The sequence below is a fragment of the Aquila chrysaetos genome, chromosome 20 (genome assembly GCF_900496995.4).
Source record: "Aquila chrysaetos chrysaetos chromosome 20, bAquChr1.4, whole genome shotgun sequence".
NCBI classification, from domain to species: Eukaryota; Metazoa; Chordata; class Aves; order Accipitriformes; family Accipitridae; genus Aquila; species Aquila chrysaetos.
This window is the reverse complement of record NC_044023.1, coordinates 24,191,883-24,298,953: the sequence shown is the minus strand read 5'-3', so window position 1 is coordinate 24,298,953 and position 107,071 is coordinate 24,191,883. Positions and strand designations below refer to the sequence as shown.

The 107,071-nt window shown below is 51.3% G+C and overlaps 3 protein-coding genes, 3 long non-coding RNA genes and 1 other non-coding gene across 7 annotated transcripts; 6 read left to right on the top strand and 1 right to left on the bottom strand.

Moving 5' to 3' along the window:
* Positions 1–430: 430 nt before the first annotated feature.
* LOC121232481 lies at positions 431–5,024 on the top strand. Its single transcript, XR_005930986.1, has 3 exons — positions 431–1,613; positions 1,704–1,866; positions 2,285–5,024. It is a non-coding gene; the product is annotated as an uncharacterized LOC121232481 (long non-coding RNA).
* A 24,987-nt stretch (positions 5,025–30,011) lies between these two features.
* On the top strand, positions 30,012–37,775 carry OXTR (oxytocin receptor). Its single transcript, XM_029996348.1, has 2 exons — positions 30,012–31,029; positions 35,903–37,775. Exons 1-2 carry the CDS (start codon positions 30,099–30,101, stop codon positions 36,148–36,150), a joined length of 1,179 nt encoding a protein of 392 aa, XP_029852208.1. The 5' UTR covers positions 30,012–30,098; the 3' UTR covers positions 36,151–37,775.
* A 574-nt stretch (positions 37,776–38,349) lies between these two features.
* CAV3 (caveolin 3) lies at positions 38,350–43,644 on the bottom strand. The gene is made up of 2 exons (XM_029996390.2): positions 43,441–43,644; positions 38,350–40,421 (listed from the first exon to the last, which is right to left on the bottom strand). The coding sequence occupies exons 1-2, from the start codon at positions 43,552–43,554 to the stop codon at positions 40,080–40,082; spliced, it is 456 nt and encodes a 151-aa protein (XP_029852250.1). The 5' UTR covers positions 43,555–43,644; the 3' UTR covers positions 38,350–40,079.
* Positions 43,645–50,968: 7,324 nt separating this feature from the next.
* LOC115333396 lies at positions 50,969–59,948 on the top strand. Its single transcript, XR_003920778.1, has 3 exons — positions 50,969–51,218; positions 54,388–54,486; positions 59,532–59,948. It is a non-coding gene; the product is annotated as an uncharacterized LOC115333396 (long non-coding RNA).
* On the top strand, positions 56,400–56,473 carry TRNAI-AAU. Its single transcript has one exon. It is a non-coding gene; the product is annotated as a tRNA-Ile (tRNA).
* Positions 59,949–62,724: 2,776 nt separating the features above from the next.
* On the top strand, positions 62,725–68,140 carry LOC115333397. Its single transcript, XR_003920779.2, has 3 exons — positions 62,725–63,052; positions 66,968–67,443; positions 67,930–68,140. It is a non-coding gene; the product is annotated as an uncharacterized LOC115333397 (long non-coding RNA).
* Positions 68,141–77,483: 9,343 nt separating this feature from the next.
* On the top strand, positions 77,484–95,902 carry SSUH2 (ssu-2 homolog). The gene is made up of 12 exons (XM_029996304.1): positions 77,484–77,582; positions 81,727–81,828; positions 82,448–82,529; positions 84,823–84,952; positions 85,970–86,030; positions 86,692–86,816; positions 87,458–87,520; positions 88,433–88,518; positions 89,965–90,057; positions 91,164–91,269; positions 93,218–93,325; positions 95,387–95,902. Exons 1-12 carry the CDS (start codon positions 77,558–77,560, stop codon positions 95,531–95,533), a joined length of 1,128 nt encoding a protein of 375 aa, XP_029852164.1. The 5' UTR covers positions 77,484–77,557; the 3' UTR covers positions 95,534–95,902.
* The last annotated feature ends 11,169 nt before the right edge of the window (positions 95,903–107,071 follow it).

The following is a 107,071-nucleotide window of genomic DNA, read 5'->3' as shown; positions in this document are numbered from 1 at the left end:
AGGCACTCCCGGGAACTTCCGCGCCTGTTGATGGCGAAGGCCTCGGACTCACGCTCTGTGGTCTCTGGCCGCAGCTCTGTAACTTGTCCAGCTGGGATAACTTGATTGCTTGTCTGTAAATACTTTGAATGAGTTTGAAATCTCTCTTTTTAGAGTATCTCTTCATATAAGATACAGATTTGACTCTTCCTGGAAAAATCTCTGCATCCTTCGTTGTGCTACGGTTTTATCGCTGGTAATTTTAAAAGTTAAAATTTCCAGCAAATAATAGTCTGTCAGCGGTAACGCTGCTAACAAGAAAAATTCTTTGCGCAAAATTGTATGAAGGCAGATACATGAGGAAAGCTAAACTGCAAAACAAAAAAAACATCAGGAAGGTTTTAAGTGAAATTGAATTTTCAGACCGTAGGAGGAAAGGGATAGCCAAGATTAGCATTGGATAACTGCAAAGGTTTCCAGCTGTAGCACAGTCTGCTTGCTTTACTATAAAAATAAATAAATAAATAAAGCTACCATTTCTATGTGAGTAACGCTATTTATAGGCACATATGAACACGCACACCCAGAAAGGCCCCAAGGAATCTTCTCTTTCAGGTTAGAGTGTGAGATTAAATGAGTTCCTAATTGACAATTGGTTTCTTAATTTTACCTTATGATTTCTTCTTGCTGCCAGCTGGGTTTGCATGTGTGCTGGCTTCAGATGAACACCTGTGTAACGCTCTCGATTACTCCATAATTATAAATCACTTGTACAGTTCTGCACCAAGCCAGCGGCAGAATTTCAGGATTCAGCCTGGGTTATGGGATTGAAATGGAGTTTTGCATTCACAAACGTGGAAGGCGGTTGTGGCAAGCGGAGTTCAGGATGGCATCTGCTGCCTCAATTCCTGCCAAGCGCGTGCATAGCTGTTCCTTCGTACGGGTGAATGCTGGCTACCCTTCAGTGGGCTTCTGAAGGAAAATCTCTGTCAGTAAATGAGCCCTTTGTAAATGTGTTTTAAGTCATTATCTTGATATTCTGTGCAGCCAGTTGGAGGCCACTTCTAAAATGCAAACAGGCAGGCTGTGCATCTAAAACCAACCCGTTGCCATTTTCACCAAATCTTGAATACTGCTCCCCTCCAGCATCCGCTCTGCCTCATCATTTGTTTAAAGGATGAGGTTTAATAGCTGTCGGAAGATGGGTAAACGCAAGGCAAGTTTATTTGATGCAAAGGTGCACTTTATGCCACTGCTTTCTGCAGCTGAAGTGCTCCAGAAGCAGGGCATCGCAAAGCCTTCGGGAGCTTCTCCTCCCCGGGTAATCCCTCGTACGCTTGCAAGCACAGACGGGTACCCGGGGCCGTTCTCTTGCAGGTAGTTGCATTGTTGGCAACGTTTCTAACTGCCGTCTGCCTTGGCACCGCTGAGGAAGTGTGGGAACAAGAAACCCTGGGACGATTTGGCAGGTTGCAGCCCCGGGGCTCAGGGTGCCCGGTGTCTCCCTGGCTGCAGGGGGGCTGTGGACGGCGGTGCCGGCCGCGCCGGCTTCGTCCCGTGCGAAGGACCCCGGGACCACCCAGCCGCCCCGTCGCGGTGCGAGAGGGGCTTCCCCTCCGCTGCCGCCCAGCGAGGTAACCCGCAGCATCTCCGCCGCGGTCACAGGCATTTGGGAAGTCATTGCACGTTATTTAGAACTAAAATAAAATATTTCACTTTCCTAGGGGGTTTGATAGCCGGCATGGGCTGCGTGGGAAGCCCTTCTTTGTACAGTAATGGAGAGTGCTGCAGTCGTAAAGCAACTTCGTTAAAAATAATGTTTCCCCCAGTCGGCACAGAACTGCCTGGCCACCATCCCATCTGACCGCTGAAATCCCTGCTTACGTGGTAAATCTTCACAAAAGCCTTTTAAAATCTTTTTCAAATAATAGTGGTATTAAATACTTAATGCACCTCCCGATTACAGCTGAGCAAATAATTCACAAAGATTATTTAGGGAGGTTTAACCATGTTTTTTCTCACAGAACTTCAGTGTGTACCCCATAAGTAATTAACAGTTATTTATGGTTCATGTTGGTTCACTGGGTTTTTAAATGTTGTATTAGCTTTTGCTGTGATGATCAGTCCTTAGACAGGTCCTTGAAACCAATTCACTGTGACATTGAAATCTGAGCTCTGCTTTTGCGTTCTGAGAAGCACTTCTGCCTGTAAATACTATCAACAGCAAATTTACAATTTATCCACTGGAAATACTTGTTTGCTCTCTGTGACTGGTATCTGCTGTTCTCCTCCTTGTGCTCTCCAGAAATAAGAGTGAAAGACCCTGATTGCAGCTGAAGGGAATTCAGTGGAGCCTGAAATGTGGCAGGGATGCTGAAGAAAACAACCCGCAGGATTTTCTGTCTCCTCTCTGCTATGGGTAAGCATCGCCGATGGAGCAGCGGGTACGGTTAGTGAGGCTTCCCCTGCCCTTGTGCAACAGCATCTGCTCAGCAAGAGGGAGAAAACACAAGAAAAAACTCATCCTGATGCTTCTAAGGATCCGTATTTTAGAGGGCAGGCAGGGCCCCCGTGAGAAGCGGTGATAATTACTGCTTTTACATGTCGGACGTGCCTCCCAGCATCATGATTTTGCTGTGGCAGACAGCATGATTTATAACACAAATTACTGAAAATTACAGAAAAAAGGCCAATTTACAGTAGCTGAGAATGGATCAGAGTTGTATCTACAGCAGATTGTTTCTACCATGAATAATTTAAATGCTTCAAAGCTGCCACGGCCTTGGGTGTCATTCCTGTGGGCGCTGCAGTCGGGCACCCGAGTGTTGCAAGACCAAACGGAGCAGGAGTGGCTCCTTCCAGCCTTCCACGTTCTGCGTTCACCTAACGGGTATTCGGAGTGCGCCGTCTCCTCACGGAGGTTGTTGTCCATTTTCTCAGGTCCGCACCCACACTGCTGGCTCCTGCCAAAATCCGGTACTTGTGAGGAAGCCGAAGGGAAGCTGTTGTGCCGAGGTAGTAACGGGTAATGCTGAGTTGAGGCAAAGCCCCTGGTTGATTCTCGGGTGCTCTCTGGCCCCCTGGGTGGCATCACACGAATCGCTTCTCTGACCCATAGAAACGTGATGCAGATTGTGATCTGAGCAGTGGGTATGTCATTGCCTCTGGGGGCAGAGTCATGAATGCGTATGGGTTTATTTTCTCGTTGATATGGCAAACATTGGTGCTATAAAGTTGCATAGATTTAATTTTTCCCCTAGCCAGCTGGGTATGATCTGTTTTTTAAGCGCAGTCTGGTCCCTGCAAGCGAGCGACTGCACCGAGAAGGCCCATCTGGTGTGTGATGGGAAACGGCTCTCGGGAGAGGGGCAGGAGCTGCCGGGGCTCTGTGCCCTGGGCTGCGCTGGCCCCGGGGCTTTGCTTGTCCAGGTGGGACTGGGAAAGGTGAGCCCAGCCCTGGCCCTGGCAGCTAGCGGGACCCATGCATGGCATGAAGAGAGGACTGAAAAAACGGGGGTTCCTCTCCACCTTCTTTTGGAAGCTCCTTTGAACTGTCTGGAAGTTGGTCCAAGAAGTCTGTTTTCTCTTGGACCACATTAAGCAAACGTTCTAGCCAATCCCTTTTTCACCAGCCTTAGCAGAAGTAACCCATCCATGCTCAGGTATCCAGCATGCTGCTGAGAAAATGACTTCATGGGGTTATTGCTTGAAAAATCCCTTCTGCACTTCCCTCCCCTGCCCCCTCCCCTCCCTCACTGCGCTTGTCCCCTCCAGCAAATACCTGCTGTGATATATGTTGTCACCTATGCAGTCCTCTGTGGCTTGTCTTCTGGCCGCCATCCATGAATGGATAACGGAACGGCTATTCGAAATACAAGCAGGAGAGTCAGCAGTATGGTGAACACGAGAACACTACCATTAGGTTATGGTTCAAAGTAACGGAGTTGGCTGTCTTGCTTTCCCCAGGTGAAGTGAACTTCCATGGAGGGAGCAGCAACCCGCTCAAGCCCCTAATTTTGAGAGCAGAGCTGGGACAACTGTCCCAACAGATAAACTGGTACTGAGCATCTCTGTGGGGAGACCTCTGTCTCCACGAGGAGAGCGGGAACTTCAGCAGAAGAGGGGCTGGCAGCGGGAGGGATAGACCAGAAACCGGGTGCGAAACCAAGCCACACTCCATAAACACCCGAGGCCACAATGAAGGGCTTAAATAAAATCAGCAAGATGTGAAACCTGAGTATGCCAGCAGAAATGTCACCGGGGTGTTGTGCTGGTGAACCGATGAGCTGTTAGTGGAGAGCTGCGTTTCCCACACCTGCTTCTTACAAAACTGTTAATTATCACCAGTATTTCGGCAATAGCATCCCCATATCCAGCGCAGATTTGGGATTTTTTTCTGGTGACTTTTATTTTCTTAGTGCTGCTGGAAAAAATGCTTGACTGGTTTATTTGGTGCCATTCATAACAGCAGCTGAACGAAGGGTATTTATTTCAGTGAAGCTCTTAATGACTGGAAAGGAAATGACTCGCAAGTAATTATAAATAGCTGTAAAGCTGAAGACGTTTCACGGATTCATTCACTGCGGAGACATGATAGTTTTTCTCGTGAAAATGTCATCTTGTTCCTCAGAAAGATTCCTTAAAATACCTCATCAGTCAGAAGACCTGCGCGGTGCCCAGGTACCGCCTCAGCTCTCCTTGTGAGGGACCCCGGTGAGGCAGACGGCGTTACAGAGGTTCACGGGGACCTGAGGGCATCACCACTGCTCCGTCTTCACGGCGGTTTGCTGCAGCCTCGGTCCCGTTTTGACTTTGGTGGGAACCCAAAGCGGGAGGAGGAGCCGGGTCCCGGGTGTCTGTGGGGGACGTCCACCACAAAGGAAATAATTTATTAGCAAATATGCTCGTAAAGAGGCCACGCTGACAAACCAGGCAAGTCTTATTTTCAGCTGAGGAGCAGCCGCGTGGCAGTGACTCACTAGGGCTTGGTGGTAGAGACGAGCCACCGAGAGCTCGTAAAATCATCACCCAGGGGTTTAACGGCACCACGGTGCTGCCCGCGGCTTCTCCGCCTGCCGAGGGTGCTGGGGCGGCCGTCCCCACGCCGTGGCTGCCCGGAGCTGCCGACAGAGCCAGGGCGCGGGCAGCAGCTTCCCCAGGTCCTACGCGTCGGGGAGACGCTCCTGAAACGAGGAGCCTTTTTTCTTTCCTTTCTTGCAGTGCCCGCGGTTGCTTTTCTGTAGGGAACTGGAGCTTTCAAGGCACGACTCTGGCCTCGCAGCCTGAATGAAATCGAGATGTTTTCGTTTTGTGCAGCACGTTGTCGTGTTCCCAGCGGAGACCCTCGGCGGCCGAGCGCGGACGTGCCCGAGGCTGCGCCGAGCCGGTCCCACCCTCGCCGGTTTGGTGCTGATGGGTCATAAAACGCCGGCACAGCGGTCCGGCCCATCCCGCCCGAGCGACCTCGCCAGCATCGCTGCTCCCGGGGGGGAGAACAGGAAACTTGTTTCTGAGTGAGAGGCGAGGGGAGCGGCGAGGAATTCACATTCTTTCTCAGCAGCGGTGGTTTCTGCGACCAGATCCCAGCCCTCGGTGGGCTGGCACAACCCGAGGGCTCCGTGTGGGCAGTCCTTCCCCGGCACTCTGATCCCTCTCCTCCAGAGCCTCCAGTTTGGTTTTTGTGATCAGAAGCAGAGGATCTGCCTGAAAAAAGGGTTTTTAGAAATATTTTTTACAAAATCTGATTTATAGAAACTTAAACAAGGCTGTTCTGAATGGCTTTCGCAGGCTTAAATGAAGTTTTAGCATATGAATGAAATTAGAAAAATACGTCTGAACATATTTATAGATCCAGTATATTTTTGGGTGGTCTTTGGGTCTATGAAATAATAATTGATAGTGAGAAATAGTATCTTATTCAAAAGGGAGACTGCCACATTATGTTGAGCTTAAGATTGAAGTTAACTAAAATTCTTAAGCATGAAGATGCCTTGCTTTTAATCCATATGCTTGCAAATTAAATACTTGAGCAACAGGATTTCTGGTTGAAAAGCTTTGAATGTGGGAATTGTCTTTTCCCCAACCATGTGCACAATCTGAGCACTCAGTGTGTGAAGGTAGAAAGCAAGTTCGATTATTAAAACTATTTGGCATCCAATGACCTGTCTTACCTACGATAAAGTCCCTTTGGTGGCTGTCTGTTTGGCAGGGAGCTGTTTTTTCAGTGCTGCTGTTTCTCTGTCATTGCTAGATATGTGTGGTGTTGTGGAATGTTCTTTTGTTTCAGAAGTTACTAAACCCCATTTTATTGAACCAAGAATGTGATTTGATGACTGGGAAAACACACCCACAAACCTGATTTCCAAAAGAGGGAGACCAACATTATTCTGAAGACTAGACCTCGCTAAGTGATCCGAATGCCCCAAATCCCATCATCTTCAAAATTTGGATAATCTTTTTTACATAGGCGTCTCACATTTGATTTAGTGTTTTCCCTTTCACTACGCAACTTCTTCCCCTTAGTATTGCCGAAACAGCTTGCTAGTTGGTTTCTAAGGGTGACGTTGATATCATACTTTTAAGATAAGGCCCCTGAGAGGGACAGAGACGCCGAGCAGCCACCCGCTGCGGTCGGGTGAGGAGAAGGACGGCGCCTGGCTCCTCCTGAGAACTCTGGAGCGTCTTCCCATGCGTTCCCGGGCTGGAAACGGCGATGGTGGCTGGAAACGTTGTGATGAGCAGGGCAAGCGTGGCTGTCGGCAACAACCCTTATCGTCGTCATCGTGAGATGGTCTGAATCACCCCGCGGCTGCGCTCCGGCTGGGTCCCGTCCCCGCCGGAGCGCTGGGGGTGCGGGCACGGCTGGCGTGCGTGGGGCAGCGGGGGAACGCGGCGGGCACTCCTGCTGCCTTTCTTCAGCCCCGTCCCAAGCAGAGCCGGGCGGCGCTGGCAGCGGCCGGTGGTGCGCTGTGCCGGTTCGACGGTGGGGAAAGCGGGACGCAGCACGGTGGATGCGGCGGATGAGGTCCAGTCTGGCAGAAGGCGGCTGCCCAGGCTGGAATTTGGCAAGGACAGACGGGGTCACATCTGCGAGCAGGGCCGTGGGAACCGCAGAGATAGCCGCAGCAGGTCAGGACCTCGTCTTTGTGTCCTCTCCGAAAGTACAGCGAGCGGAGAAAATTAAAGGCAGCAGCAGGGTGTGCGATGTGTACAACTGCCTGCTGTCAAGAACAAGAGCAAGTGTCTTATGAGACAGAAGAGATGAGAGCAAATGTAGAAGTGAAACGAATGCAAAATGAAATGGATGAAAACCCAAGTAAACGGGTTTAAAAAAAAAATTACAAAAAATGAAAATAGGGGTGAGATGGCTGGAAGGGGCACAACGTGAGGACCAGGAGCAGTGGAGACCTGGCCGGGAGGTGTGAGCCGGCCGTGGGACGGGGCTGCGGCTGCCTGCAGAGGCAGGTAGGGCTGCAACGGTTTCCAGGGGCTGACCACCTAAATCCTTAAAACGGTTTCAGCCATTTTTGCGTGTGTCCGTCTGACGTGGTGCCAGGGCAGTGCTGAAGGTGTGGGTTAGGCAGCACTTGGACTATTGTGCTGTGAGGGTGCATTTCTGTACAGATGCATTGCCCATGGGTCACATCCCGAATATGGGGACACTTACTTGTTCTGTGGAAGCATTTAGGAGAATGGCTCCTAATCAGCTACAGTTAATCATGCAAATCCAGCATGGAAATAAATGTCCAGAGAACGTATCTGATGGCAGTTACAAGGCAAGGATGGAGGTGGTTTCCCTGTGCATGGCAGGACATTTCCTTTTTCCTTCTCTTGTCTGCTGGAGGAGGGGGAAGTGCCCAGACCCACCATTCCTTCTCGATGCCCTCTGCTACGACTGCACCTAACGGAAGCTGCAGAAAATTTGGTTTTCAGCCATGCTCCTCATCCTGCGTTAGGTCTCAGTTAGAATAACAAACAGCATTTAATTTGAGCACACAGAGCAAAGGCTCGCTAGGCCTGTGGTTTGCTATTCTAGGCAGGGCTTGGTATTTTGGCTCCAAAGAGACAAAAGGGAGGATTACCGTGGGAAGCGGCTCATAAAGTTGATGAAGCGTTTTCCGTCTCGGGCCATAACGTTGCACCTTGAGGACCTGCCGTTGCCGGGCTGCCGGGCTCTTAGGGAGCACGCCGCATGGCTGTGGCTCTCCGGAGGTTCTGCAGGAGCGAGCCTGAAGCTGATGCTTTTTCTCCTGCTCCGTGCCCTCCCGCAGCGACCGGGATGCTGTCGGGGCATCTGGGGACGCTGCTCCCACCGCGCTCCCCGGGATGTCGCTGCCCCATGCAGCAGGCACAGGAGGGGGGCAGGCACCACCGTACCCCTTCCCCAAGGTGACCATGTCTTCAGAATGAAACACGAAGGCATGTTTTTAGGCATTTTGCAATAAGCTGAGGACTAGTGGGAGGGCAGACCTGCTGGCAGGGGAGAGGCCGAGATGTGGTCCTTCCCGGGTGTCTCCCGCCCCTTCTTGTTTTTCTGGAGTCGCAGTGCTCGTCTCTCCTGGGAGCGGAGCGGGCTGAGCCCCGGCACAGACCCGGGGAGGGCGGTGGGAGCCAGCGCGGGGACCCTGGCCAGGCTGACAGCGTCTCGGGATGCCCCGGCTCAGGAGATGCCCCAGCAGGAGGGGATGCTGCGGGACGTGGCTGTGAAGTGCTGGGGGGGTTCCTGAGGGGCAGAGGATGAAACGGGGTGGGGGTCTGTGGGTTGGAAAGGTTATGGTGGTTCTGAATTGCAAAGGACTGATACTATTTAATTTCTTCTCTTCTGCTAAGGCCCCTCAGCTGGTACCAATTTTCAGCATGCTGTTGGTTTCCAGTAAGGAGATCATCCCTGCCTCTCTGGGTACAATCAAAATCAACTGAGTACCACTTTGTATTCTCTGGAAAAAGCCTTTCTTTTTAAATCCCTTGCTGGAGTAGCCCTGCAGACAACAGTTTATTTGCAATTCACATTGGATCTTGACTCACAAATGCAGATGATTTAGCTAAAGCACAGCTTCTGGATCGTGCTAGTCTAAATAAACGCAGAAGTCTCACCCCAGTGTGTTTGATCTGAGCACATAGCTTTACCAAAAGTAAACCCATCTGCATCCTAGGAATGTCCCCCAGAAGAGCAAATTATTTCTCTGTGGTATAGGTGTGTTGCATAGGTGACTCATAGATATTGGCTCTGCTTTGAACAAAATTTTGGGTTTCTCTCCTAACTTACAAACTCCACAATCTCTAGTCTGGCAGCTGCTGCACCAAAGTACCTGTGTGCCAGAACTGCTATGTTCCCATCGGGTCAGGTTTTGCAGACTGGGGCAAGAGCTGTTTAAAATTTTTCTCTGCAGGTACTGCTGCTTCTCTTCAGGGTTTGCTCCGTGCTCTCGAGGGTTCAGACCACGCGTGTGCCGGCCCAGCCGCTCTGCTTGCACATGAGAGCTCTTGTCGCTCTGGCCGGGGTGTCTGCGGCTTCAGGCTCCGCGGTTCCAGCCCACATCACCAGGCTTTGCTGTCAGGGAAGGTGGGGTGGGTGTCCCGGGAGAAGGTGCACCCTCCATGGGGGGGAAGCTCCCACCCGGCTTCATCTGCTGTAGCTCGGCTTCTGGTCGCTGGCCGATGGCAGCCTGGGGAGGTGGGAAACGCCGGTTCTGCCTGCCCCGTCCCCGCAGCCGGCGCCCGTCAGCCCTGCAGGGCCCGTCCAAGAGGCTGATTCCTCGCCTCTCCTCTTTTTTCCTTAGGCAGGGAACACAGCGTGGCAGTTCCCCCCTTCTGCAAGCTGAAGAAGGTGGTGGCATGATTGAAGCGGCCAGGGCTGTCTCTGGAGCCCCAAAACCGCTGCCCGGGCAGGACGTGCATGGTGTAGGCACTTGGCAGGACCGGGAGGCTCGAGAGGGGAGCTGGATTCCGTACGAGTAATTAGCCGCCTGCAGCCTCCACTCACGTTCAGTGCAAATGCCAATAGAAACCTCGGCAGGCCAGGTCCGGTCCCTCAGACTTCTGCAGATGTTGTGTGTCCTGTGCAGGGGCTGGGGCAGAGGTTTGGGTGAGTCCTCCCATTGCCGCCTCCCCATCCCACCTCCCGGCAGAGGGGCCGGAGGACCACGGCCGGCGGGCTGCTGCCGCTGCTGGTGCAGTTCCCGCAGGCAGGACTCAGCCTTGATGAGGTTTTGGAGCTGCAGGAAGGCACGGAAGGGAACAAGGTTTTGCTGCTGTTGGGAAATTACTGTTCCCACCATGCCATTAAAGCATGTACACGTGTTAAAACTGCAGCCTTGATCAAAATATTTAATTTTCCATAAAAATGTTACGTGGCATGTTTAACAGGCTGCAGAGACCCCCCTGAAAGCCTGTTTGGTTCTGGCAACTTGGCTCCCCAGAAGCGTCTTGCCTGAGTTTTAACCAAGTTTCCCATACAACTTGGGAAAGGATTTCATAAAGGGCGAATTTCAGTTTTGCTGCTGCAAGTCAGAGTCAGGAGCACAAGGAGGAATTTTTCAACCCCGTGAGTCAGATGCCCCCTCAAATGTCTGCTCCACCAGAGAGCTCGGTGATGAACGACACAAACACGCTGTGGAAACGGCAGCTTTTATGGCACCATGAGCCATTCAGCAAGAGAAGTGATCTCCCTTGCCGCCTCAAACTGCGTTGCTGTCGGTTTATAGCCTTTCTGCAGCGGCAAGTTTAGGCTGGGACTCCCATTTTCAAATGTTCATTTTGCTTTTTGATATTGGGGTCACCTCGGGTCTGGACACTGAACAGGTTACATTTTTCTAAAGGCTTTTTCAGGGTTTTGCAGATGGGTGGCAGCGAGCAGTTTCCCTGGTCCCTGCGGGCGTTAAGGGGATTTTGTGCCCTTTTTCCTCCCACGCCTGGTTCTCCCCTCGCCCCGGCTGTCGGGGCCGGTGCCCGGCGGTGCTCGTCGGGCAGAGAGCGGGTGGACACACAGGACTTCCATTGTCTGCGGGGCAGGGAAGGGGAGGTGCGCGGTGCAGGGACCTGCCAGCCGTGGGGGGCTATCGGGGGGGACCTGCAGCCCCCACCACCCCTGGGTGCCCAGCGCGGGGTCTGGCTCGAGGTCACTCCCCGCTGCTGGCAGAACCGGCTGCGTTAAGGGCCGGTGCAACTGAACCCAGCTCCGTCCCAACAGTTCACTTGCATTGTTTTGGAACGCCCTGGGATCCCTTGGGCTGGAGACGGACCCGTTCCTGCCAAGGGACACCCGCACCGCCAGACTTAGGGCTGCAGTATTTGCAGACCATGCAAACGGGAGGTGAAGTGCGGAGCTCCAGCAGAAGGTTTGGAAAGATTTGTAGCACATGGGGATTTAATCGGTATTCTCAGGGTTAAACGTACACTTAGTGACATGCTTTCAAGTTTTTTACTTGTTCCAATTATTTTCCATCTAAAAAGACTTGCTCTCATTATTTTCCTGCCGACACTGGACACGGTGGGGCCCCTGCAGAGCCCCCTCTGCTCTGGTCGACCCTCGCCCAACTGGGGCTGGCCAGTGGAAACGCAGCGGGTTGTGAGGGAGGGAGAAAGATCGTGATTTCAAATAAATGCAGGTAACATTTTTTTCTAGATATGGAAGATGATAGCAAAGGAACAGTGAAGGACAGCTGATGGGAACTCAGAAAGTAAGGAGCCATTTTTAATTCTGCAAAACCTTCAAATGCAAAGCAAGAGAGAAGCACTGTGCTGGTAGCAGGGCTGCCCAAGGCACAGCCCCTGGCATCCATCGGCTCTGCAGGCTGAGCCCAATCCTGGGGGGGGGGCAGAACGGTAAATCAGTCCCCAGAGATGGTACAGGTGAGTGCATGGGGGCATCAGAGAGCAGGAGGTGGTGTATAAAAATGTGTATGAGAATAAGACTAAAGCATTGTGAAGTAAAGGTGTTTGTTTGTTTTTTTTTCAAGTGGAGCAAACTCAATTTAATTCCATCAAGGGCAAACTGAGTTACTCTGACTTTTACTAACCAGGGATCTGGCTTGTTGTGTTCAGTGGTGAAATGAGGGAAAATGAAAGTAATCTGACCATTAGGAGTAATTACTCAAAAAGAAAAATGAATTGGGTTGTAATTGCTGCAAAACTGATGGGGGTTTGTGCACATATGTCCTGTACCTGCTGAGCTTCCAAGGCACTGTGCTCCTGACCCAGCAAAACTGGAGAGTATTTTCAAACGCTGGAATAACATCAGCCTTTTTCCCTTTTCTCTTCTAAAAGCCTGATGATGCGGGCTGGTGAAGCAACCCAGCACCCCGTGTGCCTGACAAGCAGCATCCCAGAGCAGCCAGCAGCACTGCTCCGCGCCGGGGGGCTGTGCCTCCCACCGGCCCGCTCCAACGCAGCCCTCCGACGTCGGCACGGCCGGCGGCTCTGAAATGGGGCTCGGCACGGTTTCGTCCATCCTGTAGCAGCAGCAGGTGCTTATTAGAATTTTTGTCCTATTATGCCTAGGCAGGTGTTATATCTAAGTTTAAACTTGCCCTGTTGTGTTAGAGAGTGTCTGTGCCCCATCTTTAATTTTTATCCCAACACCCACAGCCTTCTCTGAGGAGGACTTTGCACAGAAGAGCTGGTCAGCCAGCCTTCTGCAGAAGCAGAAATCCCCACCTCTGAGGCGTCAGCTCTGATATCCAGCTGCCTGAGTACCATGGGGTTAAGAAGCGAGTTAGAAATCAGCTCTAACGTGAGCTGTCATTCCTGCCTTGCAGCCAACCGACCCTGAACTGCTTTGGGCTTTAAAATAATTCAGTAGAGATTAACATAAATAAATCTTTGTGCTTCCTGTTGTAGTTTTAACTCAAAGCAGAGATCTCAGCGAACATGAATACATCTCATTAGTGCCAGCGTCAGGCAATTAAACAAGCCTGCGAAGGAAGATGCAAATCAGATGATGCATTTGTTTCAGGGTGAGACCGTGGGCCTGGGTAGTTGCTGCAGCTCATTTGAAGTTGGATGGTGTGTCAGTGAGCCTGAGCGTTAAGACGACATCCCGCCGGCTGGGAGATCCCGGGGAGAGGCACTCACCCGCTGCGAACCACCGGCGCTACCGGGTAATGGGGGTCCCAGCACACAAAGCTCTGAGCAAGCCCCACGGGGAGCAAGCGTCTCTGCCTTGCTCTGCCGGTAACTGCTGTCCTGGAAAGACAAGTTTCCTCCTCGGGAGTTCTTCCACACCGCAGGAGCACCTAGCAAAACCTGGACCTGCAGGCTTCAGATGCTGGCATGATGTTAGTGATCCTTTCATGCAAATTCAGTGTTACTGACTCCTTGCCACGTGTCATTGGGTAAACTGTTAAACCTTTTGTGTTAGAGGAGCAATAATATTGCAAAGAGCTTTCTCTGTGCAGTGGCAAACAAGCCAGGTTGCTGCTGGGTGGTGACTTGGAAAGATATTTGTATGCAGGGATGAAGCAGGTCAACATTCTGTAACATCTTTAATCAGTGAACTGGTGTGGCTGCAGATAATTACATTGCCATTGAAAATAAGCTAAAAAGCCACACTACCACAATAATTGGAGCGTTAAGATAATGAAGCAATTACTTGGTGTAATCGAAGAAAGACAGAACAGCTGTGACACGTTAAATACAGACATAAATCAAACTGGTTTGCTAACAACCTGTTGAGGTTCATTTTTTTATATCGCGTATCGTTGAAGTCACCATTTAAAGTCTCAAATGGTTATTTTTGCTGAAGATAGAGATTTTGTATTCACTTAATGTGCCCGTTGTAAGCGTCTTCACTGACGTCCTTACAGACCTCCGAGTTCCTTGAACTGTTTTGGGATCTTCGGCAGGCAATCGGTGCATGACCTCCTCCCGCGGCGTTGCGGGGGGTGAGAAGCTTTGTGAGTCCCCGCGGGGTCGGTCCGGCTGGGGCTGTGCGGCTCGTGGGGCAGGGACAGCCACGCTGCAGAGCCCTGGTCCCCTGCTCTGTGCGACGATGAGCAGGGCGAGCGGAGGGAAGTGGAACGTTGTCGTGGGGCCTGGGGCAGGGCGGGTTTTGTCCCTTCGGTAAGGAGTTGCCAGTCGGTGCCAAAGGCGGGCGATTTTGCCTGTCCGTGTGACGAACCCGAGCGGGGTGTTTGGACGTGTGAAGCGGCTGCGGAGGCGCGGGTGGAGGCTGCGCGGAGCAGACATCCCTGACAATGCGGAGGCTTAGGAAAAACGTGGATTTGATGGCCCGGTGCCTCTCGTTCCCGTTCCAGTGGAGCGGGGTGCCCGGGCAGGACCCGCGGGCACCGGCGGGGTCTGTGGCAGCCCTGCCTGCACGCTGCCGGACGCGGCGCCGGGGCCAGCTCCGGCCAGGGGCGAGCGCTGCCGGGTACGGCCTTTGCCGCGGGTGTCTGCCGGTCCCCTGGGTGCCATAAACGACTCCTCCGGGGCTGTTTGCTGCACATCTCTCACCAGCCCTAAATTCACATAAATTGGATAACGTAAGGGAAAAAACAACAACGGCGAAGGAAACGCAGTGTCCTCACCGCGCTGTCCTGTCCCCTCGCTCCCTTGGGCAGCTCCGCTCCTCCGTCACCGAGTCAAGGGGCAATTGGGGAGCAGTCAGGGACTTGTGAACAACCGGGCTGGGGACAAAAGTCACAGCAAAGAGGAGCAAAGGCAGTCCTTAAAAGCAGTGATGCACAGCAAGACGTTGATACGCTTCCTCCTGCCTGAGCAGTGCTTGCTGAGCATCACCTTCGCTTCAGCAGAGCCGAGCTGTGTCCCAGCCCTCAGCCTGAATGAGGGTGGTAAAGGTGGAAAAAACCACGGTTGCGTTTTTGAGGCGAGTAATCATGAAGTGGGTTACTGCATTCTCTTTTCACTTTTTCATTGGGTTGATTTTGAACGGTGTCAGTCATGCTTTGTAATCACCCGCAGCTAATGCCTTGTGCTGGGCTTGTTAGCCCAGGGGGGTGCAGGGTCCTGGGGACCCTCACCACACCCCGCTGCAGATCCAGACCCTCTTCAGACATCTCCAGCTCAGCGGATCCCGAGCCAGAGCCCTGGCTGCTGCGGCTCGCTGGGGTGACGGGGGAATCTCAAGCTGGGTAGACGCTCCCGGGGAGCCTATATTGCTGCTGGCAGCTGGGGCCGGGGGCGGTGCTGGGCTATGCGCGGGGGAGTCCCAAGCAGAAAGCATTGGGGAAGGCTGCTTTAGGCAGAAAACCCATTTAGGAGGAAATTAATCTAGTCACGGAGCAGTCCCTCAGGCCAGGGCAGGAGGGCAAAACTTGAAACAAAATAGTCACAGACACAGTAAAAATGTACCCCCTCCAGACCGTCACCGGGAGCCATGTGAAAAGGCAGCAATCTCTGGGAATGGGGGAGCAGCAATAACGGAGGTCGCCTCTGACGGGGCACGGGCTCCCCGCTTGATCCTGCTGCACGTCCCTCTCTGAAAGGCAACAGCCGGGGGGTTTAAGCAGGGTTTTGGAAGGCGGGGGTTATCTGGTTTGGCTTGGCTTTGCAGATGACGGGGAGTTTCTATCAATCAGATTGTTTTTGTCAGGCAGGAACGTCTTTGGAAACAAAAGGAATTGCCACAGACTGTGACACCCATAGCTGTTACCTAAAGCCTTTTCCATGCCCCTGTGAGCGACCAGGGGCCAGACATCCTGGGAAAGCGAAATGCTCCAGCACCAGCTGACTTAGGGAAAATGCAAATGTTGCATTTGCATCTGCTTTACATGCTGAAAAGAGCAATGGGCTTATTCTAATATTGCTCTTGGCCCCCAGGAACGCTAGAGTTTTGGAGGAAATAATAAGAAGGAATTTGCTTCTCTTTCACCACGTCTCGCTCTTTTCTAGAGCAGACCATATGCCTGCAGTTGGGTGGATGTGCTGCAGTTCCCACCGTTTTCCTAAAAGGTCTAATTTTGAAAGAGAACTGCACTGATGGTCAAATTCCTCCTGTCTTTGTTTTGATGTTCTGTGTCAGAAACAGTAGAATAGCACCTGTGTTTTGTAGGTACTTTAGAGTCTGAACAAGATGAAAAATGGTTTAATTTTCTGAAAATTGGTATAGGATCAGGTGATTTGAAAATTTTCCATCTCAACTTTTACCACAGGGCAAAATTTGTTTTCCCAGTTACTGAAAGCTTTTACAGAAAGTATTTGCTTTCTTTAACTAATGTTAACTTTTTTTTTTTTTTTCCACTGACTTTCCAGCTCTAATGTCTGGTTGAATTTTTTACATTTTGGACGGTTGGACTCGATGATCTTAAAGGTCTTTTCTAACCTAAACAATTCTATGATTCACATTTTTTAACACAAAAGGGCAATATTTTCTGTGGCGAAAGCATATTTATTCACCAGTATTATATTATAGTGGGCCTTTCAACGAAGGTCTGAAATGCTTTAGTTAAGTGTTAAACCAGTGAATATTTGTCCTGTTCCTTATGATTGGCTCTTGGCAAAAGCCTGGGTTAAATGCAGGTTCCTCTTTAACGGAATCATCAGACAGAAGGCTAAAAATCCAAAACATTCATTTGTTTCCTGGGAAAAACCAAAATGATTTGCAAATGAAGCAGAAACAGTTTACCTGCAGGGAAGGGGATCTAGCAGCATGTACCAAAGAGAAGAGGAACTGCAAAGAGGCAAATGTATGTCTGTTTGTGGGTATGGCTCCTTTCTCCCTTCTTACTCAGCTGAAATAGCTGAAAGCAATAGGATTACATTAAAATGCTAATGAAGAAACCAGTTGGATAAATTGTAACATTAAATACAACATAGCTTGCATTAAATCAAAATTCAGCAAACAAAACAAACTCTTATAAAGAAAAGTATTTTGAATCAATGTGTGCCATTCTGCATTGGTCAAAACTGCAGGAAAGCTGGTGTGGGAGCGGTGGGAACGCAGGGGATGGCACAGAGCAAAGGCTGCAAAGAAACGCCCAGTACGATCCCCAGAGCAGCAAGCGTGGGGTATGGGCACCATTAACGCTGCTCCGGGGGAAGGTGAGGGGATGGCAGATGCAATGGGAAAAGCACCGGTTTGGGTAGGGGAGACCAGATCCGACCGCGGGGCTCAATTGCATGGCTGTGTCCGTTTGCCAGGCAGGCAGCACGTCAGTCCCGGGGAAGAGGCTTTACGCTTAAAGCCGTATCTTGCATAGGAGGCAAATTAAGCCCAAAGGGAAGTTTTTGATGCTGGCAGCAGAAGGGGACATTCCCGCAGAGCACTTTACAATTCAGCATGTCTCTGAGGGATGAAGCTCATCCTCACCTGCTCACGGCGGGGCGAAGCTGCCCGCAGCCTGTCCCCCCTCCCCAGCAGAGCGGGGCTGGATGTGGAGCTGCCCCAGCGCTGCACCTGCGGTTAGTTCATGTTTGAGATGTAACATTAACGCTAATTACGCACTCTGCCCTGAAATTCAAAACATTTCTAATCACGTTTAGTCTAACCTTTTAAAACTGGCATCTAGTTTCTCGCTTTGCCCTCGCTTGCTTTGGAATATTTGATTCGCAGTTAGAAGATGAAGCAATGCCGTGGGTTAAGCTGTGCACGTAGGAAGACTTTTGGGCAGAACCTTTGGTTCCCCCAGCACTGTAACGGGAAAAAAGCAGTAGCTGGGCAGTGTTGAGGATCTGCACTTGGGATTTAAACACACATGGTGGTTTTGTTCCTGGTTCACCTTGTTATTCTGGCTGACTCCCCTTTGGCTGTACATGTCAGGCAGTTACTTTCACGCATATGAAGTGGCTTGATGAAATTTCAGTGAAGCGTCTTTGTTAGTCAGCAATTTTCCCTTAAAAACGATAGCAACAAAAATCTTTTTTGATTCTTCATCGGCTGTGGGGCAGACGGGTCACAGGTACACCTTTCCTGGGCAGCAGAGGCAGAGGCGCTTCGAGGCGATCGGTGGCAATAAGTACACTGGACCTGGCCTCCCTAAACCAGACTGTGATCCCAGTCGATCCACCCAGGCACGGGCAGACGCGGGCACGCCAGAATCTCCAGGTGTGGAACGCGACTGCCCCGGGCCAGAGGCTGCTGGTGTCCCCAGGGAGCACAGAGCCAGGCTGGGTTTTGGCTGCTTACGGGGCAGGATCTGTCATCCGGCACGCCAGGCTGGCACGCCAGCCCCATCTCATCTCATCACCGGGGGGGTCTGGAAATACTCTGGTAACGTTGTGAGCTCAGTGAGCGAGTTGTGTCTGACTGTGGTACAGAAAGAACCTTTTTTTTTAGGTTGACATCTGAATCATGTCTCTTTTTATAGCCAGGCGGTTGGGTTGCTGTGGTTGCAGCTCCCAGCCCAAGCCCAGCGCCTGCTTGGGTTAACGACCATCGTCACGCGGGGCACAAGAGAACATATTTTGCTCGTTTCCCAGAAAAGCGAGCCTCTCTCTGGGGATGCTCTCTGTGCGCTGGCTCTGCTCTCCCAACGGGATCCTGTGAGCGGCCCTTGCCGCCAGCCGGAGACGGGCTCCTACTCGCCGGGCTGCACCAGCCAGGGCGCGTGCTGGGCTCGAGCCCGTGCCGGTGCTGTGCCGCAGCCGCGCCGCGCTGCGCCTGCGCCGGTGGCTGCAGCTGCACCTGCAGACGCCTGAGAAAAGGCGGCGAGGACGACGTGTTGCACAGTTGTGTGTTCGAGGATGCTACGTCCCCACCGCTTGCAACAGCTTTTACAGTTCAGGAGAATCAGACCGGGGCTTCGACTGGGTCTTGAAGGCCCTGCCGCCCCCGTGAGCTGGGGTTTCTGTGGCTTGGGTCTGCGCGGCAAATCCGCGCATGGCTCTCCCCCAGGGTCTGCCACTGCCGGCCAAGCTCCCGGTTTCCGTGTTTCGCGGTGGATCGGCCATTCCTCATTCCCTGTGCTCTGGAAAGCCTTTGGCAGGGGACCGCAACATGCTGGGCTCCTGTTCGCACTTAGTGACAATTAACGAGCTGGCTGATTTCCCTTTACCTTGATAATGGACGACAAATCACAGCTTGGTTTGCTCGTTAATTGCTAAGTTTGTTTGTTTGGTTTTCATTCGTGCCTATTAAGACATCTTTGGCTGCTCTCTCCTTTTACCAGTGATGGGCTGGATTCACCTGAGGACAACCCCATCGCTGACCCTGATGGAAAGGGTGTGATTTAAAAGCCAGCCGAATATGTCTAGATGCATAAGGAATAATCAGTATAAAAGAAAATTTACTTCATTTGGACTTGGTTTGCATAAGCGAAAATTGCTGTACATGTAACATTAAGGCGTTTTAGAAAAATTACTGCTATCTTGTACTTCATTGTGTTGACTTCTAAAGCAATGGTCATACATGAGAAAATTTAATTTGAGGTTTTAAAAAAAACCCAACACATAAAACAGAGTGAAAAAATTATGATTACATAGCTTGACCTGTTGGAAGGACCATTATGACTGGACCCCTTTGTTCATACAAGCCGTCATGGCTCTGTGGGAATCCATATGAGGAGAGTCCCACCTGACACAGGTTTGGGGCACTGTGCTCCAGCGTGTAACTCTTGCCCAGTGTCAACACACATTTTAAATTGAAATGTTTAATCAGCAGAAGTATTAATTTTGATATTAGGGAATTTTCCGGTCGATGCCTTTCTTTTTATAAAGCAGCTATTTAACTTCTGACGTTACGAAGATGCCTGGGTGAAAGTAGTCCATGATGGTAGGCATTTCAGTGTGATGTTTCCATATTGCCATATTCAGTGCAATTGTTTGAATGCAAAAGTGCATGCAGGTACTGATATTTTAATAGGAACAGCACTGTGCATACAGCCTTGTGAAGCAGGGATCAACCCTGCTGATGAGGGCAGAGACCGAGAACTAGCAAGGTAACCAATGTGTGAGATGAGAAAATGGAGTGTAAAACTGCACGAACACACAGAGCGTGAAGCGTGCAATGACTGGGGGGGGGAAATGCATGTCTTCTTGAAAATTCAATGCAATAATACTGAAAAATGCCTTTAAATCTGTCTGTTCAGTGCATGCTGTGGTTTTTGGGTGGGTTTTTTGGTGTTTTTGCATAAGTGGTTTAGACATTTCTTCATGCAAGGTTTCAGCTGAGAAGAAGTTTCATAATAAATTATTCTGTCCTGATTAGTTTAGGCATAGCAGAAGCATTGAATAGTACCTGCCTGGAGTAATAAAGACCGAGTAGAGGTAGCCCACAGTTCTGTGATGGTTCCCAGGAGGTCTGAGCTGTATCTTGCTGTGTCTTGCAGGTACTGACCCCGGCTTTGCAAGGTTTCCCCGGAGCTGCCGAACCCCGTCTGGTGCTGGGCGCAGGCGTGTGAAGCAGCTGCAGAGCCGCTTCCACTGGCCGGCCAAAAAGTGTCCTGCGTCCAGCATCCCGTGTCCTCCATCCTGCGTCCTGCGTCCTGCGTCCTGCATCCAGCGGCCGTATTCGGGACGCCTGGAGCACCTGCGCCGAGCGGGGCCGTGCGTGGGTGCGCGCACGTGTTGGCGCGTAAGCGGCAGGCTTCCCAGCTCCGCCTGGGCGGCGGTGGCCAGGAGCACGCACAGCCGCTGCGTGCTCTTCTTGAAGGTGGTTTCGTAACACTGTCGTAAAACGGACAGCCGAGAACAAGCAGTCAGGGAGCTTTTCTGCTTATATAAAACAGGTGTTACTTTATTCCTTAAAAGCCGTCTGCAATAACGGAGCGTACCTGAGCCTTGTGGGACGCTGACCTTCATGCCGATGGGCAGGGCAGTCTGGGCTGGATGCTGGCTGCATTCCGGCCAGGTTCTGCTCTGAATTTGTGAAGTCTCCATCGCTGAGGACGCGGCTGGTGGGCTGCGTGCCCCTGCCATGGACCCGCAGAGGCTGGAGGTGGGCAAGGGACGGGCAGGGTCTGTGGTGCCTCTAGGCCACTTCTCCAAGGGCGGTGTGTTTTCTGGCAGGAGTCAGTAGTGATCCTTTTGTTTAAGGAGAGTCCGTTTTGATAGAACAGATATTTTGGAATTTGAATGCCTTACCCAGGTGAAGGAATTTAAGCTAAATCCTCACCATTGCCTATTGGGTAAGCCTAACACCAGTCATTTTCTGTTCAGAAGAAAGTAAATAATTGGGGGTTTTTCACACCCTGGCAGTGGAGGAGTTGCTGCGAGTGCTCTGAAGGAGAAGACCTGAATTCAAAATGATCCTAACAAATTGGTCAGTTGGCTCAAAATCAACAACCTGAAACTAAATAAAGGACAAATTACTAACTTTGGGAAGGAGAAGGTAAACACATTACTGCAAATGGGGAATAATTAGAGAGGCAGAAAAGTTTGTATAAATGTAGCTGGTCTTCATTTTTGGAGCAAAAGCTCACTGCCCTGGTTAATCATTTGGCCCCAGAGATGCATTCCTGGAGCCTGGGCTGGTGGTTGCATGGCAGGTATTCGGGGGGGGAGATAAATGGCATATGAGTCGGGGGGGGGGTATATAAACACACACTCACACGCACACCTGTATGGACATTTCTAGACACATGCCTACTTACATACTCGCACACGTATATACTTAATTATTCTTAGAGGGACTGCAGTCCCTTTTGTATCACTCAGCATAGATTTTGTTGAAGTAGTGATGAGCAGTAAAGCTGATTCACTTTCCTTTACTTATATAAGTATATTAATTGTATAATTTACATATGAATAGGTATTAATATAGGCAGACATATATATTTTGGGTTTGTTCTGGCTCCTCTATCTTTACCATAACAAGGTGAGATGTTATGCTCAATAGAAATGCACCTCATTTTAATGGACAAAAGCATTCTTCTGTACCTCTTTGTGTGCACGAATTGAAGCCTGCAGAACGGAGCCAGTGCTTGCGCATCAGGTACTTGGCATTAAATGAATGATTTGTACCTATGTGTATGGAAATAATTAGTTAATATCTGAGGTGCCAGGAGGTGATGCTCAATAACTTGGTACCTTGGGTTTGCAGGTGCCGTAAACCTCGTTATTGCTGCACATGCATTTTTCCGATTGCTGTTCATCAGCGCCTTGGCTGGGTCAGAGACCACCATAGCTGTGGGCAGCAGCCCTGTGCCCGCAGGTACGACTGTGCCCTCCGGAGCTGGAGCAGCCTCGGGGGGATGGAGGCAGGGTACCGGATCTCACTATTTCTTTTGCTTTTTATTTCTCCTTGTTGACGAGTGAGCATTCAGGGCAACTGAAATAAATAGCATGAAGTTACGCAGAAGTACTGTAAAACAAACAAACAAACAAAATGTTGTAAATTTATTATATAATCTCCCAACAGCTTGAAACTGAAGTCTTTGTTAAAAAACACGTGTATCTATTTCCACCACCCTGTATTAGGCCAGCTTGTTATTCCCAGGGTCTGTGCAGGCTCCATTGATCTTTATGGGCTTTGAGGCCATAATGGGATGAAGCGAGAAACATTTTAGCATGAACAATGTCATTATGGAGCCATGTACAAAACCCGCAGCCAGGCAGGTGCAGTTCCTGCAAGGAGGTGCACGGAGAGAGTGTTTACTACCCTTTGCAGAGGTTATATACGATGGGCATAACCCGTGTAACCCCCTGCCACCCTTCCTCGCTCCCCAGGTGAAACGCCCTGTGGTCCCTCCACCCTGTGGCTGGGGAGGGACCCCCGGGCCGTTTTGACGGGGGCTGTGGTGCCCGGCGCTGTCGGTGCCCTGCCTGTACCGAGCTCCTCGGGGCTCCGGAGCACAGCAGCGCCTGACCGAGCCGGTGCAGCCCTTGCTCCTCGGTGCCCGTGGCTCCTGTCCCCCGAGCTGTACTGCGACCGGTCCCCCCGAGCCGGTGTGCGACGGGCAGAAGACGAGAGCGTGTGGGTTTCCCTATAGAAACCATGGGCGTCTACCTTGTGAAGGTCTGCCACAGCCTGAATAGGACTTTCTGGATTATAGGATCAGCCTGGATTATAGGATCAGCGTGATCCATAGCCTGCGCTAGTTTAAATAGGTTTAAACTCATTGATCTGAATGGAGCATTGCTGCTGGATCCCGGGGGCACTTGGGTCCTGGAGCAGGAGGTGGCATCATCCTGCATTTCTTGGCACCCAGCAAAAAACTAGTGCGTCTTCAGAGGCTTTGGTGGGGGTTTTTACTTGCAGTGCTGCAGTATAATGGTGATGATTATGGAAATGGGTACCGGTTTAATGCCAAGGAAGTCAGGCTCTTTTTCAAGACTTTATCTCCAAAAGTTGAATGAGCATGACTTGGACTTCTGCACTGGTATATGCAGAAGGCCATGGGAGCAGAGCCTGGCAGTTTTCAATGAGTAGAGGGTTTCTGTGAAGGAAATTATTTGAATCCCATGAACCTTAGAGAGACATGATGTAAAAGGATCTTAACACTGAGTTCTTTAAGTCCAGTGTTCCTAGATAAACAAAAAGAAGGGAAAAGAAGAAACGGTCTTGATAACGTGGCATGAACTCATGCAAGTTCTCTTTTTCTACTGTGAATACTTTCTAAAGCTTGAGACTGCAGCATCCGAGTTGTTCCTCCTTTCTTTGTCTGTCTGTGTGCAAGTCAGCTTTTCTGGCTCTTTTTTTCCCTCCCAGTAATGCTTTGATGATACAGGTTCCAAACCAAAACAACAGCTATCAGAACAGCTCTGTGCAGAGCCCTGACAACAAGCACCCGGGTTGTGTGCTAGAGCGGGGATGCTTGAAATGACAATGGGTTTCAGCTGTATTTTTTCACGAGTTTATTTACTACAATCAATCTGAGGACTAGTTTTTGGGTTTGGTTTTTTTTTTTTTTTTTTTTTTTTAACTAACGAAAAGAAAGAGCAGGGCCAAGAGCATGGTTTAGGCAGTCAGGTGATGTAAGTGGTGGTATGACATTACCTAAGAGTGTAACAGTATTTTACCTGCACCTTAAAACGATGTGTAGCACTGTGTTATGTTACCCTTAATCAGTGAACTCATTAACACAATGAATTTTGAATAAGTGTTCAGGACCAAATAATTTTGTGCATTGCTTGTATTTCCATGTTTTGTCTCCAAAGACTTGTTGACTTAAGTATGGTATGTTTTACAATATTTACTCTCAGTGTGTATTCTTCTGAAAATCAGTATACCAGATCATAGCTACGTGGGAATCATACTTGGAGATTTACTCATGTGCATATTTAAGAAACACGGGGAAACATTCATAATTTTCTCTGCTCTTAGTATATTCCCAAGCCTTCTCTAAAGCCCACGACATTCAGCAGCTTTTTATTGAAGCACTAACATGCTTTTTCCAGGGAGGTGTGCGCATGGCACCGCACATCTCTGTATTTCCAGTGAATTTACCAAAGTTGGCCCTCTTGCAGACTGAGTGCAGGGGGTGAGGACTAGGAAAAAAATTCTAGGATAAAGAGAATTTCCCATGCAAAAGCAGCCAGATAAAACGCCCTGGCTTTCTAGCTTGCAATGCCTGCTATGGGCCACATCCATACACGAGAGTTCATGAGCGGCTGCAACTCCATCTGTAAAACAGTGGCCTGGACTTGAAGTTTTGCCAGACCTCTTGTATCATGGGGACCGTAAAGTTGGGTTTCAAGATAGCTCTTGGAAAAACAGCTATTTCAGATGCAGCAGTCAACTGAAATGCAATTAATTTTAGCTTTATGTAGCATTTGCGCTTTTGATTATTCCAAAGCATGTATTTTTAAAATAAAAAATGTTTCCAACTCTATGGCATCATTGAATTTTTAAAGCTGGAAGGAGCTGGGGGTGACTCAGAAAACCCTTTCATTCTCACAAGATCCTTTGCTTTAAAATCACGTGTGTTTGTTTTTTAATTGTAGGGCAGCCGCAGCTTTGCCTGAATAAGGACCGAGGGGCTGCAAGGGGCTGCGAGCATCTCCCGCTGCTGCGGGGCCAGCGCCCGGGGAACGGCCCTGGGAGCTGGATCTTGTCCCGAGCCCCCAGCGTCCCGTTCAGCGTAGGTGGGATATTTTGCTACGGCAGTTCCTTCGCTCTCTTCCCACTACAGGCAAAGGGAATGGCAATGAAAACCTTATGGCTGGATCCTTCAATGTGACCGTGACTAGACCCCAGCCGTGACCATTCAAAGCCCACGGAGAAGGTCCGTGGCGCTCAGCTCCAGCGGTGGGGCGCGGGGCTGCTCCCCCTTGCCGCTGTGCCCGGGGCTGTGCCCGCGCAGCAGTGACCTTGTTTTCAGCAAGTGCCTCTTTACTGAGCCCCTCATGGGACTTTGTACTTGGTAATTGGTGTGAGAAAACTGACGTCTGGATAGAATGATGAAATCTTGTATTTGACTCTCACGCCTCTACGAAGGGAAACCCCCACCACTGGTGTCTGCCAGTAATACAGTTCCCAGTTGCAGAACCCAAACCGTTCCTCTGCTGCACAGATACACAGCAGGCAACAGCCCCACGCAATTGACAGGAAAGCATTTTAATTTCACACAGGGACAGCGTTATTGTCTTCCCGGCGGGCCTGATCCAAGCACCCGCTGCAAGAGGGCCCTTCTTCTGCACAGGCTGTGCCCGCAGGTACCGGCTGCGCGGTACGGAGCCGCTGTTCGGTGCCCTCGTTATTTGCTCAAATTAACGTTTATAGGTGCAGTGAAGTGAACTCTTACAGCAGCTAGCAGTTGTGGGGTGAGTTTATTTTGCCTGAACTTAGTGGTTTTGAGAACCAGCTGGAAATTTTCCTTTATCAGAGACTGAGAAAAAGGAAATAAGCAAGCGAAGGTTGAAAAGAAAAAAAAAAGGCTGAGTTTTCTGCTTATGGCATCTTTTGCTCCCTGTGCCCCAAGCACGACTTGAAGCAGCTGTGCTCATCGCCCGTGCAGCACGCAGGGCTGGGTGCTGCGTGGGGCCAGCGGCACTGGGGAGCTCCGGGAAGGTCAGGAAGGGGGAAGGTTTCCTGGGCAGCTCCTGGAGACACCCCGAGGGAGCCTGGACAAGCTCCCGTGCATCCTGTGCAGGCTTGGGCTCCAGGGAAGGGCTCAAAATCCGGCAGTTTCCGTGCAGGGTGTGACCGTGAGCGCAGCAGCAGCCCTGGAGAGCTCTGCTGCAGGCTGGAGCACTGCCTGTGGGCAGCGACAGCAGGGCTGCTCTGGGAGCTTGAACCTGTGCTCCTGGAGCTGCCGGAACGCTTGTTTGTTGGTCTAGTAAAAGAGTAATTTCCTCTAAGAGCCTTGCCCTCGCCCTGGCACTCGTCAGTTAGCATTGGGAAGCTGTCAAAGGCTAATGGCCAAAACCAGAGCCACGCAGTGGTGAATGGGAGGGTGTCTGCGCAGGCAGCCTGTGGTGGGGGAGCAGGCACCCGCCTGGGGGTTGGTTTGGGTTTTTGTACTTTTTATCAAAGTGTTAGTGCTGTGTCAGCCACGCTGTTTCCTGCGAGCCCAGGTGACAGGCATGCACATGTCCCAGAGCTGGTTCAAGCCATTTAGCAGTTTTGGGATCTGGGATGAAATAAGCTGGGACGAGCCCGCTGGGAATGCTGCGGGAGGGGGATTTCTAGAACCACTCGATCCTTGCAGCCTGCCTGGCCATGCTGCTGATCCCTGGGGAAGAGGCACTGCAGTGAAGCACAGCCCTGTGCCCGGAGCCCATCCGTCAGGTACGGACCTGACCGAAGCCAGTGGGGACCGTGCTGACTTTCATCCCTGCAGGGTCCCTCTGCAACTGCCCGGCAGCAGCTTCGCTGCTGGTCCAGCGCTGTGTTGGGAGCAGTCTTGTGGTGGCACGCGGGCAAGAAGCAGCCCGCAGCAGGGCAGGAACCTGCTACTGAATTTGTTTTCAGCCAAAGAGGTTTCTTTTTATTTCTCCCCTTTGGTGAATCTGAATTTGTTTTCAGCCAAAGAGGTTTCTTTTTATTTCTCCCCTTTGGTGAATCTTTTGGGCTTACTAAAACAAACATGTTAGCTGCCAAAGCGCGACAGCCAAAAAACAGGGTCATAGGTGAGAAAAATACATGGAAGAGTCGGATGTTGCATAACTGGTGAGGTCAATCCCAAACCCCAGTGAACAATTTCTGTCTCCAAGCTTCCCAGGAGGGAAGCAAAACTTTGTGGATGGAGATGCTGTCATTCCTGGTTTCCCTGGGCATGTCTTCATGGCCGAGCAGCGGGAGCACTTTGGCTGTCTTGGCAAGTGGCAAACCAGCTGAAGCTGCACACAAAACTCTGACTGAAGCTTGTCCAGCCACAAATCTGAGGGAGATGGCTGCTCGGGAGGTCACAGGCTGGGTAGGAGACAGGAGAGGAAAGCGATGGGGAGCTGCCTGTACGCTGAGAGTGGTGTGGGGCCAGGGGCCGCCCCGCCACGGCCAGTGGGTGCACGTGCACCAAGGCATGCAGCAGCATCTGCACCCCTTGAAATTCGGTCCCCTCTTTGGATGGGGAGAGGTAACACTGCAGCCCACTTTCATGAGAAAGCAGAGATGCTCCCTCAGTGCTCTCGACGTGGGGCTTGGCCGTGCCTCGTGTAAGCAGCCCCTGGCTCCCCGCTGCGGCTGCAGTGCTCCCTGCCAGCAAGGCAGGGGAGGACCCTGCCTCTGCAAGTGCGACGTGAGCAAAGAGCCTTGACGGTAGCCAAGACACTTAAAGTAAAACTAATGAAAACCTTCCATGACTTTGGATTTAAAAGTTTGGTCTTCAAGGCGTATGATCCTTCACCTCGGCAGCGAGTGGCTCACTAAGCTGCGCCTGCACTTCTGAATCAGAGCAGGCAGAGCGTTAGAAAACGCAGCCCTGGGAACAGTTTGGCATTGGCAAGAGGACAAACAGGATGAATCCTAGGAGAGCTCTTTCACAGCTTGGCATTTATGATTCACTGTTGAAATAAAACGTATTCTGCAATTACACACCGTTCTTTGAGGCATTCAGCTACCGCAAGTCTAAGCAACACAATTGGCATCAGGCTCTTTTCTGCTTTAGAAGCGGTTCAGTTCTAGTCTGTGAAGAAATTAGTGTCTGCGTCATTATGAACGACGCCTCATCTGAGGGCAAAGAGGAACAGTGGCCGCTCTGCCTCACCTGAGGCGAGTGTCTCACCAGTGCTGCCCTCCCAGCTGGGTCCCGACGCAGATTTACTATCTCTCAGGGCCCTGCAAGATGCTAAAGGAGCCACGCAGAAGCCAAAGGCAAACCTCTCCTTGACTCCACTGGAGCCAGGATTTCACCCCCAGCCACCTCCTCCTACAGAAAGAACTCTCCCGAAAAAGGCAGAACAATGAAAAAAAATCATTGCGCATGGTGAGTTGTTATCCTCAGCGATTCCCACAGCCGTTTTATTGCCTGAAGGAGGAAGAACGTGAACCCTGGAGGGAAGAACTTGCCAAAGTATTTAACATTTCTACATCTTGCATGGAGCTAAAGGTTCCCAAAAAATCTTTAAAAATAACTGCAGAGATGTTTATTCAAGGCCCAAAGCTAGGCTAAGTAGAGTTTGAGATGTGGCTTTCAGGGGAAGGCAGCACAGGGGAATGAGCTGCGGACTCTGGCCTGGGGTTAGGGGGCCGCGGTGGCCAGGCCAGGCGCGTTCTGGCTGAAGCCACCTTTGTGGTTAGCAGGCCTGGGAGTGACTCGGTGCCTGCTGCTGCTGGGCCCAGGGAGGGGGAGCCGGGGGGGTTAGATGCTCTTCTGAGCACTCCCACCTGCGCTCTCAGGTCCCTGCTTCCCTTGTGGGGGGCCTGTGCCCCGGGAAAAACAGGGCAACGTCCTGCTGAGCTAGCGGCACTGGTGGCAGACGATGTCAGACATAGCTACCTTTTCTTCTTTATAGAAATGGTGTAATAATACTCCAAAATAATCCTCCAGAAAGAAAAAACACCTTCTTGGTGGTTGTTCTAACTGCCGGGCAACACAAGTGCGAGCCTCCTGGCCGAAGGCGGCCGTGCGGGCAGACACGGCGGGAGCTTGGCTGAGGGTGCCGGTGTCTGGCAGCCAAAATCCAGCTCCCCCGAGGCACGGGCACCCCCCGGGGCTAAGCGGGCACCCACCGCCCCACCAGTGGAGCCCTTAGCTCAGCAAGGCGTTTCTCTCCATCCTCTGACGCTCTCCTCCAGCCTCCGTCAGACCAAGCGAGCCTTCGGCCCGCCGTGCCGAGCGGCGGGGGCTGCTTCCCGGGATCCCGCTGCCCTACCACGCTCCCGGCACACCGGGAAAACCGCACCGGCTCCCGTCACGCCGCACCCGCCCGCGTGTTTTCGGCTCTTCCCAACCCGCGGAGCCCCGGCCGGGGGGGGGGCTGCGGGCACCGAAGGGTCAGGGCCGGGCTGAGAAGAGGTGAGCCCGGCCGGGGGGGTCGGGGGGCGGTGGAGGTCTCCCACCCCTCTCCGCCTCTCGCCCGCCCACGCAGGGGTCTGCCCGGTGCGGGGCGGGGGGCTTTGGGCTAAGGGGAACGCAGCCCCCGGCTCGCACCGGCGCCGCCCGCCCATCACCGTGGGACCCGGCCGCAGCCTCCGGTCTGCCGCTCCCTCTCGCGGCGGCCGCTCCGAGCGCAGCCGGCCGCCGGCGGGCAGGATCCGACCCCCCGGGCCCCCTCCCCGCCCGGGCGGGCAGGATCCGGGACCCCGGTGGGCTGCCAGCCGGGGCTGCTGCCGGCGGCGGGGCGGGGGGAGAACGGGGTCTGGCCCGGGAGGGGCGGAGGTAGGAGCGGGACCCCGTCGCGGGTGGGAGCGGGGCGGCAGGGATGCCGGCGCGGGGGGGGGGGGTGGGGGGTGTGTGTGTGTGAGCTGGCCGCTCTCCCCAGCTGGGAAGGGCACGGGGAGAAGATGCCGGAGCGGGGTCCGGGTCGGGGGGGTAGAGCGGCTCTGGGAGGGCTGGGCCGGGGCCCCCCGCGGCTCCCGGCCGGCCCTTTCCCCCGACCCCCCTCCCGCGCCCTGGTTTTGTCCGGGGGCAGGAGCCTGCGGCCACGTCGGGTGCCCGGGGAGGGGCCGGGGTGGAGCCGGCGGAGAGCCCCTCCAGCCCCGGGGAGGGGGACGGGGACGGCCGGGCTCCTCCTCGGAGGAAGGCAGAGAGGGAGCAGCACAGCCCGGGGAGGCGAGCGCCGGGAGAGGACAGCCGTGGCGGGGCGGGACACACACACACGGCTGCCTCAAACGGGGACGCGTTGGCAGAGGACCTGGCACCCACCCTCTGTGCCGGCAGGCTTTATGCGGGACGGAGCCGGCCATGGAGAAGTTGTACTTTGCGGGGAGCGGCGCATGGACGCTCAACGGCTCGCTGGGGAACGGCAGCCTCCGCCTGGAGAACCAGACCTCCGGGAGGAACAGCACCACGGACCCCCTGAAGAGGAACGAGGAGATGGCCAAGGTGGAGGTGACGGTCCTCTGCCTCATCCTCTTCCTCGCCCTGACCGGCAACCTGTGCGTGCTGCTTTCCATCCACACCACCCGGCAGAAGCACTCCCGCATGTATTTCTTCATGAAGCACTTGAGCATCGCTGACCTGGTCGTGGCCATCTTCCAGGTGCTGCCCCAGCTCATCTGGGATATCACCTTCAGGTTTTACGGGCCGGATTTCCTCTGCCGGCTAATCAAGTACTTGCAGGTGGTGGGGATGTTTGCTTCCACCTACATGCTCTTGCTGATGTCCCTGGACCGGTGCTTGGCCATCTGTCAGCCGCTGAGGTCTCTGCACAGGAGAGCGGACCGGGTCTCTGTCCTCCTCACCTGGCTGCTGTGCCTGCTGGTCAGCATCCCTCAGATCCACATATTTTCTCTGAGGGATGTAGGGAATGGGGTTTACGACTGTTGGGCAGATTTCATCCAGCCCTGGGGACCTAAAGCCTATGTCACCTGGATAACCCTCATGGTCTACATCATCCCCGTGTTGATGCTGAGCATTTGCTATGGCTTAATCAGCTTCAAAATCTGGCAGAACGTGAAGCTTAAGACGGCTCACGGGCCCAACGTGGGTCTGAGCTCCAGCTCCCGCAGCGGGACGGCCTTTGCCAGGGTCAGCAGCACCAGGCTCATCTCCAAAGCCAAGATCCGGACAGTCAAAATGACCTTCATCATAGTGTTAGCTTTCATAGTGTGCTGGACTCCCTTTTTCTTTGTGCAGATGTGGTCTGTGTGGGACACCAATGCTCCGCAGGAAGGTATGTCCTCTCCCCTCGCATAGCCCCACGTTTGCATGGACTGCTTAGCTCAGCGGCCACAGGGACACCAACAGCAGACTCGGGGGCTGCGAGCGACAGCCAGAAACTCTGCTCCGAGCTGGGTCTCAGGGGGCTGGGAGGGAGACAGGAAAAATCCCAAACATGTCAAAAACCACCTGACAGGCAGCAGTGGCTGTGCCCGAGCTTTCCTGGTGCAGGCAAGAACTAGCTTAGCCCCCAGCAAATCCAGGGCTGCTGCAACTCAGGGGTCGGGCTGTGCGGATGGTGGCTCAGGAGGCTTTCACTGTCCCCGGGTGTGCGAGCTCAGCCCTCCCAGGGCTGTTCGGGGGTCCCCGGTGGTTCGATTGCCCACCCTGGGTGCTGGGGCATGCCAGGGGCTGCGTGGCAGTTCAGCCCCGCACTGGTTGCAGAGAACTGCGCAGCGTTAGCGCCCGACTTCTTCTTTTTTGCTGTATTGTTTTGTCCTCACTGACTTCTTTGCTTTCTACTCTTTTGCCCTCTTTGCCTTCTCCTCTTCTCCCGTCTCCATCCACCCTGGGACTGTGCTGCTGTTATTTCGTCTCTGGAGCACGGTTCCTGCAGAAAGCCACTGATTTATGAGCAAAGGCTTTTCCTAAAGGATGTGGTGTCACTGATTTGCCATTTTTTATACTTGGCGCTGGCTGCTCCTGTCATCACTACGGTTGCAGACAGAGTAAAATGTATTACCCTCCTTGGTCTCACACACTTGTAGCTGTGCAAGTCTGTGCTGTCCCTGGGCGGAGGTGGCCGATGGTCCCTCTGCACTGGCAGGGAGAACCGGCTGGGAAAGCTTAAAAGACAAACTCTGCACAAGTTTGTGAGGCGGGAGAAAGGGCAAAAAGGTGCTTCCAGGGACAACTCTTCCTTGGATAGCCTGACCCAACTCAACAGAAATGCTGAGTCTGATGTCAAAGACTGATGAGGAGCTGTGACCCCCTCCCGGCTCCCCCAGCAGCCCTGCCGTGGCAAGAGCTTCACAGCGGAAGGCATGGCTCGCTTACACCATGCACTCTTCTTTAACCCTATTCCAGCTATACATTGCTCTGTGGAAAACCTGATGTCTCCTGCAGCCTGTGCACATCTGTTGTCCCGTAGACCGAAGCTAATGGCCTGGCTCCAGCTCTCCTAACTTGCCTTTATTGCTTCTCTGTGCTCCTTTTATTTCAGGTGAAGAAGTGAAACACAGCTTTTTAAACCTCCCTAGGTGCTCCAGGCAGCCATCTCTTGGTTTTCCACCTGATTTAGACTGGTTGAAACTTCTGGGTTTTAGATATGCCCTGGGATGAAGCAGCGTCTCTCCCTTTTGCTGTATTTCAGACCTGCAATCTCGAGGGCTTCCACCTGACTCATCGACAAACAAACCTCTGCCGCTCTGCTGATTCCTGCGGCGAGGAGCAGGGGGACGGCCAGGGTGTTCACAGATCGCACCCTGCCTGCTGCTCTGGGAAAGTTTCCCTTGCTCACCCTGTGCAATTGGCCTTGCGATGCTTTCTGCTTTGCTTTTAGGTAGGGTGGGAAGCTCCAGCCACACTGAGTTCTAGCAAACTTCCTTTTCCTTTACATTTCTGTTGCTCAGGGGCCCGTGTCTGCAGTAAAGGGTGGGAGTTTTGCCAGAGCACTTGCTGGAGACTTTCATGGCGCAGGGAGGAAAAGCCTCAGGTGGGTTATTGTGGACCCCAGCCCTTCCTCCCAAGCCCACCCTCCTCCTCGCTGGCTGCCCACAGGCACGAGAGGGACGGCAGGGTCAGACCTCTCTGCAGAAGAAACGGACTTTGCCTGCTGCGTTCCTGATGGTGTTGCCTTGTGTCCCGGATCTCTTTTCCGTTGCACCGAGGCTTGGGCTGCCGTGGCCGGGCAGCATCGCAGGGTGCCTGGCAGAGGTGTACCCTGCAGCAGAAAGGGAATTTGACTGTTTCTCATCTTGCAGGCTTTGCAGTCTGCATGGGCATAACATCAGAGAAGGAGGCGGGCCCCGTCACGGCTACAACACGGATGGGCTGACGAGCAGATCACAAAGGCTGTGTGAGGGAGGGTTGCCTACGTAGAAAAGGTTTAGTTTTCTCCACATAGGATATCATAAAGAGTGTCCCTGGCAAGGGAAAGTCTGTTCACACCTTATTGAATCCTAATTAATGCTGAGCAGGCACCCTGCAGTTTTCTGCCTGTGCATTGCATCCCGCAGCGTGGTGAGGTGCAGATCTCGGGCGTTAGCAGAGGGATGCACAGCGCTTGGTCTGCCGCCGGTAAAACTCTGTACTGTTCCCATCCGGCGCCTGGCCCGGCGTGCCACAGTTGTGCTTTCACCTTCACAGGGTGCAAAGTCTGCTGCAGTTTGACATGTGTCAGGGGTGAAAGATAAGGCTGTAAAGACAACAAGCTGAAGAAGCCCTCCTTTCCTAGTTAGCAAAGTGATAATCAGAGAGGTCTCACCCTGCTGTTACTGATCCACTTCAGTAGCTTTCTACACGGGTCTTCCTCGCTTCATAAAAACAACTTCAATAAAGCCAGGCAAGTGAAGTGCAGAAGCTGCACCCCTGCCCTGAGCAGTGCCGGCTGGGGCGGGGGTCCCAGGCTGCTGCCCGCCCGCCTGGCCCCACTCCCCCTCTCCCCCAGCCCTGCTATCGCCCTGCCCCGTGCCCCGGCTCCGCAGAACTTCAGGGCCAGGCAGCCCCTTTGGCGTCCCTTCCCCGCGGCTGCCGTGGGGCAGGTGGAAGTGCCTAAACGTGAGTGCTGAACGCTTCGCAGCCCGTCCGACTGCTGCGTGCCTGGGGAGGGGCTGGGGGTATCAGCCTGCTATCGCATACCTGGGAGAGGCAGCAGTGATCCCCACCCTTGCTGGCCGTGCAAACCTACAGCCTCTGTAAGTGCAGGTTGGAGCTACAGGTTACGGTTCAGGTATTGGCTTAAGCACTGGGCATCCTTCGCAGACCATTGGTTAGAATGAGGTTTCTGCTGCGCACACCTTATAGATAATATGTTACAAGTGGCATTGTGAGCTTTGAGTAGAAGTTGGCTTAAAGCACCTGTGAAGATAATAGTGAGGCTGTGAAGCAGCGTAACTCTGTTACATTGGTCCCTTAATCTCTGGAGCTGGTGCCCTGAAACGTGGGCTGTGAGCGATAGCATCTATCTGTACGTGGGAATTAGTGAACGGTCCTCGGTTCATTTCACTTCTGCAGCAGCATTTGCAGCAGAGGTCCCGCAGCCCTTCCCCGGGCACAGCCTCCTGCCTCTGCCGATCCCTCCTGGCAGCGCAACACCCCCAGCCCCGCTGCTGGGGGATGTTCGGAGCCTGGGGAGAGGGAACGTCCCTGAGGGGCAGAGCTCGCTCTTTGCAGCCCCCCTTGGGGATCTCCTGCAGTCGTGCCGGGGAGGGGAGAGATCCACACTTAAGACCTGCCCTGCAGTAAGCTCCATGAAATTCAATTTGTCTTCCGCAGAGAGGCAAGAGCTGAGTCAGCCATGGCTGGATTTTTTTTTAAGTGGATAGAAACGCTATGATGTATTTCAGGTCTTGCGCCTAGGATTTGTAAGCCATTCCCCATGGATTTCTTTTAGCGTATGGTTGAAATTAAAAGCTGTTGGACCAGACATCACTAGAGTAGGAATTATGCATGAGTTGGCTAAAGGTGAATTTGGAAACTAGTATTCATTATTCACACTTCTTTTCTAGTTTAAAAAACTGCGAGTGGATTTTTGCAGAGGCAGAAAGGGACCAGGAACAGCCAAACCCACTTATGCATCCTTAGTGCTAGTGCGTCCCCTGAGAGCATGAGGAGATGAGAAGATGGGCTCAAAGCACGGGGAGCAGAATAAAAACTCTGTCCCCTGCCTGCAGCCGCTTCATGGGGGTGCTGCTCCACGGGGGGCCGGGGCTGCCCCTCCTTGTCCCGGCTGCCGTGGTGGGTGCGAGTCCCACCGTACCCTTCTCACCAGAAGGCACCGGTCTGACCTCTCAGGTGGGATGGTCTGGTCCTTTGTGCTCTGGGGAAGGAGAGCAGCACCCAGAGACCTGACGTCCTGGCACCATGCTGCCGGCATCGCCTCCCGTCCCCAACGTCACGCTTGCGGCCAGCAGCCATTGCCAGGCTCCCAGGCTCCATTACTGAAATGGGAATGGCTGTCGGTTCCCCTGGCAGAGCGTCGTATGTGAAAAATTAATTCAGGGGGAAAGAAAAATGCCACCACCCCCCAGGGCTGGGAGAGCGCCGGGCAAAGAGGCTTGGATGGGGCTGGGCTGGCGAGCACTGTCCTGTTGGCTGGGTTTTGGTGGTTGGGACAGCCCAGGAGCAGGGGATGCTTCCCACAGCCCGAGTGGATGAAAGCCGGTAGTCTGCCCCAAATTGGCCGCTGGTGGGGAAAAATGAGCCACCCAGATCTTTTTGTTCCCAGTCCTGCTTTTTGCCATGGCAACTCCAGGAGGCCACGCTCCCTCCTCCCCGCTTTGGGCACGATAAAGGCAAATTGTGCAGAGGATGCTGGGGGCAGCTCTGCCTCTTGGCGAGGCATTTCTAGGGTAACGCCGAGCAGGCAGCAGCGCAGGAGCTGGATGGGGGAAATGCAGCTCTTCTGGGGGAAAAAAAACCCTAAACCCAAGTTGCTTAAACCCAGACTCACTTCCCCCCTTTTTCTTTGCCAGCTCTTCTTTACTGATATACTGACCGTGGTGTTCCTGCAGGCAGGGCAGCCCACCCCTGGCGTGGGAGGAGGTGTTGCGGTGCCGGCAGAGCTCGGGGCTCTCGGCAGAGCCCACCATGGCGTGTGCCCGGTGCCCACCTCCCCAGGGCGGTGGTTCTCGTGCCCTGACGCTGCCGTGCTTTCTGCCTTGCAGCCTCCCCCTTCATCATCGCCATGCTCCTGGCCAGCCTCAACAGCTGCTGCAACCCCTGGATCTACATGCTGTACACGGGGCACCTCTTCCACGACCTGGTGCGGCGCTTCCTCTGCTGCTCCACGCGCTACCTGAAGTCACGGCCGGCGTGCGACCTGAGCGTCAGCAAGAAGAGCAACTCCTCCTCCCACGTCCTCAGCTGCAAGAACACGAGCCAGAGGAGCTTCACGCAGCCGTCCATGATTTGAGGCATCGCTGGCCAGGACATTGCGCCGCTGCTGTGCTGCCTCCAGCGCTTCCCTGTGAAAAGCTGGGATTTGGACAAGCAAGGGCGTTTCTATATAAATAGGTGTATATAAGTCTGTGCGCGTGTAAGCATGTACAGCGGTTGTTATTTAACTGAGGCAGGAGTTGGGGGAGGACTTCTGTGTTCCAAGTTTCAGTGCTGCCTGGGACTGGGCACCAGGGACCTGCTTCTGAGCCCCCAAACCACTGACATCGGTGGCTTTTAGACACCACCGGGAGGGACAGGTTTTGCCCCGAACGATCCCGCGCTGCTGGGGCAGGTGTGCTACGTCCCCGTCGGATGCAAGGGGCTGCAGCGCGGGGTGATAAGTGCCACCCCGGGCACCCGGGCGTCGGGCACCCGGCCCCACCGCCGGAATCCCATGGGATGCCAGCGCCTGGCTGGGGCAGAGCCGCGGGCACTGCGTTCTCAACACGGGCGCGATTGCTTTGCTTGAAGCGCTGTGGGGCAGAGGCAGCCCCATCTCTGCATCCCTGCATCCCTGCATCCCTGCTCGGTGCCAGTCCTGCTTCCCCCAGCCCGGGCCTGCCGGCGGCACCGCCGGCACAGAGCAGGGCAGTCCTGCCGCCACGGGCTGGGGGGGGGACAGCGGGGACAGGTCTGGGGACAGGCGTCCTGGGGGGCAACACTAATGGCCGGGTGTCCCTACCCCCCCAAGCTGTGCTCCGTGTGCTGTGTGAGGCTGGGCACACGGGTCAGCAGGAGCCAGGGGAGCGGACACGGCGGCAGGGCCAGGGGATCTGTGCAATAACACGTTTGCCGAATGTGCTCAAAAGCTTCTCTGAAGGCAGGTGTGTGGGATTACAGCTGGACTCCGTGGGGTTTAACAGAGAAACTCCTGTTGAGTCCCCTGAGGCCAAGCTTTTGCTTTGGGTTTACCGCAGATCGCATTTAGTCTTTTACACCAATGCAATTTTCTTGCTCTGTAACGCACAAGTTCATGCTTATGGCATGGATTTTTAATTGTTAAGAAATATCTGTAAATAAAGTTTTCTCACTGTGTTGTGATGGAAAGTGGGAGGGGAAGTGCAGAAGGAACACTAGACTAAGAAAAGGAAGGAAACCGATGGGAAACAACGCTTTGAACACAAGACCCAAGTGCGCTCAGCGTAACGATGCTTTTGTCTATCGAGTACTGCACCAAGCACTTCAGATCTGCACACCACTTTATTGCATAGCATGAAGCTATGCTCCTGCCTTTGCTCACACTGCCTCCCAGATCTGCAGCTGGGGGGGATGTGCAGAAGCAAGGCCTGCATGCAAAGGGTAATACAATTTGGCCTTACATTTTGGGAATGAATATGAAAAATGCATTTAAAGGTGTACTTTATTTTGTCACTGTCATCAACAGGTACATTTTCACCTTTCATATCCTGGCATTCCTTTGACATTTTTGTAGTAACTTCAAGTGAGCTCTCAGCACATTTGCTGAATACGACCCAGCACATTCAGTCTCAGCATATTTTACCAGGCTGGTTTATATTCTTAGGAAAGCATATAGCATTTTCCTCCCATGTTCACCTTCTTTCTCCTTGACAGTATTTAATTCCTGCACAAAACAAGGAGGGGGGGGGGCGTCCCATTTTATCGTGAACCCAGGGGCCTGGAGCATTCTCTGTCTGCCGGGAAGGAAAGGCAATGTGGCGATAGATGTTACCAGGAGTGATGCACAGAGCAAGGAGGAAGCTTTGGGAGAGGCCGGGCATTGCCTTGCGAGCCCTGGTTGCAATTACTGGCTGTGGTTTCAGGGTCAGGCAGGCGGGGCCGTGCCCCCACTCGTGGGATACTGCGTTCTCCAGCCGAGTGATGCTGCAGCCCGTGGCTGAGCTCCCGTGCTGTCCCCGGGCTGCGGCGAAATGGGGATGGGGAGAGAAGCTCCAGGTTTGTCGCAGTGGAAGGATATTGAACGTGCTGCTGAAAACCTTTTCATAAGGGTCAAAAGAAAAATAGAGGTGCTGACACGTGAGCGGTGTGTGTTCCACGTGCGGGGAGCCCATAGAACACTGCGTTGGGGAGATTAGAATTTTGGAGGTTTTTTGGGTTCAGGCTGTGAACTACTAGAACAAAAAAGATTAAAGAGAGTATAATCCCAGTATTGTTTTTAATTATTTTTATTCCCACAAAAAGCTTTAAAAAATGCTCATGATAAAGTGTTTTTGGAGACTTTTTTCCCCTACAAATACCTAAATATCTTTTTTTTTTTTTGTATCGCTTCATCCATCTCGAGGCTGGGAGTTGCTAGAGCATGGGTGCTGTATTGCTATGGAATAATGGGAGTCCACAATCCCAAGCCATTGGAAGAACACCAATAGAAAATCTGGCTCTTTCTTGTCCTTGGCATGGCACTAGAAGAGATTTCGGCTCCAAGTCTTTGTTGGAAGCCGAGGGAAAAAAGCACATGAATACAATTGAGAATAACCTCTGAACAACGAGACCTCCTGGGCCCTGATTCAGCAAAGCACTTAAGGCCAGAGCCAAAAAAGCATTTAAGTGCCTCAAAGTTAAAGTACGGCTTCATGGAAGATGGACTAAACAAATCAATTGACAACACAGGGGAGGAAATAGCTCCGAATTGGACTTTTTTTCCCCCGGTCCCTGTGTTTTCACTGGAGCCGGAGCGGCTGGGAGCGGGCAGTGTCCTGAGGACGCTCCCTCCTCCGCTCCCCCCCGCACATCTGGGCGAGCCCCGCGGGATGCTTTGGGAGGGGACCGGCTGGAGGGAAGGGTGCAAGGCAGCACGTCGGATGCGGGTCTCCTCCCGAGGGGTCGGCGTGGTCCTGCCCCCCCGCAGCCTCGGTCGCTCCGTCCCAGCGCCAGGACAGCAGCTAAAGCAGGGCAGGGCACGGAGCAGAGGGACAGCCCTCGCCGTGTAAGATAAATGCATTGCTGTAGGCTAGAGCTTACTCAGCATCAAAGAAGCAAGCACGTAGTAAATATTCTCCCTGAGAAACAAGCCAAAGCTTGACTGAGAGCCAAGCTTATCATTTCTCAAGTGACGTTACCAAAAGCCGTTTGTTCTCGTTGCTCCCCATGGTGCTGCCCGGCTGCCCTCTCTGCAGCCCCAGCGCGCTCGCGGGCGATGCGCAGGACAGCCGCCCGCCTATGCCGTACTGCCTGTTGAATCCTGACCACAAAGCATAACGATGCCCCATAATTGAGTAGTGAGTGTCAAACTGCCACAAATGGGTTTGCAGCTGCCTGTGGCCCAGGCTCAGCACATACTCCCAGAAGGCAGGCACAACGTTTCATGCACTAATTGATCTGGATTTCAAAGCTTTGCTGAAATGCAAACGGATATGAAAAAAAAGTTTGTTTTCACTATTCTATCCATAAAACTTTTGTGCAGCGTGATTTAATACAGAAGCTTCCACAACAACAATTATTTGCAGCAAATAATAATTCATATGCGAGTATTTCTCTCAGTGTCATGCTAGACCGAAGGGATGGAGAAGCAGGCAGGGTTTGGTCTGTTGTCCAGCAGCATCTCTGCGCCCTCGCTTCTCACTCTGCAGCTGCAGGTCGTGGCCCAGGGCTGTGGTTCAGGAGATGCTGCAGTCCCTCCCGCAGGAGCAGGGCATGATGCTGGGGGTCCTTGGAGGGCAGAGGGCTCTGCCTGGGCTGCTCGCTGAGCCTCGATGGGCTTCTCTTCTCCTAAAGCTGCTGGCTTTGGGATGGAGGAAGGGGCAGCCCGGCGTGCCTCCATCTGCAGGGAGCATCCCCGGCAGCCAGCACTGCTGCAGAGCCCTGCCGCACCGCGCAGGTCTCTGGGGCGGGTGTCCGTGTGCCCGAGGGCAGGGCACGCTGCAGGAGCCAGGGAAACCTGCGCAGAGGGGTGGTTGTGCGAGGGCTGGTTGGGGTGGCCGTAGGGACCTAGATCTCCTTGCGGAGAGCGACTCTGATGTTGCTGCAGATCTTGGAGAGTGCCTCGAAGAGCGGGTCGCAGAAGGTGTGGATGCAGAGGGAGTAGATTCGGCTGACGCACTGGATCTCTATCAGGTAGCTCTTGATGCAGGGCACCACTGCCCAGATGTGGCAGAAGGAGATGAGGGCAAAGAGGAAGCCCCAGATGACTGCCAGCGGGATGCCCAGGATGGCAGAGAGCAGCCGGTAGCACCAGTACTTGCTGACGGTGAAGGTGGTGTAGCTGGTTTTCCAGACACCGTCAAAGCTGTATGTTCCCACAGGCTCAGCTATCACATCCTCAAAGTCCACCTGGGAGGAGAGAAGACAGAGGTAAGGGGGGCTTGGCGGGGATTAACATGGGCTCCAGGGCAAGGATGAGGATCTGCTGCAACCTGAGAGGAGAGCCCGAATGGAGGGGTCTGGGGAGAGCAAGGGCCGTGCTGGGGAGGACGGCTCCCCTGCACCCCCCCCGAGCAAGGACAAGCCCCCATGCAGCAGGAGAGCCCCTGCCCTGGCAGAGGTCGGAGCGGGAGATGGCGCGGGGCTCCCGGCACAGCCTGGCCTCAGCCCATGGGCAGCGCGGTGCGCAGGCTTAACCCACGGCACGAGACCCCAGGCTTGGCTGCTCCAGGACACGTCCCCTGGTCCCAAACCCCGAGCTGTGGATGCTTCCAGGTGCTGGGGCCAGGCACGAGCCCTCGGAGCAGGAGCTGTGCATGGGAGTGTTTACTCCAGAGTTCGCCAGAGCCCATTCCTACACTTTTTTAGCATTCAGGGACACGGGCTGCCTGCTTGGCAAGAAGGTGGTTTGTGCTAATAAAAATCCAACCGCCCTCTCGATTTATGATTTATTTATTTATATATGCAGAGGCGAGGTGCTCAATTCTGGCTGTCTGCGTTCTGTCTGAAGAGGGAGAGAGATCGGCTCAGCCATGCCCTTACAGGGATAGTGCTGTTATGTGCAGGCATTGTGAGTGTCTCTGAATGACAAATACGCTTAAAAGCCTCTGAACTACGCATACAGATCTCATTGAGGTGTAACTCATTTCTAGGGGATACGTGAGCCAAGCTACTTGTCTTGAAAAATAGCATGGCCTTTTCTTGGGAAGCTAATGTGTCTGTTTGTACATTTATGTTAAATTGCAATATCCATTCTGGTTTTGGAAGCACTTTGATCATAAAATCATTCTGCATCATCTTTAATTTCCTGGAGCGGATAGGAGGTACTGGGAGAAATATTGCCGTGGATTAGGAATCAGCAGCCAGGTTAGCTGGTCCCGGAGCGCCTGTCAGCAGCTCCTGGGAAAGCCCTGCTGCCCAGGTGGGCTGGGGATGGAGCAGCAGGTCACTGCACAGCTGCCTGACTGCCTGACGAGCTCATCAGGGGATCAATTAATGAAGGGAGTGGCAGGCTATAAGAGAAGAGTCTCTGCCTTGCTGCTTCTTTTGCTAACAGTGCACCAGGAGTGGGTCTGGAGGAGTGCTGGAGGCAGAGGCTGAATCCTGAGCTGAGCCTGGGCACTGCCCCAAAGTGTTCAGGGACCAGCAAATGCAGGTACCGCTCTGTTGCTCTATTGCTTTGCCGGGGAGGAGGCTTTTAAAGCTCTGCAGAGCTTCTGTGGCCAGTGCCACCGCTGTAACTGTAATATGGTCTCAAATTCTGGCTGTTGCACCACAATTCTCGGGATGGGTTTATCTATGGCCACGGAAACCCTTCAACCTGCAAAGCACTCTGTTTCCCTGCTTCCCTCTGGTGGATGCCTCTCTCCCTGCTGTGCTTTTAAGAGCATTATGTGCTTTAATGCCCAGGGTGGTTTTGAGTGTGCTGCTGCCCACCGGAGAGTGGGGAGGCTTTGGCTTTCTGTTTGGGACACTGTCAAGCGGCAACGGGGTGAGTTGTGCTCCCTGTCCTGGGGCTGGCTCTGCCCTCCCTCCCCAGCCTTATCGGCTGTGCTATTTTTAAGGTGGGAGGAATGCTAGGTAGCTAGAGCAAACGCTTTGAGAACTTCCAAAGCTGATGAAGCAGCAGTGTGGCCATCTCAGTGGGTGAGCTTGAAAATCCTCTTATAGGCTTTTAGGGATCTCCCAGTGGGAAAAGGAGGGAATGGGGCTGGCATGAGGGGTTAGGGATGGCCTGGAAGGTGCTGGCATTACCCTCCAGTAGTGGCTGGTGACATCTCCAAGCTGGGGAGCACGCAGGCGTGCCCCAGAGTGCTGCCTGGCTCTGCGGGTGAGCGGGCTGACGGCTGCCCCGGTCCTCGCCGCGCTGGCAGCAGGATGGTGCTGCCGCAGCCCTGCGCCTTTCGGAGCCCCGGGCCAAGGCTGTTGAGATGCACTGGCACGGTGCGGCATGGATGTGGGACGTGCTGTTGGAATGCGCTGGAGATACCGAGGTGCCTGGCAGCTGTCACAGGCACGTCTCGCTGTGCCGGAGGGGTGCCCGTCTACAGCTGTCGCTGTCACAGCTCATCTGGGGGGGCTTAATTTGACCGTGCCACGATTTTAGCTGTAGTAGTGTTTTAATGCACAAATGCAGGCTTGCATTTCACCAGTGTGATCGAGGTCACGGCCTGTTACAAAGCCTTTGAGAGCAGGCTCAGTGCGTGCTGCCCCTTCTGGCATGTCATCTGCTTTGATCTCCCAAATACAGTTTTAACAAAACCCTTCTATCTCCTCCTGTTCTCCTTTGGGCCAAAATTATCTTTGGTATAATGCTAACAAAGCTTGGAGCAACCACGCTTCAGTGGTCAGCATTGGGGAAAATGTTTCCCTGCTCAGCCAGGCTGAGCACTCCTCTTGATCAAAAATAGACAGAGGCGGCTTGCTGCACCTTCCTGCTGCCATGTGGGAGAAACAATCTTCTTCCAAACAGGACAACACATATCTAAATGCTCTGGTGCTCTGATTGTCAGGTCTTGAAGACTAGCAGTCTTCTTTCAAGGTTCCTTTCAAATCAGTGGTAAGGGCTGACCCTGTTTTATTTTTGGCTCCCCCACTTACTGGTACAAAGGAGGGCAGCTCCATAAATTTTCAAGGTACAGCCATGAAGTTGGAGAGTGCGTTCCAGGAATGGGAAGTATTGCATGAATTGGAGCCATGCACACCACGCAGCCCCCCAGCCAGCTCCTGGGTGCTCCTGGCAGCAGGGTTGTGGCTTGTAGCGGGTTACGTCCCTGCAGCCCCAGGTAATGCCACCTCTGGAGGCACGTATCCCAGGGACTTACAGCCCTGGCGGAGGTCAAGCCAAATACAGAATGACAATACCAATATAGTGATTGCATTAAGGAGGCAGCGATGCTTCCAAAACACAGTGCTGAGCAAGTCCTACCTTTACAACGTCCTCGTTTATTCGCTTTGGGTCTCTGTTCACCAGGTCAATCTCCTTGGTGAGCTGGTCCTTGATGATGATCCTCTCCTCCAGCTCGGTCTGTTCCTCTGCCATGGCTGCTCTGCCGCCGGCTTGGCTCCGGACGGTCACAGGGCAGGGAATTGGGGCTCTGCTGGAGGAGGACCTGGGGGAGGGCAGGGTGTGGAGGCACTGGCCCCCCCCGCTGCCCACTGCAGCTGCCCTGCAGCCCTGCGCCCCTGGCAGTGCTCCAGGCTAAAATTAATGTCGTGCTTCCTGCAGCCGCTCTAAAGTGTCCCTTAAAGGGGCTTTGCTGGGGACAGCCCCCTGCGCTGTCACCTCGGGGGGGGGCACACACACATCTGTGGGTGGCTGGTAGCCCTCGAGCTGGGGCAAGGGTGGCACAGGGGGGTGGGTGTGCAGCCCCCCAGCCCAGCTGTGAGGGTGGGAGTTTCCTCTCACATGGAGAGGCAGCGTGGGAGAAACGATGCCAAAACTGGGGCAAAAGTCCTCAAAAGCCTGAGAGAAATAGTTGTTGATGAGGCAGACTGCTGTTTGCAAATCTGTAAATGAAGTGGCTCAGGGGAGACAGGAATTGTGTCTATAAATGTCACCCAGAGAAGCCTCATTGTCCTGCGACAGCCAGCGAGCCTTGGGATCCCTCCGGGAGCCTAGAAGGCGGCTCACAGTATCAGCTTGGATTCCTTCAATTCCAGCTTTTTCATACGGAGAAGCTTGAGGAAATCAACAGACCAACCCACAGATCTCTAATGGTCCTGCTATCTCCTCCGTGAACACTGGGCACAGTGACATTTAGCGTATTAACGAAGGTTTATTTAACTTGTGCTGTATTTTGATAATCCTCATCAATGTCTCCAGTGCTCTCTTGGTTTTTGCAAACTGAAGATTTGTTTAAATCAAGTCTGGTGGTGCTGTGGGTGCGTGCTTTTCCTTTCCTTCACGCAGGCAGTGCAGGCAGCCTGTCTGCACACCTTTTGTGCTGATAGAACACAGCAAGAGTGAGAAGGGGTAGAGAGGGAAGGATGTATGGCTGTTAAGGAGGAGGGATCAGTGCCCCGGAGGTGTCTGCACAACTGCTGAGCATGGCAGAGGCTGCTTCAGAGCTACTGTGCTCGGCTGGCACAGCAGGGGGGAGGTATTTTAACTGCATAAGGCTGCTGCCTTCCAAAAAATCAGTGTCTGTGCAGTGCTGTCTTTATCAGACCCATGTGGCTTGGTGCCGGGAGCCTTCAGCGCTGCAATGGCTTTGTTCCAGCCCTTTGAGTTGATATAATACAGTGCAAAAATGGGATTGGGTTCTTTCATTTGGCTGAGGTGTCACAGGTCTCTCAGGCATACTCATTTTTCCCTGAGAACTTGTGACGGCGAGGGCCTGGCTGAGTGTCACTGCAGGTCGAAGGCTGCCAGACTCTTCTAATTTCTGCTGCTGCCTGTGGTGTTTTTTCAGTACTTTTTCTGCAGTCGGGGTGGTACCTCAGTCTGGAAACTGTTTTTCTTGGGATTTCTGCTCTAGTGAAAGCAGATGTGGTGATGCCCTGGGGTATCACATATCTGTGGCTAACACCATGATCACTGCAGCTTGTCAGAGACCTCCCCGACTCCTCCTGTAGGGAGAGAAAGGGCAGGACTGGGAGTGGGAAGGTAACCATGCAAACCCATGGGGTATTGCAAAAGTAAAGGAGGCACCTCTGGAGAAGGGACAAACTCTGTAAAGGGTTATGAGCGTGGGGTTGTGGGTTTAAACCTGTGCGGGCTGCTTCTGGAGAGGAGCGCCTATCGGCGACCCTGTCCTGGCTGCGTTCCTCTGGGTGAAAGGATGCTGGAAAACCCTTCAGCAGCACCAGTTCCACATCCCTGGATCTCTCGCCAGCAGGATGGCTCAGTCTGGCCCTATTCCTTTGCCTTCCTGCAGGGTGAGTGCAGCAGCAGCCACAGCTGCAGTGTTAAAATGCACCTGGGAGGCAGCGAGCTGCTGCCTGTGGTAAAACATGCCCAGAGCTGGTCGGGTGTGGGAGTACCCAGAGCCCAGCTTGAGACAAGCTGCTTGCTGGTCTCTGCCCTTCGGCAGGGCTTTCGGGCCCGCGGTCAGTCGGTGACCTGCCCCTCCATCCGCGGTGCCAGCACCGGCTCCTCCTTGGCAGCAGCAGCTGGAAGAGCCCAAACCCAGCACGGGCTGGTGTTGCAAGTAAAAAAATCCTCCGTGCTCCAAAGCTTTGGGCATCAGCTTTAAGGCCAGACCTGCTCTGTCACGGCTGAATTGCTCTCTAACAAAGTTTTGTAGCACCACCACTGCGATGGCTAAGCACTTCAAGCTAGATTGTGAAGGGTGTTTTTGCAAAATAAGCTGTTTTTCCCTTCCTCTGAGCTGAGGGAACACATTGCTGGTGTGAGCGGGGCTGTGAGCGGAGGCGGCATGCGTGAGTAACCGCCGTCTGATGGAAGAGCGATGCTCGCTTGGCCGGGAACCAGCGCCGAATTTAGGAGGCACAGCTGCTCCTGGCAGTGCTGTCCCCTCACAGGCGGAGGAGTGTGACACAAGGTATTTGCTCTGCTGCATTTTTCTCGACCTGTCCCACGTGGAAGGCTTTACGCTGGGAAGGGGGAGGTTTGGTGACCTGCCTTCCCCATGGTCTGGGGGGGCTCGGCTGGCTGCCCCGAGACCCGGGGCCATGCTGAGGGACAGCAGCGTGGTCGTGGGGATCAGCACACGCTGAGCCCTGCCCCACCTCTTGTGTGGGATTTCTAACAGCGTGAGTCACTTGCTGTCTTTAGGCTTGGGCTGGGCTGGTCCTTGCTGCCTGCACCCAGGCATGCGGCTTTGCTGTCCCAGGCGTGGGAGTAGGAAAATGTGAACCCACGTAGTGGTTAACGTGCAGTTAGTAAGTGTCTCAAGTAGCAATGAGAGAGGAGGAATATTCTGTTGCACCGTAGTTACTATAAATAAATCTATTTCCGAGTACTTTAAGGCTGTGAATGGGACACCATGTAAAAGCTGCTGGTGTGCAGAGGCTGCAGTGGACTACCAGTAATATTAGTTTGTTGGTAACTAGTGACAACCAGAAGTTTAATTGCTAAGTATAGATGATAAAACAATAGCAGTTTTAGCAAATATTAATGCTCCCCTGGGGATGGATATGGATGAGAGATGCATTGAGAGAATTTGCTGGCCATGGCTTGACTTGTGGAGACCCTCTCCCAACCTGGCCATGCAAGAGACAGCCTTTAATTTCTTGGCAGTGCCTTTCGCTAGTACCAGCTCACACATCAGCTGCACAGCAGTAAAGTCGTTGTGCCTTTCAATATAAAGTCCAGCTTTTGTATAGCAAATGCATTCCTCCTTCCAGATCAGGGGCTTCTCCTTGCGGAGGTTTTCTTGCACCAGCCTGCCCATGCTCCAGGCAAGTCCTAAGCTTCAGCTGGTCCTCTCGTCCCGGGAGCGCAGTCGCCCTCAGCCAGCCCTTGGCCATACATCTGTCTAGCTCTGCGTGTGGAGGAAGGGGATTCAGGCTCACGCAAAAGACTGAGCAGATTGAGTGCTCCTGCACGCATGGAGCACACTTGGGTGTTTTAAAACCCAGCTCCCCACCCCAGTGCAGGAATCTGGGGTGTGCCCATTACCAGAGGATGGCTCCTACCCTGTAAATGTGATATTGCTGGTGGCCACTGCACTGAGAAGCCTCTTTTGTTCAGCTCTTTGCTGCTGTCATGCTTTCTTTCCCCTTCTATGAGCAGCTCCTCTCGAAGCTTTGTGCTGCAGCACTGGCAGAGAAGGAGGTGCAACTCGGCTGCTGCTGGGGTCACCATTTTGGTCTGGAGCTTACCAGAGAAGCAGGGCTTGGGCATGTGGCTTGGTCCTCCTCATCCTGAAACCTTCCCAAACCGTCGGGCACCGCTTAGGACATGAAGGAGACTCCACTTCTTCTGTTTAGCTTGGAGTGTTTTTCCTATGCTCCCTGTATGTCAAGTCTTTTGAAGGCTTTTTTTCTCCCAGGAAAATGGAGAGTTACACATGCAGGAGAGGTGATGCGGCAGGACCAGGGCAGGGCTCGACAGTGGAAGCGCAGCACATGCCTGCTCAGTGCTGCTCGGGTCACTTCTTGTTCTCTGCTGAACAGACCTTCTCCAAAACAGATGCCATGAAATGCTTGCTTTGCCTCTGATGCGTGGAGTGGGTGCTGCTCCCTCCACTGCTCCTCTGTGTGTGTTGGAGCTGGGGGCCTGTGGGAGTTGAAGCCCACCTGCACTGAAATTCCCATCTTTCATTTTGAGAACATCTGTTAGGAAACCTTGTGAGAAGTTTCCCTCTGCAGAAACAAATAGTTACCATTGCCCCCCCCCCCCCCCCCAAGCCTTATATGTGACTGCAAAGGGAGTATTGCTTTTAGAAAATAGATTACCAAAACCTGGGCTGCCTCTGGGCTAGAAGGACTGGTGCTATGAACTTAGAAGCCTTCCAGAAGCCAGATAAATAATCTGCTGCTTGGTCCCAGCAAGTAAAATACATTTCTTTCAAGCAGAGAAGAATAAAGCAGCAATAAAGCTTGCAGAAATCAAAGCTCCTATGAAAATAAATTGACCAGAATTGCAGTGAAGGAATAGTAAAGAAGGAGGAGAAATTGGGAGCTTTTGCTATCAAGTCCTCTGAGAGTGTGCGGTATGCTGTGGGAGAGAGGAGAGTCAGGTACAAAGTGATGCTGGTAAATTAAGTCATAGGTTAAAGCAGGAGGAATGGCTCGGTGCTTAAGTTCTGACCTCAGGGGCTTTTAATCCTTCAGCTCAGTTTAGCGTGTGTAACAAGGAAAGTAAATGAATGAGTATTTCAAGCGAGTGGAAAGTGCTGCCAGATGGGAGTGAGGGTAAGGGATCAGCTCTGCCTTCAGTGCTTGGAGCAGAGCTCTCCTTTCATCTTTTTTTAAAAAGCAAAACAAAACTACCTTTCATGTCTCCATCCCACGAGCATCTTTTAGCTCTTCTGACTATCTGTTGCAAGTTAAAGCTCAGTTTTAATGATCTATTCCCTAGTGTTACTTCTCCCTGAAAATGGGAGCCTGCCAGTGGTGGTAGTGTGATCCTGTCTTTTGTTTCTCTTGCATAGTACCACCGTGATGCTGTAAGTCAGAAGCTAGAGGCTGGGTCTCCTCTGGTGGCAGGAGAACGTGTGTGCAGGCTTGGGAGTGCTGGGGATGAGGTTCTCTTGTTTTGGGTAGAAATCTGCAAGCCTGGCCAGTGAGTCTGCAAACACCTGATTCTCTCCTTGTCTGTCTTTGCTGGCTTGAAAGAGCACCAGGATGAACTGTGGGCAATGACTTTGTGCCATGTGAGGTTTGCACTATGCAGCATCTTGAGTTTCATGTACAGAAATCATTATTAAAGTAAACAAGTTGAACTGAAATACACAGGAGAAGCAAAAGCCCCAGGTAAGAAAACTGTTTAATGCACACTTTTGCTGGTCAACTTGAGAACACTTGAGGGGATTATGTGTGCTTCCAAGTGAACGGGATGTGTCTTCTCCATCTGCCTCAAATTTCCTCTCTCTGTTCCCGGTGTTTCCTCTCTCTCACAGGGACTGCAAACCAGAACTTTCCTTGATCACAAACGGCACCTTGCCCTTTTCCTGCCTGGATCTCCTCTCTGTTATCATGAAAGAGGAATCCAGTCCCGCTGGAGCTATTTGTGTTGGAGCCCTTGGATGAAAAGCCTGACCCCCGTAGGACTGGTCCGGAGACCAGTGCCCTGCCTCCCTGCAAGTGGCACAGGGTCTTTTGCGTTTAGGCTAGTCCTTGCTCTTCAGTCCTCGAGTGCTAACGAGTACTGAAGATACAGAGGGTAGGGGTTTAATGGCATTACCATTTCAGAGGCAGCTGAAATAGGTGGCTGGCAAATAAAAGTTTGACTAGAAGCTCTGTCATGTCTAATATCAATTAAAATTAAATTTCACTGAGGAAGTACAGAAAAACATTCATTTATCATTCAAGTCGTCGCCTTAGTTTGTTTCAATTCAAACTGTTTTGCCCTTTAAAGAGAGAGAAAGTCTATGAATATCAAATTCATGCCCCTGTGGATATACGACCACCTAATCTTTTTGCATTCTTGTCTCTGTTGTAAATGCTGGGATAGGAGCTCGAGACCTTCTTCCCAGTAGGTTGCAGTGGGCTGCGGGTGCGCTGCTGGGCTGGGGAGCGAGTGCTTAGGGCAGGCAGGTGCTCTGCCACTTCTGCAGATGGGAGCGGGCTGGGGGGCAAGTTTAGGGTCACAGAGCAGAAGCTGGACTGTCCTGGTGGAAATACTTTTCTTTATTTGTAGTGGAGCCCCTCAACGTAGAGTAGGGATGGAGAGCTCAGCTGTGACAAAACAGGTAAAGCTGCATTTCATCCTATGGTCTACAATCAACAATTCTTCCTTTTATCTTAGTTATGAACTTCTTTTTGCTTTGGACATACTTGCCCTGAATCTCTGGGATGCCCAGATGCTGAGGGCGCAGCAGCTGCGGTCAGAGCCGCTGGGTCTGGGCTGTTGGTGATGTGATGCAGCAGTGCCCGATGGCTGAAGGAGAGGGGGCTGCCCTTCAGCTGGGATGTGGGAGACCTGAGGAGATGATATCACATTAAGACACCCCAGGTACTTAAGAGTTTCTGCTTTTAATGCTGTGTCTAACCATACCAGTGCACTGGGTATCACACAAAACATCTGCAACTGTGTTTCTTGTTATGCAGTGTGTCAGGCACTAATTGAGCCCCTAAGTAACTGCTAGCTATTTCCTAATTCCCTCTTAATCACATTCTTATGGCTGTGGGCAAAGCTACATTTAAAATGTTGAAAAAATGACTCTGTCCTGTATCAGATTAGAGGAAAAAAAAGTGCCCTAGGTGCTGGGGTAGCCGGGAGGTTTCAGCAGAGCAGTCACCCTTCTGCAATGACTTTGCCCGCTGTCGCCGGCCGCCTGCAGCCCCGCGCCAAGGACCATCCATGCTGCTGGGGGGGATGCCCAAAGCCCGAGCGCTGCCCGGCTGCATCCTGCCCGTCTCGGGGACATGGTGCCCCGACACGGTGCTGTGAGCCCCGGCTGATGGATCGGCGATGTCGCCGAGGCTGAGCGGGGCTGGGGGTGTCTCGCCAGCCCCCGCCAAGCCGGGCTCTTTGCAGTGCTGCTGCTGGACAGTGCCAAGCCTGCTCCGAGAAAAACCAGCATCGAGTAACTCATGGGATGTTCCTCCTCCTCTGCTGAAGGCACAGGAGGACAGTTTTGGAGCGGCCCCTTTCAGCTGGTGTTTTTATCTCCTCTTAATCTCAGCTCTCTTCTCTCACACCAGCACTCTAAATTCCTTTGGATTTTCATTTTAAAATAGCCTTGCTTGGCTTTTCCTTATCAAGAGAGAGTCTTTTCTTGATTTATCGCTTGTGACACAACCAGTTGGGTAGTCTGATAATCAGATTTAACTAGTTGGTGTGCTGCTGATTAGAAGTAGGGTCCAAACTATTATTTATCCTGGTGTCATTAGTTTTTTCTCTAATCAAAAAACATGCAGCAGTAGAATAATGTTTTCCCTTTCAGCAAAGAGAAACAAGCTGCAAGATCAGGAGCCAGGTAATGAGGGGAGGCACTGCCAGTGTACAGAAGATTGCAGTTATGGCATATTTTGCATCAAGCTACAGCGAACGCAGTGGGAAACCAGACAGTTAAAACTGTCTTGCTGGCAAGAAAACGACTCCAAATAGGGACTTTGCAACATAAGTTTAAGGTAAGAAGAAAGCGACTGTGTTTGTGTATGCCCTGAGCAGCGTGAAGCATGCCGGGGGGTGCAGACCCCCAGGCACTGCCCCTCGGGCCCCCACTCGTGTTGACTGGTTGAACAATGCTGCGGCTGCGTCCTGCAGCGCCCGGTCCTGGGCTTGGGCTCCGGGGAGGGCCCCTTGGCCAGCACATCAGGAGTGGGGCTAGCTGCTACCCTGGCCTGGGCTCAGAGCTCAGATGGGCTCAGCCCGAGCTCCAAAGACCCCTTCTCGGGAACAAATATCCCTGCGGCAATGCTAAGGAGAGGGCTCTGCGGTTTGCAAATCCGCTGGGATGCGGGTGGGTTTGGGAGCCAGCGGACAAGCTGGACATGGCTCTCCTGCGGGAGCTGCTCTCCCCGGGCAGAGAGGAGCACAGGGAGCCCCGGGAGGCACAAGGGTGGCAGGGTGGGTTTCACCCCAGTTGTGTTGTTCTGCTCTCCTGACCCCAGCCTGTCCTGGGGGGCAGGGACCAGCGCCCCTCTCCACCAGCACCTCTGTCTCTGCTGCCCAGCAATCCCATGGGAAGCCAGGTCGGTGGGATGCAGCTGCTGCTGCTCCCAGGTGGCTGTGGTAGCAGAGGTGAGGCTGGGAGCAGATGATGGTGTGTGATACCCTACTACTTTATGGCTATATTTTTAGAAATGGCTAACTTTGCTGTCTGGTTTCCCTGTATTGTTTAGCTTTGCTGCACAGCACCTATTGCCAAAATTATGCAGACGTCAACCAGAGCTGCAGTTGTAAAAATGAACAAATCCTCCCGTGACAGCCCAGGGCAGCTGTTTTGGCAGCAGCTGGCTGACTGCTGGTGTAAAGTTGCACTTGGGACAGCAAGGCCAAGTCAAATTCAGGTTTCTAGCTCCATCATTTGAAGTGGGAAGAGTGTTTGGCCGGTGTGTATGTGGGAGAGTTGGGGTTGATACCGCTCGGCTTGCTAACCTTGATGTGACAGTGTAGGCTGGCTGTGGTGGCTGGCTCCTGTCCTGGGTGGCCACGGGGTCCCTGAGCTGCTGCAGTGCAGAGGAGCCCCCTGTTGTGCTGTAAGGACAGACCATAAATACTTTTGGTTCTGCTCCTTCATGAGCACATGCCATGCTGCAGCAGAAGGACCACACCGACTGTCCTGGGCTTGGTGGAGGAGGCTGGGAGAACAGAACTGGAGCATGTCTCCTCGTAGCCTGCCCCTGGGTGCAGCAAACCTGTTGCTGTTAAAAGGAAAGTCTTACCGATGGTTTTGGGACTCCACTTTCATCCTCCAGACTGGCATTTTTTGACAACATAGAACAGGTTTGAGAGGAAGGAGAGCAAGTGTTCTACCCTCTTTGAGGTCCAAGGGAGAGCAGGGGAAAATTCACCCTGGTGCAATGACACGAGCAGGGTGTGTGAGATGGGATTGCTAGATGTCTGACCTGGTCGTCTAGGGGGATTGCTCTAGCATCTGGAAAGCCCTTTGCTTCCCCACAAGAAATGGCTGATGTTTTTTCCCCTTTCTTGCCCGGAGGTTTTACAGTGCTCTCTCGTTGCACACTCAGTGCAGCAGAGAGGTAACACGGTTTGAAGACCAGGGCTCAGAAGCCCAGTCCTTCTTTGAAAGGAACTAGGCTAAGTTGGGCTTTGTCTGAATAAAGCACTGCATGAAGTGTTTGTGCGAGGCGGCCAAAGGTGAAGTGCGGAAAGCAATGCCTGTTACCACTCATAAATAAGAAAAGATGCTGCTCTTTGGATGATGTCATGGCAAAGATGTGCAGAGGGATTTTTGCAGTGTTGATCGATATTGCTTGGCTGTGGCATGTCCAGGAGGCTCATAATGCCTGCAAATAAAATCCTTTCAGGCCCTGGAAGGGGGGTTAGTCTCTTAATAACACAGTGCAGAATATAGATGTCTATTTCTAGCACTGGGAGCTTTGCATGTGAAAGGTTTCAGCTGCTCTTCCCTGTCCTGTTCTTGTTCTGATCTGTTGTGGTACTCCTCTGTCTGGCAGTGGCTGCCTAAAAGCTAAATACTGGGGTGGACTCAGGCTCCAGTGTAACTCCTGACCATTTCCACCCCACCCTAAAATAGCAATTTTAGAACTAAGGTCGACAGCCAAGTGGTGTTCCCGTGGCACTGGCAGGGCTGGGGGGGGGGGGGGGGGGGGGGGGGGTGGTCCCTGTAGGTAGCGTAAGTCCTAAAGTGGCAGTGGGGTTACTTTAATCCAGGAGAAAAGATTACAAGCCTGTGAGCACCTAATATCCCAGCTTAGTATGCTGACAGCTGCTAAAAACCAGTGCTAAAGAGACTGGCAAATATAGTAACATGAAAAGATAGTTTCCCATCTCCCTCTCCTCTGGGTGAATGTTTCATCTATAGCTTTGCACGTCGCAACGTCCAACTGGAAAAATACTGTCTGCTCAGATAAAGTACATATAAAACCCGTGGCCCAGTTCTGTAAAGCCAGAGTGATCTCAACCCTTAAAGTCTTTGTTAAACATGAAAAAGACTTTATATTCCATGAAAGATCAGACTGTCAGGAATGGATTGCTGTTTGATTGTGCTCTGGTCCAAGTTACTTTGCTCTTTCCTCCCAGGCTTTAGCAGGGTAATACTTATGTTGGGTTTTCTTTAGTATAGATGAAGACCTCATGTGGAGGTCTCGAGCTGGTGCGCTGCTCTCCAAGGGCCCTGACCACCGGCTACAGCCCCCGGGACAAGTATTGCTACGAAAATCAGTGGGTGGCTTGACTGGTGCTGAGCCTGTCCGGCTCCTTGCCCCTTATCGACTGTTGCAGGCTCTGAGTCTGGATCTAGCAGTTGTTCCTATGTGGGTTAAGTTGCTGTTGCCACTCGCATTTTTAAACCTGAGCATCTCCTGCTGCGCTGCGAAGGTGAGGTCTCTGTGGCAAGAGACCCAGGTGTAGACCTTACCCTGCCAAGAGACAAGAGTTTTCAGAGCTTCAATATAGTTCATGATTTTCAGTCTGATTTACAGCTTGGGAAGATGGGTTTCAGAGCAGAAATGAAAACTTGGTGGTTATTGCTAGAACTTGATGTCAGTTTTGTTCTAATTTTTTGCCCTTGATAAATGACAGCATTACAGGTATTTTGTCCTGCATCTGTCATTTCATCCATCAGTCTAAATGTGGTGTATGTCCTTGCAGCCTGCCCACGATCTTGCAACTGAAACAATAACGGCTGATTTGCCCCCCAATCCCCCCTACACTGAGGATGGTCAGCACAGCTGAGCAGAGCGGAGGCAGGTACGTGGGGGGAGCAGGCGGGGAGCTCCGTGCGCAGCAGGAGGGCACGGGTGGTTTTGGCGGAGGGGGTTGCTGCTCCGGGTGTGTTGGGGTCTCTGGCTCCTGCCGTGGGAGCAGCAGGTCTGTGTTTGGAGCTGCTCTTGGCCGTGCCGATGGCTATTCCCTGTGCCTTGGCAATGGGCTAGCATGGGAGCTGTGCAGGGCGGGTGCTCTGAGATGCTTTTGTGCCAAAATTAATGATAATGGGAGAATTAACTTTTGCCAGTATTCCTGTGGCAGTGCATCTGGAGGCTGAGAAGATTGCTGTGTGGGTGCAGGTGGAGCAGGGGACGGGTCAGGATCCGGCCGGACTGGGCAGGGATCTCACTGTAGCCCCAGGGCTGGAGATGCACCACGGCTCTGCGGGAGCTGGGCTTTGTGGGGTGTTGCGGGGGTTGTAAGGCAAGTGGGCAAAGTCTCTGTGGGCAAACACCTCGTGGTGGGTTGTTTTCTGATGGGGAAAACATGGATATTTCTGGTGCTACCCCCCTCCAGCTTCGAAGACTGTCTAAAACCCGCTGGCACTGTTATCTTTCCCCTTGGCTGTTGCTGGCAGTGGGACGCTGCTTCGGAAGATGCAGCCAGAGATGTGTCTGCACAGCATGGAAAGTGGGACTTGGGCTCCAGAGTGTGTCCCTGCAGGTAATTCTTGGGGCTGCCACCCCGGTGTGACCACCGGTTCTGGCTGATGTGAGTCATGGACTCCTCGGCTTCTCTGAGCACAGGGTGCTGCTCCTGGGCTGCCTGTTCTGCAGCTTTGCTTGGCTTTAATTTTGCAGCATTGCCTGGAGAGCTGAACTGAGCCAAGGCTGCTAAGCAGAATATAGTGCCTTACAGGGCCAAGCTGGATTCTGCCCCAGGGAAGTCCCAGGTACCTTCCTCCCTTCCATACAACGTCCATTTCCACTAGTGGATACTGAATAACACTGAGAGGAAGCATTACCTCTTTTTTTTTTTTTTTTTTCCCTGCAAGACCTTGGTTATTGAAAGCAAAATAAACCATGTGTCTTGGACAAATATTATGATATTTCATTATTCACACTAAGCGTGATAAGTGAGCTGTTTTAGGGACCATGGTACATGATTTATTTAGCTTGGATGTGGATATAAATCCAATCTTTGGAGGAAGCATTATAACTGTGTAGGAATGCAGATGCTCTCATGTCCACTGGAGCATAGCCAGTACCTAGTACCTAATTTGTATTGTTTTAATGTAAACAGGGCACCCAAGACCACTTGTAACATGTTATAGGAACCAGGTGATTTCACCAGTGTCTAAGGAGAGCTGAAAAGTGGAAGGGGTGTGCCAGATCTTCAAATGGAGAAGGGAAGTTCCATTTAAGATAAACATTTCTTCAGTGCATAAAATTATTGATTACTATGCTCAGGATAAAAGGGAGCAATAGAAGAAATACTCTTTGTTTTGTTCCATTGCCTTTATCTTACAGACAGCATTTTGGGATTTCAGCTTGGATTGTCCACATCCCTAGAACAAAACCAGCAGTGATGTGTGTGTTGCACATATGGAGGGGAGGCTCCAGCTGGAGCCTCATCCCTCCTGGTGTGTTGACAGTGCAGATCAGGGCACTTTCCCCTTGTCCCACTGATTTTACATAAGATGCTTGGCCAGGCACAGCTCTCCAGGGACCCCTCTCCTGCTCAGCTGCCTGCCTCGGTGGGATGGGGCACAGAGTGTTTGGTGTACCCAGGCCTGATACAGTTGCTTTTTCTATGAGTTATTTTTTTGTCTAGGTTTTAATTTTGCTTCAGAGCCTGGGATGCTTTCCTAGGTCTCCAAGATGGATAGCTGCTCTATCCAGCAACCTGTGCTCTATTAAAAGAAATGTTTCAGCTGCAAAATATAGATGGTGTGGGGCCGGTTAGCTCAGCTGGTTAGAGCGTGGTGCTAATAACGCCAAGGTCGCGGGTTCGATCCCCGTACGGGCCACTGCTTTTACCTGGACTACTGTGTTCAGCTGCAGGACCCCCAACATAAGAAGGATGTGGAGCTGTTGGAGCGAGTCCAGAGGAAGGCCATGAAGATGATCAGAGGGCTGGAGCACCTCTCCTGTGAAGACAGGCTGAGAGACTTGGGGTTGTTCAACCTGGAGAAGAGAAGGCTCCGGGAGACCTTATAGCAGCCTGCCAGTACCTAAAGGGTGTCTACAGGAAAGATGGGGAGGGACTTTGTACAAGAGCAGGCAGTGACAGGACAAGGGGTAATGGGTAGATTTAGATCAGGTGTAAGGAAAAAGTTCTTCCCTGTGAGGGTGGTGAGGCACTGGAACAGGTTGCCCAGAGAGGCTGTGGATGCCCCATCCCTGGAATTGTTCAAGGCCAGGTTGGATGGGACTTTGAGCAACCAGGTCTAGTGGAGGGTGTCCCTGCCCATGGCAGGAGGGTTGGAACTAGATGATCGTTAAGGTCCCTTCCAGCCCATACCATTCTATGATCTGGGTGGAAGGCTTGAAAGCTAATAGGTTTTTCTTTGCTTTTAAGTATGCAAGAGCCAGATCCTGTGAGGTGCTGGTATATTTTCCATGGTTAAAGCTGCTTACAATCAGTAACCCCAGCTGGGGTTTGGCCCATGCTGGTGATCTGTGAGCCTGTTCCAGTTTTATGCTGGAGTTTTCCAAGAGTTAACACTGGACTATTTGTATTTTTATGGGTGTTGGCTGACAGGCTATTTATGACAGCAGAACTACATGAATTAATATTCATAGACTTCCCCTGACTATACAATACAAATCATGAATGGTTGTGACAGTGTGCCCTTGCTCAAACCACAGCATGGCAGTTCCTTAGATGTAGCTGGAGCATCTTTGTGCACAAATTTAGGCTTTCCTGGAAGAGCTCTGCCATTGCCTTCAGCAGTGCAAGAGCAAGTCTGTGCTGGTTGCAGAGCGATGCAGCCCTCAGTGCACACCTTGGTAATTAAGGTGACCCTTCATCCCTTGAGCTGTGGTGGCAGCTGGGCTATGGGGATGTATTGATGGGCAGGAGGCTTCTGGGCTGTCAAATCCAGACCTGGACCTGAGCGGCTTTCCAGGCATCATAAAGTGGCTTTGCAGTTTGATTTCAGATCTGAAGGACATTATGGGAAGTGGCATGAACATATGTAGTAGAAAACTGTATGAGTGTGTGCTGGCACTGCAGCCAGCCCACCACAGTGGCATGGCCCTGCTGAGCACAGTGGGGCAGGTAGTTATTGCCAGCAAGACCCTGCCTGAGCTGTGACAGGACCGACCACCTTTGAGGTGACAAAGGATTCGAGGAGAAGGCTGGCAGCAGTGAAAACAAAGGACAGTGTAATTGCTGTTGTAGTGCTCACGGCGGGTGTAAGCAGGACAGGAGTGCACATTTGGTGGGTCCAAGCCCAAGGCAGAAGAGCCATTGCTTTGTGGGGATGCGCAACAGGAGCTGCGACAGCTCCATGTGGCCGGGTTGCAGGGATGTGGAGACGTGTCCACCTTGTTCTCAAGCTGCAGACCTGGGGTGGAGGCAGAGCCTGATGGCCCTGTCTGCACCGGCAGAGGAAGGAGCGACTGGGGTGCTTGTGGGGGCTGGAGGAGAAGCTGTGACTGAGCCACACTGAAGTTGAAGCAAAAGATGGCCAAAAATAGAGAGTACAAGAAAATGAATTGACAATGATATAATAGATGGAAGGAAAAAGTAGAAGAGGGTCTAACAAGATCCCGGCTATGTCAGAATCAAAAGGGATTATATATGTGTGTGTAAATCCCTCATTGGAACTGGTATCCATATGTGGAAGAAAGCAATACTGCTTTTCTCCTTCCACACACTATTTCTGGTGCTCTGTAAAGTCATGCCCAAGACTCACTGGTATTTAATGAAGAAAATGCTCAGTCTTTAGGGAAAGCAGTGCCAGAGTCCAGAAAAATAGATACTTTAATAGCCATGTGATTGAATAAATGTTATTCTTTCCCTTGTTTTTATAATAAGAAAAAGCATTTGGTGAGAAAGCTTTATCACTTTGAAGACTGACATCTTCCATCATTTAAGCCCTACTACTCAGATATGGAGAGGGGAAAGGGGAAAGTTGCATGTCCCTGAAGAAAACAAGCAAAACATGCCGGAGCCTCCAAAGTGCTGTGATGCAGCTGGTGGAGAGCCTGCAAAGGGAGCTCGAACCTCTGAGCCAGGGCTCCTGCACCTCAGTTCGTCTGTACTGCGGGGAGAAGGTGCTACGTGTCCTTGTGGAGAGGGGCAGGTGGGTCCCTGTTCTGGCAAAGGCCAACTTGCTGAGTTGGGATTCAACAATTCATCTCGGCAGTGGAGGTGGAGAGCCAAGAAGTCCAGGGGTATGCATGGTCACATCCACGGCTGCCCTGTTCTTCCTGAAGAGGTGTCAGCAAATGGCAAGATCAACCAACTCTGTCCCTTGGTGACAAGAAGTAGCCTGAAGCCCTGCTGTTATTGTTGATTTGGAGCCCTTTCTTGGAAAAAGCCAAAATTATTCATCCTCAGTACACAGTGGTTATAAGCAGAAGGGCAACATTTTCCAACAGTTTTTTCCCAGACAAATATAAATACACATGTGAATATTTTGTGTGCTCATGTCTGTTTTGCCATGTTCTTTGTTGCAAATGCCCTTCCCCCACCTAAGCAGAGCAATCAAAAATCCCATTTTGACATTTTCAGCTCAATTTTTTCCAATGATATTGTGTGAATGCTTTGAGGACTGATGCATGGGGAAAAAAGGGATCACTTTGCGTGTCTGTTATGAGCAGGGCAGGACATAATGGGCTTAAATGCACTAGGGAAGAGTTAGGAGAAATGTGTCCAGTGGTGGGGATGGAGGGTGGTGACAGTCCTCCCCGTTATGGGTTTACCTTGTGTGGCTGAATGGCGGTGGAGGTGTATGGCACACTCATACAGCTGCATCGGAGCCTTCTTGCGATGCTAAGTGAGGTGAAATGCGCATGTGAAATTGCAGTTCTGAGGCTTTCTCACTGTACACTGATGTTATTTTTCTTTGACAACAGACACAGCTCCTGTTTTGGACAAGGGAGCAGCAATGTCTGCTCCACCTGCGAAGGATGATGGTGGCTGCTGAGCTGCATTGACCTGCAAGTACAAAGGCAAGGCTAACAACACATGTTAAATCTCAGGTGGGTCTTACATGGGCAGAAAATCCTTCCTTTTTGTAGTAAATATGCTGTCAAATACACTGGCAAGCAGAGGAGGAGCAGGAGATGTTGGTGTCCCTTAAGGGACTGGGTGAGCTTTTTAAAAGGGCGGTCATAGCACAGCTGGGCTGCTCAGATGTGCGGCGGTGAGTTCATATTTCCAAGGTTTGCTGCAGCTGGCGGACAGCTTGAGGAGAGCTCTCTGCCGGGGCCAGGGCTGCGTGGCTGCTGAGGGTGAATCTCCTTCACTCCCCGAGTTTTCATTCCACGTGCTTCCACTCCGCCCTCTCATTTCTTTTATTATGACAAGGGTATTTGTTACTCACCCTGCCACTAGAGATGGTCTCAAACATCACCTTCAGCTTTGGGTAGCTTCAGGTTTCTGGTTTGGTAATCCACATTACACATTTTGCAGTTTGGCTCCAATCTCCAGTTCATAAAGTAGCTGGAGCTGAGGCAAAGCTCCCAGATTGCTCTGTGCTGCTTTGGATTAAACTCTCAGCCATCCTTCTTTTACTGTTATTGCTTTTGAGGCTGTATTTTTTTTTTTATTGTTTGGTAGTCTCTGTAAAATGAAAATAATAACAGTAACCCTCTGAGGCTTTGAGCCTAACACCTGCTGGAAGCAGAGCTGGAATCTGTTGCACTAGTTGCTGGTTTGCTCTCCAGCGCTGCCTGCCTCTGGGTTGTCATTAGGAAGCAGAAACTTATGATGGCAAAGAATCTACCCTGGGAAATGCAGGAGAAGAGGAGGGGAAAGGCACTAACCTGGGCTGCCGGTGCGCTCGCAGCACGAGAACAATGAAGGAACTCCTCAGTCGGACCCCACTGGGTTTCCTTTCCAAACCTAGGTGGCCACAAGTATGGCTTTGTTCCTTTAGGAAGAATAATATTTTTGAATATGCAGAAGACCAAAGAGCTGGGTTGACTGATAAGCTCTTCAGGGTGGTTGTTGGATGGAGATGCTCTGAGACGAGCAGTGCCTGGTAGTGAGACCATGCTTAAAATGGCATAGCTACAGGTCTGGAGACAGAACAACTCGTGTAGCCTGAGGTGAAGTTTAAAAAGAATTTGAACTGTCAAAAGCAGAAAAGGGCATTTGAAAACATAACACTCTGCTTTCCCAGTTACTTGTGTAACTAAATCAGCTAACCCATGTGTCATCTACAGTCCAATTCTCCTTTTATAGTAAAAACAAATATTGGAGGGACTCGGGGCCAAATGCTGCTTTTTTTGTCAATCTACATTGTTGGCATGGTTTCCAGAGCTGCTGAGCTATCAAATCTTGACCAGAGGCAGGAGAAGTGGTGATGGTTTGCACCTTTCAGAGCTGGACTGCATCATCGCCACCTTCCAGGGAAGACCTTGGGCATCCTCAGCACCGTCAATGCCCAGTGTTTGGAGCATACTTCACCTTCCTTGTGACTGTTGCATGGACACGGCTGCAGTTCTTCTTTAAAATATCATTAATGAACTATGACATATAACAAATGAACTGATGCAGACCGTAGTGTTATAACCCTCCTAAAACTAATGATTGGGCATTTTCTACATGGTGTAGAAAGTAGAGAGGGGGGCAAAAAACAGATGTAAGCAGTCCTGACTTAATTTTGGATGGTTTAAATGCAATGGTAGTTGGTGCAGGAGCTCTAGAAAATCTCTTTGAATGTGTGCAGAGTAAGGACTGAGAGTTTAGACTTTCTCCTGTGTAGAACTCTTATGAAATAGTCTTTCTTTTTAAAAAGCTTCTGTATAGACTCTTTAAAATAAGCAAAAGGAATATTTCATAAAGGTGACTGAAGAACAGAAGTGCTTCTAGGAGCTTTGAATAAAAAATAGATGTTGGTAATGGATGTGCCAACCTTAAATATTTTATCAAACTGGAATTATTTAATTAGAGTTTTGCTTTGGATCAATAGGGTATGGGAGACTGTAGGATCTGGACACAGGGGATTTTGATGCTATATCAAGATATTTCAGACTTTGATTTGGAAATGATTTTCCACTTCAAAGTACAGTATTTTGTATGTTGGGTAACAAATAACACAAAATGAAAAGCCTAAATACTTGACTGGCATTTTTTTTCTGGATCTAGAGGGCTTGTTTTGGTTCAGAAAGAAGCCACACTTTTAAATCTTTCATCATGTTTTTCAAAATAGACATGAGGACTCAAGGTCCTGACTGACTCCAGAGGTCAGGAGGGCTTTGCATCCTCTGTCTGTTTGTCCCTTGCCTGTCCCTGAATCCATGAGCAAGGCCGCGAGCGTTACCCAAACCTCAGCAGGGGATAGCTCCGGGGGAGACAGCCCGGATGCATTTAGCACTAGCATTAGCGAGCACTGCAAAACTTTTAAGACAAGAAGTGTTTCCGTATCATTCTTTGAAGCACAAGGCAGATTTGTGCTCTTAGTCACTTTCTCCATGATAATTTCATGGCATCGACATTGCACTGTAGCGAAACAAATCGCTCCGGAGAGCTAAGGAAAAAAAAAAAAAAGGTATATTTAGTTTATCATAACAAACGCACCGGCGGAGGGAAAGGAGGGTGAGCCTGCCTTCCCGCAGCGAGGGCGGGCGGCGGCGGCTGTTCCCGGACGGACAGCACCATCTAGTGAGGTCCTGCCCCAGAGCATCCTCCTCTGCCCGGCCCGGGCTCTGCTTTTCCTTGGGGAAAGTTGTATCTGGCGGATTTGCCCCCTAAAAGAAACAGCCAAACTTTGCCGTGGCTTCCTCACAGCTGGCATGGACAGGTTTTCGGAGAGCAGGTAGCGGAGCATCCCGGCTTCTGCCTGCTTGGGCGGTGGGAAGCAGCTGGCCAGATGCTTCGGGCTCCCTAGATGGGGATGGAGAGAGGAAGAAAGGCTGAGAGCAGCACTAGGGGAATGTGCTGCCTGTGCCTTTGTCCCTTAAGAAATAGGGCTGGTTGTGTAGGTGCGCAGGCGGTAAAAGGGAAGTGAGCCATTCTCTGAACTGCAATAATTTCAGTCTTATAATTATACCTTCTGCAGGTGTGTTTGCATGCTGGCACAGTGGATGCGAGCAGTACAGTTTGAGCTGCTCTGTTGAAGCAGAGGAGAGTTTACTGACTTTGGTGAGGATGGTCCTTTTAGAGGCCCCAATATCCTGGAGATGCCCTGTTTGAGAATGTGCCTTTTTGTTCCCTCACCCTCCATGAGCAGGGTGTAAGTAATGACGTTTTATAGACCCAAACCCAGAGCATCGCAGCAGAGCCTGGGGAAGCCTGGAGGCCCATTGCTAATGCAACTTCCTCTGCTGGTGTGGTGTCTCCAGCCCCAAGCACCGATGTGAGACATTAATTTCTCAAGCCAATGACAGCTGTGTCTTTGAACAGCGATGGAGAAAGAACAGTTGATCAGGTGAGACTTTAAGATGTAAGACTTTATTTTTTTGAGAAAAGTATGCAGCTGAAAATACCAGGGAGAGAACGATGTGGCTTCAACCTGGAGCACAGGGAGGGCGGCTGTGTTAGAGGGCAACCAGGAGGTTTATTTCAACAAAGCATTTGGGGAACATTTGTTAATATTTCATAGTTGGGCTTAAAAATGGAGAAAATAGGGCTTAAAAATGGAGAAAATACTATTCCCTTCATTTTTTAAAAGCTAGGTGGAGCAGCTGCAGCAACTGGGAACGTTAATAACGTTGCTGCTCTTTGTGGCATTTAACGATGCGCTGTTTCCATGTTGTGTGCTTTTGAGTCGCTTCCAAGGTGTTTTCACCAGGAACTCCTATTTTCATGGATTTTATTGCTTGGAAACATAAAATCCATTTTGGGTTAAATAAGGCAGGTTTGTTTTGTCTGAGGTGTGAGAAGAAACTAGCTCTGTAAAGTGATGGCCATAACTTCAAAAATAAGTTGAAGGTGTTGTCTGTAAAATACCTGCTTTTGGGGAAGGTTATATTTTTACTTGAATGAAACTGTTGCCCCAGTTTTCCATTGTGAACCCACAAAACAATGAGTTTTTGAAGAGGGGATTGTTATATGACAACCCATTTTATTAAAAAATTTTGTCAAACACAGCTCATATAAAACCCACATCTACGAACAATGTTCCTATAGTGGTCCCCACCCTTCTTATGGAATAGTGTTGCGTTTCTCTTTGAGGGATGCTTAAACACAATACAAACACATGTGTCTGCATACTGGATAAAATCATTCAGCTTAACCTTAAAACACTTCAAACACTTCTACTTAATAAATAGTTTTGAATTTCCTCTATAGGCAGAATTGGCGCATTTACAGGCATAGGGTTGATTTATTGTTTATTTAACTAGTTCTAAAAGCATTTTAGACTTTGAGACTCAAGTGGTTAGTTTGTGCGATGATGTAAATCAGTGGATCTCAGCCGAAGCCTGTATTGACTTCATCCTAATCCAGATTAATGCGTCTTGTCTCTTAAACAGTTTCTTTGATCTGTTTTGCCGAAGTTTGGTGATCCAAGATATTTTTTCCTAGTTAATCAGAATGAAAGTAAGTCAAACCTTCATCCCCAGTTATCTCTTGGTCTTTGCACGCTTGTGTTTTCCTTGCTTGGGCAGGGATGAGCTGAGGAAATCCTTCCACAATGCTGTTAGCCCAGCTGGGAGCACAAAGCACCCCAAATGCCAGAGGATTCCCACACGGCTTTTTTAGCAATCTGGGTAAACATTTTACCACTCACATTGTTAATTCAGTGGCACAAGATTATCTCTTCTTGCTGATTCCTGGGCAGCTGCCCTGACTTTGGTATGGGAGAGGAGAATTTGGTTCTTGCTCCTCCTAATAACGTCTGCAGTTCAGGATGGCAGCCAGCATACTGGCTGCCTCAAAATACTCTGTGGTGAGAGTTTGTAAGCAGGAAAAAGAGATGGATTACACATCTATGCAGAGGGAACAGAAAATCTGAGAATGATTTTGTAAGGCTTCGTCACCAAGAGATGAATCTGAAGGGAACCAAACCTCATTAGCTCCACTGCTCATGGAGATGCTTTTGCTTTCCTTCGTTTCCCCTCTGTCACAGAACAGATCGCTTTCTCCTTATTTCCTTTGCTGAGATTCATTATCCCCTTGCTGGTGCTGCTGCTCCAAAGGAGAGAACAGGCTGATCTTAAGCTTCCCTGTCCAGCCTGCCTGCCTCCAGAACAGTTTTGATTTGTGATGGTTTGTGTATGCATTTTTCTGAGCAGGAACGAGGATCTGGTGAACTGTGGGAGCCCAGACCCCCCCTGCTCCTCCTTCTCCCCCCCAGCAAGCCAGGTAGGGGCAGCACTGGCAGCTCTCCAGGGGATGGGACTGATGCCGAAGCCCCGCTGTCCGGAGCGGCCGCCCCGGTCAGCCCTGCTGTGCCTGTTGTCAGCTCAAGCCATGGACGGGCCACGGGGTGCCGGTTTGCCAGTGCTGCTGTCTGCTGTGGTGTACTGGAAGGTGATGTTGTGAAATTCTGGTTTTGCAACAAGAGCAAACATCAGAGCATCCTCTCTTCTGTGGCTGGGTTGCCCAAGGGCTGTGTGTCGGGGCTTGCCAGGATGGGGGGGACTGCATGCAGCTGCCCGTGCCCCCCCCGTGGTCCCAGCAACAGCCGTTCCCTGGCATGGGGCTGCCGGCACTGCCTGAGCTGCAGCGGCTTGGCACGGCTCGGGGAGGCTGAGGGTCCGGCCAGTGTCCATCCAGGAGGGGACAGAGGGTGTAACACTGGGAACTGGGAAAAGTCTGACAACGTGATCCGCAGTAGAGTGAAACACCAAGAGTTTGCTGGGTGGGTGCTGCAGACATTGTGTAAACTAAATGTTTCTTCTAAAAGCAAGAGGTTTTAGGGCTGGTGCTTCCCACCAGTGCAGGGATGTGCTGTTAGCACTGGGCTCTGCCCTGTCATGCTGGAGCAAAGGATGCTGTGGTGTGGAGTCAACCAGGAGGCAAAGCAGGACACAAGATATAGCGGTGACTTTATTCCAGATGATTAGAAGTAGAGGGCTGATTCACTGCTGACTGTTCTCTGAGTGAGTTTGAAATCAGTGAGGAGATTGCTCACCACCAAAATAACTTAGTTTGGCAACTGATTTTGATAAAAGAGCACTGAGCTGGACAAATCTGCCTGAACAAATTCCCCTGGAAGATAATTTTTGGATTCACTTCTTTTTCTTGTCTATCCAATATTTCAAAGCAGTGGATGAGATGAAAAAGCTGAGAAGGCAGGCAGCCCGGGACTTGCCTTTGTTCTCTGCTGCAGCTCTGTGCTGCTTTCCAGCCGCCTGCCTTTTCCCTTTGTTTGATCCTGCTCGCCAGCCTGAAATGCTGCATCCCCTCTGTGGTCTCTGCTGCCGGGCGGCTGTGCCAGCTGAGGCTGCTGCCAGGGTCAGCCTGGCCGAGGACAGCCTGGTTAGCATTTTGTGGCTCAGAAGGGAAGGGTTACTGTGGGTTTTTTGTGGTGTTGCTGAGCTCTGTTAACCCAGAGTTCAGGGATTTTGGCACAGCAGCTTCCCCAGCTCTGCCTTGCCCCGTGACCACTGCTCCGTCTCTGTTCTTCCTCCGGTTGTTCTCATCCTCCCAGGTTTCAGTGCCACTGAGGGCTCCTGAAACCAGAGCCTCATTCTGGATGAACATAGATGTGGATGGAGGATTTTGGGCAACTGGGTGGTTCCCGAGCCTCCGCACCCCAGGGCGCTGGGTTGAGCTGGTGTGCGAGCGCAGGTTACCCGCGGGCAGCACGGGGTGCCTCAGGCTGTGTGTCCTGCTATGTAGGATCAGTGCAGAGTGTCCTGCTGGGTGGCACATCTCCTCGGACCGGGGTCCCTCCTTGCTGCAGAAGGGCTGGAAAAGATCTCATCATCCGGAGCATTAAGTGCTGTGTCGGATACCACACGTGCTACTCGCAGTGTTCCTGGGGACCTCTTCCTTGCAAACCAGTGGCAATTTGTAACTGCGCTTTGGGAGTGTTTCTAGATGTCACCTCTGTTGAACCCCTCTGTCACACAGGCATGGCTGTGGCTCCCCATATACTTCTGAGGATGAAGCCTAAGATGCCTTTGTACAGTTTGCAGCCAGCAAATGCTGCTGTAGGACTGCCACAGCGAAACACATGGTGGTCCAGAGTCTGACTGCATTGAACACATATTGAATAAGGAGGTGATGTTAGTGTGCACAACTGTGTGATAGATTTATACCTCAGCCCAGTGCACTAAGATTGTTTCAGATATGTTTTTGAGGTGTGTAATATAAAATGAAAAATTCTTGAACTTTCAGCTTGTGTTATGTTGCCAATGTAAAAAAAAAAGTAGTTGCACATCTCTTTCTTCAGTGAGTGTAAGGACTCTGCAGAGGTCTGCATCTGGGCACAGGCTGTGGTCAGCAGCACAGCACTCCAGCGTTTATCACTGGACTGAACATACGTGCCAGGAGCCGGTGGGGCTGGGGACACTGGAGGGCTTGTGCTGTGCTGGTGGGCTCGCTGCCACCCCTCTGTGGGACAGGGACAGCCGTGTGCTGGCCTGCACAAAGGCAGCCTCTCAGCGAGGCAAGAGCCAGTTTTCACTTTTGTTCTTTCCCAGCTGCCACTCTTGCAGTGGGAGGTCAGTGGCTGCAACACAGGAACTGGTTCCAGTCCCGTGAAGCTTGGCGCATGCTGGTGTCGGTGGGGAGCAGGGCTGTGCCCACAGCTCTGTCCCCTTCCAGCAGGCTCTCTGTCACTCTTTATTCTCATTTGGCTTTGCCAGTACCGGCTGCAAGCGTTCACTGAGAGCAGGAGCACTCTTCCAGCCAGCGAGCCCCACGAGGGTAAGCAGATCAGTGTCCTCGGGCAGTGGACAGCTGACTTTCCTGGGGCCTTGCAGGACAGGGCAAAACTGCCCCTCTATCCTCCTTTGGGCCACCCAGCAAGGCTTTCTCCAAAGAAAAAGACAAAGATGTCATGCACGGGGACTGCAGGAGCCAGCGAGCAACCCTGTCCCTGCACCCAGGCTGCGAGGGGTGATGGGTGCTTCCTCCTGCCGGGTCTGCTGAATTTGCTGATGTCCAGTCTCTGCAACTGGTGGTACCTGGGGGACCGTGCTCAGCTTCTTAGGAAAGAGCTACAGCCAAAATACAGGTGAGGGGAGCACCGGGCAGCTGGCACGGTTTGGGCTTTCCTTTCATGGGTGATGGAGATGGCAGTGGCTGTCCCCATTGCCAGCAGAGGAGGCCCTGGGTGCTGAAGGGCATCCAGGCAGGTTCCCCATGTCCTTACCACCCTGTGTCTCTTCTTGCCTTGTTCCCCCACCCCAGGCAGGTTTGTGGACTCTCTGGATGTGGCGGGGCACGGGGACATGGCCATGGACTCCCCTCCGCTGTTTGCTGACTGCGAGATGCATCTGCCAGTGCCTCACACCTACAGTGTCCAGGCGAGCTCCCGTGGCTGCTCTGCTGCAGCGTCTGTCGTGGCACAGGGTGCTCCGCGGGGCTGCAGCGGGCAATGCCACCAGCGTGGCATCCCTGATCTGCCTGGAGAACTGCCCTGCGAGGGGCTGCGCCTGGCATATGGGCTACGCACAGTTCAGCAGTGAGGAGCTCCAAGCCTTCGTGGCCTGACCCTGCACCCACTGCAGCCCATGGCCCCGCTGACCCCCCCTGTGAGACCAGAGTGCGGCAGCATCCTGGTATTTCAGCTGCAAATGCCAGAGCACACATTCATCTTAAAACCACTGGACTATTATATTCAGTTCTGTATTTTTGGGTAAGTATCTGCTACATGTACCTATTTTGACAGAGTTATTTTTACTCATTAAAACAACCATTTTTTGGTGTACCATTATATTTATTGCTTCTTCCCTTCATGACTTAATGATAAGAAAAGATAACTCTGGTTCTGGCAGGAACCATTGTTTTTCTGCTTGAACTAATGATAGTATTTTAATAGCTTCAGATAAAGGATTAGCACTTGGTTTTGGCAAAGAACTGCTTTTACTGCTTGAAATAGTCTGGAGTGTGCATTTTGAATGGGCAAGTTGCCATTAAAAATTATTTGTACCCACCCAAAAGAACAAAGCCCAACTATTTTTACTCCTGGGATAAAACAAAACCAGGCAGAAAAGCCTGTCCTAACTGGGGTTTGGGTGAACACAGCTAGTCTGCAGAGAACGCCTGGCCAGCTCCTCCTGTTCCCATTCAGTGCTGGTCTACCCTGGGCCAGAGCATCCTTGGGCAGGTATTTCAGCAGACACCTGTATGCAGAAGAGACTCTTCCAGCTGGGTACAGCCCTGCTCCTTCCAGTGCCTGTGCTGGATCTGAGCAAGCATGGGGTGTGTGGGTTACACGGCAGCCCTTAGCCCTCTCTACTGTGTGGTTTGAGCCTCCTGCTCTTCTAGATCCAAGATGATCTGCGGAGCGAGGTTACAATGAGATGGGTTTAAAGGTGTTTGCCAATGAGCAGTGCCAAGGGGTGTCCTGCATGTCTCCTGGCTCTGTGCCTGGCAAGTGACTGCCCTGCTCCATCCTCTTGACTTCCAAGGCTGTCCCAGCTGCTCCGGAGCCGGTCATGCCCCATGCAGCAAGTGCTGAGGAGCTGGCATGGTACATTGGCCTGGGATCCTCGTGGGATTGCTCCAGATATCATCTCCACTGTGAGAGAGAACAAAACACACGTATTTTAAAAATACTTTGAAAAGTGCATGATGCCAGCTAACCTCCCTTGTCATCCTCTGTCTTTTTTTGAGCGGCCAGATGAGCAAAGAGCTTGGTTGTGTGAAGACAGCAAGGCAGGATCTCTCCACTGGGTCTCTTGGACATTGCCTTTGCAATTGTTCTCCCAGGTGGACAGGATATACAAAATTGGGAGTTTAATATGGGATGATGAAACAAGTTTCCTCTGCTTTCTGAGAGGAGAAAGCTACTGTACATCTCTGACAAGTTTCTCAGAACGAAGAGGAAAGTGTGAGGGAAGAGACATAAATCATTGTACAGCAGTTTAAGAACTGAAGATTATGGGGCTGATTCAAAACCTATAAATCTCTGGAAAATTTTGTGAGCTGGAGTTAAATTGGGCCCCATCTTCTTTGAGAAAAACAAGACCAAATTTATACTGAATTGGGTCAAAACTACTAACACCCTAAATTGAAAACCTGGTCATGTAGTAAAACCATTCCACATGGCTACTCAAGGAAACACAGAGCATTAGGAAGCATCAAATAAAGGCACCTCATAAAGCTAGAAATGCAGTTAGGCTTTCCTGGGGGTTTTGGACAGAGACTGGTTGCTGTGCTGGTGTCCCTTCATATGGGTTGCACTGACATGGAAAGATAAAGCCACAACGTCAATAGCGAGGTTTTAGTGCTGATGGCTGGAGTAGAAAGTGTCAGGACGTGCCTGAAGGTCCATCATGTGAGTATGATGCGAAGGTGTTGATAAGGACTAATATGAACCAGTTTCCCACTGAATGTGCTTCTCTTTTATATCTGTAAATATTGTTTTAGTTAACTGTCCATCTGTAGTCCACTCAGTTTTTAGTTTTTTAGTGTAAATAAGCATCTAGAAAGGTCGTCTCTTTTTTTTTTAGTGCTGGGTTTGGATAAGAAGCTATTTTTCAGCTCTTTGGGGGGGTAGGTGTTAGTCAAGCGAGGAGGTGATGTCTGGCAATGGGAATGACTTGTCTCTGGGGCAAACGGGCCAGGGAGATGGTCACAGCACCTCGTCCCGGCTGGGTGCACAGTTCCCTGCCGGGCATCTTCCTGGGAATGCTGCCTGAATAATCAATCCATGGGATCAGTAATGCTGACATGCTCATGGGGCTAGTTGGTTTTAAAGTGTGCCTGAACAGGGGCTGGGATACGGTGGGTGATCGGTCACCCTTGTGACAGGGTGGGCTTGGTCTTGTTCCTCCTGGAGAGCTGTCTGAGCCCACCCAGATGCAGCCTCTGGGCAGCACGTGCAGGCAAGATCAGATTGTCTGGGGCAAAATATACATGAGAAATTGCCCTTGCTGGTGACGAGGGCTAGCAGGGCGCTCAGCGGGTCCCAGGCAGAGGAGAAGCTCTTCCCCCGCGCTGCAGTCCCTGCCGGGTACCCGTGCTGCCGGAGCCCAGCGTCCGAGCGGCAGATCCTGGGCAGGCAGGGATGGGCCGAGCTGCGCCGGGGGCTGCGGCATGAGCACGTAGGGGATGGCAGGGAGCACCGTGGCCTCTTCCTGCTAGCGGAGTTTATGAATGTCCTACAGAGCAGCGTCGATGGCATTTGGAGTTACGTTGCCGAGGGCAAGCTGCGCACTGCTCTCCGCTTTCAGCAGTTAAGTGCTTGACTGGATATAGGAGGCTTATTGTGAAGGTAAAATTGAGGCATGAAATTCGTATAGGGGCAGAGGGCTGGCAGGGGAATCTCCTGAACCACTAAATCTGAGTCCTGAACCAGATGGGTGTACGGTCCCTGCATGGGTATAAATAACAGCCCCTGCTGAGTTCTGCTTATCCGTGTGTGACCATGCACGCAGCTACCGCTCTCTGGGCCTCTCTAAACAGGTGGTACTCAGAAAATCGACCTCAGCAATTCTAAATGAGAGAACTATTTTTTTATTCATTTTTTTTATTCTTTGTTTTCTTTCTGCATATAGAGTACCTGTATTTTCTGTGGAGGAAGTGGTAGATACACTAACAATAATGACATTTATAGTGATTGCCCACATTGTAAAAATTCAGGGCAGATGAGGTAAGAAAAACTCAAATACCAGTCCAAGTGGCAGCTTGGTTACTAGGATCTCATTTTTTCTCTGACAGTGGAGGTGAACAAATAGGTGCTATCTGCAAACCCAGCTAAATGAAGAATACACACCAGTGTGCAGTGGGGTCGAAAGGCCTGTTTCTAGCAGGCAATTATAGCACCCATGCCGAGCTTGCAATGTGCTTTACAGCTATGGAGAGAGTCCCAGCGCGTGGTGGCTCGGTAACACACAGGGTCCTTTGTGAGAGCTGGCTTTACACCCGCCCTGTGCAGACTGTTATTAATGAATTACGCCACTTTAATGCCTGGTTTCTCCAATCAAAAGAAATCTGTAAATCTGTGCTTTGCTCTGCAGAGACATCCAGTAGGCAAGGTGTAGGGATTTTTTCCCCGCTTTAGAGTTATCACTTGAGTGCATAGCTGCCAGTGCTCAGGTTTGCTCAGCTCTCCTCTCCTCCCACCCATTGCCCCTTGGTACCGGTGAGCTGCAGCAGCAGTGGGCTGCAGACAGGGCACGCTTCCTCTCCGCCACCGCTGTGCTTTAAGGCCACTCACACCAAACACCCCAATTCATGTGTTTTTCCCTGCATAGGTGCTCTTCCTGCCGTGGGGAGGGCCAGGTGCCTTGTGCCTGGTGCGGCGCAAAGGGCCTCTTGCTCTGCCGCTTGGAGCTGACCATAACCTGGTAAGCGGGAGCCAGATGAAGCCGAGCTGGGCAGTTGGTCATGCTGTCACAAGGGGACTGGAGCCTGTCAGCGCGGTGGCATTATGGGGACAGGCTCAGTGTCACACCTGCAGCTGGAGCAGGCGCGGGAGCCTGCGCTGGCTCCTGGGGTGAGGGCTGCCTTGCACCAGGTGATGCCACGTGCTGGGGACCAGGCAGGCTCCTCGTCCTGCTGCTGGTAGCGTTGATGTTCAAGGAAAAGGTGAAGCTTTTACAATTTAGAGGGAAACAAAGCGCATTGTAAGCCAGGCTGCCCCGCTAGGAGCTGGCGATATCTACGCTGAGCTATGCAATGTGAAATGACAGTGTTTACAGTACGTGCCTTTGCAACATTTAGAGATGGGGAAGCTGCAAAGCTAGTAGAATTAGACAGAAAAAAAAAAAAAATACTCAGGCTCTGAGCAGTTGTGTTTAATAAAAATAACCCAGGATGCTAAACTAGGTCACTTCAGCACTGTCCTTAGAAGGCACATCCGTATGTCCTGATGGGCATTCAGTGCTGCTCGGTCAGGCTTCACTGCTCAAGTCTTGCGGCTCTTTTCCTTCCTCGGCGCAAGTCACGCAGGTCTCCACACACACCGTGAGCATGTGGAGGGAGAGCTGCTCTGTCCCCCCACAGGAGCTGGGGGTGCCCGGCTGGCAGCAGCCGTCGGTCCCACCTCCCCTGTGTGCGGGAAGATGTCCTTGTCCTTGTGCCTGGCATCAGGCTTGATGGAGGAGGAGAGGTTAAACACCAAAGAGAAACTTCAACGTGCTGCTGAATTCTGGATAACAGAAGGTGAAAGGAGACATGCGGAGCCTGAAGCAGCTATCCTCGGTGTGCTCCTGCTGCAGCTCGGCCATGCAGCCTGTGAGCAAGAGCATGCGGAGCAGCCGAGGGTGGCTGGGAGCTCGCCCTGCTCTTTCCTCCAGGAAGAACAGTGTTGCTGAATACGTTGTGGACAAAAGCCAGGGGTTTCCTCTGTCCTGCTTCCAGGAGATGACAGGGAAGCAGCTCTTCAGTCATGAACACCATTTGGTAATCTGCGTGTTAACGCAGCAGCTCTGTTACTTGTCTGGAAACTACAGAACACACTGACATAGTTACGAACTTTAACCTAACCATAAAGTAATTTTCAGATGCAGAAACTGAGTAGATATAAGTGGTAGAATTTATCCAGGAGAGTTTCACTGTTTGTTAGTGGAAAAATGTAACAGCAGTTTTGCGGTGGCTATGTAACGTGGAGCTGTTCATAGGTCTCACTGGATCCTTGCGGGTGCTTAGAGCCTGCCTGGATGTTAGAGACAGCTACAAGTACACAGTGCGGTCATTAAAAGGGACAAACCTGAGCTGTGAACCAGAATTATGAATCCTAACACATAAGGATTTAGAAAGATGTGGCTCTGCAGCTTGGGCTGGAGGAGATGGTGTTGACGAGCCATCGGTGATGGTGGGAGCAGGCGAGGGTCGAGCCCCTGGCCGGGACCCTCCTCGGGTGCCGCTCTCTTGCTTTGCCTCCTGGGACCGAGGGGTGCTGGTGCTCTGAGATACTGCTGTGCGCAGTCCTGCGGATGAACCACCACGCAGTTCCAATGGGTGAAATGATTGTCTCTAGAGCAAAGTTTGTCCATGAAGTATATGCCAAGGAGGACACAGGCTGTCAGTATTTGTCTTTTTGTGATGAACAGAGATTAAGGCATGTGTGTTGCATCTTTGTGAGGATTTCCCCTTAATTGTTTAGACAGTCTCTCTCGGGTGCTGAAAGTGCATCCTCTGCCTCTCGTCTGCCAGGTGACTCCTCTGAACTTCCCCCAGCCTGTCATGCGGGGTGCGGAGTCCTGCCCTGCCCTGCATCAAATGCAGGTGTTGGAAGAGACACGGATGCTGAGACAGGTAGGGATGCATCTGGGGACTGAGCTTCATGTGGAGGGGCTGCAAGGGGGATCAAATATCTGGTGGGGACCTCTTCTCCCCAAATCCATCTGTAAAACAGAAGTATCTGATGGTCACGCAACACAGCAAAGGAGCATTGGCCATGGGTCAGTCCCCTCTAATCCAGAAGGAACTTTGCTTTCGGCTTAAAGCTCTCCCAGCTCAAAATGTGAGCCTGCACCAAAACCTCTGGTCTTGGAAAACCAGATGACATTTAGTTTTGCTCATACCTACAGCCATGTCACATTTTCTAATTGCACATGATAATCCTCAAATCCCATTATTTAATGCGGTTAAGCATAACCTATTATCCTATTCCACAGAATCAAGATTTTCCTTTGCTGTTTTTTTTTTTTTTTTTCTTTTTGTAGCTTGTTTTTTTTCCAGTGGAAGGGGACAATTCAGTAACAATGTTATCATGATCCAACAGGCTGTTTGGTACAGCTTTGTTTTCCTTTGTATCATACTATTCACATGCATTTAAGGGTGTGAACACTCGTAAGCAGTTATGTTTTTGAGCTCTTAAAAATTACACAGAATAATTCTACTGTTGACACATTTCAGAGTCTCTGATACAATATGCAAAAATAGAAAAGACACATTTTCCAAAAGTGTGTCCCTAGCAAAGCACGAACGCCAGCAGTAAGAACCTAGCGCATCCAGAAATAATGCTTCATAGCTACACAGTCAGTGCAGCCATTATAAACATGCTTGCGAAATGTTCTCCAGGCATTTGACTGGATAAGGACTGCATCGTGTATGTATGTAGCTACGAGGTAGACAATATGCAATGGTATACGCTGTACGATGGGGCTGTGTGGCTGTAAGTTCATGCTGGGATGTCGAGCTCCTGGATGACAGCGGAGCTCAGTGATGCCGGATGGCTCAGGGAAGGCGACAGCAATGTCCGTACCAGAGTTAGCTCTGCACACTTCCTTGCTAAAGGGAAATAATTTTCCTTTCTGTCCCACTGTTCATCCTGTGTCCCCTGTGAGAGCTGTGCAGAGAAGCTCTGCCGGTGGGCAATGGGACAGGTACTGACCCGGGGAATGGGAACGCCCGTGTCGTGACTCACCTACCCAGAGCCCTGGTAAGCTGAATGATAAATTTCCGTTCTCTGGTGTCATTCACACTGCTAAACATAACTGCGTTGGAGGCTGTCCTTGCATAGACTGTCTGAACATAATTAAAACCAGCTTGCGTTTGTGGTGTTGATAGCCTTAGCTACGTTAATTATATTCCCAAATGAAGCTGCCAGTCTCCTCTGTCCAAGTTTGCAGCACAGCACAGCGAATGGAAAAGCAAATCTCGCCTGGCTGTCGTTACAAAAGGCTTCAGCACTTGGGGCTTGAGGTTCGTGTCACAGCCCAGCTGCCCTTGGGAGGACTGAGGTGGCTAACTAACTCCCCTGGTTAACTGCCCTGGTTAACTCCCCTGGAAGCCCTGGTGCCGAGGAGGAGGTGGGGTTGTGCAGGTCTCCAGAGCTGCTCTGCAGGGCAGCTCTTCCCCGCCTGCCCCATTACTCTTCTTTGTATTTTTAAGAAACTAGCCGGCCTGCCAGCCCCTGGCTCCAGCACTGGGCTGCAGCAGCCCGCAGCAGCCCCCTGCTAATGTGATTAACACTGCCCGTGACACCGCACAGACACGGCGGCAAAGAACAGAGCCCCTCCAGATGCACGCAGCTAATGGGCTTTATTAACGTGAAATCCAACTTGGCATTTACTGAGACAGGTTTGGACTTGGATGGGGAAAGGATAATCTGGTGTTAATAACCACGGCCAGGCCCTGCCCCTTCTGCTGTCCCTGCCAGCGGGCAAGCTGCAGAACTTCACTTCTGGACTCTGCTGGCTCCCTGGCAGGCTCTGAAGCCCCAGTGGCTGCAACAAGGCTCTAACCTTGCAAGTAGTGTAGTGTAGTTGGAGTCTTGAATGTATTTAGGATGCTTAAGCCATTGATTTAAGGTCTAAAGAAAAAAAAAAGCGCTATTATCAATAGCTGCACAATTTGATTTGGAAGGACCCAAAAGGACAGCAGCTCCTCCCGCTGCTGCTCTGACGGATCAACAGCTGCATCTGGTCAGGCTGTGGCAGCCACAGCTGCCTCCAGAAATCAGTGGCTGTGGCAGTGCTTGGCTTGGCCACGTTAGCTCTGCCCTTGCCAAAACAGAGCTCTCCACCGTTTACTCAGTGCCTTCCACTACAGCTTTCAATTCTTTTTACTTTTTGAGCTAAATACTGGACTAAAGGGGCCCCTTCCCCAGCTCGCAGGACCCCTCTGTGTGCTAATGGCACAGTCACACCCCTGCAGCATTAACCGAGCTATTCAGACAGCAATCAGGGTGGACAAATCTCTGCAGAGAAGCAAACCCTTCTCCCCCTGTTAGAGCCCATGCACAGAAATACTTTGGAGTGAAAGCTCAGGCTTTTGCAGACCATGATGTTGGGTCAGAGGTTGGTCCTTTTGATGAAAAATGCAGCAAACTCTAAGGAAATCACCTGCTTTCTCCCAGGTGCTTGTGTGGCACCCTGGTGTATTGGTGCAGCAAACCTTCTCTTCTGATTTTTCACATGGATAGCAGCCTTTTGACTACAAGAATAGCTATGGGAGGCTCCTAAGGTCTGGTGAGTAGGGACAGCTCTTAAAAACAGGCTCTTTTCATAGTTTATGATCATCAACTAACTGGCCAAAGCCTCTCGTTAGCTGGTTTCTGAGGCCATAGTTACCGGCTTATAAGCTTAACAGCATCACGCTGCTCCCTCTCTGCGCCTATGGGCTGACGAAGGGCTTGGGGAGAGCAAGTGGAGAAAGCACAAATGTGAGATACCCAAGAGGAAGGTAGGAAAGCTGAGGGTAGCTCGGCTGCCGTGCCATCATTAGGTCATTGCGCAGCTATCGTGTTCCCCAGGGACTCAGCTTCGGTAATGTACAGGGCTCGCACGCAGTCTGGCAAAGAAAGGCACCGAATGAAGCGTTGCTAATGTCTTCTCTAGTATCTGCACTGAGGTTAGCAGGTATTTAATAATTATACCAGATACTGGAAAAAAGCTAACACCGAGAACTTTGAATATGTGGAATATTCGTGTGATGCCCCAGAGGCACCTGACTGTGTGCAGACGTGCAGGCAGCTCCCTCTCTACAGAGTGAGTGGTGCCTTGAGCCCCAGCCCACTGGCTGAGCCCGTGGTGAATAGATCTTGTGCCTCGTACTACCGGATTTCAGCCATACCTTGAAGGGGTCTGAAAGATCTTCTAGTCTCTTTACACCTCTCTACCTGTAATATGGCCCCATGTTGCAGTTTCCATGATTTCTGAACGTCTCCCTCTGCAGTGGGGCTTCCCTTTAGGAAGCCAGCCTGGTGTGCATGGGCTGTCTGGCACTTTCCTTCCTGGCAAACTTCTGCTTCGTCCAGCTTTGACATCAATTCGTTAGTTCTCAACATGTGCATTGTTTGGCAGAGGGGAGTGGCTCATGGGGGCTGGGTTTCATTGCTGTGAGCACAGAATTTGCAGAAAACAATGTATTCCAGAGGAGATTGCTGGGACAGGATCATCTCTCCTCCTAGCCTTTGAAAATGGAACAAGAAATGAAAGCAGACAGTAAGTAAAACTAAAAGAAATACATTGCATGCCATACTGACGAGTTTCTTGACTATTTTTATGCAGTTGTACTTCTTGATTAGGATATTCATAAACTGTGTTTTCAAGTAATATGTTAAAAATAACTGTTTCCAGAACTGAACTCTCTTCCACCAAATGTCAGCGTATGCACTCATCCGGTCAGTGTTTGTGGAGGGAGTGGAAAGGGTTGGCATGTTGGTTGTGCCACGTCTGTGACTTAAAGGTGTTGCTACACTCTTAGGCACAATGCAAAGCTCACTGATTCCAGCGGAACAGAGACTTGATCCTTAGAGGTGTGAACTTAGTCCCTGAATCTCTGCTTCTGGGATGCTTCCTCATTTTGTCTTTAAGGTAGGATTCTTGGAATCCACTATAAGATGCTTGTCATGGGTTAGAGATTAAACTGGGATTTGTTATCTTTTAACAAAATGCTGCTTAATCAAAATATCTGTCATGATGGAGCTTTGATCTTATGCCCTTGACTATATCTTTTTCATTAGATGTTAATATGGTGCCTGAAGAAACTCTAATTATGTTGGGCCCCAGTGAAATATTGCTGTCACTGATGTTACTGAAAAGCAATTGAGTTCTGAGGTTCCTTAATTTATGAATGAGAAAAGCTTTGATTAGCTTAAAAAGAAATAATGATGCTACAGGAAGATTCTGTTTAATCAGATGGAAAAAAAAACCCCAGACAACTCCGTGGCCCTGGAGGTGCTGCGTGGAGCACTGATCCCGCTTGACCTGCCAGATAGTGAAGCAGTGGGGGAAGTGATTGATGGGGACAAGAACTGCAGGTTAACTGCTAGGGTTTGGCAAAGATTGAGACTCTCCCAAACTTTTGGCTATGGGTTCCAATCCTAAATGCACTGAAAATGGGGGTCTTCCCCCTGACATTGATGGGCTGTTGCTCAGTTACTGCTCGCCAGCTGCAGTATTTGCTGCCCCTGCGGGGTGCCTGGAGGGGTGTGTGGGGAAAGCAGCGTTTGGCCTTGGTTTGTACCTGGCCGGGAGTTGTCCCTCTCTGAAGAAGAATTCCCCCAGATGATAAAATATGGTTACTGCTCTGGCAAGAGGAACCCAACCCCGGTTCCCGTACAGAGGTGTGTTCGTACCAACTTGCCCTCCTTTAGCTGTTCTTTATGGCTGACCAGCAGTCATGCTCCACGTGGTATTGAGCCTTGACATTGCAAGCGAGCGCTTAGCAGACAGCGCCCTTGAGTGAGAGACGAGGGATCTTCCAGCTGAGAAACAGAGTCTGAGTGCATACAACTGTCACATCTGACTGTTTTATGCATATGCATAAAAGCCTAATTTTAGACACCCGAGGACTATAAATGTTAAGTGCAGATGTGCCATGTGGATCTTGGGCACCTCAGGAAAGCAAAGAGGTTTCCACCCATGTAGGTCTTTACTCAGCTTGTGGCCTCTCACCCTGGTTGCAGCTGATCACTCACAGAGAGAGCAGCAGGGAGAGGTGGCAGTGTCCTGGGGGTCATTAGAGGACTGGGAGTCCTTCTGTGGAAGATGCTCAAAGCTGTTGGTGTCCCCGTGCAGGAAGGGCAGGAACACAGCAGTGCACAGAATTGCCCACAGAGGTTTGGTCATATTTTAACAACCATCCAGCATTGCCCTATTTGTTCACAAAAAAGTCAAACATCTGATAACCTGATTTTCAACCCAAGATGAAATCATGTTTTGATGCCAGCTCGGATGAGCCCAGTGAGAAGCTGGGCTGTGCTGCAGGAGCCATGCAGCAGCCCAGGACCTTGCAGCACACCGGGTTTTAGGGGATGCTGTGACATGGGTCATGCACAGGTCTGACAAACAGAGCTTTTAGTCTGAGGCTGGAGGTCTTTCCTCCGCCACTGCATGCCGTGGGAATTTTGCTGGCCATTTTCATAGAATCACAGAATCATAGAATGGTTTGGGTTGGAAGGGACCTTAACTCGTCTAGTTCCAACCCCCTGCCATGGACAGGGGCATCTTCCACTAGACCAGATTGCTCAAAGCCCCATCCAACATCCATTTTGGTGTGTCTAGAGCTGGATCCCAACGATACAGAACAAAACCTGAAATATTGGATGAGTAACAGCCTAAGCTCTGAATTTCCTGGCTTTGGTCAAAGTCTATCTCAGACTTATTGTTGTATTAAAACAGAGCTATGTGTTCATGTTTATAGACTATTGTGATTTCTAACAACATCACCATAGCAACAACCATGCAGTTGATTTATTTACTCCAAATTTGGGATATTTTTAACCAGGTCATTTAAACCATTTCCATTGGACTGGAATTTGGTACTCATACTCTTATCTCCATCTTTTGTTTTAGACAGGATTTTGTTTAACATTTGCACATTAAAAATAGGTGTTCAGGTTCTCTTGGTAATGTGTACAGAAATCCACTATATTTTGGAATGAAAATAAAGGATTTGTTGTGATATAATAGTCAAAATAAGAACCTGGGAGTTCATGCTCCTGGAATATTTCTCTGCAGCACACTAAGGGAAGGCACTCATCCTCCCTCTGCCCTTCCACCCCGACGCGTGCTGAGCACAGCACTTGCCCACCCGAGCAGGGCTTTGCAAGTCTTGGTGAACTGAAGAAAAGGCAGCCCTTGCTAAAGGTGTGCAAAGTCCTTTCAGTCCTTAAAGGTTTGTAAATGCTGCATTTTCTGAATGAGGGAATTTACAATGTTTTCAGTCATAGTTGTGTGTCCTTTTCCTTATGAATACACAATTGCATACAGACATATCAAAACACTGAAACCAACAACCAGCAACGCAACACCCAAACAGAGGGAAGGAAAGGCACCTCTCCAGTGTGGTTTCCCACCCTGGGGCACAGAAGAGCTTTATCATGGCTGAAGCCCCAGTAGACTCACATTGTCTGTGAACTAACTAACTGGCCAGTGAATCCAAAATTTTTTGAGATACTTTACCCACCACGTGAGGGAGTTTTTTCTGCTTGGTCTAGACATGACCAAGAGAATCACAATGAAGGCATCTTACTGATTTATTTTTCACAAGGAAGTTCTCCGTAGTGCTTATCGCTCACCTTTACTTGGAAACCTGTTCTCCTTCAGCTCAAGGACAGCCTTGTCTTCTCCTGCAGGAGGGATGTGACATTTCAAATGAAGCATGTAGTTTCTTATTTTCATAGGAAGAAATAACGGAGAGATTAATTTAGCTTTCTGGAAGAAAGGAGCATGCTCTCAGAAGAAAAGTCTAGTAAATCAAGTTGATGGATGACTACCCTCAGCCTCTCTCTGTGCCGGTCAGACTGTGTGTTGTTGCCAGGCTGGCATTTCCTGGCTCCTCCACGAGCTCTTTTCTTGCACAGACTCAATTTTTGTAATCAGTTGCTGCAATATGAAAGGTCACTGGATGAAAGCCTTAATAAAAAGAATGGTTTCTGTGCTAGGCATCAGGAGGACCAGTTGCTACCAGTGGTTATTTTTAGAGTGGTACCTAAGGAAACAAACAACTGATGTCCCACGAGCAGAATTAAAATAATTTGGAAACTTTTAGAAAAAGGCAGTCCTTTCAAGAGCCGAGTTGTTGCTGGTTGAGCTAAGGACTGACGTTTCAAGGGCAGCCAAGAGGTGCTGACCTTCACCTCTATGTTCACATCCCGCTAAAGATGTAAACGTGTGCAATTTTGAGCTCTTTAGCTGCGACTTCTCTCCTGCTTACCAGCCAACGTCTCTGGGTCTTTGGCAAGTTCCCGGTGCCTTTCTCCCACCCGTGTCCTGACCCAGCCCGCTCTGGGTGTCCGTCCCAGCCGCTGCAGAGCTCCCCAGCGCTCCCACCAAGGGCTGCTGGTGCTGGGAGCTGCTGGGCCAGTATCCCCAGCCGGGCTCCTGACCTCCAGGGCTTGTAAGCCCCAGTCCTCGACTCGCCCGGACCACGGAGGGAGCTGAGGACCTGCAGGGCTTCCTCATCTACACAGGGTGTCAGTGTTGTTCCACTTCAGCACAGGGCCCGAGCTCCTGAAGGCAAGACTGGGGAAAGGACAGCAAATCCTCCGACTGCATCTTGGCCTCTGACATCTGTTTGGTCTCTACGTGCACCGACAGACCTCGAGGTTTCCTCACTCACCCATGTTTCCCTGGGCTATAGGTGACCTGGACCCGGACCCGGACCCGAAGCCGGGACGTTCCCTGACGCCTTCTGCACCCCCGGGACGGCTGGATGACCACGAGTGGCTCGTCCAGGGCAGAGGTGTGTGCATGGCACTGACCCCTTGGCTTTCTGACAGTTTGCGCTCCTCTAACTTTACTCTTCTGACAGTAAGGAAACTATAGCAGCTGCCTAACCCAAGGAGGTGCCAGGCAAGGTGGACAGCCCCATGAAACCCTCCCTCTTGTACGCTACAGCTCCTGCAATGGGCATGTGCCTGTCCAGCTCGCAGACTCCTTTTACATCCTGGGCTGCTGTTCCTGGCCTGCTTCTTTTGCAGAGAGATATGTTCTGGAAAGCAATTGTCTTTGACATCTGGCTGTGCTTCTCCCTGCTTGGAAAGTCATCAAGACCTCTGCTGAGCGGGGAGCTGGGACTGCTGTACTGCCCTGAGCAAAGCAGCGGGGTCAGCAAAGCAGCACAGGCATGGGCACGGCTGCCCGACTCACCTGGGAGCTGTCCCAGTGCTTTGCTGGAACGCCACTGGGATGAACTGGACCGGCAGCAACTTCTGGCTGGGGCGTGTGGGCTGTTTGCTGTGAAGCAAACGGCTCACCCAGGAGTGGCTTTAGCTGGTACAGTTGAATCTTCCTGCAGTTGTGAGCAAAATCTGCCTTGGGTTTAAATTGGGCTTGAATTCCTCCCTTGCCCTTTCCCATAGGAACAAAGCCCCTGCCACCACCTCTGGACCCGGTGGGCGAGCCCGGGGAGCAGCGGAGCAGGCCCCCCTTCATGCAGCACAGGTAAGCAGCTTTGGGGAGCGTGTGTTTTATGCACTTCTCTTGAAAGCAGCCCAGCGCAGCCCCCCCACGCTGCTGGGGGTCCTAGGGCCCCAGAGATGGCAAAAAGGTGGCACCCGCCCCCACCAGGCTTTGGCAACCTGCGGCGTGCCCAGGGCTGGTCCTGGGGGCGGACGCGGACCCCCGTGGCACCGACAGCGCCGGCATCATCCTTGTGCCATCGCCTGCCGCCGCCACCAGCCCTCAGGTCGGTGCCAAGAGCTGCCGTCCCTGCACCGGGCATCGTGCAGTGCCGTCCTGCTGCGCCGGGCAGCGAAGGTGGGGAGAAGGTGGATGGGTGTTTTACGGGTCCAGCGGTGCGGAGAAGCACCAGTGCTGACTTGGGCATGGGAGAGCCTTGGGATAGGGGTAAAAACTGAATTTACAGGTGTGGGGCTGCCTTCCCCCACAGCCCAGCATCCCCAGCGGCAGGGCTGATAAAATATCCTCTGTCTGAGCATGACCAGAGCAACTCCTCAGAGGTGGGGGCCAAACTCTTGAAGTTTTCTTTGGAATATAAGTATCGCACAGGTATTTTGCTAGTCCTTCTCCCAGGGCTTGGTTATTCTGTGTTTTATGTTTTTATTGCTTATTGTCTTTTTTCTCTCCTGATTTTCATCTTGAAGTTAAAAACCAAAACAAACCAAAACCAACCAAACACACACACCCCCATGCACCCTCCACCCCCCTTTTCCTTTGCACATGGAAAAAAAGCAGCACAGCTCGAAAGGCAACATTTGATCCATAGTAGTATAGGATGGTGGGATTCTACTCCTGCTCATTTTCTTCATCTACACAAAGGTTCAGACTAGACATCTGGTGGCATTATGTTTCTCAGCCTTAATGAGAGGGGAAAAGATGACTGCAGGACAGTGATCTGCCTAAACATCTCAGAAACACAGTCCTGAAAGGACAGGAAAGTGTCTAAATAAACATGGGAGCCTTGAATTTGTTCTATGTCGGGGGAACACTTGTTAGAGAAACAAACTTCTGGTCAAAAAAGAAAAAAAGGAAAAGGGAATGTGAAGGTTCAGGGACACTTGTCAAGCGCAGACGTGCGTTACATTTCCTTCGGATAGCAGTGGGCTCAGGGATAACAGCGGAGTCCCCGTCCGGCAGTGGCAGTGTCAGGGATGGAGCAGGGGGAGCGCTGGCGGCCGCCCGGCCAAACCGCCCCTCCTTCCCTGCGCTAGCGTCCTGCCAAACCGAAATAGCTGTAGGAGCTGTGAGATTGGCTCTTGCTCTTTATTGAAGAAGGTTTTCTTAATCTCTGCTGTCACCGTATTGACAGGGAGGATTCTTAATGAATATTGTCTGGGGTCATAACGAAAGTCTCGCCAGTGCGCTCGGCCACCAAGGCTGGAGCCGTCAAGGGCTCTGAGGAAAGGATTCATTGCTGAGTATTCCCACAGAGCCAATGCTGACATTATCTCCTCTGTTACTATTTACTTCATGGTGTTTTAATATGCTTTCCAAAGGTGTTAAATCAGAGAGATGAACAAATACCTAATGGACAGTCAGAAGTCCCAGTGAGGACAGATGGACCTGTCTCAGGCTTGGGCAGTTGCTGTAGGTTTTTCTCTTGTACTTACAAAGACAACTGATGAGGATTTTTGAGGAACCACCTCTGAGAAACAGATTTTAAGCTTTTTTTTTGTCTTTTTCTCATAATTTTAATCCAGCCCCATTGGCTGGGGAGTTAGGTACCCGTGACACCTCCAGGGACCTGCCACCCCAGCCGTGCTCGGTCAGAGCTGCTGCAGGGGGCCAAGGGGGGGGCACGGGATGTGCTTCATGCACAAGTTAGTCTTTCTGCTGTTGTTTCTGTTAACTGAAAATAGAAACCAGCTCAGAGTAACAGGGGTCCTGGGGTCTGAAAAAATAGAGTGCCATTTCTAATCCTGTGAGCTGACAGGGAAGCCGTTGATTTGCAGCTTGCAAAGACACGACGACGTTTCGAACCGGCTAGCCTTTGTCCAGCCTGCTGAAGGAGAGGGTTTACACACACACGTATTTATTTTAGACCACTCTTTAATACTAACTTTACCGATATTACATGAAGGTATTTTTTAGAATGCAAATCTCTTTTTCTTTTGTAATGAGAAAGGTGCCTACTGTGATTGTGTAAAGGAGATGGGTGCTCCCAAACAGGCTCTCCTTCGCTTTTTTGCAGTAGGTTAAATACACTGAATGTCTCCAGCTAATTCTTTAGGAGAGGTTAAGAGTATAAACCTGTTTTGTTCCCGTTGCCTCCCAGCGTGCCCCTGATGACAGAGGCGGCGGCCAGGCGAGCCCTCCTGCGCTTCGTGGCCTCCCGATGCTGCTACGGGAGCAGAGCCGCCGGAGAGCTGGCCGTCCAGCGGCTGCGGCAGCTGGGGACGTACCGAGTGAGTACCTCCAGACCCGGCCTCTTGGGCACCTCTTCTGAGCGGCTGGGGTAATTTCCAATTACATAGTGACATCGGGCCACGAAGAACCATCCATTCATTAAATTAAATGGCTTTCATCCTGCTTTAAACGCAGACATACAAGTGCTTTCTGAGAAAAGTCTACCTGAGAGCTGGCTGCAGGCTTTTATAGCTGAAAGGTCCATCCTCCTCTACAGTAAAGCACCACCTCGGCAAAACCCCTGGAAGCCTTCTCTGACATCCTAGCTTTGGCAAAAGAGCCCTTTCCTTACCTAAACCACAGGAACCTGCCCTGCAGCTTGGTATTTTGGGCTCAGGCAAGCACAGAGTGACCTGTAATGCCACGTATCCCCCCAGCTGTAAATCTATTCTGGCAGTGTTTAATTTCACAGAAAACTTGTGGGCTTTGATTCCCTATTGTCATTCCTCCCACTGAAAATAGTTATTGCAGATTTGGTGCTTGCTGCGGTTAGTAGCTGGCTCTTGAGTCAGTCCTGGTCTGGGGAATTGCTGCCCGCGGGGCAGTACCCAACAGTCCAAAATGGTGGGTTCTGTGCCAGGCTTTGGTGCGGGTCCTGCCTGGGCAGCTGTCCAGGGGAGTGCTGCTGTGCCCACCCCTGCTCCCTTTTCTGGGGCTTCTTGGAGGGGATAATGCAAGAGCATTGAGGAGCAGGGTGCTGGGAGGGCCCTTTGGTAGGCACTGTGGGGCAGATCTTCCTTTACGCTGGTGTTAGTTCCACTTCTGAGATTATTCAGATTACTCACAAACATTATCTGGGCATTCCCTAAGAAATAAGCCACAGGATTCTCCAAATAATGGCAAAATACACTTTTGCCATGAAAGTGCCAACCACTTTTTCTCATGCCAGTTGTACTCAGAGACAGAAGAGTCTGGGAATGCTCCCGAGACCCGTTATTAGCAAGTCACGGTTCAAATTTAAATGCCTGCCTTGTGCAAATTGTCTTTGTGGTGAGTGCATGATTTTTCTCTTCTAGTATCGACTGGAGACATTCAGCGAGTCAAGGTTAAGCGAGTGGGCGTTCGAGCCCTTCACCAGTAAGTGGTTGCCCCGAATCCCGCTGGAATAGCTCTCGTGGGATGTGCTGGGGTCTGTGGCAGCGCTCACTGTCCAGGGCTCCTGTGGCTCCTGGAGGTGACTTGAGCCTGCTTCAATGTGCATCAGGTTTATCTGATCCCTTGTGGCTGTTTGCACTCTGCAAACGTGAAGCTGGGGCAAAATGCCTTCCTTTACAAGCTTAGATTGCTTTCCTCACGCTAGGGGAGGTTTTGTGGCATGCCCAGGGAGCAGAGGCCATTTGTTCCCCGCCTGCGCAGCAGTAATTTCCTACCAAGTGCCACGTATACTCAAAGCTTGTCAAGACTTGAGATGGGCACCTGCGTGCAGCGGAGCTCTTTACCGACCTGCTGAGGAGTGCGGGGGACCCCTGCCCCTGGCTTTTGGGTGACAGCTGATCCCAGTTGCCCACACTGGCCCGGGGGGTCTGCTGGGAGGGCTGGGGAGAGACGGGGGCTGTGCCGTGGTGGCAGGAGGATGCTCAGCACCTCAGGGAGGCATGGACCGCGTAGGATCAGTCCCTGGTGCGACGCCCGCGTGGGGATGGGGAGCGAAGTCGGCCGGTCCCCAGCAGCACCAGGAGCCGGCCAGCATCCAAGCACCCCCTCCAGCAAGGTGGATAAGATGCCGTCCCTCCTGCAGAGCCCGGAGCAGCTGGACCCCCCGGGGATGCCCCCCTGGACCCCTGGGACGTGGAGGTCGGGCCCCCCCCGCTCTTCCAGGGCCAGACGCGGCGCTGCCGGGTGCCCGGCTCGGCGCTGGTCAGGGTGAGTCCTCGCTCGCTGTCGGCCGCTCGCGGGACCCCCTTCCCCGGCCGATGGGCTTGTCGGGGCTCGGGGAGCAGCCCCCAGCCGGGGCAGTGTCCCTTCCCCGGGGACCCTCGGCTCCTCGATGGACACCTCACTGCGGTTCTCATTTTCATGGGCTTTTCCTCATTGAACACCAGGGAAATCAGTCAGAGATCCCTTCTTCCTGGTGTTTTCTTCTTCTAGAAGTTTGAGGACAAATCTTGCTGCAGCCTTTTCAAGAAAGAGCACTGGATAACCTTTCCTCTTTTGTTAAATTTTTTTTTCAACATTAGCAGGACATTTGTTTGCATGACAGATCCCATTTAGCTTTTGACAAGCTCTATAGCTGGTCAATTTATTTTACTTTTTAAGTGAAAGAATGAATAAAGAAAAAAAATTACTTTCTTTTGCCAGCACTACGTGGACATTTGCCTTTGTTAAATAATTATTATTTATGACTCCTTTAATGGTCGTACAGCACAATTTTATGGTGTTGGATTCTCTCCTGTTAGGACCAGAATTTTATCACTGAATTTAGATGCAGGAAGAGTGCATGTGCATAATATGAGATATCCAAAATCCCTGGGCAGCTCTGTGCATGAATAATCTTCTGATTTCAGGACTGTCACAGATGCCATGGTCACGGCCGGTCCAAGTGCGGGGTGTGCCACGGGGCAGGTCGGGTAAGGAGCTGCAAAACCTTCTGCCAGGCAGCCTGCATTTCCTATTCCTCTAAGTTTGGGGTCCATTTGCAAAATTATAACACATGCTATCTTATTACTGTACTTATTACGAGGGTTGGAAATCTGAGGGCAAGTTCTGTTTTATTCCCCCTTTGCCACCCTGCATCCCAAACCCACTCATGTTCAGTCCACTTCCCAGCTGATGTTCCCGGGTCCTGCAGACTTGCTGAATGGGGTTGTCAAAATCCTGCCCAGGTAGCAAAGATGTCTTACCCCGTCCTCAATCGGTAGCCTATGTGTTATGATGGTGAGAGGAAAAGGAGAATTTGCTTCTGCGCTGTTGAAATGAGGTCAGATCTTAGGCATGAAATACAGCAAACTGTTTGGTATCTTTCAGATATGCTCAGTCCTGTATTTGGGGTTTCTGAATGGGAGAGGAGGTTTAACCCAGGGGTACGAGTGCAGCTACAAATCTGGCCTCCTGTCTTTATTTGTTCTTCTGCACAGATATTCCCAGACAGCCAAAAGATGTATTGTTATTGCACAAATTTGCCACTTAATTAAAGTTAATCTGATTAAACACAAATACTTAAATAGAAGTATACTATTAACTACAGGACTAAATAACAGTGGAAAAACAAGCGTGTAAGAAAAAAGGCATTTCAACCTAGACTGTGTGTCCAGTTTGCATCACTGGGGAGTTTGACTGGAACACCTCGTTAATCCAGGGTCACAATTTATGAGCTATTTTGTACGCTCTTTATTTGCAATGTACGTACTTGGCATATGCCTTTCTCTGCAAGCCTGAGTTAGCAATTATTTTGATAATGTGCATAAAAGCTTTTGATTTATAAACCTGATGTTTATATTCTAGCAGTCACCACCTATTTTAATTCTTCGGTGTATTTGTAGACGAGGTGTGTAACGTGCAAGGGATCCCGGCGGAGACTAAAGCAGCAAAAGAGATGCCAGCTTTGTTCAGGTACAGGTCGCAAAAGGTACGATGGGCTCCTCTGCGCGTCAGTTAGTGTGGCTCTGCTCCGAGCGTATTGCTTCCCTTAGGCCATGTTTAGTAGAAACCGGTCGTCCCAGTCCTACTGGCTTGGTGGAGGTTATCAGCTGAGGGTCTGCCAGTAGGAGGAAAATACCGGAAAGTTGGTAGGGGAAAAAAAAGCCCTTAATCTGGTATGTCTGAGCCAAAATGGCTCCACTTGCGTGCTGCTGGCAGAGGTTACAGTGCAGAGTTGGAGCATGCTCTACATGCCTGTGTGCTTTTTGTATTTTCTACCATGAAGGCCACCTAACAGATAAAGCAGTACAGCAGCAGCTTTATTCTCCAGGAAAAATGATTAGAAATAGTCTTTTTGCCCTCTGATTTTTAAATGAACTTTCATTTTAACATCTATTATTCATTCTGTGTGGCCCACCCTCAGCATTCAGAAACCAGGCTGGTATCCCAAATTTGTGAGTGAAGCTCTTAAGCCTTTGGAAAATAATAATTTTTTAGCTTGCCTTTCTTCCATCTTTTTTACCTTTCTGTTACAAAACTGTCACATTTCCCAGCTTCTCTGAGAAACTGGAGAAAGCTTTGGATTTTCCAATGAAAGCAGAGTTTCTCAGACCTTCAGGAGCTGCAACTTTGAGTCTCTCCAGGTCCATGCTCAGCCTCCTGTCCTGGTGGGCTTGGGGAAGGGGGTGGGACAGGGCTGGAAGGAGCTGGCCTGGGATGGCAGCAGCAAACTTCAGAGCTGCTCTTCGGTCTGGTTCCTGCAGCGCCCAGTTGGGGTTTGGCAGGTTTCACAGCCAGCGCAGCCTTTTTCCAAACATGAAACTTAACAGGCTTAAAAATTATCTTTAAGTGACAAAAAAAGAAGGCACTGTTCTAAAACTGTTTTGTTTATGTGGCTCCATTAAGTTTAAAATAACAGAGATGGTATCGTGCATAATCATGGCAGTCATTTTAAAGCATGAATCCACTGGGGCTAATGATGGCTTGAAGAGCCTTAATGAATCAGTTGTTAACTGCTGCTAATCTGTGTTGCTCTGATGCAATCAAAATGCTCCATGCACAAGCATATGCCTCCTGCATCTGTTAGAAACACAGGCAGCAGCGTCTTCAAAGTGACACTCGCCTTCCTACCGTTGTGTGGGGAAATTGTGATTATCCTTAATTAGATGTACAAATACATTCTTTGACTAATTCCACATTTACAAATAGATCTGAGGCTGGCATTAGTCATTTGTTTTTCCAGCAAATATGTTACAGCCCTTGAGTCAGAGACCAGAGGAAGATGTATGTGCGGTGCATGTGCTATCATAGACTCCTGTAGCTGCTGACCCAGCTGAGCTACACAGTCTGAAATAAATCACCCTCAGGTCTGCAGGCTTCTGAAAGTGGGCAGTGTTTAAAATCCTGTTTAAAATCTTTTTTGTTGCATCCAAAGGTGCAACACATGTTCTGGCCGGGGCAGCAAGACCTGTGCGACCTGTCGGGGAGAGAAAAAGCTCCAACATTTCAAGCAGCTGGTGATAAGGTGGTAAGCAGCATGGGTAGAAGTTCAGAGCTGTTACTTCTATTCCTTATTTTACCTCAAGGCTTGGGAGCTCAGCTGGGCTTCCTAAGGGGAAGCTGGGAGAGCATTTATTGCCTTTGGTCAGGCAGAAGCAGGGGCTTAGCGGGGCAGCTTTAGTCCTCAATGACGGCAGTCTTGTCCGTGGGGGGTGGTGGGAGCTGAAGTGGGTTCAGAGAGGTAAAGGATGGTCCGCGGTCACTCGAGAAGTCAGAAATGGAGGCGGAGCGGCTGAGCCGCTGCCTGGTACGAGCTCAGACCCAAAGCCCCCGGCAGGCAGGGGTGATGTGGGGCAGCGGCCGAGCTCCTTGTTCTGGGGCTTTAGTGACGGCACAAGGCTGGCGGCTGTGGTGTTGCTCTGGCATCTCCGATTTGGGAGCTCTAGTGCCAGAGATAACAGATGGGGCTGAAAAAGATCTTAGCTTGTGAGGTTTAGCAAAAAGCCATTACCTGCCCCGCCGGGTGCTTCCTGAGCACTTTCCCATTTTTGTACAAAATGCCTTCCATTACCCCGTGTGAAGACCTTCATTTCTCAGAACACCATCTTGTCCATCCTGAGAGACTGGAAATCACTCCAGCCATGCCCGTCACGCTGGTAGGACTCCTGGGGGGCACTGGGGCCCCAGGGCTGCACTACCCCAGCCAAGCACAGCTCTGCCAGATGAGACCTGCAGCTCCTTTGGAGGCACCATCAGCCACTAACCATGCCCATGTCCCAGAGCTAATAGAGCAAAATGGTTCACGGTAATACGAGCCGTGGCTTTGGAAAGGGAATGTAAGAAAGACCTCTCCTGCTGCAAGGAGTAGGAGGCTCTGAAAGCCGTAGGGCAAGGTGATCACCATGAAGGTCTGATTTCAAGATTATTTATGCAAGAGTCATCCATGGTTGTTGCATATACAAGGTTATTAAGAAACTAATGCGGGAGCGCACAAAGGTTAGGCAGGCGTGATTATGGTCCTCGGAAATCAGCGAGCATTCAAGCGTTGCTCAGGCATTTAGAAAGAGCCTGGAGATAGCTCAGTGCCCTGCAACCAGCCTCAGATCGTTCGGTTGTCTTCCCACCCTCTTGCAGGAGGAACAATGTCTTTGAATTTGTTTCTGAGCATCACCTGAACTTCCCGAGAGAGCTGCTCAGCAAAGTCAGTGGAGAGAATATATTTAAAGATGAAAATGTGGTGGTGAGTGTGACTCTCGGGGCTGGAGGGGATCCCTCTCGGAGCGGCTGTGAAGGAGGGGGGATGTGAAATGGCTTCCAGCTGCGCGTCTCTGCTGCGGTGGCCAGCGGCTGCTCTGGACACGGCAATAACCAGTGCCCTCTCCTGCAGCAAAGCTGCCCAGTTCCCGTTTGTGGGAAACAGCTTTTCCCGTTTCTACAGTCAGGAGAAACTTAGGGAGCGATGGGATTATGAAACCCAGCAAAAGTGGGTCTTTTTCCATCAGCAGGCACTGGGGGATTGCGACTTTGCTCCTCCCTGCGGGGGCATTGGGGCCAGGGATCTCTCGGGCTGGAACAGAAATGCTTTGGCAGGAGCAGGGGGACCCGCAGGTGACTGTGCGGTCTGACGGGGCGGCACCAGCACCAAAGCAACGAGGTGGCTTTGGTCCATTGCCCTTAGGTAGTACAGAGCATCCTTAGCTTCCTCTGAGGAACTGAGAGTGGTCGGGTTTTCTGCCTGACAAAATGCGACCAACCCGCGCTGCAGCAGTCAGCGCTCAACCGCCCCAGGTTACTTCTGGTGGCCATCACCAGACTAGCAGAAATCCCACCCCGGAGTCATTCTCCGCAGCTCTCCAGCAGCAGCGGGAGACATCCAGCAGCAGATCCATCCCTGGGGCTTTCTATATTGCCCCTTGCACATTTTCCACCGCCTGTACAGCGTCAGCGCCATCGGCTGCAGGCTTTGCAGGGAGAGGCCGTGGGACAGTGGCTCTCGCCCCTTGCCGGAGTGCCTGCGTGGCATTGCCATCAACCAGCAAACCCGCCCGCCTGCAGAGCCGCTGGGAGCTCATCCCGCAGGCCGGAGCGGATCGTGCCAGCTTCGGAGCCAGGATCCAGTGCAGAGGTGCTGCTGTGGGCTGGGGCTGCTCGCTGTGCTGCCATGGGGACCTGCGGGTGCAGGGCCTTAAACAAGATGTTCATCAGTGCCGGACATTTCTTCTCCAGCTCCTGTGGTACAGGGCTCCCAGAGGGAATCTGCCTCTGTATACCTGCAGGAGCCTGGGGCGAAACAGTCAAAAAATGGCTGAAGCACAGTGCTCTCCTACAGCCAATGCCATTTCTGTACTGCTCAGTCCTCAGCTTGATCTTTTTGTTTTTAATGCAAATGCAAATGAGTGAGGATTTAACTGTGCCTTTTTATTATTTATTAGTTGTTTTGCAGTAACTTGTAAAAACTTTAGTCATGTACCAAGACGGGGAGATAGGCACCATCCAAGCACGGACCAGCTTTCCCCCAGAGAGCTATTACTCAGCGTCATGCATCTGTAGTGAAGACTTTGCATCTGGTATTGCAGAATCCCTTTGGGATTTGAATGATTCTTTAGCATCTGAGTCACTCTCCAGCGAACGCTTTAGATCTGAAGTCCTATGAGCATTAAAATCAGCGGGCCTCTCACATAAACGGCTCTCACTCCTGGCTATGCGAGAAGTAGCTGCATTCATGACTAGTTCTGCTTTGCCCACAAGCCCAGTATTTCTTCTGTAATTTGTCCACATGCTAGGGGAAAACAGAAAGGTTTTAAAAAAAAACCTTTCGAATTTAACAGTGTTGCGCTGCTGGAAGAAGGTGACAGTGAATCCTGTCGGGCCACAGAGTCACCAAGTCACCCAGCACTGGTTTTTAACCAAACCTGCCAGCTTGGGAACAGCAGCCTCTGCCCGTGCTGTCCTGCTCCCTGGGCAGCACTAACCGCTGTCTAGAGGGGTCTGTCCCTGTTCTGGACTCTTCTACACTTTGCTGGGGCGGGATGGACATGCCTTTGGGACTTTGAGCTCAGCATTTACGCTATGTATGTCCATTATATGCCCAGGTCTTTCCTTGCATGTGCCAGTAACAGGTGAAACGAATATGTTTGTGCCAGACAAATAGGGTGTCTCTTTTGCACGGCTGGGTTTCTTTCTTGCAGGTGTACCCTATCATCGACTTTCCCGATCCCGAGATCTCCCTGGCCTCGCAGCGAGCCGTCGCAGAGCACAGCGCGGCGTTTGCCACGTCCTCCCGCATCCTCCGGCAGGTAAGGGGGGAGCCCGGAGCGGAGCCGCCTGCACGTCCCCCCACAGCCTGCTGCACACCCCTGCACCCAGGGGCTCAGCTAATGAAGCTTGATTAATGGTTAGACACAATAAGATGTTGAGAATAGTAACCGATTTCATTTTTTATTTAGAGGTGATCTTTAGCAAATGAAAAAGAAATCCTAATTATCAAAGAAATCTTAATTATCAAGCGAAATACCAGGGAAATAACTTTTCAGGCACGTCTTGAAAGATGTAGGCGACTGTGGTTATTATTGTTCCTTTTACCTTTTCAAAGCCCCTGCAAACATTATTTATTACCACTATTTTTATCTTAGAAGCTAATTTTGAATAAACATTAGGATTCCACTCCATCTGATTCTCGCTAGAGTGTTGTAATCTCTGTTGCTGCTATTATAAATATGATTGCAAATGCAAAACTTGAGCTAGAACATACTGTCTTTTCACCCACAGGAAAGAGAAGGTTTCACATTAAAAATGCAAGTAAACTGAAAGACCAAAATAAACTTAAAGGGAGATGGTTTGATTTTCCATGTGGTCTGTCAAAACCAGCTCTTTGGCAAATTTCTGTCTTCCAACTTAATTCCAGCCTATAATTTCCACTTCTCAGCATCAAAGGCAGTTTGTTCACTAGATTGCTGCACACCAGCCAAAGCATCCTCTAGCTGTATGGGAAAGCAGGTGCTGAAAACCTCCTGCCCTGCCAAATCCCCGGCACCGCGCGGTATTTATGCCTATCCGGGCTGCCTTCTGCCGGCACTTTCCCCACCATTGAATTTTTCATCCCCTCTGCTTGTCGTTGGCTGAAGTTCTTCCGCTTAATAATCAACATCTTTTGGAGAAAGCGGGGGGGGAAAGGCTCTTCTCTGCTTGGCTGACTCTATTCTGGCTTCTTACGACATTGGCCCTGTGTTGGAGGTAAATATCAGGACCACAGCTACCCTCTGGGGTTGGAGGGGCTGGAGCCAGGCAGACTTTGCCGGGCTCGTTGAGCTCTATTTAAAACAGAGACTTTGCATGTAATTGCAACGAGAGGCGAGAGCCGGGGTGGGCGCCTGCCCCTCGGCTCCGTGCGGCTCCCAGGGCTGCACCGGCTGCTCAGGAGACCTGACCGGCTGCCGGGCACCGCTTGGCTCCCTTCCTTCTTCCATCCCGTCGAGCAGCACCAAGGGGCTGGTGTATGTCGCTGGGTTTGAGCTGGCGGCAGTTCTGGCTGATTACAGATGAAAAATTCACCAAAACTTGGGTTTGGTTGGTGTTAGGGAAAGGCAGGAATTGCTGAACTCATTCTGCAAAGGAAAGGAAGGAGCAAAGCAGGGCCCTCCATGAGGAGATAAAGTGCCACCGCAGCACTGATACCAGGCTATCTCCTGTAATTCAGCCATGAATAATAATTACCAGATAAGTGGAGATGAAAGCAGCTTCCTTCGCCCTCAGACAGGGAAGGGAGCAGAGCAGCAGGGGTTAAATCTGCAGCAATTTCTGCTGCAGTAACACAGCACAGTGCAGCCCATCACGGACAGCTCTTCCTGCTTCCAAGGGACAGAGGTACGTGTGTCCACAAAGGTGGTGATTCACCACCACCACCACCACCAGTGTTTGCTGGTGCACATCCCATCTCCCGCGGCTCCCCCACGTTCTCAGGGCAAGGAGAGGGAACCATGTCCACACGCAGACCTCAGCCACGCATGAGATGGGGGCATATGCTAACACACCGAGGACTGGAAACAAGGGCTTAAAGGAATTTGCTTAAATAGCTATAAATGCAGTAAAAGTGGTCTAGGATGTGAGGGCCGAAACATGCTAGCTCCTCCGTGCTGGCTGCAGCTAGGGAAATTTTTGACGGCTGTAGTGATGGGCTGGTGGGTCTCCATCAGATTTTCTTTCCCCCTTCACAAAGCAGCAGCTCTCTCGGACCTGCAAGGCTTGTGGCTGAAAGTTGGGGCTTTTTCCCTCTCTACATGAGTTGGTCTAAAGCGAGATACAGCATCTGCTCCAAACCGCTTATTTAATTCGAGCTTTTCCTTCTTTCCTTTTCCCAGCGCCAAACAATTGAGCTAATCCCCATCACAGAAGTTCACTGCCAGTATTCAGGGAAGCCTTACCTCTACTACATCTATGGGCTCGAAAACGAGGTGCGCGCGCTGGACTACCCCGAGAGGTGCTGCTGCGGCTGCACCGTCGTCTGAGCGCCGGTGCTGGGAGAAAAGCACGACGACAGCAGCAATCACCCAGTGACCGCCTGCGCCTGCGGGGACTGGGGATGCTCCAGGACCTTCCCCACTGCACCAGTGTGGGACTGCAAACAAAATGGAGAAGGGGAGGAAAACCACGATGCCTCTCCCTCCAAACTACTTGTATCTCAGAGCTGGGGCCAGCTCCAGGCCTCCCACCGGGTGCAGGATCAGGCCTTTGGGTAAAGATTCCCCCTGTGGATGTTTTCCTTTCTTGTTGCAATGCTATATCATTAAAGTGATGCATATTGACAGTGACATTTTCAGTCCAGCTATGCAGTTTATGACTGGTGCCTTTCTTTCCCCATTTTATTTGTCAGTTTTCCTGAGTTATGACATAATCTATAATGATATATTTCAAAATCTATCCAATTAGCAAATCTAACTTTAAAGGATTTCATTTTAAAATACCCACTAACACCATCTGAGGAGTGGTTGTACCAATATGAAAATCATTGCCTAGGACTAAAAGGCTTTTGCTGTACGTGCTGCGTGCGATGCCCTTGGCGGCTGCAGGGATGGGGAGAGCAGGAGGTTGCGGGGGGAGAGGACGTGGGGTCACCCCTGTGGCCGTGGGCTGGGGGGGACGAGTTCTGCCCCTGGGGACAGCACCCGCTTCCCGGCCTCATCCAGACCAGGGGTATTGGCTCAAGTGCCTGCAGGAGGCAGTTCTGCCACATACTTCTTTTTTCTATTAGCCATCTTGCAACATTTCTCAGAAAAACTTGCAGGAGAACCTCTGCTTGCTTTAGGTGTAAGGATAATTTAATTTAAGTGCAAACACTTGCGTTTGCAGCGCAGAGCTTGAGGAGATGAAGCAAACAGACCCTAAAAAGTTCAGAAATGTGAAAGCAAACAGAAAGATACCGACACTCATATTTAAAAACAAACCAAACAACCCTCCTCTCCTCTGCCGTGATTTTTTACATAGTTCTTGGTTCTTGTGCTGTTTGGGGCCTAACGGAGGGGTTTTCATGGGTGGTACTGGCAGCCCCCAACAGACTGCTGCATCCAACAGGGATGTGCTCCCCTGCAGCCTGGCACTCTTCTGTCACTGAAGTACCAGCTGAGTTAGTAGGTTATCACAGCAAAATCCACATGGGAGGAACACAGCTCGAGGGCCTGGGAAATTTTTAAAAAATAAAAAGACCCATATGTCGGCTTGAACGGGGATTGTGAGGGGTGAGAGTAAGGAAAAAATGACTGGGGAAACACATTTAGCAGCCGACAAATTTTAAACAAGTGAGTTGAAAATTACTTTGTAAAGGAAGTCTTTTCTAACGCTAATCCTAAAATGAAAAAAAACCTACGTGGTTTCTGCTAATGTGTAAGCAGAGAGGATGAGAGGGAGCGAGAGAGACAGGAGTTTTGCTGATTTTGCTGTAGGGGGAGAGACACAGGCAGCAGCTGCCGTCCTGGCACAGGGCGATGCTCTCCTGCATCGGCCCCGGCACCGAGGCTGCCCCCAGGGTGGGTGTGCTGGGGGTGTCAGATCAGAGCTGGTTTCAGCCTGTCACCGACCCGGTTCTACTGGGGGATTTTGCAAGCAGGAGCACCGCGCAGGCGTTCTCCGAGGCCTCCGTTTGGGCAGGATGCCGAGAGCCACAGGCAAACGGGCTTCTGTGCCCGCAGGGAAGGAGCCGCAGGGAAGGGCGGCAGACGCACGACCTCCGCAGCCTGCGCTCTCGGGTCGGTGCGGCTCCGAGGGGCCTCCGCTGCCACCGCCGGGCGCTCTGCAGCAAAAGGGAACACAAAGACTTACGGCATTCTTATTAAAACACCTATTTTAAAGGGTTTTTTGATGGCTAATTCTGGACTGGCTATTCACCCTAAGCACGCCTACATAAGTGTGCCCCAGAGCAACACCCAGACTGTTCCTAACAAAAGTTTGTCCAATCTTTAAAAATCCACAGGGATGTCACTTCTTTTTTTGGCAAACCCTTCACTTCAGAACTTCGATACTCCAGAGCACAAAGGAGGTAAGAGCACGTTTCCCTAGACAGCACTGCAGAGTTGTTCCTTCCCATATATACATATATATGTGCATATACATAAAAGTGTGTGTGTACTTACATATAGATACATACGCATTTTCTATAGCCAGGCGCAGTGGAGCAGGCCAGCGGGGCACATAAATCAAGCAGGCTGCCTGCCTGGCAGTGACAGATTGTTTTCGGCAGATGCATCTAATGCAGTTTTAGTCGGGCCTTACTCAGGTTAAACAAGTCCCTGACCTGTGTAAGGCTGAAAAATGACCCGAGGAGCTGATCCTGCAGCTCATCGTTCCGGGTGGCCTGTGCAGCGCAGGGCAGTGGGTGCCGTGTTGCTGCTGGGGTCCCTCGGAAGGGGCTGCCCTGCTAAGGGGACCGGGCTGGCAGCAACATGCAACCAGCAGCCATCCGCGGGCAGGGTCCCATCCTCTGCGGAGGGCTGGCCCTGAGGCTGTCGGAGGGTACCTTGCCGTTGCTTGAGAAGACCACACAACACTGTCAGGGCAAAGAGGAGAGAGAGGAGGGCGTTTTTCTTCTGAGCCGCCAACAGAGAGGGACCAGACGGTTTGGATAAGCTTTAGAACCAATCCAAATAGCCTAAATAGTCATCAGGCCAGATTCCTTCTGGACTGAGCAGTTGCTAGTCGTTGTTCAGAAACAAATACAAACCCCACTTCGCTCTCATCGAGTCATTCTTGAAGCACGAGATAAACTTCATCCTCTCGGCTGCTGCTGCTGCCAGCGTGGAAAAAGCCAAACGGGGGTCTCTGAACAATCGGGACCCCGATCCCGCCGTGGCAGCTGATGGACGGCTGGTCGGACATCCTCCGTCTGCACTATCCCGGCTCCCACCCTGCCCCGCGCTGCCCCAGCCCCCCCGGGACCAGAGGCGGGGGGCACACACCGCAGGAGCGATCTCGGGACCTTTAGCTCGCCGCTTTCTGCTAAATGCTCAAACCTGCCCGTGTTCCTGGGCTCGGGGGAACGCTGCGGCCACCGATGCCTTGCCTGGGCACAGGAGGGGGAGGCAGCGGGAGCAGCCAGAGGCCGTCACCCCTTCCCGCGCCACTTGCTGGGCTTCTGTCCCTGTGCCAAACCGTCACCCAGCCAAGGTGGGACGAGCATCCCTGGGTGAAGGCACACGTGGGAACGAGGAGCTGACACCCAACGCCCGGTGCCGCCTCCCCCCGTGACCGCCTTGGGGTGGGAGTCCTGCCATTCCTGGCATTTTTTTAATGGAACTTCAACTATATTTAGATCAAAAATAAATACATTCTTGGCTTGAGCACGCTTTTCAATGCCTGATGAATGAGGAGGACCTCTTTCACAGGAAACTATGAAATTCCTGGGGTGATGGCTTGCCTCTGCCGGGGTGAAGGGAAGCAGAGCTCTGCGGTCCCGCTCCGCCTGCCAGCCTGTGCTCAATGTCTTCACTAGCAGAAGGGACTGGTCATTACTGTTATTAATAACTACACTACTATGTTTATTATTAATGCTGCATGGGAACAAGGAAAGAAACTTGATGATGCTGAAATCCTTATCCTGTGTTTTAAGGAAAGAGAAGCTTTGTAAAGCCCTGCTGGGTGAGAGCAGAGGCACCCTGGCCTGGCTGGACCGTCAGGGATGCTGTTTTGGGACAGCACGTGCACACGGCCGTTGTCAGCCATCTCTTTCCCTCATGTTCCCCAGCACCATAACTAGGGATGTTTGGGGGCCTTGGCTAGTTCCTTAATTTCTCTTTATGGACTTGCTGCCTGGGAATTCATCCAGCCTGCTCCTGAGCACACCCACCCTGTGTGCCTGTGCAGCCACCCAGGGAAACAAATGCCACGAACGCGGGCTGCAGCTTGAGCACAACTGTAGGTTTGCTTAAATTGACTGTTATTTCAGTCACAGCAGCATGTGTCTGCGTAAGCTCTTGGTGGGGGCCCCATCTGCAACGAAGGGAGCAAACTCTGCCAGGCGAGTCCAAAGTTTCCCACTGCCCCCTGAGCCTTTGAGGGTTTATAAAACAAGTTCGACCTTTTGACATGACATCCCTTAAATGCATTTAATAACTGCAATCCAATAAATATGATAAATTGGTCGCAGTGGCTGTGCTTTCATCTCCTACTCTTCTGTTCTTGGTGGCAGGGGAGTGCAGCATCACAGAAGACAGGAGGCGGATGGATTCCCAGTGTGTTTGGCTGGGCTCCCCCACAGCCCCGCTCCCTCCAGCCCTCCTCCGCAGCTCCGTCCTCCCACCGGGATAACCCAAACACCTCCTCCATGCCAGGAGGGAAGAAGTCTTGCACCGAAGCCCACCAGCTTTCAGCCATCTCCCCTGTCCCACCCAGGTCCCCTAAGGCCACCAGGGCCACCGGTGCCTGCTCCAGCCCTGGGAGCTGCAGGCAGCAGCGTGGGGGTCCAGGGGGAAGGAGCTGTGTGCTCCCCTTCCCCACTTCTTCAACCCAGTTTAGTTTCCTCCATGTGTTTTTGCTTCTAGCACCTTTAAAATAACATTTTTTTTTTCTATCTGCTAGAGCAGGTTCACTGCTTTAAGTTGGAAAAGCCAAAAGCATACTGAAGAAACTCTTCAAAAACCAGTATCTTCCCAGGAAAAAAATTCTCACTGGATTGATCTGTCCATCTATCTTAGCAGCGAGATTCTTCTCATACTGACCTCCTGACACAGCCTGCTTTTGTGGAGAAAACTGCTCTGAATTAGGCTGCTTTTTCTCTCATCTTTCCGGGTCCTGGAGGGTCCAGCGTCTGAGACTGTGCGGGGTTCTTGCACTCTCAACATGGTAATATCATATCTGTGCTTTGTGCTTGCTAATCATCAGTCAAACTCCCATTTTAGGACATATTTTCACTGAAATGCTGCCTTATTTGGCCTTTTCCTCTCTGTGATTCCGGTGACATCACCCACCAAGCAGTCGATTCAAACAGCTATCACCCCAGCAAGTCCCTGCGCAGCAGAAGGACCCGCTGTGCTGGGGGGGGGCAGGATCTGGGGACAGCGGGGCCGTGAGCCCGAAACGCGTCCCGAGCAGCAGTGGGGTCTGGGTTTGAAGGGAGCTTTAAACCTTCCTCCACAGCACAGAGACGGGGATGCGCTGGGGCTCTGCTGCTGGCGTGTGGAGAGCGTGCAGAATCCTGCCCAGGCACCTGGGGGTGTTCAAGTGAAAATCAACCCGCTGAGCCCCCTCTTACACAGGTCTCCATCATACACGGTGCGTTACAGAGCACGCACGGAGATGTGGGTACCACGTAAGTGTTGCTTCTCATGGCAAAGCCAGCAGCTTGGCTGGCCCGCAGCAGCGCCCGGCGATGGAGGGTCGGATCCAGCTCTGCCGGCTGCAGCGAGCCGGGTTTTTTCCATGTCGGTAGTTTTCCTCTCCCTGCCCGCCCTGCAGCTTTGGCTGATCTGGCAGCAATATTTACTGGTGACGAGACCAAGTAAATTGGTGGCAGCTCTGCATTAAATTAGAGGTGCTATTTCCTCTGGTACAAGCCAGACCTCTTTTGCCCTCAGAATAACAATAAACCAGCTTCACAGCTTGCATGAAGGTTGCTGTTCTAAATCCTACTCCCCCCAAACTCCAGCATTTACTGAATAAACCACATGTAGAATATCAAACTGTTTCCAGCCTTGTCAGAAGATCACACATTGGGGTTTTCTTTCGCTGTCCCACTCACAAAGCATCGTGACCACTCAGCAGCTGGTTGTTCTTGCCTGGCAGCTCTGGCTGGAAGGGGAACACTGGTCCTGACAAACAATGTGTGATAATGACACCAGTGTCTTAGTTGCCATTTATTTACCCCAGGGAAAGAGGCATTCTACTGGGATAGGCTCAGAAACTGCTACCAAAGTCCTGCCATCGCCTGTTTGCAGGCAGTGGGGCTGTTCTCCATGCCGGTGCTCCCAGCTCTACCACCCAGCAGACCCGACACCATGCCGGGGCAGCTGCCTGCCCAGCACCAGGCATGGCACGGCTGGGATGGCATGGGAGAACTGGCTTTATTTCCCTGGGATGCCTTGGGACAACCGGCTTTATTTCCCTACTCCGGAACTTTCTTCTTGCCATGTCAGAAATTCACAGCCCAACTCTATAAATCGCCTTTTGGCTGAAGCCCCACTATAAAAAAATCCTGTGCCAAGAGCTAATTAGAAAGAAAAAGAAGATTAATCTTGAAAAATCAGATGAAGTGGGGTATTTCTGGGTTAGGGATATTTCCTGATTGCATAAACCCAAACAAAACAAAACTCACATATTAATGACTCCTAAGAGATAAACCAATTTATTTTACTACATTTAAGAATTAATCTGAGTCATTTTATTACAAGAAGTGTTTTTGCCAGCTCATGCTGCTGGTGTTTCTGGCAATAAAATGGCTGAGGACTGTTTAGTTTGGGATGTCTATTGCCACCGGCTGGGACCAGCAGCCGGGGCCATGGTCACACAGTGCCCATCCCTCACGGAAGCTCCTTCACTCCCGTCTCAGGAAACCCTATTTTTCAGTGCCACATACCATGAAATGGCTTGGAGAGGCATCCCGGGGGGAAGGGAGCAGGACAACCTTGGGGCCAGCTTTCAGATGGGGATGCAGGAGGTGATGCAGGTGCTGGTGGTGGTGGGGGGGGTGTTTCTCTGGGCACCCCTCCACGTCCCTGCCACCAGAGTGCCAACAGGACCCTGCCAGGGAGACAACAAAGAAGATAAAGCACATTTTCCCATGTAAGCTTCTCTGACTATTTATAATGAAAACCTAGAGAGTGGAAAAACATGATAAAATACATATTTAAGGCAATATTCATGAAGCAGCAGCAAGAACTGCTGTAATCCCTGTGGTAACTTCATGGGTGTTAGAGTCCCCTTGACTTCTTGCATCTATTTTTTGACATGGAAAAGCTCAGATGGTGAAGACATCAGCTAGCCATGCTCACCCTGCTTTATGAAAAACAAGGAAATACCTCTCCCACGCGGGAAGGGAAGGAAAAAAAGCCCTTACAAGTGAATGCAAGGGTCAGCACAGGAAACCCTGCTGCCGTCTTTCTCCCCAGGAGACCTCTGTGGGCAACCGTGCGCTGGGGCTGGGGCTGGGGCTGGCTGGGTCGCTGCTCAAAGCAAGGCAAAGCACACAGCAGCACGCCGGTCAGGGCAGCTCCTCAGCAAGGGAGCCTCCTCCAGAATACGCCGGGCTCCGCGGAGGGCACCGCGGCTCTCCTGGGCTCTACGGAGATGATGCTGAAGATGCTCAGCACCCGCTCGGGCAGTCAGTGGGCGCACGCAGGAGCGAGCAGCACCAGTGGTTTATCTGCCGCAGCAGACGGCTCATGCAGTGGTTTCCCTGCCAGGGATTAGAGCAGGGTGCTGAGCACTGGTCTCTGTTTAGGAAACAAAAAAGCAGAGCTCTGCTTCTGTGCAGTTCAAGACCTTGTAGCAAAATACTAATTTTGCTTGCAGTTCCTGGGAGGGCTGGTGATCTGAGGCCGGCTTGTTCGTCTGGCTCCGTTTGGCTGGGAGGGCAGAGGCATCATCGACAGACACCGAGATCACAAGGCTTTCTTCACCATGCCTGCTAAAGCAGAGGAAAGCAACAGAAAGACCAAATCTTTAATATTGTACAAGGCAAACACCAATTAGACACATTCTGTAACCACCTGAAATGTAGCATTATCAGACCTTTGTTTTTTTCCTACTCCTGACCATGTTACTCCGTTTCCCCAGACAGATGACATGTTTATTTGCCTGAGCTGTAGCTGGGAGCTTGTACAGTCTTATCATTGTCAAAGCACAGCCTAGCAGAGAAGCGATTTTATCTTTTGCTCTCTGCTATTTTTGCTCCTTCAGGGCTGCCCTTGCAATAGAAAAGTAATTAGTAATTGGGCAGCAGCTCAAAAGAGGTTGTGTGATTGTCTGTGGAGCTCCTTGCTTTCCCAGACAAGCAAATATTTCTAACTCTTTATTTTGTGTATTGCTTGGGTTCAGAATTACTACGAATTAGTTACAGGGCTCTCTATTATAAAAGAGTATGTTTTTAAGGATGAGAAAATACATTAATTGGTTCAGGCACTAAGAACATATGAAATAAATTGAATTTCATTTTGGGATTAAGGAGGAAAATCTAGGGAGGCTCCAAGACAAATTTGAGAAAATATGATAGCTGCAGTTAATTGAAGTGTTTCAACTGCATTTTTTTTCTTAACCGTTTGAAATTTGTTTTCCCAGAATCGGGATCTCTGACAGAGAGCTGTGATTTGGGCTCACACACATCACTTTTTATATTTGATACTTCAAAACTAACTGGAATTTTGCATCCAGCTGCAGTTAAGTGCAGTGCCAGGATACGTAGATTACTGTCAGCGTTTTATTTTTACAGGGGTTTTCTGCTCTTTCTCTTCCTTTCCAGTTCTCCGCTGGCTTTTTCCCAGCTGCACAACCCGGCGGCAGTGCTGGCAGAGGGACGCAGACCCCACGTCGGTGCCCGACCATGGCTCCTGGCAGGGGGGGACGCTGCGGGGGCTGCGCGGGGCCGGGGGCAGCACGGTGAGCACCCAGGGTGCTGCCGCTGCCCGGCCGGGGGAGGCTCCCGGGGGGGCACGCACAAGCCTTTGAATTGCTCGGACCACTCTGCCTTCGATCCGGCAACCACGGCTCCGGTTTCTCTGATTCCGTTGGTTTTGATGTCATGGGAAAGCAGTGGCACCCAGACGTCCCGCGCGGCACCAGCAGCACCCACCCTGCGGCGGGTGCCGGGAGCGCCTCCGTAGCCTCGCGCCGCGTCGGCCGAGGCACGTGGCAACAACGACGGCTGCAAACTTTCGGCCGCGCGCCGTGGGATGTTCTGTCGTTCCTCTGCTCCGGCTGCTCCCACCTCGGCTCCTACCAGAGAGCGGTGTGATTTCAGTGACGTTTCACCACCGCGTTCAGATGCGGCTTGTGCGCTTGCTGACATTACCGGGGAAAAGATTTATGAGCTGTATGGAATAATAATATGAATTTCTGTTTTATTCTAAGCCACTTGAAGGAAAAGAACTCCTTTCTGCATTAAAACAAACAGAACAAAGGAAACACTTTGGGTTGCGTTCATCCTTGGAGGCACACGATGTAACAGCACTCCTATAAAATTAGTGCAAAATGGGGAACCTGCCTCTGGAGCCGGCCTTGGCAGGCTGCAAATTCTGTTTTATGCTGTAAATCATAAAAAAAAATAAAATTCTTTCACCACTATTACTGACATTTGCTCAGCAGACATTAAAAACTGCAGTTAAAAATGAGAAAGCTGAAATCCAGCTGGAAGTTACCTGGAGCCCTGGAACTGTTACTAACAGTTGTGCAGTCGCAGGGTTGTTTCCTGTGAAGGAGTGTAACAGCAGCAACTGCACACCGTTATGCTTGGGCCAGACTTGGAGGATAATTAAGTTGCATGAAATAATAACATCGGATGAAACGTGGTGCAAGCTGAACCCCATCGATGGTACCCATAAACTCAGCAGCAATCTTCAGCGCTGTGCAATGGCTCTGAATTTGGTGTGATTGTCTGCATAAAGTTTGTACGATGCCCGGCCCAGAAACCTCTTTAAGGGGAGCGCGGGCAGGGCCGACGGCCGAGCGCTGCAGCAGAGCCCTGCCAGCCGTGCTCAGACTTGGGCACCGCAGCCCGGCAGGCGCCTGCCCTTGGCAGCCTCCAAAAACTCCGCTGTGGCCAAACAGCCACCCCCCGCTTGGGACAGAGGGTCTGGGGACAGCCATGCTTCCCTTTTCCACCACTGTCCCCACCACCTTTTCTGGGCTCATCCTGGGAACCATACACAGCATTGCTCCTCTTCCTCATTTTCAGGCAGATACCAGTTGCCTTTCGCCCATTCGGGGGATGGTTGACCTCTGCATGCATACTCAGAATTATCTTTGTCTGAAAACATTAACAGGCAAATAATCTAAGGGGAAAGGTTTAGATTAATCAGTGTTTCAGCCCTGCAAAAAGAAGCAGAGGCATTGCCGCATTGCCTTACAGGAAAAGGCGTCGATGCGCAAACACCGAGCACAACCCTAAACCGCTGGCGAAGGGCACGAGGAGGTGAGAGGATGCTGGTGAGATCTTCCAGCATCCCCCCTGTAACACGGAGATTGGGGTGAAAGGCAGACCAGTCCCTGGTGGCTTCCCGTGCCCCCGCGGGGACCCACAAGTGACCTGGGACCACCACTGTTAGAAAGCCCACCTGCAGAGCTTGGGGTGGCCCTTGGAGCGGGGCGGCTGGGGACACCGAAGGAGCTGGCAGGTTTCTGGGATTCGGGCAGAAGCCCCAGGAAAAGCTATTTGTAGCCCTCTCATGTGAATTTTTGCCAGAAGCAGCCGAAACAACAAGACTCAAAATCCCGTACTCCGAGTGAGGGGCTGGTGCTCCTGCACAGATGTCGCACGCTCCGCTTTCTGCCGGCCAGGAGCGGGCTGCGTGAGCGAGCTGCGGGCTCTCCGCAGGGTCTGCGATTAGCATTTAATACCGAGAGGCTCACTGCCTGAGGCTGTAGTCAGCCCTTTGAAAATCTATTTTATCGGAGGCCCAAAGCGATGCAACGGCTTCCTATTACAACCAAATGCATCTGGTTTGGGTTTTCGGATTTATCCCTTGATCCCTGCCATAAGGGGCTGGTGCTTTGCCAACCCATTGTTTCTCAGTTGGAAACAGATGGTATGGGCTGAAAATTTGATTGTGTTCAAAACCGTTCCAAAGTATTTAACGTCAACCTGCTGGACAGATGCATTTTTAGAGATCTGCCCCTCTGCCACCTGAGCGCCCTGTCCCCAGACGGTGGCCACACCGTGGCCCTGGGGACAAGGCACACGACACACACGAGCGGGGTCACGCCGGCAGGACCCGTCCCCACCCCGGTCTGACCTCGCGTTCCCAGGGCAGACAGACCTCGTGTCTGAAAGCCATAAACCCAGCCATTTCCATGCTAGAACTGTTTAATTTTCCAGACCCTGATTCACCTCTGCCTGGAGTTTTTTTCTCAAACTAAGTGAAATCAAGAACCAAAGGTGATCCGAGAACCTAATTCTGATGGAAAGCTTTCTCCTTCTTGGAAGAGGATAAATAGATTAATACTCACTTTCATGGAAGCCTTTCTAAGTCACATTTTTGGTTACCAAGAAACTGTAAAGAACAGCTACTTCAGGGAAGACACATTTATCCTGATATGACATTTTCATCAAAATTAGTCGAAACTTAGCTTTAGAGTTTTGCCAGAGCTACTGATATTTCAGAGTTTGTCGTGATTAAAAAAAAAAAAAAAAGACAACTTTTTTTTCCCTTAGGCAACAGCATTTGTAGGAAAACCCTTGAATAATCCTGGCTTTCTTTTGGTGAAAGATCCTGAGGCAAATTTGCTGGTGCTGTAAAAAGATATTCTTCCCTAAATCCTCTGTTCTTTGCCATGAAGAGTGTTGACTATAGTCTCCATCTTGCCAGGACTTGTGCTTGCAACAGCCCTGACTCTTTCTCCAGGCTGTTATT

Excerpts from the sequence above, each read along its gene's own strand:
- SSUH2 (XM_029996304.1), top strand. The coding sequence starts at position 77,558 with ATGGAACAAGAAATGAAAGCAGACA. Across the intron at positions 82,530-84,822 it reads CCCCCCTTCATGCAGCACAG|CGTGCCCCTGATGACAGAGG; the intron begins GTAAGCAGCTTT and ends GTTGCCTCCCAG. Across the intron at positions 90,058-91,163 it reads AAGCAGCTGGTGATAAGGTG|GAGGAACAATGTCTTTGAAT; the intron begins GTAAGCAGCATG and ends ACCCTCTTGCAG.
- CAV3 (XM_029996390.2), bottom strand. The coding sequence starts at position 43,554 with ATGGCAGAGGAACAGACCGAGCTGGAGGAGAGGATCATCATCAAGGAC. Across the intron at positions 40,422-43,440 it reads TAAACGAGGACGTTGTAAAG|GTGGACTTTGAGGATGTGAT; the intron begins GTAGGACTTGCT and ends CTCTCCTCCCAG.
- OXTR (XM_029996348.1), top strand. The coding sequence starts at position 30,099 with ATGGAGAAGTTGTACTTTGCGGGGAGCGGCGCATGGACGCTCAACGGC. Across the intron at positions 31,030-35,902 it reads CACCAATGCTCCGCAGGAAG|CCTCCCCCTTCATCATCGCC; the intron begins GTATGTCCTCTC and ends TCTGCCTTGCAG.